Source organism: Staurois parvus, unplaced genomic scaffold, assembly GCF_062004578.1.
Source record: "Staurois parvus isolate SC_StPar_1 unplaced genomic scaffold, SC_StPar_1.0 ptg000097l, whole genome shotgun sequence".
NCBI lineage: Eukaryota > Metazoa > Chordata > Amphibia > Anura > Ranidae > Staurois > Staurois parvus.
Window position 1 is genome coordinate 3,018,140 of NW_028317893.1, and position 144,179 is coordinate 3,162,318.

The following is a 144,179-nucleotide window of genomic DNA, read 5'->3' on the forward strand; positions in this document are numbered from 1 at the left end:
GGAATGAGTAGAAAAGTAGTAAATTATAGTATTATATTTTCTTCTTTGATCTTATTTATTATGCTATATATTTGTGTATTAGCAGGTATACTATGTATACTGATGAATGTGTTTGTCTCCACTGCATTTAAAATGGGCATAATTAAACATTAGAATTTCTAGTGGATAAGCCATTTATGCCAATCTTGGTGGTAGGGGATTTTATTATGGTAATGGATGTACAGCTGGATAAATTCCCACCGGGGAGGAGAGCACAGGACAGAGTAACTACACTATTACATAGGGTGATAATGGAGTCAGGGTTGAGAAATATTTGGCAAGAACGTCATCCAAAGGATCAAATGTTTTCATGCTGTTCAGGCACCTATTTTTCACTCTCCAGGATAGATTTGGCACTGGGGAGTGACAGTATGTTGCTCTTGATAACTGATTTAAGGTATGAGGCTAGAGGTCTATCAGATCATTCTCTGTTGATTTTGACAATAAGGTCAGATCGTTATCAACAACAAAGGGAATGGAAGGTAAACCCCTATTGGTTACAATTAATAACAGCCGAGGAGCATATGAATAAAGCCCTGGGTGATTTTTTAAAAGACAATAGGGCTTCAGCACCCAAAATGTGGTGTGGGATGCACTTAAGGCGTATTGTTAGGGGGCTTATAATTCAACAGATCTCTAAAATTAAAAAAAAAAATACTAGGGATTGGAAACTGAAAGGGGTGGTAGAAGCTGAGAGAATTTATATAGAAGACCCAATTATTGATAATTTGGAGAGATGGAAGGAAATGCAACAGATGGGTAGAAAATAAAAGTTTTTTTATGAAACAAAAATGGTATGAAAGAAGGTGAAAATACAGGGCGCAATAGCAAGGACTCAGGAGGGCATGGTAAATACAGTAACCTCAGTTGAGACGGGGACTGGGAGGGTCACTATGTGCCTGAATGAGATTATAGATATCTTTAAAAATTATCTTTCGGATATATAACTCTAAAATAGGGGAGGGGAACAAGGTTTCCAAAGGTGTCAAAGGGGGATAGAGATATGCTGGATTTGTAAAAATGCAGTTTTAACTTCCGCCAACCATAAAACTCCAGGCCCAGATGGGTTACCAACAGAAAGATATAAACACTATGAGGAAGTTTTACTTCCAGAACTCCTACCGGTGTTAAATGGAATGTTTGAGAGGGGAGTATTGCCAACGTCTGTGACAGAAGCCACAATTATAATGCTACATAAAGAGGGAAAGGATCCCCTACTACCCTCATCGTATAGACCAATATCCTTGTTGTGTGCAGATGTTAAAGCGAAGCTCCACCTAAAAGGGGAAGTTCTGCTTTAAGGACTGCTCCCTTGCTTCCCATTAAGGATTGGGACCTTTTGATGAGCGGGTACCCGAATTTGACAGGTACCCGCTCCCACTTCCGTTCCGAACGCCTAGGTGATCGGAAATGGAAGGTATCCTCCCTCCCTCCCTCCCTCCCTGTAGTCTTTTGGGACACGTGACAGGTCCCAGAAGACTACAGGACCATTCATGAAGTGCAGCGCTACTCGCGCATGCGCAGTGGGTACCCGGCTGTGAAGCACTGAAGATGCCGGTCTCCTAGAATACAGGATGGCCGGTGAAACGGGCTGTGAGGGACACACCACGGGACCGAGGGACAGTTAAGTGGTTGTTTTTTTAAAAGCCAGCAGCTACAGTTTTTGTAGCTGCTGACTTTTATTTTTTGACAGGGTAAGTGGAACTCCACTTCAAGTTGTTGGCAAAAGTGTTAGCCACTAGATTAGGAAAAATAGTACATACATTGGTTAATTTGGATCAGTCTGGTTTATCCCAGGGAGATCCACAGCTTTGACTATTAGGAGAGTATTCTTAAATCTGCAAATTCCAACAGAGGAGGGTTCAAGAGCTATTCTCTCCCTAGATGCTGCCAAAGCATTTGGTGGAGTGGAGTTATCTGTGGCAGGTAATGTCAGTGTTTAAATTTGGTCCGGTGTTCATGAAGTGGGTGTGGTTGTTCTACAATACTGGTGAAAAAAGCAAACAAGGGCGCACTCTCATCGTGCATTACCGTGCATTCTTTGGCATATATATGTTGCATCAGCAGGCTTACATTTCAGCTCTGAAGAAGGGAGTTAGTCTCCCGAAATGCATTAGCATATCCCTATAAGGGTTCAGTATTTCATTGGACTGATATCGTGGACTACCTGCTCTGTTTTAATTCTCTTTTGGTTTGTGAATATATATCTATATGTTTTTTCAATAAATACATGGTGTACCACGGTAATGCACGATGAGATTGCGCCCTCGTTTGCTTTTGTTCACCAGTACCAAGATTTCCTGATCTTTGAAGGGCTGCACCTCATCGTTTGACATTCCGAATTCCCTCTAGTTCCATCAGAGCGGCGAGGGAGGTAAGAGGTTTCTGTATGGGAAAGGTTGAGGAAAAAAATATCGCTATACGCGGATGATATACTTTTGTTCCTGGGGGACACAGGACATTCACTAACTGTAGTAATGGATATTATAAAGTCTTTTGCTTCCATTGGATGCAAGGATAGAGATACTACCCAAGGGTGCTAGGCACCTAGAGGTAGTAGAAAGTTCTAGGTACTTAGTAATAAAAGTAACAGCAAACCCTAAAACATATTTCAAATAACTTAGTGCCCTTGTTAGCAAAATTTAAAGAGAAGTGTACGGCATGGCCCCAACTTCCTCTCTCAATGGTGGGACAATGTGGTTTGATGAAAATGGTATGGCTACCCCTTCTTTTATATATTTTGCATAACTCACCTGTAACTCACCTGTATGGATTACAGGAAAGTGGTTTAGGAAGATAGATACTTTATTTAGGGCATTGTTGTGAAAAGGGGGGCAGGCCAGAATACGTCTGTATTGCAGATCCCTAAAGATAGAGGAGAATTGGTGGTGCCGCATCCATGAAGTTATTTTTTGGCAGCACAATTACAGCACTTGGGAGGCTGTAGACTAGGTGGGGGAAACAGGGATCATAGCACGCATATGCTGTTACTTTGTACACCCCACCTTACTTTAGTGGAGGCATTGGAGGCGGAATCCTTAAAAACAGAAAGACAATCCCCAAAAATGAAACTGGTGCTGAAATTATGGCGAATAATACGAGCGCTATTTGGGTACACGGGGTTCATGGAATACACGCCGATATGGGAAAATAAAAACCTACCGGAGCTTGAAAAACTAGAGAACTTCAAGGATTGGAAACAGAAGGGAATTGTGTATTTAGCAGTTATATACACCTAGGGGAATGAAAATGTTTGTGGAATTGAGAGAGGAATTTGGGCTTTTGAATAAATGTTTCTAACAAATGTCTACAGTTGAGACATGCTTCAACAGCTCAGTTTGAGGTAAAGGAAATAGAGTGGAGTTATGCCCCTCTGTTCGAGTCCTTAAAGCGGAGTTCCACGCACTCTCACAAAAACTGTAGCTGCTGACTTTTAAAAAACAGCCAATAACCTGTCCCACAATCCCGCGGTGCTCCCACCGCAGCTCGTTTCACCGGCCGTCCTGTATTCCAGGCGCCAGCATCTTCAGTGTGGGCACCCGGCTGTGACAGGTTGCGGCTTCACAGGCGGGTGCCCACTGCACATGCGTGAGTAGTGCTGCGCTTCCTGAATGGCCCTGTCATCTTCTGGGACCTGTCACGTGTCCCACAAGGCTAAGGGGAGGGAGGGTAGGAGGACAACTTCTGTTTCTGATCGCCTTCCGATCACAGTGGAAGTGGGAGCGGGTACCTGTCAATTTCAGGTTCCTGCTCCCCCCCGCTCCCCAAAGGTGCCAATCCTTAATGGGAGCTGGAGACCAATCTTTGAAGCGGAACTTCCCCTTTTGGGTGGAACTCCGCTTTAACCACTTACCATCCCGAGAATTTACCCCCCCTTAATGACCGGGCCTCTTTTTGCTATTCGGTGCTGCACTATTTCAACTGATAATTGCACAGTCATGCGATGCTGTACCCAAACGAAATTTACATCCTTTTTTCACACAAATAGAGCTTTCTTTTATTGCTATTTGATTACCTGTGCACTTTTTATTCTTTGTGCTATAAACAAAAAACATTTTGAAGAAAAAGCAATATTTTTTTATTTTTGGCTATAAAAAAATATATAGTAAACTCACAGTTAGTCATAAATTTAGGCCAAAATGTATTCTGCTACATGTTTTTGGTAAAAAAATCCCAATAAGTGTATATTGATTGCTTTGTGTGAAAGTTATAGTATCTACAAACTATGGTTTAGATCAGGGGTGGGCAAACTTTTTGACTTGAGGGCCGCAATGGGTTCATATATTGGACCCGGGGGCCGGACCAAGAGTAGATGAATGATGTGTATGTGTCATCCATAGTAAGTATAGTAATATTCCCCCATAGTAAGCATAGTAATTAATCCCCCATATAGTAATTCATCCCCCATATAGTAATTCATCCCCCATAGTAATTCATCCCCCATATAGTAATTCATCCCCCATAGTAATTCATCCCCCATATAATAATTCATCCCCCATATAGTAATTCATCCCCCATATAGTAATTCATCCCCCCTATAGTAATTCTGTAAGGGACCGCCTGACAGCACCTCTATCAGTCCCCCGGTAGAGCCTCCCCAGCGTGCGGAGTCTAAGCACCGGAGCACTTGTTCACCAGGGCCCCTGATGGTGGGGATGGACTTGGAGTGCTCCGGTACCAGGTCGCAACTACCAGGTATCTCCAACAGGGGTAGAGGAGTCTGACAGGGGCTCCAGGGAGCTAGGAGTCTGATGTAAGGGAGCCTAGTGATCCCTGCGGGGTGGATGGATGGATGAGCTAAATCAGAGTCATGCAGGCCGGGACGATAACTAGAGGATCGGTAAGGTACAAAACGGTAGGCAAAGGATAGTCGGGTCACACGCAGGGTCAATACCAGGAGGTCAGATCTAAACGGGAACATCCGGGAGCAGAGTCAGGCAAGCCAAGGGGTCAGGACGGGAGAAGGCAACAAGGTCAAAACAATCCAGATCAGAAGTACTCACACACAGGTAACAGGATACAAAGACCATTCGGCAACAAGTGTCTGTGCAGGGCTAGCTTAAATAGGCCGCCCTGCACCTGACAGGCGTAGCCTGGGTCCTAGTGCCTGTCTAGTACTGTCCAGACGACAGGTACGCCTGGGTCCTAGTGCCCTGCCACCTATACGTCTCGGCAGACACCTACGCATGTGTAGACCCATGCGTCGCGATGGTTCCTGACAAATTCATTCCCCATATTAATTCATCCCCCATATTAAGTCCCCAAGTCCCCCCTGTGTCAATTCACGTACCTTTGCTCCGCGCGTTCCTCTCGCCGTGTTCCCGCGCCGTTCCGGTGTAGCATGAAAATCTGTCTCCTATGAGGATCTGTCCCCCTCGACGTATCTGCGCATGTGCCAGTTTCAGGCATTAGCAGCCGATCGGCGATCTCCGGCACATGCGCAGATACGTCGAGGGGGACAGATCCTCATAGGAGACAGATTTTCATGCTACACCGGTCTTCAGGGCGGACTGTGAGAGGAGCCTAGCGGGAGCCTAGCTCCGCGGGCTGGATTAAAAGGTCCGCCGGGCCGTAGTTTGCCCATTGCTGGTTTAGATAATGGAATTTACACAGCTTTTACTTTCTGACTGCCCATCATATTTCTTGAGGTGCTAAAATACCAGGATAGTACAAACACCCCCAAATGACCCCTTTTCGGAAAGTAGACACACTTAGCTATCTCCTGAGAGGCATATTGAGTCCATGGAAGATTTATTTTTTCCACAAGTTTTTGGAAAATGCCAAAAGCTTTTTTTTTTTTTACACAATGTTGTCATGTAAATTATATATTTCTCACTCAAGCCATGGGTATATGTGGAATTACACCACAAAATAAATTCTGCTACTTCTATCGAGTATGGGGATACCACATGTTTGAGACTTTGGGAGCCTAGCCACATACAGGAGCCTGAACTCCAATGAAAGCCTGAAGGTGCGTAACGTTCTCATTTCACTTCCTCACTACTTATCACAGTTTCGGAGGCCCTGAAATGCCAGGATAGCACCAACCCCTTCCCCAAATGACCCCTTTTTGGAAATTAGACTCCCCAAATAATTTAAAAATAGGCATATATATATATATATATAGATATATTGTAAATTTATAGTGTTTACGATTGGCAGTATAGATACTGGAATTTTTATATATATATATATATATATATATATATATATATATATATATATATATACATACATACTAATAATGGCGGCAATCAGCAATTTATAGCGGGACTGCGGTGGGGATTCCTACACTGGGGGGAACTGACTTGGTGTTACTGACACAGTGACACCAATACAGTGATCAGTGCTAAAAAAAAGCACTCACTCTGTACAAATGGCACTGGGGAGGAAGTAGTTAACAATGAGGGGCGATCAAAGGGTTATTTGTGTGACGGGAGTGTTTTACTAGGGGGCAGGAGGTGTGTGCTTCACTGTAAGCACACTGCTCGGGATGTTTGTGCTCAGCCATCCCAAGCAGTGTGCCCAAACTGACAGGGAGGAGGGCTGTTAGTAAACAATGCAGCCCTCCTTCCTGACGATGATTGCCGGTAATCACCGGGCACCGGCAGGAATACACCAGCTGGGACCCAGTGATTGACACCTGGGGCTGCGATCAGCAGCACGGATAGGGTGGTCGCGCGCGCCCCCTACCTGGAAATACAGAATCACGTATATACTGTACATGATCCCGTGCACAGGGGCCGCCCTGCATCAGTAATTCTACTGTGGGCGGTCCTAAAGCAGTTAATAAATGCTCCATATACCAGAGTTAATATCAAAGCTGTAAACGAATATACAATTATTGGCCTTGGATAAGGATAAAGAACTACCATGTAGGGTTAAATGGGAAGAAGACATGAGCAAATTAACGGATGAGCATTGGAAGTATGTTTTAAAATCAGTGAAATTAGTATCATTATCCCTCGCACAAAAGTTGACACTGGTTTTCATTATTCATAGAACATACTATACACCAAGGAAATAGTTTTTGTTTGGGAGGCATCCAGATGCATGTTGTCCCAGGTGTGGGGATCAGGTGGGAAATTTTTTCCCTATGATCTGGAGGTGTCCCAAATTATATAGATATTGGGAAAAGGTGATTGAGATAACAGGACGGGTGGTTGATTTAACGTTAGAGATGGAGCCCAAGTTGTGTATATGGGGGAGCATGGGAAACTATGGAATGTCATATTCTTTGCAACTGGCAGTGCAGAGATGTCTATACCTGGCCAGAAAACTGATTGCCCAGAGCTGGATATCCTCAGTGCCCCCTAGCTGTGAAGACTGGTTAAAATTGGTGGATAGAACAATAATTAGGGAAAAATCAATATATGAAAGAAGGGTTGTGTAGGAAAGTATGAAGAGATATGGAGATCATGGGATGTATCCCCTAGTTTGGTGTTAAGCTGTAGAGATAATTAATGAAGAGGTATAATAATGTATGCTGTGCATTGATTTTTTTCTTCCCAGCTAATCCCTTATAGTGCACTCTAACCTAGTGTAGTGTTATCATCATTTATACTGCATTTAACATTTACTAATATTGTTTATTGCTGATTTACTAACTTACCCTTCTAATCCTAGTTTGAGGTATAAAATCTACTTTTTGCCAGTTTAACATAGTTATTTCTCCGTCTAGCAGATTGTGTCATAATCTAAAAACTGCATGCTCATTTATGTTCAATTTGCCATTTATTCTAACCCGTATCAATAGATTAAGAGCATTTACCCCTAAATGGGTGTCTGTCTATTTACAGGTACTAACTCACAGCTAGGTTAAAGGTATTTTACTATTGTGTAATTATCCGTGCTTGCAGTGATTTTCAGTCAACCAGAGGGGCCTAGGTTGTTCTAGGAGTTGAGGCACAGAACAGAGAACCCCAAATTACCAAGCGGCTCCTTTGGGGGTGGTGCTACACTTGTAATCACTGAAACAAATACAAGGCATTCTATGAATGGCAGCAGAGACAAACTAACAACCCTCTGTAGTCAGTTTGCAAAGGGAAAGCTGCTCAGCACAGGACCCAGAAGACTGCAGCTGTCACTGTAGTAGCATCGACTACTACAGTGATTTTCATCTCCCTCAGTGGACACTCTGAGGATTTTCAGGTGAACTGCAGCCTGCAATATCCTCCGCCTATACTTCTCTTCTACACTGCTCAAAATAATTAAAGGAACACTTTTTAATCAGAGTATAGCATCAAGTCAATTAAACTCTTGGGATATTGATCTGGTCAGTAAAGTAGCAGAGCGGTTTGTTAATCAGTTTCAGCTGCTTTGGTGTTAATGAAATTAACAACAGGTGCACTAGATGTGAAAAATTACAGTATCCAACACAGAGTGGTGACTGTGAGGATATATACAAAGCTCCCAAGTACCACGTCCTAATAAAGCTATTGAAATAAACAAACAGGGAGGGAAGGGCATAGAGTGGACTGTATAGACACTGCAACAATGTTCATTAAAATTGTTACTTTATTGAGTATACACAAATATTCAGCAATTAGTAAAAACATCTGCAGAGAGTGTAGTCCCCGAATGGGATGATCCACTCTGTGCAGATACAAATCTCGTAGGTACATAAAGTGTTAATGCATCTCTTAGAATGTAAGCTCCAAGGAGCAGGGCCCTCCTAACCCTCTTGTATTGAACTGTATTGTTGCTGTATTGTCTCCCGTTATATTGTAAAGTGCTGAGCAAATTGTTGGCGCTATAAAAATCCTGTATAATAATAATACAAATAGACTGTATCCCGGTAAAGGTATAAAGAGACATATTCTGATGTCAATGGCTATAGTGACTCAACATGTTTCGTAAAGATATCGCTTCTTCAGGAGCTACTTAATCCACAGGCATCATAGTGGTTGTTGGAGTGGGACCCCAATTGGTCGGACGGACAATCGACAGCCCCTCAAAGGGCTTCCTTCCTACAAATGGAGGTACAATAGTGTCACTGATTCCGGACTGATTGAACCACATAAAGAAGCAGTCAGTCATATAAAATATATTGGGGAAGTGTAGTCATATCACCAATACTGGTCCAGACAGAAAACATGCAACAACCATTGGTAATCAACAATTATAATATGTAAGGAGATCCCTTCCTATCTGCAAGAAAGGTGAGCCGTATAGGGAAAGATTCTTCAGTATGGTGGTACTAAAGTAGTATTGGAGTGATAAAGTAATTGGTCAAGATCCCATCTGTACCGTTGAACAGAGTACACCGACCGGAAATTGGTCCCAAGACCACCAATAACTGAAGCCTACAAGGCCGCTTCGCCCCACCAGGGCTAATGCCAAAAACTGTCCCGCTGTAGAAGAAGCACTCTATGGCCAGCGCTCCCTGTTTGTTTATTTCAGGTGCACCAGATGGCCAACAGTGAAACAACCCCCCAAAACAGGAATGGTTTTACAGGTAGAAGCAACTGACATTTATTCCCTACTCATCTTTTCTGTTTTTCACTAGTTTTGCATTTGACTAGGGTCAGTGTATCTACTGGAAGCATGAGGTAATACGTGAACCCTACAGAGGAAGTCCAACTCCTCCAAGATGACACATCTATACATGCCATTCCCAAAAGGTTTGCTGTGTCTCCCAGCACAGTCTCAGGAGCATGGAGGAGATTCCAAGAGACAAGCAGTTACTCTAGGAGAGCTGGACAGGGCCATGGAAGGTTCATCAGCAGGACTGGTATCTGCTCCTTTGTGCAAGGAGGAACACGATGAGCACTGCCAGAGCCCTACAAAATAACCTCCAGCAGGCCACTGGTGTGAATGTCTCTGACCAATCAGAAGCAGACTTCATGAGAGTGGCCTGAGGGTCTGATGTCCTCTAGTGGACCCTGTGCTCACTGCCTGGCACCATAGAGCTCGATTGGTATTTGCCATTGAGCACCAGATTTGGCAGGTCCGCCACTTGCACCCTGTGTTTTTCACAGATGAGAGCAGGTTCACCCTGCACACATGTGACAGATGTGAACAGGTCTGGAGAAGCCATGGAGAATGTTATGCTGCCTGTAACATCGTTCAGCATGAATGTTTTGGTGTTGGTTCAGTGATGGTCTGGGGAGGCATATTCATGGAGGGACGTGCAAACCTCTACAGGCTAGACAATGGCACCCCGACTGCCATTAGGTATCAGGGTGAAATCCCTGGACCCATTGTCAGACCCTATGCTGGTGCAGTGGGTCCTGGCTTCCTCCTGGTGCACGACAATGCCCGGCCTCATGTGGTGAGAGTATGCAGGTAGTTCCTGGAGGATGAAGGAATTGATACCATTGAATGGCCCCCACGCTCGCCTGACCTAAATCTAATAGACCACCTCTGGGGTATCATGTCTCAGTCCATCAGACACCACCAGGTTGCACCTCAGACTGTCCAGGAGCTCAGTGATGCCCTGGTCCAGATCTGGGAGGAAATACCCCAGGACACCATCCATCGTCTCATTAGGAGCATGCCCCAAAATTGCCAGGCATGCATACAAGCATGTGGGGGCCATACCAACTACTGAGTACCATTCTGAGTTGCTGCAAAGAAATCAGCAAAATGGACTAGCCTGCTGCATCATTTTTTCATTTGATTTTCGGGGTGTCTTTGAATTCAGTCCTCTGTAGGTTGATAATTTTCATTTCCATCAAACGATGGGGCATCCTTACATTCCTAACACATTACCCAGTCCATATCAGTATAGATACCCAGCATGATATTTTTCCCCATTGAGATCTGATGTGTTTTCAAAGTGTTCATTTTTTTAAGCAGTGTATAATTTAACTTCACATATCCATGACAATATTATTATTATTATACAGGATTTATAAAGTACCGGCAGTTTGCTCTGCACTTTACAATGTGAGGGCAAACAGTACAGTTACAATACAGGAAGAATCACTTGGCCCTGCTCCTTAGAGCTTACAATCTAAAAGAGATGACAGAAAAGGGAAACAAAATAAGGAAAAGGTTTCACAGCTTCTACGTGTTCAGACTTTTGAGCTGCCATTACGGTAAATACAGCCCTGACTATAAAAAGATACATGTTAAAAGTAAAGAAGTTATTGCTACAGTTGCCAAAACGCCAGCCACAACATGGCAGTGCTGAGTCCTTTGGCTATCATTACACAAGCCTGAGTCTATCTTATTCCACTCTGATCACTAGAGCACCAATCACAGATGACATGTTGGTCTCCATCACGTGTTCCGCCTAAAGCAGTCCCTCCGCGTCCAATTCACTGTAGTCTAACTCCGGAAAAATGGCCGCCAGCCTAATGTGCCGTCCTGCATGACTGCAGGTGAGAGCCGAGGCGTTTTACCCTGTCAATGTCCTGTAGTGAGTGCTATGAGAGCTGGACAATACGCTGCTTCCTGCCTCGTACTGAGGACAGAAGGAAGAGGAAGAGAGGCTCCTGCTGATAGTACGAGGTGGAGGGGGAGGACACAGGTAAGAGAGGGCTGACTAGGTGCACCCTACAGGGCTCTACCTGTCACCATTATTCCAGGTTAGAAATGGACGTCTCATGGAGGCATGTCTTGTGGGGGCGTCTGTTTGGGGGGGGGGGGGGTTGAGGACAGGCTCATGTCATATACACACACATTGGGAAATTCACTAAAACTGGAGGGTGCACAATCTCTGTTACAGCTCTTCAGAGAAACCAATCAGCTTCCAGGTTTTATTGTCAGCTCTTCATAGAAACCAATCAGCTTCCAGGTTTTATTGTCAAAGCTTAATTGAACAAGCTGCAGGTAGAAGCTGATTGGCTGCACCAGATTTTGCACTCTCCAGTTTTAGTAAGTCAGCCCCCACAGTGTGTACAGAGCTGGCTGTATTCATGTAATACCCAGTCCAGTGTAGGAGCCTGCTGACACTGCTGTGGGGTCAGGGAGAGCCTGGACACAGTAATTCTAGTATGTTACATAGTGTCAGGTTGTATGCATTGTGGGGGGTTTTCCTGTATGTGACCAGTAGTATAACCTGGAAGGAAGGGTCTATATCCCATCACAGCAGAAAAGAGTTCATTCTATAGGGAAGGACTGAATCGTGGATGGAACTGCATTGTGTGTAGTGGCTGCTGTGTTTACCAAACCAATAGGAAAAGGAAGCGGCAGCTGTAGGCTTCATTCACGCAGGTGCTCAGCCCCATGTGGCAGGCTGTTCCATTTGTTTCTTTTCTCCAGCGATGAGCTGCATGCAGGCAACCCCTGGAAAGTGAATGGACACACTCGCCTGCTCAGCTGAGTTTGACAAATACACAGATCTCAAGCATCCAAGTCCTTGCATCCATCCCTGCACTCCGGTCAAATTCCGCTTTGCAGGTGAGTCCATGCAGCTGATGCACTCCCCTTATTTTTTTATTTCAGGTACTTATATAGCGCCATCAATTTTACGCAGCGCTCTACATATATATTGTATATGCAAACCAGTCCCCTAACCCTCAAGGGGTCTAACGTCCCTAATTTACATTCATCGCATACTAGGGCCAATTTAGACAGGATCTAATTAATCTACCTGCATGTCTTTGGAGTGTGGAAAGAAACCGGAGTACCCAGAGGAAACCCATGCAGGCACAGGGAGAACATGCAAACTCCAGGCAGGAGGTGCTGTGGTTGGGATTCGAACCAACGACCCTAGTACTGCCAGGTGGAAGTGCTAACTATTTAGCCACTGTGCTGCCCATTCACTTTCTATGGGCTGCCTGAACATGGCTCAGCAGTGAACCAACGACCCTAAATTGGCCCTGGCCACTGCATGAGCATTTAGATATTTATATAACACCTTCCAAGAGCCAGCCTAGGTCTGAGGGCATGTGAGAGGAGTTGTGAGGCAGGGAGTTATGTTTTCAGGAAGCTATATACAGAACCCTGCCAACCCCTCCCACCAGCCAAGGTCTTTCTGTATTGTATAGAACAGCACCGAGACCCAGTGATGATATCACTGGGTCTAAATAAGGAATGTACTGAAAACTGAAAAAAAAAAAGATTTTATTTAAAATTTAATTTGCATATTAAAGGGAGGAATTGGGGGAAGGCAAAATATAAGCAGATTAATTCCATCTTTAAAGTGTTACTAAACCTACAACAGTAAAAATCAGTCTGTATATGTGGTAAAGCATGCTTATTATATTATGTGGAGCCTAAGGGGTTAATCCTTCACAATGTGTAAAAAGGCTGTTTGATCCTGTCTTCTCTGATCCATCCCTTTTTCTGCTGTCCCTCAATCCATCTGCTATAATACAGAGCAGCAGTGGCAGGTCTGTGCATACTCTGTTTGGTGTATATTTGCTAGAGAGCTTTTTTTGGGGGGAGGGTGCATGCGACCAGCACAGGGCCAATCGGCACTGTCCAGACAGAGGGTCAGGGGTCATACAGCCTCATAGGACAGTCAGACCAGAATGAAAACTCCTCCTGCAAGATTATTCAGTGTTTGGCTGGACTTTGATAGGAGTCACAAAACGTCTGATGAGAAAAGGTATTTAGCAGTTCATATTTATTAAAATAATTGCATTTCCATGTTCTGTGTACTGTGGGAGACCAGATATAGTGAATATATAGGGTCCTGGGCTTAGTAACACTCTAAGCAAAGCTGTTATTTGCACTGAATAGGCAAATCATAGAATCTGATACCGTGGTCAGCTGCTTTTCTGAGGTTATTTGTTGTACTTGTGCATTGAACATGCATGTTGATTTGTCTAGCCCAAGGGTCTGTAAACTTTCTAAACAAAAGGCCAGTTTTCTGTCCTTCCAACTTTTGGGGGGCAGGCTATTGGGAGAAGAAAATGTCCCGATGTCAGTGGGAATAGACAATACCCCATCTTTGGTGTCAGTGGGAGTAATAGCGCCCCATCTTTGGTGTCAGTGGGAGTAATAGCGCCCCATCTTTGGTGTCAGTGGGAGGAATTGTGCCCCAACCTTGGTGTCTTTGGAGGAATTGCGTCCCATCATAGGTGTCATTGGGCCCCATTGTTGTTGTTATTGGGAGGAATTGTGCCCCTTGGTGTCAGTGGGGGGGAAATTATGCTCCATTGTTGGTATCGGTGGATGAAACGGTGCCTCAAGGGCCAGGTAAAGGGCCGCAGTTTGGAGACCACTGGTCTAGCCTAATGTTACACCACGTCTTCTACATTATTTGGCTTTCCAGACTACCATGCTTCTAACTTTTGCAAGGAAAACTGTATAATTGGTGTGTAGATTTCATATATTTTTTTTTTTTTAATTCTGTGTTCAAACTATTGGGGAAGTTTGTTTTGTAAAGAATACCTAGTTGTTACAGCAAACATAACGAACTGTATAAACCAAAATCCCTGTGTTGGTTTAGGCACCGTGAGGTGTCAGAAGATCAGATGAGTCTCCCACTGAAACCTGAACTTAGACATGTCCCTCCCTGCATCCTTAGTTCAGTGCTTGCTTTGTTTATCTCAGTCTCGCTAAGCCTTCTTGCCGAAAAACTGAATCTAAGCCACAATAATCACATTCTTGTAGTTGATTTTTTTTTCATCCCTGCACACCACCCATGATACTATTTCTCCTCACTCCTTGTCTCATGCTGTGAACAGTGCACAAATATTTTGATTATGTACATTATTTTGCAAATATTGTGTTGCACTGCGCCTGTCTATGATACTGTGCAGCATCACACATTTTTATTCATTATTGCTGGTCCTGCCCACAACTGTCATCCACCACACATACAAGGGGGACCATGTAAACAGTGTGTAGCCACCCACAGAGAGGAAAATAAAGCCAGATTTGGGGAAGCAAGGAGAGAACCTGCTATTATAAGGTATAGCACTGATTACAAATATGGTATTGAATTTCAGTTTGTATTTTTCTGTATTGCATTTTTGAACACAAGCAAAATGTGTTTACAAGTGTAGACTGACAGCGTTTAAATGGTTCCCAATACCTGTCTGACTGGTGTGACTGTGATTAATCTTACAAGCACCAGCCCCATCTGTGACAAGGTTGGATAAAGTATCTTGTTACTCATTTAAATTTAAAGGACAAGTGTACTTTTAGGACATGAAATATTTAGGCAAAAAGTATCTTTTAACAAATATAACTATCCCTTTGCCTGCTTTCTTTTAACCTTCACATGTAGAGTTGAACTCTGGGAAAACAAAGTCTTCTTTTGCAGAGGTAAACCAGCACTGCAAGGCTTAGCTTCTCGCTTATCTACCTAGGTGTCTGGATAAAGCTGTTTTACTTACTTGATCTGCCTGTTCCCGCACACTGCTAGATCGTTGCTGGCAGCCTTTTCTCCCCTGCGCTCAGGCAGTCTAAAGTTCTTCTGATGTCATTAAGACCAGTGCAGTGACTGTAGCCCTGCACTGGACATAAGGACCTTGAGGGACAGGGCACTGCCTGAGCATGAGGGAGCACCGCTTTCCAGGAGAGTGGAAGAACGGATAAGTAAAAGTGCTTTTACTGTTCCCTAGACTAATTGAACAGTTAAACCTTGCACTACAAGGGAGGACTTTTAGTTTTCCCAGAATTTAGCTTTAGAGCACAGGGCTTCTGTATTCACATATGTAAAGCTCAAATTCCCTTCCTTTAAATCGGGGTTCCTTAAGTTGTGATTGATTAACCTCCCATTTGAGGGTGTCTCCATGGTGTCGGGGCACACACCGCTTGAAAGAGCCAGCTGTCTGAAGAACCCAATAATATTTTAGCTGTCTGTAAATGTGGAATTCTGACCACCACTGTAGGGGGGGGGGGGGCATTCTTTTCACAGGCCACCAAGGTAAGCAGCTTTTTTTTCCCACTGACCTGCAATAGGTTGGTTTTAGCTTGGGTTTTCTGAGACGTGAATATTATTTCAAGGGTTCCTCTGGTAAAAAAAAAAAAGCTTGAGAAAGGCTGATCTATTTGTCATATAAAGTTCCAGCACCAGTAATGTTTTATTGCCTCTATGCAGGGATGTTGTTAAAGTCATACAGCCTAGCTGAAAAGGATATTTCTGCTAAAAATACACTAAAAATCATTCTCAGAAAACCACAATGCAACTTACAAAATTCCTGCTAAATGTAATGGATAAGTTCACCTTTGGGAACATGTTACATGATCTTCCCCCCACCAGCTGTCACAATTTAAATAGAGCGTGGCCACGCGGGGCTCCGCACACACCCACATCCTTCATTCACAGAGTTCTGTGAATGAATGCCTACAAGTGAGCACTCTCATAATCTATTGAGCTTCCTGGACTGAAGTAACTGTCTGCGTGTATCGGAGGTACTGGTGGACTGAAGTAACTGTCTGCGTGTATCGGAGGTACTGGTGGACTGAAGTAACTGTCTGCGTGTATCGGAGGTACTGGTGGACTGAAGTAACTGTCTGCGTGTATCGGAGGTACTGGTGGACTGAAGTAACTGTCTGCGTGTATCGGAGGTACTGGTGGACTGAAGTAACTGTCTGTGTGTATCGGAGGTACTGGTGGACTGAAGTAACTGTCTGTGTGTATCGGAGGTACTGGTGGACTGAAGTAACTGTCTGCCTGTATCGGAGGTACGGGCGGGCCGAAGTAACTGCCCGTATCGGAGGTACGGGCGGGCCGAAGTAACTGCCCATATCGGAGGTACGGGCGAGCTGAAGTAGCTGTCTGCCCGTATCGGAGGTACGGGCGAGCTGAAGTAGCTGTCTGCCCGTATCGGAGGTACGGGCGAGCTGAAGTAGCTGTCTGCCCGTATCGGAGGTACGGGCGAGCTGAAGTAGCTGTCTGCCCGTATCGGAGGTAAGGGCGAGCTGAAGTAGCTGTCTGCCCGTATCGGAGGTACGGGCGAACTGAAGTAGCTGTCTGCCCGTATCGGAGGTACGGGCGATCTGAAGTAGCTGTCTGCCCGTATCGGAGGTACGGGCGATCTGAAGTAGCTGTCTGCCCGTATCGGAGGTACGGGCGAGCTGAAGTAGCTGTCTGCCCGTATCGGAGGTACGGGCAAACCTGAAGTAACTGTCTGCCCGTGTCGGAGGTACGGGCAAACCTGAAGTAACTGTCTGCCCATATCGGAGTTACGGGCAGACAGCTACACTGACAGTCTGCAGGAGTTTAACATTGCACTCACAATATGCTGATCACGGGTGCAATACTTTCCAGGCTCGTAAGAAAAATAAATAGTAGATGCACATTTTGCAAACAAATTTGCTTTTTTTTTTTCTTAAGTTGAACTTATCCTAAATGATACATTTATTGAGTTATTTATTAGTTCTGTGTAGTATTGAGGTCTTGCGTCTCATTCACATGAGTGCTGTGACCTGTACATTGTGAATCAACATTTTTTACTGTGACTGGAGCAGGGGCGGACTGACACTCATGGGGATCATGGGGCCCCTGTGTCCTCACCCACACTAAAACCACACCCAAAAAAGCCTATGAAAGGTACCAGGGACATCTCATTGGGCCCTCCTACTGACCCTGGACCCTCGGGCAGTGCCCGAGTTCTCAAATAGTCAGTCCGTCCCTGGACTGGAGCTTTGGGCAGGCAGTATAAGTTATGCTATGGGGATTCAGTGGTTTTATGAACACACGGGTCCTAATTTGACAGGTGTGTTGGTGCAGGTCTGATGCACAGAACGCAGTACCTGGAATTCATAAAGGCTGGAGCAGACAAATTTTGAGAGTGGCATGCATGCATTCTAAAAGCGCTGAACAATGAGCCAAATTTATAGCATTTGAATTTGGATCATGCTGCGCCCCTTTTAGAATGCATGAGAAACCCTTTCACACAATCTGTCTGAGCCTGTTTTTCCTCTGTGCACCCAAAGAGAGTTGGTCTTAATTAGCGCCACTTTTGATATTGGCGCATTCAATGCAACACAGTGTAGAAATGGTGCATTCAATGCGACACAATATTAAGTGGCGCAATTTAGAATTACCTGAATTTGGTGCACGAGATGATGTTAGAACCAAAAGTGTCTCAAATGCTTCATAAAGTTGGCACAATACAGTGACGAGGGATTAAGGCCAGAAGTGGTGATCACAGAGAGAGGTAAAGGGGCAATCACAGCAGCCCTTTACCATGTGATCAGCTGTGTCCAAGCAGTGCTCATCACAGTGTAAATAGACTTGCCTGTGACAGCGTGAGGAGAAGAGAGCTGGTAACTGGTGATTCTCATGGGAACAGCTATACTGATAATCAGGGCACTGATCATCAGTGTGGCCCCATAAGTGCCCATCAGCAGCAAAATTACTTATTTGCAAAATTGTATAACAGAAACAAAGAAAAACATTTTTTTTCAAACTTTCTGGTCTTTTTTTGTTTGTTTAGCAAAAAGAAAACCCACTGGTGATTAAATACCACCAAAGGAAAGCTTTATAGTGGATATAAAAAGTGTACACGCCCCTGTTAAAATGTCAGGTTTCTGTGATGTAAAAAAATGAGACAAAGGTAAATAATTTCAGAACTTTTTCCACCTTTAAAGTAACCTATGGACTGTACAAGTAAAAATTAAAAAAACTAAAATATGGTTGCATAAGTGTTCACACCCTTAAATTAATACTTTGTTGAAGCACTTTTTGATAATATTACAGCACTCAGTCTTTTTGGCTATGAGTCTTTCAGCATGGTACATCTTGACTTGGCAATATTTGCCCACTCTTCATTGTAAAAACACTCCAAATCTGTCAGATTGCGAGGAAATCTCCTGTGCACAGCCCTCTTTAGATCACCCCATAGATTTTCCATCGGATTCTGGTCTGGGCTCTGGCTGGGCAATTCCAAAAACTTCAACCACTTCCTGTCCGCCCTATAGCAGGAATACTGCTACAGGGCGGCACAGGTGTGCAAAATCACGTGTATATATACGTGATTTTGAAGTTTTGGGTAGGGGGTGCGCGCCCTACCCGCACAGCCATTCGTTTCCTCGGCTGTCAATTACCAGGTCCTGGCCGGTGATTACTTTCCGGCACTCGATGATCGCCGAGTATTACCGACGGGGGAGAGAACTGTATGTAAACAATACAGTTATCTCCTCTGTCAGCTCTTGCACACTGCTTTGTATGGCTCTGCATAACAGAGTTGAAAGCGCGCGCACACAGCTTACTGTGAAACAGCACACAGTTAACCCTTTGATCGCCCCACATGTTAACACCTTCCTGCCCAGTGCCATTAGTACAGTCAGTGCTTTTTATTAGCACTGATCACTTTATTGGTGTCACTGGGGATGTCAGTGACACCAAGTCAGTTCCCGCCCAGTGTCAGAATGCCTGCTGCAGTCCCACTATAAGTTGCTGATCACCGCCATTACTAGTAAAAAAAAATTCCAGTGTATAATTACCGCCATTTGTAAACGCTATAACTTTCACGTAAACCAGTTAACTTACACGTATTGGGATTTTTTTTTTTAGCAAAGACATGTAGCAGAATACAGTTTGCCCTAAATTTATGATGAAATTTGATTTTTTAAATTTTTTTAATGGACATATTTAATATCAAAAAGTAAAAAATTTGGTGTTTTTTCTCAATTGTTGCATTTTTTGTTTATAGCGCAAAAAATAAAAACCGCACATGCAATTAAATACCATCAAAAGAAAGCTCTATTTGTGGGAAAAAGGACCTAAATTTAATTTGGGTGCAGCGTTGCATGACCGCACATTTGTCAGTTAAAGTAACGCAGCGCCGTAACACAAAAAATAGCCTGGTCAGGAAGGGGGGTAAATCTTCTGGAGGGCAAGTGGTTAATCTTCTGGGGAAGCCATTCCTTTGTTGATTTGGATGTATGTTTTGGGTCATTGTCCTGCTAAAAGATGAAGTTCCTCTTCATGTTCAGCTTTGTAGCAGAAGCCTGAAGGTTTTGTGCCAATATTGACTGGTATTTGGAACTGTTCATAATACCTTGACAAAGGCCCCAGTTCCAGCTGAAGAAAAACAGCCCCAAAGCACGATGCTGCCACCACCATGCTTCACTGTGGGTATGGTGTTCTTTTGGTGATGTGCGGTGCTGTTTTTGCACCAGACATATCTTTAGGCATTATGGCCAAAAAGTTCAACCTTAGTTTCGTCAGACCATAACACATTTTCCCACATGCTTTTGGGATACTTCAGATACGTTTTTGCAAAATGTAGCTGAGCTTGGATGTTTTTCTTCGTAAGAAAAGACTTCCGTCTTGCCACTCTACCCCATAGACCAGACATATGAAGAATACGGGAGATTGTTGCCACATGTACCACACAGCCAGTACTTGCCAGATATTCCTGCAGCTCCTTTAACGTTGCTGTAGGCTTCTTGGCAGCCTCCCAGACCAGTTTTCTTCTCGTCTTTTCATCAGTTTTGGAGGGACGTCCAGTTCTTGGTAATGTCACTGTTGCGCCATATTTTCTCCAGCTGATGACTGTCTTCACTGTGTTCCATGGTATATCTAATGCCTTGGAAATTCTTTTGTACCCTTCTCCTGACTGGTACCTTTTATCAATGAGATCCCTCTTATGCTTTGGAAGCTCTCTGCGGACCATGGCTTTTGCTGTAGGATGTAACTAAGAAAATGTCAGGAAAGACCTACTAGAACAGCTGAACTTTATTTGGGGGTTAATCAGAGGCTCTTTAAATGATGGCAGGTGTGTACTGACTCCTATTTAACATGATTTTGAATGTGATTGCTTAATTCTGAACACAGCTACATCTCCAGTTATAAGAGGGTGTGCACACTTATGTAACCACATTATTTTAGTTTTTTATGTTTACTTCTCCCCCTAAAAGATTTCAGTTTATCAATCGAGTTGTAGTTTATAGGTCACATTAAAGGTGGAAAAAGTTCTGAAATGGTTTCTTTCTCATTATTTGACATCACAGAAACCTGACATTTTAACAGGGGTGTGTAGACTTTTTATATCCACTGTATACAGGTGAAACTCGAAAAATTAGAATATCGTGCAAAAGTTCATTTATTTCAATAATGCAACTGAAAGGTGAAACTAATATATGAGATAGACTCATTACATGCAAAGCAAGATAGTTCAAGCCGTGATTTGTCATAAGTGTGATGATTATGGCTTACAGCTCATGAAAACCCCAAATCCACAATCTCAGATAATTAGAATATTACATGCAATCAATAAAACAAGGATTGTACATAGAACAATATCGGACCTCTGAAAAAGTATAAGCATGCATATGTACTCAGTACTTGGTTTGGGCCCCTTTTGCAGCAATTACTGCCTCAATGCGACGTGGCATGGAAGCTATCAGCCTGTGGCACTGCTGAGGTGTTATGGAAGACCAGGATGCTTCAATAGCAGCCTTCAGCTCTTCTGCATTGTTTGGCCTCATGTCTCTCATCTCTGTCTTGGCAATGCCCCATAGATTCTTTATGGGGTTCAGGTCAGGCAAGTTTCCTGGCCAATCAAGCACAGTAATACCACGGTCATTGAACCAGGTTTTGGTGCTTTTGGCAGTGTGGGCAGGTGCCAAGTCCTGCTGGAAAATGAAGTCAGCATCCCCATAAAGCTCGTCTGCGGAAGGAAGCATGAAGTGCTCCAAAATCTCCTGGTAGATGGCTGTGTTGACCCTGGACTTAATAAAGCACAGTGGACCAACACCAGCAGATGACATGGCTCCCCAAATCAACACAGACTGTGGAAACTTCGCACTGGACTTCAAGCATCTTGCAGTGTGTGCCTCTCCATTCTTCCTCCATACTCTGGGTCCTTGGTTTCCAAATGAGATGCAAAAGTTGCTCTCATCAGAAAAGAGGACTTTGGACCACTGAGCAACAGACCAGGTCTGTGTTTCTTTAGCCCAGGTAAGACGCTTCTGACGTTGTTTGTTGTTCAGGAGCAGCTTGACAAGAGGAATACGACATTTGAAGTCCATGTCCAGGATCCGTCTGTGTGTGGTGGCTCTTGATGCACTGACTCCAGCCTCAGTCCACTCCTTGTGAAAGTCCCCAACACTTTTGAATATCCTTTTCCTGACAATCCTCTCCAGGCTGCGGTCATCCCTGCTGCTTGTGCACGTTTTTCTTCCACACTTTTCCCTGATACAGCACACTGAAACATCCAACTTCTTTTGCAATTACCTTTTGAGGCTTTCCCTCCTAATGGAGGGTGTCAATGATTGATATCTGCACAACTGTCAGGTCAGCAGTCTTTCCCATGATTGTGATTCCTACTGAACCAGACTGAGAGACCATTTAAAGGCTCAGGAACCCTTTGCAGGTGTTATGGCTTAATTAGCTGATTAGAGTGGGACACTTTGAGCCTAGAATATTGCACCTTTTCACAATATTCTAATTTTCTGAGATTGTGGATTTGGGGTTTTCATGAACTGTAAGCCATAATCATCACAATTATGACAAATCACGGCTTGAACTATCTTGCTTTGCATGTAATGAGTCTATCTCATATATTCATTTCACCTTTTAAGTTGCATTACTGAAATAAATGAACTTTTGCACTATATTCTAATTTTTTAAGTTTCATCTGTATGTGTCAAAAAATGCTAAAAAATCTCATGTGTACAGTGTTGCATGACTGTACAATTGTCAATCAAAGTGCGACAGCACTGAAAGCTGCAGAAAAGAGGTGAAAGTGTCCAGTAGTGAAGTAGTTAAACTCAACCAGGTTCTGCCAACATTGTATGTAGAAGAGGTTTGTGTTGTTATGGCCCCAGCAGTTTTTGAATTGTAGGTGGGTCACTAGAGAACATTCATAACTGCAAACCAGACTAACAAGACTAAAAAAAAAAAAAAAAAGTTTGACAGGATCAGAATATTTCCTATTGATTTACAAACTCAAATGATGCAGCAATCAAAATCTTGGCATGGTATGTGTCAAGTTCTTATCTAACCCAAATGTTTTTTTTCTGTAACATAATTGAATTATTTTTGTGTATCTCCCTTTTTTAAAGAGACCCTTAGGACAGACCATTCATTTCTATGACAATCTTTCTATAAGAGTATATGTGCATTAAATGTACTTTAGGCTGGATATTCCTATGTAAAAGACTCCCTTGTAGAGATTGAAAGGTCCCGAGATTTCTTCTGGGTGTCACCATTTTATGTGATGTCAGCAGCCCCAGCAGACTTCAAGTTGTCATTCAAATGACATTTTAGTGTTACTCTGTAGTCCTTCATCAGTAGCTATATGAAAAGGGTGAATGGAGAGGTAGAGGTGCTTGGCCAGCATAGACAGTAATTATACGCTCCCAGAAGAGGAAAGGGTTATGTTGTGCAAGGATGGAGGGACTGTGTGGGGAACTGGATTAAAAGGTCTAATTTCTGAGCTTCAGACAACTTTGCAAATGAATAAAATATGTACCAGTATGTATGGAAATGCTTCAGATAAGCAGTAGTTTCCATTTATATGCATTTTTTTAAAGTTGGTGACAAGGTTTCTTTAAACCATTAAGTGAGCTGGATGTATAGCTAATCATCAGGTCAGAACCATGTTTTCTTTGAAATCTGGTTCACACCAGATGCAGTCCAGTGCTTTTTTTTTTTGCTCTGAATCAAAAATGCATTCACCATGTTTTCCATGTATTCCTAGTTCACACCAGTGCAGTCAGTTCCAGTGCAATAAAAAAGTAGAACATGCTGCATTTTCTTTCTGCACAGAACTGTACTGGAACATAGTAAAACATATCAGAAACGCACCGGGACGGCGTGTGGTATGAAAAATACATCCAGAACGCATACGGAGTGTGGTTTTTGTGGTATGAACTGGTCCTTAACGATTGGAACTTCTGTCAGTTTTCTGTTTGTGAACTGTGTCCCCATTGGAAAGATATTTACTTACTTCCTTTCCTAGATGGCAACAGTTACTTTGTACTTTGCTTCTTCAGCATGTCAGCTGGAATCTGGTATATTTATAAATCAGTCCTGATAAATCCAGATATGTATTTGTAGAAAGAATTACACTTTGAAAGATGGTAATTGTCCTTTTTATATTTTATACCTTTTCACAACTGCCATTCTGCATCTGTAATGTCTTTTTTACATACTGTGTTGTATTTTCTTTGTGTATATTACTTTACTACATGTTAGAACAATAACTGCCCTGACTCTGTCATTATCTGTTATAGCAGCTAAAAAGAAAATATTTGTGGTAAATACATCCACATCTTTTTGGTCAGACTTCAAAGGTGTACTTGGAACTTTAGATAACATCTCAGTAGCTATGCAGCAGCAATTTTATTTTCAAACACAAGACGTTTTTGTATTTGGAGTCTGTTGCCTGTAAAAATTCCTGAATTAACTGCTGCTTTTCAGGAGAAAATACGATGTGCTTCATCATGTTCATTGATTGCATGTATATCAAAGCAGCAATCCTTTAAAACTCGGCTGCTTGGAATTCTACAGCTTGAAATTCGCAGCACCCTACTGTATCAGGACACTATAAACAGGAGAGAACTACTGAAACCTTCCCCTCTCCTGTTCTGTATAACATAGTCAGGTCCATAAATATTGGGACATCGACACAATTCTAACATTTTTGGCTCTCTACACCACCACAATGGATTTGAAATAAAACGAACAAGCTGTGCTTTAACTGCAGACTGCCAGCTTTCATTTGAGGGTATTTACATCCAAATCAGGTGAACGGTGTAGGAATTACAACAGTTTGAATATGTGCCTCCCACTTGGTAAGGGACCAAAAGTAATGGGACAATTGGCTTCCCAGCTGTTCCTTGGCCAGGTGTGTGTTATTCCCTCATTATCCCAATTACAATGAGCAGATAAAAGGTCCAGAGTTCATTTCAAGTGTGCTATTTGCATTTGGAATCTGTTGCTGTCAACTCTCAAGATGAGATCCAAAGAGCTGTCACTATCCGTGAAGCAAGCCATCCAAACAACTGTTTGGAACATTCTTAAAAAGAAGGGACGCCTCGGTGAGCTCAGCAACACCAAAAGACCCGGAAGACCACGGAAAACAACTGTGGTGGATGACCGAAGAATTCTTTCCCTGGTGAAGAAAACACCCTTCACAACAGTTGGCCAGATCAAGAACACTCTCCAGGAGGTAGGTGTATGTGTATCAAAGTCAACAATCAAGAGAAGACTTCACCAGAGTGAATACAGAGGGTTCACCACAAGATGTAAACCATTGGTGAGCCTCAAAAACAGGAAGGCCAGATTAGAGTTTGCCAAATGACATGTAAAAAACCCTTCACAGTTCTGGAACAACATCCTATGGACAGATGAGACCAAGATCAACTTGTACCAGAGTGATGGGAAGAGAAGAGTAAAGAGAAGGAAAGGAACTGCTCATGATCCTAAGCATACCACCTCATCAGTGAAGCATGGTGGTGGTAGTGTCATGGCGTGGGCATGTATGGCTGCCAATGGAACTGGTTCTCTTGTATTTATTGATGATGTGACTGCTGACAAAAGCAGCAGGATGAATTCTGAAGTGTTTCGGGCAATATTATCTGCTCATGTTCAGCCAAATGCTTCAGAACTCATTGGACGCCGCTTCACAGTGCAGATGGACAATGACCCAAAGCATACTGCAAAAGCAACCAAAGAGTTTTTTTAAGGGAAAGAAGTGGAATGTTATGCAATGGCCAAGTCAATCACCTGAATCCGATTGAGCATGCATTTCACTTGCTGAAGACAAAACTGAAGGGAAAATGCCCCAAGAACTAGCAGGAACTGAGGACAGTTGCAGTAGAGGCCTGGCAGAGCATCACCAGGGATGAAACCCAGCATCTGGTGATATCGATGCGTTCCAGACTTCAGGCTGTAATTGACTGCAAAGGATTTGCAACCAAGTATTAAAAAGTGAAAGTTTGATTTATGATTATTATTCTGTCCCATTACTTTTGGTCCCTTAACAAGTGGGAGGCACATATGCAAACTGTTGTAATTCCTACACCGTTCACCTGATTTGGATGTAAATACCCTCAAATTAAAGCTGACAGTCTGCAGTTAGAGCACATTTTGTTCAATTCATTTCAAATCCATTGTGGTGGTGTATAGAGCCAAAAATGTTAGAATTGTGTTGATGTCCCAATATTTATGGACCTGACTGTAGATGTGTGTGGGGTCTTGTAGTCCTCAGAACAATGTAACTGATATGAATGCAGAACAGGGAGCTCACAAGGAGGGGGGATTAAAGTGGCGAAGGCACAAAGCCTGCACTATTCTTCTAAACTGAGAAAACAGATTAGATCCTGAGCCTAATTAAAGCAGAACTTTACCCATAGCAGTTTGATAACAATTAATGCCCTTTAACCTCCCTGGCGGTATGATTATTTCAGATTTTTGGTGCTGAAAGCAGTACCATTTTTTTGCATGGAAATATGTATTTTTTTTATTGTAGGCTGTAATTTTTAGGAAAAACTCACTGAAATCTGTCCAAACAAGAGTCTAGTAAACATCCCGGGTATGATAAAATTTGAAACACAAAATCATAAATTATAATTTAATAAATAATCATAAAAATAATATAAAAATAATAATAAATTTAATTCAATAATATAATCAAACCAAAAACACTGAAATGTGAAATATAGCGCCAAGTTCGCACATTGCTGAGCTCAGTCGCAAAATCGTTTTCAGTTTCTGATGACGAATTTCCCCCACGAATCATTATCACTCAATTCTGTAAGTGGTTCTGATTTACTATCGCTGTTCTCTAGCTGATCTAAACCGCTTTTGACCTAAAGGGACACTTTTTGGACGCCATGGACATTTCTCAGTTTCCAGGCAGAAAGAACAGACAAAATGCAGGCAGGGCTCAGGACAAAGCACTAGGGACAATATGTATGTGAAATAGGTTGAAACAGCAATGTTTTACTGTGTAAAATGAAAAAAAAAAAAAATGACATTTTTTAAAATTTTTAAATTTCCCGCCGCCAGCGGCGGCGGCGCCCGTACGTCCCGACGTCACAGGGACAGGACACAGAAGCCGGATGCTGGCATCGGCCGGGGGAGATGGCCGGGGACGCTGCAGGGGACACATCGTGGGAGCGCAGGGTAAGGTAAGTGAAGAACACATGCCGGAGCAGTGCCGCATGGTATTCCCGAGTGTAGCTCGGGGTTACCGCTTTTGGTACTGAAATGTTACCCCGAGCTACACTCGGGAATACCGCCAAGGAGGTTAAAGCGGAGGTCCACCCAAAATGGGAAGTGCTGTTTTAAAGACTGGTCCCCTGTTCCCCATTAAGGATTGGCACCTTGGGGGAGCGTGTACCTGAAATTGACAGGTACCCGCTCCCACTTCTGCTGCGATCGCCTGGGTGATTGGAAGCGGAAGATGTCTGCAACCCCCCCTAAAGTGCAGCACTACTCACGCATGTGCAGTGGGCACCTGATTGTGAAGCCACAAGCTGTCACAACCGTGTGCCCGCACTGAAAATGTAAAGATGCCGGGAACACAGGGCGGCCAATGAACCAGGCTGCGGGGGGATGACGCGGGATTGAGGGACAGGTAAGTGGCTGTTTTTTAAAAAGTCAGCAGCTACGGTTTTTGTAGGTGCTTACTTTTTATTTTTTTCACAGTGTGACCGGAACTCCGCTTTAACAAAAGAATATCCATTCCACATTATTAATTATGCTACCTAAATTTGTGTTTGCTATAAATTGCCTCCGGAATTACTTCTGTTTCTTCTTGCTTGAGGCTGTCATTTTGTTGAAGCCCAGAGCAGCCATTTCCTTGTTGGAAACTCTCCCCCTCTCCTTGGTCTAAAAAACTATTACTTTCTATAATTAAAATTATTACATTTCCAGCCTTGATTGTATGTCTTGGCTTAGCTAGAAAGGAAGACTGACAGAAGCCTAGTGCTGAAGCTCACAGGATGCCAATGAGGGAAAAAGAGAGAATTCGGGAGATAAGATACGACACTATCCTTGTCCTTTCACATGGTATAGTGGATCCACTTGCTCAGTGGGGCATCTCTCCACTCATCACTGCTGAGCAAGCGAATTACAGGTCTGTGTCCGCTCCACTGCTGCAGAGCAGACACAGAGCTGCTCGCTTTCCTCAATGGGCGGTCGGATGAAAACGGACTGCCTTTTCGTTTCCATCTGATCTGACAGACGAAAAGGGAATTGGATCCCCATCTGTCTCTTGTTGGCGTATCATATTGGATTTTGGCGGGTGTAAACGGACGCGTGTCCGTTTACACATGCCGCTACATAGAGGAAAATGGAAGTTACAATCAAGTCCACTTGAAAAATAGGAAGGTGGACCCAGTTCGAAAGTCCATGTTAAAGGGACATGTCTTTTTTTTCTCCCTGGCAGCAGAGTTTGTCCTGTCACCTCTCTTGCTATTTTTTTCTTGCTCCCTAATCTGTGTTCCCTCTGCACAGATTGTCATTTCTGTTGCTTTCTTCCCCCTTCAGCAGCAGTAAGGCTCCATGAACATTAGCGATATTTTTTTTAAAGCTCCTAGAAGCTGGTAATGTTCTGGCGGGGGTCTGTCCCCCCTGTCAGAACACAATAGCACAGCAGGGGAGATCGCTGTATTAACATTGGATAGTTAGTACAGTGGCTCTTCCTGAGCTGCCAGTTTTTTTGTTTTTTTTTGTTCAGACGGCTTAGTTGAACAAAAAAAAAAACGGGTAGTGTGTACCAGACTTTAGGCAGAAGTCATTTCTGATAAGACATTACTAGGACTAAACTTGAACCAGCAAAGAAAATGTTTTAGTTTTGTAGTCTTTTAATATTGCTTAGCAGCTATGTAGTACAAAGGTCTCCTTGTAAATCCTGAAACGTATGCATGAGCTCAGGCTGTGTGTTGTAAGGCACTGCATTTGTTGTGGGTTTTATAATGTCATGAGGTTAATGGGCTGTGCCCTTATATTCTGAGTACTCTAACTTATTGTAGAAAAGGATATAATGAATTTAGGAAGATCCAATGGGGTCAAAGTCATGCAAGAACGGAACCTAATAGACTTCTGTACTGAACCCCAGCACATTTATAATGAATACTTCTTAGGTGGAGTTCAGGCATTTAGCAGCTTCAAGCCAGTAACTGACCTCTGAGAGAGTATCAATAAATTTCATAATTCCAAGTCTGCTGAGGTAGATCAAACTGCTGTCATCCCTTTGTCTCTCAGATACGTAAAAATCTCATTAAAAAACAGCAGTTTTTCTTTTATGCCTGCAAATCTGCCTGTGGGTAATCTGGGAAAATGGAGGCCATCATGTTGCCTTTTTTCATCTTTTGCTCCTTGTACTTAGTAATGATGGTAACTTTCACTTGTCATATATGTTCCTCTGCGGTACTTAAAGTGGAACTTGCCTATCTATTTACTAATGCTTGCAGCATAAAGATTAAAAATAGTTCATGTTGATTTAGAGAGTGAAGTATATTTACTTGTATTAAACTTAATTTTGTTACATTTCTTCTGTTACTTCCTGGTTTTCATGCCTAGACAAATCATGTCATATATCCCAGGAGTCTTCAGGAGGGAGCTCAGCCTATGCCTGAGCTAAGGGCAGATGGATTCCAGGAAGCAGATGCATGATTTGCATCACCCGACACCTGGGACATGCAGTTCCAGGTGCCGGGCAGGTGTTTTTTCTCCTTGTTTATCCCTACTGCAGGCAAGCAGCAGGCTTCCTTTTTTGTCATTTTTTTTTTACATCAGAAACCTGACATTTTAACAGGTGTATAGACTTTATATCCACTCTAGGTGGCATGCAGGGTCTTTTAGACCCTGGATGTTTCAATATAGAGAATCTCTCTATAATGTTTTTGGAGGATTGTGTAACCATCATGATTTTTTATACATGTGCAGAAAATGCAAAAAGGGCTTTGGCAGCAAAAGGGATAAAGGATACATTCACCTTCAGGAACATGTCTTTAGGGTGAAATATGTACCATTTTCCTGCTCCTGCAGTGGCTCGGCGATCCGCTGCCTCTGTGTGACAGCAGTATGGGTAGAAGTTCCTCATACCAACTGTCACTTTTTTTTAAAAGAGCGTGGCTGTGCAGGGCTCCACCCATATTGCAAAATCATTCATTCACAGAGTTCTGTGAATTAACTGTGAGAACCGTCATCCTTTGCGGATGTCAGCTTGTAGTTCTCAGTGAACTACTATGGCACTGTCGAGTGCTCTGGTAGTTAATTGATTCTTCTTGTCAGTGTGAAACTGCCTGCCTTTACGATGCATATGCAGACAGACTACAGTGACAGTCTGCAGGAGTCCTGCATGGCACAAGTGATCTTCTGAGTGCTGGTGCATTGCTTTACAGGCTCCTAGAAAAAAAAAAAATCCATTTTTTTTTTTTAAAGGTTAACTTATCCTTTAACAGGGAGACACTAGAGGTTGATTTGGCTTTTCAGCATGCACTTGTACTGAGCACCCAAGTGTTGCTGTGTGTGAGGGTAACCTGAGAGAATAACTTTTTTTTTTTTCCCCTCTCTCATTGGGGCCGGCACCTTATTTACTCGCTCAGCAGGTACGCTGAGACTTGAGCGTTTAGAGAGCCTGACACTCCCCTTTCCTGATGAGCACCCAATTGGTGCTCATCACGCTGCAAGGTCGCTCCCCTCCCTGCTAGTCCCTGGGTGCAGAGCTGGAGACAGGCAGGGAGGGGAGGAGGAGATAAACTTTTAATGTTTTTAACATTGTGCTGGTTAAGTCGCCATAAAGCACCTCAGACTTAAATATGGCTTTGGTTAGAATTTTTTCTTTTCATCAGGACAAACATTGTCATGAGGTTCAAGTAGATTAGGACCCTGATTTAGTCCCTTGGACAATAGTTTTCTGAAAAACAAATTCCACACTTCTGAGGAAGTAAATGCTACAGGAATCATCTGCCCTTACTCAAAATGGCCACTGCCAGAAATGCTAGGAGCTATTTTTCAAAGTAATTTCTTATTATTATTACTATTACTTCTTATTAGTATTGGGATTTGTCTTGTTTTCCTTACAGAAAGTGGTGTGTAGTCCACATACAGTGGTGAAGAAACCATTTCAAGCAGTGCTCTGCTATTTGCATCTATCCTTCCATCCTGGTAACAAATGGGGCTTATTCTCATTTAAGAGCCCTAGGAAACAGTCGCTTATATTACAGATGAATGGGCCCCAACCATATGTGCCGGCATAGGAATGTACTGCATTTTATATATGACATTCATTTTTTGTCTCATATAGGCCTAGAGGCATGCCTCTCTTTTTGACGCATACTGTGCTTGCTGCATTGCATACATGTGATATTTTATATCTATAGTATAATTTTTTGATACTCCCTGCTTGGGATATAACCATTTTGGTAGTAGCATATGTCTACATATTTACAACATGTTACATGGTATACCTATGGTATAATTTTTGCATACACCTCCTGTGGGAAGTGTTCACCTATGCGCCAGTGCTACAAAGACTTTAGACTCTAGTAGTCACTGTCTTCGTTGCACATGTATTTAGACCGGTCTTGGTGTCATTTTAAATGGTTTTAGGTCTGTGTGTATTGTCTCATACTGAGGTGATGGTAAACCAGGGCGATTGCCCAAATGTCAAATTTGTATATGTAATAAAGCATAATTTTTGGAAATTTTTCTGAGTATCACATTCTGTTCATAATGTAGCCACTTTCTCTGTGAATTTCTTTTCACAACCCCCCCCTTTTTTTGCATGTCTTTTTTGGCTACTGAATGGAGGCCATCTACTGGGTGATATGGTAATTTATTTTTCAACCTCTAAATAACTATCTTTAACTCAAGTAGATTGGGACCCTGATTTAGTCCCTTGGACAATAGTTTTCTGAAAAACAAATTCCACACTTCTGAGGAAGTAAATGCTACAGGAATCATCTGCCCTTACTCAAAATGGCCACTGCCAGAAATGCTAGGAGCTATTTTTCAAAGTAATTTCTCAGCAAACGAAAGCATGAAGACATGGATGGATGGAGGAGTTTGCTTTGAATATTAAAAAAGAATTAAATAGTATTTTTGGTTTGTGGTGCTTAGATGAGTGGCATTCCACCTTAAGCAGCTCAAGTTTTCTTCATATGCTGTTTACTTATTTCTGCCAACAAGGAATACATTTTCATTTTTTTTAAAAGAACTTTTTATAGGGCTTTGATAAAGTTAAAGGAGATTGTGCTCTCCCTTGTCCAATTGAATTGCATCATTCCTCCAGCCAGAAAGGAATTTGATTTTACAGATAGCATTATTGCATTTTTCTTGTTCAAACTTACACTTGCAAAATAAAAGTTGGTTTGCTAGGGATAACCCATGCGCTTTTCCCAAATGTCTATTTTTTTTTAAATACTTTATCTTTAAGTACATGTTGAAACCTATGTTACATGGACAAGATCTTGTTGAGGTAATTACACTGTGAATAGAGAATACCAAAATGCAAATCCTGGCAGATACAAGACCACGAAAGTCTTTTCAATCCAGTGTAATAGGCAAACAGTCCCTGGAGAATTGTACTTTATTTCCCAATTGTCCAGGGGAATGTACTTTCAAACATAGCTCAGAGCGTACCTGGACTTCATTGAACCCCTACTTGTTTGTTTAAGGTGTTACTAAACCCACAACAGTAAAATCAGTCTGTATATGCAGTAAAGCATGCGTGTTATACTCGCTGTGGATCCTTCGCACTGGGTAAAATGCTGTTTGATCCTGTCTCCTCTGATCCTCCCCTTCCAGTGTCCACACTGACAGTGAGGTTACCATAGTTTACATAGTTTAGACAGGCTTAATAATTAGTCTTCCTGCCATCTCCTGGCACTATCTGTACTACGCCTTATGCTTGAAGCATCTGAAAGAATTTGTTATTGGAAAGATTTGAAATGAAAAAGAAGTTGGTTAAAGGAAAAGAAAAACAACTTTTCTTTCTGGCATTATATACATGAGGCCCAGTGCCTGTGGTGCTGTCTCAGTGTAGATAGCAGAACCTTTCCTGTGTGAATGGTCATATGTGTGGCTTAGTGTAATAGGTTTTGATGCTGGCCTCATTCATACTGGTGCTTGCACCTGTTCTATGTGCAGGAGGTGTTTGTTGCCTGCATCCGCCCCAAGCTGCGTGCAGACAGCCTATGGAAGTTAATGCAGAAGCAGCAGCTGCATGGATACAGCCGCATGTCAAAATGGGATAACCGTGCAGGAGCAAGTGCACGGCCTCAAACACATACACACTAGGGATGCATCGAAATTTCAGCCACCAAAACATACCGGCCGAAAATAGCCCAATCGCCATTTTGCTGATAGGAAAAATTTAGCGGATACAGGTGCCGATACAGGAGTACTGTGTACTGCAGATGTGAGGGGGGTGCGTGGAGAGAGGCAGGAGAGGAGCAGTGTAAACACTGGCTGTCACTGTATGCCAGTGCCAGTTTTTAAATGTAAATAACAGCTTTTTTTTTTCTCCTCCAGCTCACAGAGTGAGCTGTCACTTCCCCCCAGCTAAAAGAAACCGTTTCCTTTTAGTTTATTTCTTGAGATTTCCCAGAGACCGTTTCCTTTAGCTCTGGGTAAGGTGACCGCTAATTCTCTGAGCTATAAAAAGCCAGTAATTACATTTAAAAACCGGCACTGATCAATAGTGACAGCCAGTGAGGGAGCCTCTCTGTATACACTGCTGTATAAAAAAAAAAAAAATTATATATATATATATATATAAAAAAAAAAAAGCCTCCCCACATATGCAGACATTTTGGTTTGGTTTTCGGCCACATGCATTCTGAATTTTCAGTATCGGTTTCGGCACCAGAATTTTCATTTCGGTGCACAGTGTGTAAGTTGATTAGGAAATTCACATTACAGTTGATAGACTTTGCAATTTTCTGCAGATTTTATTAATGTGCAGAAATATTCTAGAGTTTTACCTGTTTCTACTTTAAATCTCTCTTATGTGATCAGGAAATGAACTTTTCATTATCTGCACATTGTTTGTATTCACATTTTCTGTTCATTCTTCTTTAGGTGTATGTGAATTAGCACAAACCGGGAGGTCACATTTAGCTGAATCTCAATGACAGAGCTATTAATGCAAGCCTTTTAATTTATTTTTCAGGGACACTTTGAAATACAAATGCAGTTTTTGAGCACAGACCTTGTCACACAGCCAATATATTGTGACATTTGTACTGAACTAGGTTCAAAATTTTCATGTTTTGTTCAGTTGTTTTTGTAGTACTAAAGTATACAATAGCATGAAAATGTTTAACAGTTATCTATAAACCAGAGGAAGACATATTTTCTACTTTTGCCTTGGCACACACATTCAGTTTTTCTTTCATTCAACCAAGCGGGCTGAACAAAAATCAGATCACTGTATTAACTAAGCAATGTTAGTGCAGCGATCTCTCCCGCTGTGCCTAACCAGTGCTTGCAGCCATTGGCCACAAGTGCTGATCGGATGCTGGTGTTCCAGCAAATCTCTTCAACAAAAGCCGGTCCTTAAACAGGCTTCTGTCAGAAGGACAGCTGTACACATGGTCTGAATATCGGCTGGTTCCTGCTGAACAGACCGACATTCGGACTGTACCCAGCTTTATTCTGTTGGTTAATCACCTGAGATCTCCTGTGTTGTAGTACTGAAAACAAAGGATGAGATTAGGGCAGGTAAACTATGTGCTTAGTTCCTCCAATTCTGAAGGTTTTAGAGCATCATGAAGGTGACTTGTGCATATCTGCTCCATTGGGCCTTGTCATACCAGCTCATTAGAAGATCTGTGTTAGTGCAGTGTGTTCAATTTTAACAAAACACAGGACCCGGTTTAGATGCGTTTACATGTTTGTTTGCTTTTTTTTCCCTCCCTGTAAATATGCGACACGTGTCAGAAAGCCCACTAATTTAAATGCATATTGCAGTTTTAGCACTTACGCAGTGCTTTACCATTGACTGTGTGTTTTTGTTTGTTTATTTTTTTAAATAACTGCACTAAAGGAAGAGCTAGCAGCATTTTCCAAAACACAATACAATACACTAACATGAAGAACGTCATCAAATATAATGCAAACTATTTTCCCTGCAGTTTTGGAGTGATCTGAACAAGCATTTTAGTGTAGTTACATTGCAGTGGTGTGAAGGTGCTCTTAGCAGCCTATCTTTTTGTCTACCAGTTGTGCTCAACCTGTCCCCTGCATCGAAGCAAAAGTAGTTGGTCTTCATGCAATTTTCATCACTACTCTAGATTTCAGGTGGGAAAATGGATCCATGTTGTAATTATATGTGACTATAGAGGAATCATTGTGGTAAAGCTTTTTGCAGATTGATACTCCTTACTCTGAGATCTCCAACCTTTCTCAGCTTGTGATCTGCATTTCCATGTTACGTGTGGTGGTGAGTCATCTTAAACATGACAAATATGTTTTTTCTTTTTAATTGGTAAATTATTTGAAGGCATAATATAAATATGGCACCATTGTTGGCTATAATTAATGTTTTGATCAATGCCTAATGCAGAAATTGTTTAAACAGGTTCTGAAAGCTAATAAAAAAGATTCACATCAGAGGTAACCAAGAGCTGTTTGTAAGTGGCTGTTAGCTGACTGCACAAGTACTCAAAACATAGAAAATCTCTGGTTATTATCTCTAGCACAGTAAACAAAACGAGCCCATTTAGTGGTTTGGGTTATGGAAACTTTTTTTTTTTTTATAAAAGAACAATCCAACAAATAATTTCTGACATGTTTTTGTTTCTTTCTTTCTAGGCGCCATGGACAGGTAACAGAGACCTTCACTCAGTTTCAGCAGTAGGCTGTCATCAGCAAAATGACTGAGTGCTTTCTGCCTCCCACCAGTAGCCCCAGCGAACATCGCAGGGCAGAGCATGGCGGGGGATTGGCTCGTACACCTAGCTCTGAAGAAATTAGCCCTACTAAATTCCCAGGTCTTTATCGCACTGGAGAACCCTCGCCTCCCCATGACAACCTCCATGAGCCTCCTGACATAGTCTCTGATGATGAGAAGGATCATGGCAAGAAGAAAGGAAAGTTTAAAAAGAAGGAGAAAAGAAGTGAGTTCTAATATGTCTCTAGCTTGTCACCATGACCACTGAAGAACACACGAAATTATGGACAGCGTGAAAAAGGGCTATGACCTCTGCCAGGCTTTAAAACCAAATAGTTTACAACTCCTTTACAGATAATGTGCCTGTGCCCTTCCAGCTGAAGGTGCTGGTTCCTCAGGCAGTTTTGTCCTCTGCTCAGTATAAAAACACTGCAGAAAAAAGGGGATGCTGCCCTTCAGAGTAAAAGCTGACATATATATGTATTTATCTTGTAAGAAAGGCAAGGATCCCAGACCTCTGCCCTCCAATGTGTTTCATTCAGTGATAAGCTTAAAGTCATACTAAAAGCTTTTTTTTTTTTTTTATAACAAATACATCATATTTACCTGTTCTATTTAGTGGTTTTACAAAGGACAGCCCCAATCCTCCTCTTCTCAGGTCCCCCAGGCGCTCCTGGCCCCTCCCTCCTGTCGGGTGTCCCCACAGCCTCTGCCCTCCAATGTGTTTCATTCAATGATGAGCTTAAAGTGATGCTAAAAGCTTTTTTTTTTTTTTTTAATAACAAACACATTATAATTACATGTTCTCTGCGGTGGTTTTGCAAAGAGCAGTCTGGATCCTCCACTTCTCTGGTCCCATCAGGTGCTCCTGGCCCCTTCCTTATGTTGGGTGCCCCCACAACAAGCAGATTACTATGGGGGCAGCCTCTGCTCCGTGTATCCATTCATTCACAAAGCCGTAGCTTGGCCCCACCCCTCTCTTCTCACTAGCTGTGATTGACAGCAGCGGGAGCCAATGGCTCCCACTGCTGTCTCAGCCAATGAGAAGAGGGAGTCCCGGAATAGCCGAGACTCCAGTGCACATCACTGGATTGAGAGGGGGCTTAAATAAGTATTAGAGGCACTGGGGGTGCTGCTGCACAGAGAAGGTTTTTTACCTTCATGTAAAGAATGCATGGAGGTAAAAAAACCTTGAGCCTTTAAAACCACTTTAATTGTAGAGTAACTCTTTAACTTCTGTCTGTTTTGGGGACGTTTCCCCTTGATGAAACAGACGTAAGAAAATCTCCTTGACATTTTCCAAAAATAAAAATGCTTTGCTACTCTGCCCAAGCCTAAATAAAGTTGTCTAGAGTTCTAGTTCAGGACACTGATTTCCATTGATCATACTGCAGGTAACAGCATGCTAAAACATAGAATTAGGATCATGTTCCAGTATGATGCAAAGGTTGATGTAGAGATCCACAAAAACATTTAATGGAAATCAAATGAAAGGGTTTATGAAAATGCAATATTTGCTGCCTACATTTTTATTTTGTGGTTCTACAGACTGATGTGTCTGTTTTACCGTCAAGAAGGAGCAAGCAAGGAATTTGGGATTAGCTGTCACAGTGTCTGCTGGAGAGCATTTCCATATGAACTTCTACTTCCGGTCACCTAAGCAGTCGGAGCAGAAGCGGTTACCTGTCAAAATGAGGTACCTTCTCCCCCTCCCCCCCAAAAAGTGCCATTTGGGGAAGGGGAGGAAACCTTAAAGTGGAACTTCCCTTTTTGGGTGAAGCTCTGCTTTAAATGCAAAATAAGGTTTTACTGTAACCACGGTAATTGGCAGATCTTTGTTGACATATATGGGTAGAGTTACTAAAACTGGAGTCCTCAGAATCTGGTGCAGCTGTGCATGGCAGCCAATCAGCTTCTAACCTCAGCTTGTTCAGTTAAGCTTTGGCAATAAAACCTAGAAGCTCTTTGGTTTCTATGAAGAGTTGCACTAGATTTTACTCTCTTCAGTTTAGTAAATAACCCCCACACTGTCATTATAATACATGTGAATTGGCTCACTGCTTTTCCTGATGGGGTTTCTCTTTATAAAACACTGTGACCAATCAGATAATTGTAGAAATAAGACCTTCTCAAATGCAGGGCAGATTCTATTGGCATCAAGAAATATGAGTCTGCAGTGAAGATTGCTAACCTCCTTGCACTGCATTGTACAAAACCGATGTGGAGATTATTTTTTTTTCTCAGCAAATGTGTAGTTACAGTTCTAAGCCTATGAGTATTGGACTATGCTACTTATACCATTCATGTGCACACATTTTATTAAAAAAACAGGTTAACTGTATTTGTTGCAACTGCAAAAATATTTCAGTCTATGAAATATGCATTGCTACTATGCCTGCAGCTCAACACAAATAGAGTAGCAAAGACAAAAATAAATTGGCTGCTGGAGGGAAACCTCATGTAAAGGGATGGGTAGAATGAGGCCGACTTCTCCCAAAATATGTGGCAATGTCTACCCGCACTAAACCATACATCATTTTTGTTCCCATTCTGTCAATGACTCATAAGTATTACAGGTATTTTGGGAAGAACACATGGGTCAAGACCGTTTTCATGTCCCCATTCTTCTATATATTCTTTATTCGTATGGGATTATTGATTCTAACCATGAGCAGTGTTTCTTTTCCTCCTTGTGACATGCTGTATTGAGCTGGAATGTTTCCTATAGTGAACAGGAATTATAGCTGATGCCATAATCAGAGGTGTACATGGGGTGTAGTCTGCTTGAGGCTGCTTGGCCTTATTTTTAATGGCTGATTCATTACTTGGGATGACAGCTTATAATACCCTTTACTTATCACTCACATATTTAAAGGTTTGAGATGACAAGCCTTTTTGTCTTTTTTAGACTTTGCAGTGTAGACTGCATTGTTTTGGTCATTCACTGCTCCCAGGCATTCCCAGTTATTGTTGAGCACTCTCTCTTCTCCCTTGCAGCCACCACTGGCTAACACAGGGGATCATGTGAGCAGGCAGGAGCGGGCTGATAATAGGTAAGTACAGCGGGTAAAATAAGTATTGAACACGTCACCATTTTTCTCTGTAAATATATTTGTAAAGGTGCTATTGACATGAAATTTACACAATGTGTCGGTAACAAGCCCTGCAATTCATACATACAAAGAAACCAAAACAAATCAGTTCATAAATTAAGTTATGTCTAATAAAATAGAATGACACCGGGAAAAAGTATTGAACACACGAACTGAAAATTATTTCATTCTTTGTACAAAATCCTTTGTTGGTAATGACAGCTGCAAGATGCCTCCTGTATGGAGAAACTAGTCGCATGCATTGCTCAGGTGTGATTTTGGCCCATTCTTCCACACAAAGTTTTCAAAACTTGAAGGTTCCGTGGGCTTCTTCTATGAACTCTGATCTTTAGTTCTCTCCGTGGATTTTCTATTGGATTCAAGTCAGGTGATTGGCTGGACCATTCTAGCAGCTTAATTACCTTTCTATGAAACCAATTGAGTTTCCTTGGCTTTGTGTTTGGGATAATTGTCTGGCTGAATTTTCCACCCTCGTTTCATCTTCATCATCCTGGTACATGGCAGGCAGCAGAAGTTTATCAAGAATGTCTTTTTTCCATTTATTCTTCCTTCAATGATATGAAGCTTGCCAGTACCACATGCTGAAAAACAGCCCCACACCATGATGTTCCCATCTCCAAACTTCATTGTTGGTATGGTGTTTTTAGGGTGATATGCAGTGCCATTTGACCTCCAAACAGGAGGTGTATTATGGCATCCTAAGAGTTAAATTTTGGTCTCATCTGACCAGACTATATTTTCCCAGTATTTCACAGATTTGTCTAAATGTTGTGCTGCAAGCTTTAAATGAGCTTCAACATGCTTTTTCTTCAGCAATGGAGTCTTGCAATGGAGTCTTGCATAGTGAGTGTGCATACAGGTCATGGCGTTGGAGTGCATGACTTATTGTTGCAATAACTGTACCTGCTAATTCCAGGTCTTTTTGAAGTTCTCCACAAGGTTCATTGGCTCTTGGACAACTCTTCTGAATCTTTTCATTCCTCTGTCAGAAAACCTGTGTGGAGCACCTGCTCGTGGCTGGTTTATGGTGAAATGATGTGCTTTCCACTTCTGGATTATGGCCCCAACAGTCCTCACTGGAGCATTCAGCAGTTTAGAAATTCTTCTATAACCATTGCCATCAATATGTTTTGCAGCAATAAGGTTGCGAAGGTCATGAGAGCTCTTTGCTTTTACCCACCATGAGATGTTTCTTGTGTGACACCTTGGTAATCAGACATTTTTTTTTTTTTTATAGGCCATCAGTTGGGACTAAACCAGCTGATATTAATTTGCACTGACAAGGTATTGCTTTCTAATTACTGATAGATTTAAGTTGGTGTCTTGGCTTTCCATGCCTTTTTGCACCTCCCTTTGTTCATGTGTTCGATAATTTTTTTTTCCCTGTGTCATTCCATCTTTTTATACATAACTTATATTCTGAACTTATTTGTTCTGGTTTCTTTGTATGGATTGCATGGGTGGTTACTGACATATGGTGAAAATTTCATCTCAATAGCTCCTTTAGAAATATATTTACTGAGAAAAATGTTGACTTGTTGAATATTTTTTTTACCCGAGATAGGTATAGATATATAAGGTGTGTGTTATTTTTTTAAGATGTGTTCGGTGATTACTTGAATGAGAGCTGGTTTGTGTTATTAATAAAGTAGTCACGTAGCTGAATATAAATATGGGCCTCTGCAGACTTAAGGGGATTCCCTAAATGACACCACAGAACATTCACTTGAAGAGTGATTATAAGTCCTGAGAAACTGAATGAAAAGAATATCAACCTCAACATTTTAGTATACTTTAAAAATGTTTTTAATTTTCTTAAATCTTAAAATTTCACTTATAAAAAATTACCCAGTTATCCTGCCATAAAGGGCTTTATTCAGACATTTCATGTTTTTAGGTGACAACTGTGCTCCTGCCTCCTCTTGTGCTCTCCTGGAAGAGATTACTGTCGGCTGTCTAAACACACTTTACACATGCATGGTCTACTGTTGCCACTACTGGAAGGCTGGTCTTGACTAGTGATTGCAGTTCGTGTTGGAGTGCATTTATGTAGTCAGGAAATGGCTAAAAGAGGCCAGAGGAGATTGATTATGATACAGTGTAAGCCAGCTAGGGTTTACATCTACTTTCAAATCTCTTAATGTTTTCCACCAATTAGATTTGCACATTCCAACTGAATATTTAAACCATAAATCCCTAAAGATAATCTCCAGGAAGAGGATTTTATTTTCTAAGCTTAAGAATAAAGACTCTCAATGAGATGTCATGATGTTTTTCCACTTGTATGCCTCTGGAGGTTTGATGCATCCTGGTGTTTTATGTGTTTGGAGCCTCTGTTTAGTCCTAATTGTGAACCTATTATCTATATTCAAAGGTTCTGCTTTTTACTCATTAGATCCCGCCTGTTTGTAACAGCAGGATGGCACCATAATTGTTTTTGAGCCCCAAAGTCAGTGACATAACAATGCAAAAAAAGTCATCATTTTTATCAACCCTTTTAATTGCTAATGTAAAAAGCAAATTTCATTTGAATTCCTCTATGATTAATTGCTCTAATGGATATATAGTGGTTTTGTACATAATTTCATTATTGTGCTAATTTTTTATAAAAGGCTCCCAGTTTACTTTGATGAAAAAAGAACAGTTTACTAAGCTTAGTGACTTTCAGCAGTGATTTTTCTTTTTATTGGAGGGTTTAGTTAGAGGTTTTAATCAGGCAAATTGTGCTTCCATGCAAGCAGTTCTGCTCTGCTGTCCCTAGCTAACCTAAAAGGCTTTGGCAATCCTTTCTCATGTAATGCATCGTGTCTGTGTGCGCACTTAAAAAAAAAATAAAGAATACAATTGATTCCAAACATTAAAGTTTCCTTAGTGTAAGTGTTTGACCTTGTTCAAAATTAAAACCTGTGCTCTATTCCAGCGGAAGGTTATGCTGCCTTCCAGGAGGACAGCTCTGGCGATGAAGCAGAAAGCCCGTCCAAAATGAAGAGATCCAAGGGGATCCATGTATTTAAGAAACCTAGCTTTTCCAAGAAGAAGGAGAAAGACTTTAAAATAAAGGAAAAGCCTAAAGAGGAGAAGCACAAAGAAGACAAGCACAAAGAGAAGAAGTCCAAGGACCTGACCGCTGCCGATGTGGTCAAACAGTGGAAGGAGAAAAAGAAAAAAAAGAAACCCACGACAGAGCCAGAGCTGCCACCTGTAGATGTGCCCAGGCTGAGGCCAGTGTTTGGAATCCCACTGGCTGAAGCTGCAGAAAGGACCATGATGTGTGATGGGATCCGACTACCGGCAGTGTTCCGAGAGTGCATTGATTTCATCGAGCAACATGGCATGAAATGTGAAGGCATCTACAGAGTGTCAGGTATGGTCAGCTAATGACTGTGCTTGTTGGTGACTTTCTAAAGGGTCCATACCACTAGCAGATGTTTTTTAAGATCAAAAGTAGATGTGCTCACTTTAACACAGGATAAACATTGTGTTTTTTCTCTTTCTCTCTTTTTTTTTTTTTTTACGCCATAGCTATGTTAAATTACGGGCTTAACATCTTCTGGATCTTCTAGATGTATACAGCTTTCAACCTAGTGGTATTAGAGCTGACTTTTGTTGTCTATATTTGCTTTAGTTGTCTTGAAATTAGTATTACTTAAAAAGAGAAGTTCGACAATAAAGAAAACAAACATCCATACTCACCTAGGTGGATGCAGCATCGATTCGATTTAATACTGTCTGATACAGAGCTTCTTGTGCTGATGATCTCTGATGTGATGTAAACCTATAAATAAATAAAAAAATGCGCTCTGTCATTCACCACAGCAGGGGAAGGGTTTATCTCCATTTATATCACAAGGCACTAAAGATCAGTCAGTGCTGTCAGACTGTATGATCTTCTGGTGCAATGTGTTTACTAGCAGCCAGTAGATCTTTCAAACAGCCCTGACAGCGCACAGTGTTTTCTGAACTAGTTTCTCAGCCAAACAAGAGAAAACAAATAGCATGGGTCCTCCTATTTAGGACAATAGCAGGTCTGGGGTGGAGTTGCAGCCATCACAAACAGACACAATCGTTTTACTATACTTCTTTTAACTGATTGATGAGTGGGAGGGTCTGCCAGCTATGATCACTTGATCAGTCCCAAAAGTTGTATTATAGAGACTGAAACTGTCCTCTAAAAGTGTATTTAGTGTATCTCTGATGGCTTATTCACATGGGTGCTCAGCCCTGTAGATATTGAAGAGCTGTTTGTTTATATTTATGCTCTTTCACTGAGCTGCATGCAGGCAGCCCATATAAGTGAATAGACACTAATCAGCTTTACAGTCTCACCTGCACAGCATAGGTATGGAGGGACGGGGGCACAGAGCCTGTACATGTGGGTCCACGTATCCATTTTGCATACCTGTCAAATTCTGCTGTACAGGTAAGTCCACACAGCCAATGCGTGTCCATTTACTGCACGCAACTCAGCGCTAGAACTAAAAAAGGTTTCTTCACACTCTGCAGAGCTGAGTGCCCATGTGAACGAGCACTTAAAATAGAACTGTGACCAGGGTATGGACATTTAACTATTTACGTGTTCCTAACAAACCTTAAATAGGCTTTATAATAAGCCTTCACTGGCCTCTCTAGCTGCAAACACAGTGGAGCAGTTCATCCTCACAATTTTCAATATATTCAGTGAAGGAATCTGTCTCCTTTCTTCCTGTTTCCCTGCTCTCTGTTTACATTACAGACTAGAAGGCTGGCAGGCTGCTAGGAGGTGAGAACTAAAAGTGTAACGTTACTCATAACAGCTTGATAAAAAAATGAATGTTCTTTAGCAAGGAATAAACATTATACATTAATAAATATGCATTTAAAATTAGTGTGTGCTGTAAATTGCCTCCAGCATTGCTCCTGTTTCTTCTTGCCAGAGGCTGACTTTTTGCTGGAGACCAGAACTTTCTCTTCTTTGCTGAGAACGCTCCCCTATCCTTAGTCTCAAAAAGTATATGCCACTTTCTGCATGTCTTTTCTCAGCAAAAGGGGGAGGTACAGGAGTTGTGGAGTGCTTGGATTCACAGTGCTGCCAAGGGAGAAAAAATCGGGAAGATAAGATAAGCCACTCTCTATAAGTTTAACTCTTTGCTTTTGCTGGTCTCCCCTGCAGCATAGTTTGTCCTGTCAACTCGCCTACTTTCGTTGTTCTCTCTCTTTAAAGTGGAACTTTAGGCAGAAATTTAAGTCCTGCTAAATCACGTCAGGCTGGCCCCTTTTGCAGGTATAGCTATGTAAAACGTTAACAAATAAGTGTCTATAATGTTTTAAATCCAGTAATACGCTCTCACCCTGCTCTGCACATACTCAATTGCTCTCTATTTTTTTGTTAGTGCCAAAAATGTAGAGGCCGATATATTGACAGCCTAAAGATTGACCGCTGCTCAGGGGCTCTGGGCTTCAGCAAATGGCAGCCTCCGACAAGAAGAAATCGCAACAATGCTGGAGGCAATTTACTGCACACACTAATTTTGGTAGCAGTATTAATGTGGAAAGTGTCTTCCTTGCTAAAGAAATGTATTTATTGTTTATCATGTTATGGGTAAATTTCAGCTTTAATCAGTCCTTCCTTTGAACAGGCGGTCATATTCCTGTGGTTTCTTCCCTCCCTCATGTTGTCAGCATATCGCCCTCTAGTGACTGCCTCACAGTGCAGAGAATAGAAGCAACTGCGGCTGTGCAGAACAGGGTGGAGAGAGAGGGAGAACTACTGGATTTCAAATAGCATAGGTACTTAATTAAAAAGTTTTATATCCTCATACATATAAAAGGTGCCAGCAGGAAGCAATTTGTCAATACTTACGTTTCTGACTAAGGTTCCACCTAAATGATCTAGTGAGGGAAAACAAATGTGACAGTATTTGTTTCGTAGTTTTGAGGATGAATTCATACATACATTTAAATAAAGAGATCATGGAGAACTCGATACATAGGGAAAAGAAGATTTGGGGGATTGTTCAGAAAGCGGGTTTATTTTTAGGAAACATAAGTCACAAAACAATATAACATATCAATGTTGATTGATTATTTGTTTTCAGGAATCAAGTCAAAGGTCGATGAGTTGAAGGCAGCCTATGATCGGGGAGAGTCTCCAAATCTTGAAGACTATGAGCCTTATACCGTTGCCAGCCTACTGAAGCAATACTTGCGGGAGCTACCTGAAAATGTGCTTACCAAAGATCTGATGCCTCGGTTTGAAGACGCTTGTGGCAAAAGCTCTGAAGCTGAAAGGTTGCAGGAGTGTCAGCGCCTTCTAAAGGAGCTGCCAGAATGCAACCTCTACTTGATTTCATGGTTGATTGTTCACATGGACCATGTCATAGAGAAAGAACTTGAAACTAAAATGAATATACAAAATATTTCTATTGTGCTCAGTCCAACAGTTCAGGTACTAAACTATTCGATTTTTCAGTATTTCCACTATAAACTGTGTACTCATTCTGAATGTCAGCAATACTCAGCATGCAGATATTCATTGTTTAACAGGAGACATGTTATCTCAAACAATGGTCCCAAATTAAGGGAATTGGTATTTATGGGCCATATAATGTCACTTGAGGGTCACACTCCAGATCAATTCCAGCAAAGAAACTATATAGCACTTTGGAATGGGAACTTCACCCTTACCTTACAAATTACAATAAATGCACCTTTAGTAATAGCTGTCTATAAGCAGATATTGTTAGATAATTGTAGGCTTTTTATTCTTTGCGTAGTTTTTTTTTCTCCCCATTTTTCTCGCCGTGGCCATTTTTACTAAGGGCAAATGATTCTATTTCCCTTTACTTCCTGGAACTCTAGGTCTACCTCCTGGAACATGTGACAGTGCACATTGTCTGAGATGGAGGTGATGTAACTGAAAGGCCCTGATTATATCACCAGTGCTCTATTAGGAAATGGAACAACAGTCATTGTTACGTTAAAGAAAAAAGTGACTAAAATCCTAAGTCTAACTATTCTTAAAAATGTTCTCTCTGCTTTACTATTCTGCCTACCCTGTATAAAAAAGACGAGTGTATATACCTATTTTTAATCCACTCCGATCTGATCACATGATCTTGCAGCTTTGGTACAACTGCAGCAGCAACTTAGCCCAGGGGAGCCGTTGGCCCAGGGGAGCTGTTGCTGTGAAATTATCTGACTGGACTGGAGAGGATTACAATAGGTAAGTAGGTAAGTATACATCTTTTGTTTTATACAGTTTGGGTTGGTGCTAGGAGGGGTGAAGGAACATTTTTAGGAATAGTTAGACATTTCTTTCACTTTAACTAATGAATGTAAAATTATTTCAAACCAGCATGTAGAGGTGCATGCTGATGTGATTTTTAGTGAAAAGAGGGGAAAGGTCTGCTATAACACTGTAGCAGTGGTCTCCAAACTGTATCCCGGGGGCTGGATGCTGCCCTTTGCCTGCTTTTATTTGGCCCTTGGGGAATTATTCCCCCCACTGTCAGTAACAGTGGTGCATAGTTTCTGCTACTGACACCAACATTGGGGCACTATTCCTCCCAATGACGGGGCACCATTCCTCCTATTGATACCAATGTATGGGCACCATTCCTACCACTGATACCAATGAATGGGCACCATTCCTACCACTGATACCAATGAATGGGCACCATTCCTACCACTGATACCAATGAAGGGGCACCATTCCTCCCACTGATACCAATGAAGGGGCACCATTCCTCCCACTGATACCAATGAAGGGGCACCATTCCTCCCACTGATAACAACAACAGGGCACTATTACTTCCCCCGTTACCAATGATGGAGCATTGTTTACTCCCACTGACTCCAAGATATTTTCTTCTCCCACTGACAGTTTGGCACCCCTAAAGTTTGAAAGACCGTAAACTGACCTATTTATAGAGTTTGGCGACCCCTGCACTATAGTAACAATTGCAACCTTCAACATTTTGTCCCAGAGAAAAGGGAGCTGCAGTATAAGCTGCAGATTTGAAAAGCATCTCAGGCCTCATTCATTTTAAATGATTAAAGCACCAAGGTCTGCAAAGTTTGCCCGAAAAACAGTTTGACATGCAAGTCTTACAAGTTGCTACCGCCACCTCCGTTTCAAGGGGATTGGATTTCTGCTGGAAGGAGAAATTACCTGATGTACCTTTTTGAAAAAACTTTACAGCATCGGTGAAAAAGAGAGAAAATTCTACTTTTCGGGTCCGTTTACACTAGTGCTATATCTGATGTAACTTGTCATAAAGAATTGCAGGTCAATGGAAATCATTGTTTTCAAAAGTGCCCGTGTACATCAATGCAATGGCACAATTTTGGAAAAGGTTTCTGTACTATGTTTCGATTCCAGCATGATTTTGGCCCCATAGAATATGGAAAGCACTTCAAACTAGCATCCAAGTTGTATAATCACACTAAAGAAAACCTGTAATTTGCTCATCCAGGGAAAAGCAACAAGTTTTCTTTATTCTCTCAAACCTTTAGCTCCAGTTTGAGATGTGAAAGCCTAGGTGCAGCAAAAAGCACAAACCGCAAAACACAACTTGCAGCCAGTAGGATGTGTCCCTTGTGCTGATTTCTCTCTGTTAGTAAAAACCTTCTTCAGTGTTAATGCCTGAAAGCAGCTGTCCGGTGCACAGGTTACAGCCAGTTTCTTCAAAACGTTATGTAAAGGTTGTGGATGATTGACTTTGCCAATATCTTAGAAATCTGTTTTGGATAAATATATCCTGTATTATCTCCTATAATTGGTGGTGTAATAACTAATAGGTGAGATTGTCAAGGCAATGCCAAAGCTTATTTTTCTTGTTGTCTTTCAGATCAGTAACCGCGTTCTATATGTATTTTTTACCCACGTTCAAGAACTCTTTGGAGGAATAGTCATTAAGAAAGTAATTAAACCTCTTCGTTGGTCTAATATGGCCACCATGCCTGCGCTGCCTGAAACACAAGATACCATTAAAGAAGAAATCAGACGACAGGTTGTTCTTTATTATTTTTGGTATCATATGTATAGTTGTATTCCACTACTTTTTGCAGTAATTTCCTATAGGCATGGAAAAGCATCTTTTTGTTTAGATGAGCTAAAGAAACAGATGGGCATTGTGTATAGAATATTTTCTGAAGAAAAAAGTTGTTCTACCAAAAAATCATCTCTTTAATTTTTGATCATCCACTGTGAAAATGACATGTGAGATTCTTTCCTGTAGACAACTGTAACTATGCTGAAGACAAAAGTCCAATTTACCTTTAAATAAATCTGTCATAAGAGATGTGCCATTTACCTCTTTTTTGAATACTAGATACTTGGTTGTTGTGCTGCCCCACAAACCTCAGTAATCTGAGTCATTTATCTGTTACTAGTCAGCAGTCCTTGTCTGCAAACTTGTTCTAGGTCATAGACTCAAATTATTGAAGCCAGAGGGTTGTCATGACAGTCAAGTAGTTAGCGTTTTTAAAATGTGATTTCAGCAATGGAAGGCACTGTGTTCTGAATCAAGAGGCAAACGAGGCTGACGAGCACATGTCCTCTGGGTCAATACCTCAATGCAACAAAGGGGGCTTGCGGCAGTGGTCTGGACTGTGGCTGCTGCCAGTGATCTGGGTAGGCAAGCCATTGTTTTTTTCTGCACTATGAGGGTCCATTCACATCTGAGCCTTCTGTGAAAGTGTGTGTTTTCGTGTGTGTAAAACATTCTGCACCCCAAACACGGCAAGCAGATGAGCATTTTTAAAACTTGTAAAGCTTACTGCCCAGAAGAGTACAGGAGCTTCTTTGGCACGGCCAAATGAATGTGCTGTCCTATGCATGTAGCGCACGGAAATGCGTGTTCACAATATGCTATGTATGAACCTAGTGGGACAGTATGAATTTTGCCTTACCAAAAAAATTCACATGGGGCTGGGGTTATTATAATGTCTGCAGGAAAATGTATGTTCCATAGCTTGTTCACACCCTAAAGCATGTAATTTAACGCACATTTTCGTGTGTTGAGATGTGTTGTGTTTGATAGAAAATTCACTAGCATAGTGTCCAGCCAAAAGCCTTTTTTCTAGTTTTGGATACTTTGAAAGGATTAGTACTCCTTTTAGTTTTACCCTCCCCTCATCTCCTGCTGGCAATGGTTTCACCAGACGGGGAGATTTACTAAAACTGGTGCACTCAGAATCTGGTGCGGCTGTGCATGGTAGCCAATCAGCTTCTAACTTAAGCTTGTTCAATTAACCTTTGACAAATACCTGGAAGCTGGTTGGTTTCTGTGCAGAGCTGCAGCAGATTTTGCACCATGCAGTTTTAGAAAATAACCTCCCATGTGTCTGTAATGAGACACAGACCGAGATAAAACTCTAATATGGGTTCCAGATTTCTCCACTACAGAAATACATTTTATTTCTGTCTGTGTTTCTATTGAAGAGTTTGATAAAATGTCATCAGGATAGAAAGAGAAGGGAAATAGTTTTCATGGAGCTACGTATAGGAGTGAAAGCCTGATAGGGGGTTTAACCATTCCTCACTCAAAACTGAAAAAAAAAAATGTTTTGGCTGGATGTACCTCAATGCATGGTGATAAAAAAAACAAAACGGTCCAACACTATTTTTAAAAATGCACTCTGCAGCGCACAAGCATTTCTTGAAGGATAAGTTCACCTTTCAAAAAAAGAAAAATAACTGTGCATCTTTTTTGCAGGTAAAAAAAAATGTGCATTTATAAATTTTTTTTATTCTGCAGCTTGTAAGATATTGCACCCACAATCAGCAGCTTGTGGGTGCAATGCCAGGTTCCTGCAGACACTCAGTGCAGCTGTCTGCCCATACCTTGTAGATTGCCCCATGGGTGAAGTTTAGTATATAGTATGTATTAGTATAGCTTTACACATTGAACACAATAAAATAAATATTTCCCACTAAACATTAAAATTCCTACCCAAGCCCTTGCAGTTTACAACTTTCAATGCTATTTACTCCTCTCCCAGTGTTGTTTCTTTGAACTTTTGGTTATCACAAGAAAGCGTTAACAGTGAACAGTGCAGTCTCTCATCCGCCTGTTAGTTTTGAGAGGGGTGAAAGGAGGAGTAACAGGGGAGTGCCTTGCAATCCCAGGCTTTGGAGCGGTATATTTCTGTTCATGAAAACAGTGTAGGGAGACACAGCTCTAGTCCCTGCAAGCAAGGGTGGCTCCATAGGATGCTGCAAGAGAAAGGAGCCACTCTATAACAAAAAAACCTGGGGGAGCGGCCATTCAAACAGCTTAAACCTGAACATAGGCAAGGTTTAAAAGGTAAAGAAGCTGCATGATCGGTAAGTAATTAAATCAGCTGCTGAAAGTGCTTAAAAAACCCCCCAAAAACTTTAATATTACTTTAACGATCAAGCAGGGTCCCTTTTAATATTCAGCTAACAGCAATGTGGAATAATCATAGCCGTAAAACTAGCTACAATTAATTAAAGGCAAAAATTTTTTTATAGACCTGGAATGATGAGGGGTTAACCCCATGACCCAAGTCTTCCGGCAACTCCCCCTCCTGCTACAATTCTCACCTAGGCAAAAATGACATGTCCTGCTCCTGCAGCCTCCTAGGATATCCTTGTCGCATATCCCAGGAGGCTGCAGGGGACAATCCATAGAGTGGCTAGAGGGCAGAGCTGGATTGCGTCATCAGGAGCCAGGCTGCCCAAACCTGAAAGAGAAAGCTGGCTAAGGAGCCCAAGGTGGAGATGCAGTATATGACACCATAACAATGCAATTGTTGCAAGACTATGCTGGATTTACTGGGCAGGTGTGTATGTTCTTTGAGGAGAACCCAACCAGTAAGGAAGGGATGGGGGAAGAAAAAACAGAGAGGGTAGAAATATTCCATATATTCCAGCTATATTCTGGCTTTATGTATACAGCCAGAATATAGCTGGGTTTTGTAGCTTTTAATATATTTGTAGTGAATATAGCTTCACCACTTAAAGTGGTTAAGTCACTTTTGCATATCGCCTCTATCACCTCTGTTTTAGGAAGATATAAACTACTGTTTGGTCATTTAGAAGAAAAAAAAAATCTAATCCTATATACCTTGTTGCAGAGCGCTGCTGGGTAGGTCATGTGACCTCCCTCCGCTCTCATTCCCCGGTCTAAGGAGAGCAGCGGAAGGGGCTGAGATTCCCCTCTGAAGTCAGTTGGCCTGAAGAGGGAGGTCACATGACCTCACAGCGGCACTGTACAAGAGGATATTTAGCACTATAAGTTGAAAATAAATGACACCTAGTAGTTTATATCTTCCTAAAACAGAGGGGATAGAAGTGATTTATATACAGTACTTTACTGCCACAGCAGAAGTGTGGCAGGAGGGGAGGGGCAGGGAGGAGATCAATTTCACACACAGACTACTGAACTGAAAGGCATGGAGGGAGGGGGAGAGACTGTAAAAACAGCGGGATGATGGAGGCATGTAAACTATGCTATTGATCATACTTTATAGGGACAGGAGGTTTTTTTTTTTTAAGGGTTATAACTGCTTTAACTTTACCATGACTTTAAGTGTAACTGCAGGCAAGCCTTTCAATACAAAGGTGAAGTACTTACTGTATTTTCTGTTTTACCTGCAAAAAAATAAAGCCTGTTCATCTTATTCCATGATTCACACACATCTGTGACTCTGCATAGCTATAGAGGAAACTTATTTTTTTTGGTGTATGTTTGTTTTTTTTTTCCCTGTGTGTTTTGGACTGTATTTTGAAACCATTTTCCTATATTACACAGGAATTTCTGTTGAATTGCCTGCATCGGGATCTTCAGGCTGGTATTAAGGATCTCTCTAAAGAAGAAAGGCTGTGGGAGGTGCAGAGGATCTTGACGGCTCTTAAAAGGAAGTTGCGAGAAGCTAAAAGGCAGGTGTGTGACACTCATAGGCTTAGCCTGTCTGCTTCATTAAGCATCTTAGCAACAGGCATGCCTAATGGTACAGAATGGACAAGGCTCACCCTTGTATGGTTCTTGGCTGAGGCCCAACATCCTGAATTAGTTGGTCATGTGATTTGTTAGACTTCACTTGCCAAGCACAGCTGCACCCATTTCACATGCTCTCCCTTGCCTTTTTTTTTGGCCTTGTGCAGTTGTAAAATGTTGTTAGTGTTGATCTAAACTAGTGTGCAAATGCCAAGGTATTTATTCGTATGAGAATAATAAATGGGATTATTTTCCTTGGCAAGATTGTCTTAATTATGCCACAGTTTATCATGCAAGGCAAGAATATCTGGTTACTGGTACGCTGTGGACAATCTAACGTCTAATAATGTGCATGAGCATTTGATTGTAGTTTTGGAATGAAAAAAGTCATTTTAGACTGTGTGATTTGAGCCAAAGCAATAACCACATTAATTTAACCATGATAAACAATACTACAACAGATAGATTTATATATTAAAAAAGTGTAGCACTTCACTTCTTGATCTGGTGAAATAAAAAAAATGTGAATATATATGCACCAAAAAAGTGATTTGCAGTAAGACCAGGCAGTAAAGTGCTGAGCAAACTGTTGGCGCCATATAAATCCTGTATAATAATAATAAAGTGAATGCACAGGTGCCTTACATGCAGTATTAGAAGTTATGTTTATGTGCATGTTATTTTGAGGTCAGTAAAAAAATGTTTTATATGGAGAGCATTAGATGGTCGTCTTTTGTCTTTTTGAGGAATTGCTGTATGTTGTGAAGACTGCATTATCAAGAAGAGAGATGTCTCCCTAAAAGGAGGATTTTGTGTACCAGCTGGGATTCCATAAGGAGAGTGTGATGGAGGGCCTGGCTATAATAGCTATATGATGGCAAGGGTTTATTGAGATAGAGATATATATATATATATATATATATATATATATATATATATATATATATATATATATATATATATATATATATATATATATATATATATATATATATATATATATATAAAATTTTTTACACACACACCATGTGCACAATCATTAGGCAAGTGAGTATGTTGACCAAATCTTCATTTTTATTCATATTGTCAAACTCCCAAGCTGTATAAATGTGAATGCTTATTACATGTATCATATATTCATATGTTGCATATATCATCTGATATGTAATGAGGGAGGGTATGACTTAAGGAGATCAACACCATACAGTCAGGTCCATAAATATTGGGACATGGACACAATTCTAATATTTTTGGCTCTATACACCACCACAATGGAATTAAAATGAAACGAACACGATGTGCTTTAACTGCAGACTTTCAGCTTTAATTTGAGGGTATTTACATCTAAATCAGGTGAACGGTGTAGGAATTACAACAGTTTGCATATGTGCCTCCCACTTGTTAAGGGACCAAAAGTAATGGGACAATTGGCTTCTCAGCTGTTCCATGGCCAGGTGTGTGTTATTCCCTCATTATCCCAATTACAATGAGCAGATAAAAGGTCCAGAGTTCATTTCAAGTGTGCTATTTGCATTTGGAATCTGTTGCTGTCAACTCTCAAGATGAGATCCAAAGAGCTGTCAATATCAGTGAAGCAAGCCATCATTAGGCTGAAAAAGGAAAACAAACCCATCTGAGAGATGGCAAAAACATTAGGCGTGGCCAAAACAACTGTTTGGAACATCCTTAAAAAGAAGGAACGCACCGGTGAGCTCAGCGACACCAAAAGACCCGGAAGACCACGGAAAACAACTGTGGTGGATGACCGAAGAATTCTTTCCCTGGTGAAGAAAACACCCTTCACAACAGTTGGCCAGATCAAGAACACTCTCCAGGAGGTAGGTGTATGTGTGTCAAAGTCAACAATCAAGAGAAGACTTCACCAGAGTGAATACAGAGGGTTCACCACAAGATGTAAACCATTGGTGAGCCTCAAAAACAGGAAGGCCAGATTAGAGTTTGCCAAACGACATCTAAAAAAGCCTTCACAGTTCTGGAACAACATCCTATGGACAGATGAGACCAAGATCAACTTGTACCAGAGTGATGGAAGAGAAGAGTATGGAGAAGGAAAGGAACTGCTCATGATCCTAAGCATACCACCTCATCAGTGAAGCATGGTGGTGGTAGTGTCATGGCGTGGACATGTATGGCTGCCAATGGAACTGGTTCTCTTGTATTTATTGATGATGTGACTGCTGACAAAAGCAGCCGGATGAATTCTGAAGTGTTTCGGGCAATATTATCTGCTCATATTCAGCCAAATGCTGCAGAACTCATTGGACGCCGCTTCACAGTGCAGATGGACAATGACCCAAAGCATACTGCAAAAGCAATCAAAGAGTTTTCTAAGGGAAAGAAATGGAATGTTATGCAATGGCCAAGTCAATCACCTGACCTGAATCCGATTGAGCATGCATTTCACTTGCTGAAGACAAAACTGAAGGGAAAATGCCCCAAGAACAAGCAGGAACTGAAGACATTTGCAGTAGAGGCCTGGCAGAGCATCACCAGGGATGAAACCCAGCGTCTGGTGATGTCTATGCGTTCCAGACTTCAGGCTGTAATTGACTGCAAAGGATTTGCAACCAAGTATTAAAAAGTGAAAGTTTGATTTATGATTATTATTCTGTCCAATTACTTTTGGTCCCTTAACAAGTGGGAGGCACATATGCAAACTGTTGTAATTCCTACACCGTTCACCTGATTTGGATGTAAATACCCTCAAATTAAAGTTGACAGTCTGCAGTTAAAGCACATCTTGTTCGTTTCATTTCATATCCATTGTGGTGGTGTATAGAGCCAAAAATGTTAGAATTGTGTCGATGTCCCAATATTTATGGACCTGACTGTATATCAAGGTGTGCACAATTATTAGGCAGCTTATTTTCCTTAGGCAAAATGGGCCAAAAAAAGATTTTTCTGACTCTAAAAAGTCAAAAATTGTAAAAAGTCTTTCAGAGGGATGCAGCAGTCTTGAAATTGGAATGTGATCACAGAACCATCAAACATTTTGTTGCAAATAGTCAATAGGGTCACAAAAAAACCTGTTGAGAAAGAAAGATGCAAATTAATTGCCAAAGATTTGAGAAGAATCAAATATGAAGCTACCAGGAACCCATTATCCTCCAGTGCCGTCAATTTCCAGAACTGCAACCTACCTGGAGTGCCCAGAGGTACAAGGTGTTCAATGCACAGAGACATGGAGAAGGTAAAGTAGGCTGAAACCCGACCACCACTGAACAAGACACGTCAAAACTGGGCCAAGAAATATCTGAAAACAGATTTTTCAAAGGTTTTAAGGACTGATGCGATGAGTGACTCTTGACGGGCCGGATGGATGGGCTGGATCAGTAACGTGCACAGAGCTCCACTTCAACTCATGCGCCTGCGAGGTGGAGTAATGGTATCGGCTGGTAAGATGAGCTAGTTTGACCTTTTCAGGACTCAAAATCAACTACCAAACCTACTGCCAGTTTTTAGATGACACTTAAGCAGTGCTACAGGAAAAAGTCTGCATCTTTCAAGAAGTGATATTTATGCTCCATCACACGCATTGAAGTACTCCAGTGCGTACCTAGCCAGTAAAGGCCTTAAAGATTAAAAAATAATGACATGGCCCCCTTCCTCACCTAACCTAAACCCTATTGAGAACTTGTGGGCCCTTCTTAAACAGGAGATTTACACTAAAGGAAAACGGTACACCTCTCTGAACAGTGTTTGGGAGGCTGTGGTTGCTGCTGCACAAAATGTTGGTTGTCAAAAGATCAAGAAATTGACAGACTCCATGAATGGAAGACTTATGACTGATATTGAAGAGAATGGTGGCTGGATTTATTTTTCTTTTTTTTTGAAATGTCAGAATTTTGTAAATTTTGAGTTGTTTTATTATTCTCACTTTAACAGATGAAAATAAATGAGATGGGGAAAACGTTTGTTTTTCATTTAGTTGCATAATAATTCTGCACTCTAACACTTGCCCAATAATTGTACACACATACTGTAGATATTCTCCTAAGAATGCCAAAACCTTACTTTACTTAAATATTCAGGTTTATAAACATTTTGGATTGACCGAGAGTACTGTAGTTGTTCAATAATTAAATGAATCCTCAAAAATACAACTTGCCTAATAATTGTGCACAGAGGGGTATGTATATTTATTTTGGCAGTGCTGTGCCCCTCCAGTGTTAAAGAGTTGTTGACCCAGGATTCTCATCTAGGCAGGTTGAGGGGCTCCAGTGGGCTTTTGTCATGAAGAAGAAACTGGCTTTTCAGTTTCCTCAGTGTTTAGTAAAGTCTATTTTAAGACCTGGAGTCCAGAAATTTCTTGGCTCGTGTTTTTAAGAACAACCGACACACTGATTGTACAGGTGAGGGCTGGGCTTTAACTTGTTGCCGACCGCAGATAGCCGAATGACGGCTGCCCTGCGGCCGGCCAGTTCTGAGTGGACATCATATGACGTCCCCCCAGAACGCGCTCTCCTGCGCGCCCCAGGGGGCGCGCACCCGGAGATCTCTGTGATGGCTGTGTCCTACGGACACAGCTGATCACGTGATGTGGTAAAAGACCAATCACAGCGGCCTTTTACCACCTGATCAGCGGTGTCCAATGACACGCTGATCAGAGGGAAATGCAAGTGCCGGTTCTCGGCTGCACTTTCCTCACGCTGTCAGATCGTGAGGAAAGTACTGCCGAGAACCGGCAGTTGTCAGAGCGGGGATCGGCACCGATCATCAGGGCACTGATGATCAGTGCCCTGATGATCGGTGCCCAGCAGTGACACCCGCAAGTTCCGCCCACCTGTGCCCAGCAGTGCGCCCACTAGCTCCGCCCACCTGTGCCCAGCAGTGCCACCCACCTGTGCCCACCCACCTGTGCCCACCAGTGCCCACCCACCAGTGCCGCCCACCAGTGCAGCCCAGCAGTGCTGCCAGTCAGTGCCCAGCGGTTGTGCCAGTCAGTGCCGCCAGTCAGTGCCCAGCAGTGATGCCAGTCAGTGCCGTCTATCAGTACCCATCATCAGTGTCACCTATCAGTGCCGCCTATCAGTGCTGCATATTAGTGCCGCCTATTCACGACACCTCATTAGTGCTGTCTATCAGTGCCGCCTATCCGTGCCACCTCATTAGTACTGCCTATCAGTGCCCTTTAGTGCTGCCTATCAGTGCCGCCTATCAGTGCCCATCAGTGCTGCCTCATCAACGCACATCAGTGAAGGAGAAAAATTACCTGTTTGAAAAATTTTATAAAAGAAACAAAGAAACTTTTTTTTTTTTTTTTTCAAATTTTTGGCAATTTTTTTATTTATAGCGCAAAAAGTAAAGCACCCAGTGGCAATTAAATACCACCAAAAGAAAGCTCTATTTGTGAGAAAAAAATGATCAAAATTTCATATGGGTACAATGTTGCATGACCGCGCAATTGTCAATCAAAGTGCGGCAGCGCTGAAAGCTGAAAATTGGCCTGGTAAATAAGGGGGTATAAGTGCCTGGTAGTCAAGTGGTTAAGTAGTGACCTGACTGGGGTTGTAGGCTCCGCCCAGGCAGACAGGAGGCCTTTGCTCAGGAGTCAGGACAGCTCCACCTAGGAGAGGCAGGTAGGAGCCAGAGCTGGGGACACGCATGCACGCACACGAAAGTAGGCAGCAACGTAAGGGTACATTACTTTGCTTACAGCAGCCTTCCATCTACAGTACATTGTGGGCGAGTGGGTAAAGTGTGTGTGTTTTTTTGTTTTTTTGTTTTTCACTAATTTTGAAGCGATTTATCTGCTGTAAAAGCTTTTAGTAGAGATTTATTAGTAATTATTTTGGTGCATAAATATTCACATCTTCATTTCATCACTATAAGAAGTGGAACACTATATTTTATTATATAAATTTTCAGGTTTATGTGATATGTTTTTTAATTTTAGCTAGATCTACTAACAGGTGGTGTTTGGTAGCTGCATGGGGAAACGTTTTCTATATTATACTGCAACAGAGAAATTAAGTTCCTGGAATGAATTTAAAGTGTTACTAAACTCCGGACCCAGCATTCACCTTATCTGGTCTTTCACAGTACACAGAACATGAACGTGCAAATATTTTAGTAAATCTAAACTGCTTTTCTCATCTGAGTTAGAGCAGTCTTGTGTCTTCTATCCGTGTCCAGCAGAGCACTGGTTAAAGCTTGTAGGAGGAGTTTTCATTCTGCTCTAGGAAGATGCAGAGCCCCTGACCTCTGTCTGGACAATGCTGATTGGCCCTGTGCTGATCACATGCACCCTCCCAGCAAAAAAAAGCCTCTCTAGCAATACACACCAAACTGAGCATGTGAAGAGTGACTCCACACAATATATCTTATCAGGAGATAAGAGGTGGACACTGAAATAAGGTGAGGATCAGAGAAGTCAGGATCAAACATCTTTTTTACATAATGCAGAGGATTAACCCCTTAAGTTCCACAGTGCATATAACAAGCATGCTTTACTGTATATACAGACTGATTTTGCTGTTGTGGGTTTAGTAACACTTTAACTTAATATTGTGCAAATGTTTAGGTGATTTTTGTCTTCAATGGGAGGCTTCCTTAACTGAATATTATACAGCAAAGCTTTAAAGCTGAATTGCAGGCAATTTATTGCCTATTAAGACTGCTAATGACATCACAGGTTTGCTCAGTCTGTGCAAAGCACTTGGTTGTAGGAGGAACTCTCCCTATGTTTCGTCAACATGGTGTGCATCTCAAAGAGTTTTGCTGTAGCTTGGGCAGAGGTCGTGAGTGGTGCACTTAATATAGGAAGAGGGTTTGACTGGGGGTGTAAAATGGGGGGTTTCAAGCATCTGCATGCAATGATGTAATCATGACATGTCTGCCTTTACAAAACTCTACTTTTGTCAGATACAAGACCAGTCACCTTGAGCAGGTCTAAAGTGCAGTGGTGACCAGTCATTCCTAAAGAAAATGTCTGCGCATAAGCAAGGTGCAATCAATTTTCTGGCAAGATTTCTGAACACTGCTGGCAGTAGTATAATAAAGTGAGAGGCAGACTCAAATAGGACTTCACATGTTCTATGTCATTTGGGGGAAAAAAGTGTAGCCTAGAGTTCAGTTTTAAATTAAAGCACAATTGTGCCCAGGGTAAAGATAATCTCCCTGATCTGGTGCTTGCACATGTTCTTCCTTAGTTTGTCACCAGAAAACCCAGAGGTCTCAAAAATATTGGATGCTCTATTATGCAAATAATGACCAAAAGTGATCATGTTGGGTTCTTGCCCTCTCTATCCTCATCCTGTGATTAGCCTCCATTTGGCTATTAACTGTGACCTCATTAGCCAATTTGAAGTATTAAATTAAGGATCCAAAACTGAAAGGCAAGAGTGCTAACCATGTAACCACCATTTTGATTGATATTTCATTATATTTACCTGTTAAATAAGAGAAAAAAAAATTGTTACTAGGCCGTACCACTTTTTTTTTCTGTTTGATGTAATGGGAGCCATGGATGAGGAAGGGGCAGAAATAAAGCCTAGTTATTTATACCTAATCATCAGTTTTCCAGTTTCATATCCAGTATCTTATCCACTTATTTAGGACTGTGAAACAAAAATTGCGCAAGAAATTGCCAGTCTTTCTAAGGAAGATGTTTCTAAAGAAGAAATGACTGAAAATGAAGAAGAAGTTCTTAATATTCTGCTTGCACAGGTATTTCTATTTACACTGCTGTGTACTGCCTGTAAGGGGCTGTCCTTTAAACTCTCTTAAGATTGCTAAGATTCTTAGTGTGGTTGTTAAACCTCCCTAGTGGTATTCCCGAGTGTAGCTCGGGGTAAAATGTCAGTGCCAAAAGCGGTAACCCCGAGCTACACTTGGGCTTACCATGCGGCGCTGCATAGGGAGTCCCTGCAGCACTTACCTTGTCTTTCGCTCCCGCGATGTGTCCCCTGCAGCGTCCCCGGCCATCTCCTCCGGCCGATGCCGGCATCCGGCTTCTGTGTTCCGGTCCCTGTGACGTCGGGACGTACGGGCGCCGGCGACGGCGGGAAATTTGAAAATTTTAAAAGTCATTTTTTTCAAAACAAATTTTACATAGCAAAACATTGCTGTTTCAACCCATTTCACATACATTTTGTCCCTAGTGCTTTGTCCTGTGCCCTGCCTGCATTTTGTCTGTTCTTTCTGCCTGGAAACTGAGAAAAGTCCATGGCGTCCAAAAAGTGTCCCTTTAGCTCAAAAGCGAGTTTAGATCAGCTAGAGAACAGCGATAGTAAATCAGAACCACTTGCAGAATTGAGTGATAATGATTCGTGGGGAAATTCGTCTTCAGACACGGAAAACGATTTTGCGACTTTGCTCAGCAATGTGCGAACTTGGCGCTATATTTCAAATTTCAGTGTTTTCGGTTTGATTATATTATTGAATTAAATGTATTATTATTATTTTTTAAGATTATTTATTAAATTATAATTTGATTTTGTGTTTCAAATTTTATCATACCCGGGATGTTTAATAGACTCTTGTTTGGACAGATTTCAGTGAGTTATTCCTAAAAATTACAGCCTACAATAAAAAAACTACATATTTCCATGCAAAATAATGGTACCGCTTTCAGCACCAAAAATCTGAAATAATCAGACCGCCAGGGAGGTTAAACAAAATCTACATCAAGTGGAATAAGGAGTTGCCACTATAATCCTCTTTCTGAAAATGCTGATTGCATGGCAGTCATCCCTTATCCTCTGACTCCAGTGCTTTCTGAGTCACTGACTCTGAGCATGCTTGCAGTCATTAGAGTTAAGTCAGAATTTCATATTTGTCTTAATTGTACAGTACAGGGCACAGGCATTGATTCTTAGGCCATGTGTTATATGCCACTACCTGTAGGTGAATGGACAATGGCAAAAGCTTTGCTGGGCCACCCCCATGTACCCATATAACCCTGTCTACTCCACAAGGCTCCATTTTTTGCTAGTGTCCTTAGGTAATGGAACTCATTTCTTGTTGGAGAAAATGCTTTTTATAATTTTTTTCACTAGTTTTCTTTTTGTTCTTTGGCTGATACTTCTATCAAGATCGGACTGCTTATTGGCTTATGGCTCACTTGCAGTTTCCGTATTGGTTACCCTGTCCATACATTGGGAACCATATCTGTACCCTGTGGCATTAGGGGTGGCCTATGACTAAGCAAGTGTTCATGTGAAAGGCATCTACTGCTCCTCTGTTCTTTCTTGGAGCTGTCATGTTCTTATCATATTGCTTGTAAAGGATTCCAATTTCATCAGCCACATTGTTGTTTGTGCGGCCAACCATTCTTTTTTTCCATTAGGGGTGGCCTGTAATGTTTCTTCTGACACTAAAGCCTGTGTTCAATAGGTGTGTGGTGCAACTAGTGAGTTAGCAGCAATATGCTATACTGTTCCAGGTATGTGGTCCGCTCACATGGCACACAGACCCTAAAGACCGCTTAGGGGTATGCCCTCTGTGAAGGGTGAAGCTTGGACCCTAGATGGGACCACCAACCTTGACAACTTTATATGCTAGTTCCTGGCTATACATGTCTTCTTTGCCCTTTACTTGGATCTGTAGTACACTCTACATTGAAAGCACAGGTTGTGCGGTAATCTACAGTTTGAGTGTTTTTTCCTTAGCTTTTATTGTCCTGCCTTATGGACAGGGGGTAACATCATTACACCATCTACTTCTTTAAAATGGGTGTTTTTTTCTTTTACCTCAGTACCAGATGTAATGCTTTATAAAACTAACTGTGCACTTTTGGCTGTCATCTTTCGATGATGACACAACTGATTGTTTCTGGCTCTCAAGTTGCTTATACCTCAGAAATATAGTCACAGGAACTCCATTTGCATCTGGGTGATTTGTGATTCCTTAATACCAGACATGCTGAACCCCCTCAGTCAGCATCTATGCCATGAGTACCCCACAGTGGAAGATCCTCACTTAGCATTGATGGCATACAGGCGCTTGGGAGCAGGAGCACATCAGCTAGCAGGAATTCTTCTGCCAGCCCTTGGAAAAATTCCAAGTTTCTCTCAGGTTTATAGTTGTTACCTTGTTTTGGAACAAAGTCTTAAGCAAACACTACTCTATCCCTCTGATTTTGGCTCCCTCACAGGCATGCAGCATGTGGACTGTATGATGAAAACTGAATGTACTGTGAAAAAAATAAATATTTGATCCCCTGCTGATTTTGAATGTTTGCCCACTCACAAAGAAATGATCAGTCTACAAATCGAATGGTAGGTGTATTGTAACATTGAGTGACAGAATAGCAACACAAAATTCAAAAGAAATGCATGTCTATCAAATTATGCACTGATTTGCATGTTCATGAGGGAAATAAGTATTTGATCCCTTTCACAAAACATGACTTAGTACTTGGTGGCAAATCCCTTGTTGGCAATCACAGAGGTCAGACGTTTCCTGTAGATGGCCACCAGGTTTGCACACATCTCAGGAGGGATTTTGGCCCACTCCTCTTGGCAGATCCTCTCCAAGTCTGTAAGGTTTTTTGGCTGACGGTTGGCAACTCGAACTTTCAGCTCCCTCCACAGATTTTCAATCAGATTAAGGTCTAGAGACTGGCTAGTCCACTCCAGGACCTTAATGTGCTTCTTCTTGAGCCACTCCTTTGTTGCCTTGGCCATGTGTTTTAGGTCAATGTCATGCTGGAACACCCATCCACAACCCATTTTCAATGTCCTTGCTGAGGGAAGAAAGTTCCACCCAAGATTTGATGGTACATTGCCCCGTCCATCGTCCCTTTGATGCGGCGCAGTTGCCTGTCCCCTTAACAGAAAAACACCCCCAAAGCAGAATGTTTCCACCACCATGTTTAACAGTTGGGATGGTGTTCTTGGGGTCATAGGCAGCATTCCTCCTCCTCCAAACACGGCGAGTTGAGTTGATGCCAAAGAGCTCAATTTTGGTCTCATCTGACCACAACACTTTCAACCAGTCGTCCTCTGCATCATTCAGATGTTCAGTGGCAAACTTCAGACAGGCCTGGACATGTGCTTTCCTGAGCAGAGGAACCTTGCGGGCACTGCAGGATTTCAATCCTTGTCGGCATAGTGTGTTACCAATTGTTTTTTTGGTGACTGTGGTCCCAGCTGCCTAGAGATCATTGGCAAGATCCTCACGTGTAGTTCTGGGATGATTCCTCACTGTTCTCATGATCATTGACACTCCACGAGGTGAGATCTTGCATGGTGCACCAGACCTTGGGAGACTGACAGTTGTTTTGTGTTTCTTCCATTTGCGAATGATTGCACCAACTGTTGTCACCTTCTCACCAAGCTGCTTGGTGATAGTTTGGTAGCCCAGTCCAGCTTTGTGTAGGTCTACAATCTTGTGCCTGACATCCTTGGACAGCTCCTTTTGATAACGTGCTCGTCCGCACAAAACGCGTCAGGGTGGAGCCTAGCCGGTGACGTCACGCCGCCCCGCACCCCGTGGAGGCCGGCGGCCATCTTTGTTTCTGGGATACCCTATGTGAGTTGTTTTCACTATGCTCCAATAAATGTTTATGAACCTACTACACTATCAGTGCTTTTTTGGGGTGGGCTGTTTGGTCGAGCCCCCCCCCCCCTTTTTCAAGGTGGATATCTTGTTTGAGTGTCCTGGTCTGAGGAGTCTGGATTAGCTTTATGCCAATTATTGCTGGATGACTGGTGTCCCCCTGCTGGTTAGAGGAAGGAGCATCCCTACCAGAGTGACAGCCTGCTAGATGACCCACATTGCTTCAGCCTTCTAGTACCAGGAGTGGTCTGACAACTGAAATGCGCACATTATGCGCTTTCTGGTGAGTGCATAATATTTACCCACCTTTGAGCACGGAGTCAACAACTTTTGCACCTTTTTACTGGGACAATTGAACCATTATCTGAGGACGTTGTTTTCACTTTAAGCACTTTAGCCACCACTCATCTTACTTGATTTTATTCATATTTTATCAGATTTATGATTCATGAGTCATCTTTTTTTAGCGCTGCATATGTTATTATCCTTGGACAGCTGCTTGATCTTTGCCATGGTGGAGAGTTTGGAATCTGATTGTTTGTTTGCTCCTGTGGACAGGTGTCTTTTTTTTATACTGGTAACAAAATTAGATTAGCAGCACTCCCTTTTAAGAGACTGCTTCTAATATTAGCTTGTTACTGTATGATAGACACCTGGTAGCCAGAAATCCTGCTGAATGATAGGGGATCAAATACTTATTTCCCTCATGAACATGCAAATCAGTGCATAATTTGTTAGACATGCATTTCTTTTAAATTTTTTGTTGCTATTCTGTCTCTCAGTGTTACAATACACCTACCATTCGATTTTTAGACTGATCATTTCTTTGTGAGTGGGCAAACATTCAAAATCAGCAGGGGATGAAATACTTATTTCCTTCACTGTATGATTCACCTTATTGGTGTCAGGACTGTCATCTATGGCTGTCTGACATGTCTTCCCTTGGGAACAAACCCTTCTTCAAGTTCTTCACAGGCATTTTTAGGAAAGCAGGTCAGCAGCCCTCAAATTTTGGCACCTGCAGCATAATTTTTTTTTAACAGACAACTTCTGTACAGCTGCCCTGCTGGGAAATGTCCTCTCGATTACTGTAGTGTGCTTATCAGTGTATTCTGATTGGGGAAGCCTCCCACTGTCCAAATACAATGACACAGTGGGGAGGATTCCTCCATCCACTTTGGATCTGGGAACTGGGTCAGTTTTTTTGTTCAACCCACCGGTTGAACGAAAAAAAGGACTCAATATGGCCAGTTTCAGGTATCTCCAGACCTATTTGTCAATCGTAGATCAATTTTCAGTGAGGATCCTGAATCTTCATGGTTATCTCTGAATTTTTTTAACAGCTAATACCATGCAAGTATAATTTTACTATGTTTGTATGTTGAGATATAATCGAATACCAATGTATTTTGGCCTTCTATATAACTTAAAAAAAAAAAAGCTTTGCCAAGTTATAGTTACCCTCTCCACACTCCAGTGCTTTCCTTGATCCAGCACCAGCAGTCTTTTTCAGTAAGATTGACAGTCCTGTCATTCTTCCCATTTTCTGTGAGCCCAGCCAGTTTTACATATCATGTAGGGGGCTTGTTATCACTTAGGTTGGGCTCACAGTACTGCGGAGCATTACATGAGCATCGCTAAGTCCTGGAAGAATGCCTCTGCCAGAGGAAGGAGAGAAAACTTCTGTAATATCACCAAATCAGCAGGAAAAGGTATGTATAGTGTGTGTGATGTTATTACATAGTCTGGCTGAAAAAAGACAAAAGTTCATTCAGTTGTGTTTTTTTGGGTTTTTTTTTTAATAAAAAGACCCAAAAGGTGGGAGAACTCAGGTGGCAGGCTAGCGTTCCTCTTCTTATTTATAAATTGAGATTAATGAAACCCTTATTTTAGAAGTTTGTATTTTTAATCTGTTAAATTGGCAAACACAATACATGTTACCGAATGATTTTTTGTTTGGTAAAACACATTAAACAAAATAGTTTTCACCTTTTTTATCCTTTTGTTGCATATTAGTGTTGCTGATTCTCACTTTGCAGCCTCTTGTCTACATATGTGCACTCCAGTGATGACTGCCTGAAGGTTTTCAGGGTGGTTTTCCTGATGGTGACAGCAGTGGATCATGTCACATAATGTGTGTTGAATTAATCTGTCAGAGTGACAACACAGGAGCAGAATTGGGAGACAAGGATAGAGTGTTGTCACTCTGAAACAGGAAGCGTCTGCACAAGGACTTTTATGGCAGGATTGGCAGGTATTAATTTAATGCTGCAGATTTTAAAACCTTCAGCATTACAACCTGTAAAGTTTATATGAGATTTTAGTGATTAAGTTTACAAGTATAAAGTTTACATTTTCTTCTGTGTATGTAAACATCTGTGTAATTGGTCCACATGTGAGCACTGTATTTTATAGGTTTACTCCTTAAAGCTAACCTGTGGTTTACAGTAGTAAACTGTCCATGAGATTACACTGTAAACATCTCTAGGCTCTATATTTCTAAAATGTGCCATTGTAGCTTTGTTCTACTATACTTCCCATCCTTCCAGCCTCTATATCGGTCTATGAACCTGCTAATTACACTTAATGGCCTATAGAAAGGGTAAAAGCAATTGTAAGGTGCAGTCCCCAGTGTTTATGCAAGCTCTGGTCCCTTGCTGCATAATATAAAGTCTCCTATTTTGGGATGCTTTGGAAGTAAAGTATCTGTTCATGCAGACACCTGGAGGTGCATGCAGTGTAATAGCATGGACTGATTACTACATCACAAGAGCATATAGGTAAACTTATAAACAGCTGTGATCCTCTTACAATTGTTCTACGTTTTCATTTTGTCTAATAAATGATATAATTGCAGTAGGATTTTGCTCTGCTGGATTGAGAACCCTGTAAAACAGACTGTGTCCTGGCATCATTTTTGTACTGACAAGTTCTTCATCTTATTAGGAAAATGAAATATTAACAGAACAAGAAGAGCTGGTTGCAATGGAGCAGTTCCTGCGACGTCAGATTGCAACAGAGAAGGAAGAAATTGACCGTCTGCGAGCAGAGATTTCTGAAATTCAAAGGTACTTGTGGTTTCCATCATAAGCCAATTTGAAGTATAGAAATATATATCAATCATTGTAAATGTAAAGGGGTATATTCCTACAGCATGTGCAAGTCTTTAGTGTGAAAAGTGGGAAATAATCAGATATGTAATGCAGTTTCATCTCTCTATGACCAGTGTGATATTACTTTTAATATTTGATGTTTCTGTTGATCTGCTATACACCCCGCAGCCGCCAGCAGCATGGTCGGAGTGAGACAGAAGAGTATTCATCTGAGAGTGAGAGTGAAAGTGAGGATGAGGAAGAGCTGCAAATTATTCTGGAAGATCTGCAGAGACAGAATGAAGAGCTGGAGGTGAGCCATTGTATACAGGAAAGAAGGTTATCTGCTGCCACCTACTGAACTCCATCCTTTTTTCTTTAAAAGTGACCCCTATGCTTTTTTTCTGAAGAAGCTTTTATCTAAGCACTGTTCAAATATCAAAATCCAAGGCAACTCGGATCCATACACTCACAATGTTTGTTTAATTTCCTGTGTGTGGTAATTTGTCGTCTTTAGCATACGAAGGTGCATAACTGAGTGAATAAGTCTGAACCAGGGAAAAATAGTTTGCCTGTGGGAACTTATCTGCCCCTATATATTTTGTCAGTCAACACAATGAGGAGATAGGCAGAAACATAGTTTACAAGCCTGTTGGCTATGGGACTTTATGAATGGTTTGATAAGGATGTATGGGTAGGGGGCAAGCTCTCCCATCAAAGGTTACATCAAAATATCTGAGGTAGAACCAATACCAAATACAGGGTTTACAGAAAACAACAAGGTTCTATGAAAACAGCTGTGACATTAGTGAGTCAAACAACCATGATTACATATAGTTGGGGGTATTACTCCTATCCCCAAGCCTAGATAGCAGGGTAGGGAGAGGCCGTAGAAATAAATTGTGGAGGGAGGAAGTCCAGCTGGGTGAGCCCTGCAGCATTAAAACGATCCTCATGTCATCAGTAAAAGAGATCAAAGAAAGTTTTGGACATTGGGGATGAGAGAGGTTGAAGAATTAATGTTCTCTGTTGCAAAGAAGTTATGGTATTGTTCATGTAAATGGCCAGTTAATTCCTCCATTCTCATGATATGGCTCAGATCATCGACCCTCTCCCTGATTTGTGGAATAGTGGCCATTCTCCAGTGTCTAGGGAACAATGCCCTGCCTGCAGAAAGGAGGAATTGTAAGAGGCCTGCCTTTGATACTGCATTGAATCCATGACATATAGAGAGTCGCTTCTAGAGTTTCCGGCCATGTCCAACCTGTGTTTTGGTTTTATAGACCAAAGAGAACCTTCCAGAAAATGTGAAGAATTGTGCCTTTTCCATCTCCAGCAATGGTCAGAGACTGAGGGGAAGATCTTACTTAGTGTGGAGGGGTACCTATACCACCTGGTCAATATTTTGTAGCTTCTTTTTTTAAGTTTGCCTTGCTATGTTTATTTTAAAGGTCAAGAAGAAATATGTCTCCCAGTCTTCATCGGTGATAGTGGCCCAGTTTTTTTTTTCTCCCATTCTTTAGTATAACCAGATAGTGCTTTACAGGATAATGGAGTTATCTAACCCAATATTGTTCTTTATTTCACGTTCAAAAATATGAGGCAAATGTGTGATCTGGCATTTTTTAGATATTTCCTATACTTGTGCCAATATGTGTGATGGTGTTTAGTATCCTGCAATACTGAGTAAAAAAGGAGCAGGGCTTATTTGAAGAGGGTGATTTCATAGGTCAGAAGATTTATTAAATGTTAGCTGACATAAACACTGATCACATAAAGATCCAAAAAAGTGCAACTCTAGTGATAACACACTATGCACTTGTAGTACCACTCCGTGATCTTAATTCCCCTTTGCTTATTAAAAAAATGAAATGATAGTGATAAAACAACCGTGGTCCCTTATATAAAGGGAAATTGTGTATAGTGCCAAATAATTAATTAAATACTATAAAGTGTCTTTCTAAAAAGACAAAATACCCAGAATAAGGATAAATATCAAAAAATCCTCCCAAACAGTCCAATAAACATATATACATGATGTTCCAAAATCAAAACAATCATGCAAGTGATGATGTGAACTGGTGATCTTCACTCAGGTGTCAAATCCTCAAATCAGCAGAAATGCCCGCTCACCTTCAAACCTTGACCCTAGGGGCCAACACGCTTATAGGATCACCTCAGTCGATCCTTAAGAGTAATTTTTCCACCAGGACAGATGTCAGATATACTCAACATATAGGCTCTTACTCGTCTCAGGTTCCTTACAGGCAATAGTACTGCAATACAGCTCTCTCCACCTCCTCCACTCAGGATCATGTAAGTAAGATATAAAAAACATTTCCTCCATAGTGCAATATTGCTTTAATAACTCAATGTAAAAAAACAACCAAATGGCACACTCACATGTATTCCCATAAACAAACGCTTTTTCACCACAGGCTATGGGTGTACTGCATGTGCTGGGTGTACCAATATGGCCTCTTTCCCGGAAGTGCGTCACCGGAAGTTGCTTACCGATGCGTTGCGTCACGTGCCTTGTGACTTCATCAGGGTACCCTGATGAAGTCACGAGGAACGTGACGCAACGGTTCTGTACTCAACTTCCGGTGACGCGGTGAAGCACTTCCGGGCAAGAGGCCATATTGGTACACCCAGCACAAGCAGTATTCCCATAGCCTGTGGTGAAAAAGCGTTTGTTTATGGGAATACATGTGAGTGTGCTATTTGGCTACTGTTTTTTGCATTGAGTTATTAAAACGATATTGCACTATGGAGGAAATTGTTTTTTATATCTTGCTAACATGATCCTGAGTGGAGGAGGGGGAGAGAGCTGTATTGCAGTACTATTGCCTATAAGGAACCTGAGATGAGTAAGAGCCTATACGTTAAGGAGTATATCTGACATCTGTCCCGGTGGAAAAATTACTCTTAACCTTTTGAGGACCGTAAGGTTTTGGAACGCCAAAAGAATCAATTTTTTTGTTTTTAAAGTTCGTACTCTTCAGTTGCTGTAACTAAGCCATTTCATGAAATAATTGGCAAAAAGCTAAATCCATTTGTTTGTTGATAAGAACTAATATTTTGACTCAAACCAAAAAAAAAAAAAAAAAGAGTTTTAAGTTCTTAATCAGATGATACACGCAATTAAAAACATGGGACAAATACGTCCCTTGGTCCTCAAAGGGTTAAGGATCGACTGAGGTGATCCTATAAGCGTGTTGGCCCCTAGGGTGAAGGTTTGAAAGTGAGCGGGCATTTCTGCTGATTTGAGGATTTGACACCTGAGTGAAGATCACCAGTTCACGTCATCACTGGCATGATTGTTTTGATTTTGGAACATCACGTATATATGTTGACCTGTTTGGGAGGATTTTTTGATATTTATGCTTATTCTGGGTATTTTGTCTTTTTAGAGAGACACTTTATAGTATTTAATTAATTATTTGGCACTATACACAATTTCCCTTTTATGTAAGGGACCACGGTTGTTTTATCACTATCATTTAATTTTTTTAATAAGCAAAGGGGAATTAAGATCATGGAGTGGCACTACAAGTGCATAGTGTGTTATCACTAGAGTTGCACTTTTTTGGATCTTTATGTGATCAAGAGCACAGTGTGTTTATTCATCAGTTTGTCACTTATTTACATTATTATAATCATTTTAATAGGACACTGTATAGTATATGATATTTATTTATGTTTAGCGCTTCACTATTTATACATAAAGAGAACGGGGTACTTTTTCATACAAGTACATGGTACAGCAGGCACATATCAGAAATATGGAATGTTGGTTTTACATATTCTTTATGTGTAGAATTTTCGATGTTTTATTTTTACATTGAGTTCCAATCCTAATTTTGTAGGTAAACATTTAGTACACAATTGGAGAACTATGGGTTAGATAAAGAAAGTTTACCAATAGTATTTCTATTTGCCAACTGCCCTTACTGACCTGTACCATTAATGACTGATTCACTCAGTTCTGTGTAAATGCTATGGATCTCTGTAAACAGGCTTTTAACAACACCAATTTGAAGAGAAACCAGAAAGCCTATGAAAACAGCTTAGAGTGCCACCTGCTGGATGGGAAAAAAAAGACTTCATAATTTTAATAAGCAACATTTCTCTGGAAACAAATCAGCTTGTTTTATATTTTTTAGTTGTGTTGACAATACAAAGGAAATAGAACATACAATATGTACAAAACCACGCAGTCTGTTTAACATTCCCTGTACACAAACATCTTGCTTTTGTTACAAATAATACTGAATGCTAATGTCTCTTGTCAGATCAAGAACAACCATTTGAACCAGGCAATTCATGAAGAGAGAGAGGCCATCATTGAGCTGCGAGTTCAGCTTAGGCTGTTACAGATGCAGCGCATGAAGTCCGAACAGCTGCAGGAGGAAGAGGAGCCAGGGAGGACAGGCAGCAGACCCCAGCTGCAGAGGGACACTGCCTCTGAATCAAAACCACCTAAAGACAAGACAAAGGAGCAAGTAAGACCTTCTCCAATTAAAGACTGGAAAGAAACGCTTATCTGAGTGTCAAACTAAAGACGTTACCCATTATTAACACTTTCAGGCAACTGCAGTGCTATGAAAACATGCATCGCTTTATGGAGGAAGAGTTTGCTCGCCTTGTGGGTTCTGGCTTTCCTGGACTCGGGTTACTGACATAGCAGAATAAATACTTATTATTTTGTATAAGAGTAATGGTGGAAAAAAGAGAATGTAATTTTCTAAAAAAAAAAAGAAAAAAAAAACTAAACAAACACAGAAGGACATGTAGTAAGGAAAAGTGGTTATGAATTTTTTTTTCTTTTTTTACAATTTTACTATCCAAATGTAACCAGACACACCAAAATTCTATTATTTATTCATGAGTTTCTTTGCATCAGAGCAGCTTTAAATATGTAGTTTTTTTTCTTAATTAAACCAGGGATGTTGCAGCTGTGAATACAACAGTTTGAGACTACTACAAATAAAACTTTTATTCTATTGCATTTTCATGGCTCTCTAGTCATGCTGATGTGTAGGCAGCATTTTTGTAGGTTCGGTGTGAGTGCATAGTAATGTTAAGGCAACATGTTTAGAACAGATATTTGTTTGAGGTCAAGTACAAGGTCACAGAATGAAGCAAATGAGGGCACAATTTCACTGTGCTTCATTCACTAAGTGTTGTATGTAATCCTGGAAATATTAGTATACTTTTTTTTGATTGGTTGCATACAGACTGAATGGCAAGTATTGTATGTGGACTGCCACAAAAGGACTACTTAATTCAGCTTTAATGGAGAGAACCATGTAGGAAGAATAACGCAAATTTGTTTTATTGAGCTCCAGTAACGTCCATTTATAACGCAAAATCATGCAGCCGGTTTTCTTAGTAGGCATTAATGCTATAGGAGGCTTGCTATAGTGATAGTATTGTTCTGTGAGATTTCCAGATAGATGGTACCCTAGTTTTGGGCACCCAGTGCCTGGAAGTTCATAGCTCTGGGCATTTGGCACCATAAACAAGAATTTGAAAAAAAAAGGGTATCCATCTTAACACCTGACCCTTAGGCTATGCCTCATACACAACTTTCCTTCACTTGTAGTCTAAACCTTAAAGTCTATGTCTTGGTAAAATTTAAAAAAAAGCAGAAAATTACATGATGATCTTGCCAAAAAATCCAGTAAGCTTCTAACTTTCTGTTGATGGACATAACTGAATTTGCTGCTCTGAAATTCCAGGCAGTTATGTGATCCCTGCCTGAGTTCTCCCCTTCTGGACTTGTGAACACCACCGCCTCACCTCAGTACCATAATAGGTAGGTGTTCTATAGTCCAACAGGGGAGAACTCAGACAGGGCTGACAACACTGGTTGGTATTGCAGCTAAACTAGTGTTGTCATTCAACTACAGGATATTATCTGTCTGGTAAATTTCGAGCAGATAATCTATACTTGCAGTTTTTGAAAGAAAAAAATGTGCATTTTGCCCAGACATTTACACTTAAAATTAACACTTCTCTTTAAAACACGTAGAGGTTTATTTACAAAAATTTTTAGCCAAGATTCACACAACTTTACCCCAGGATTCACACGTCCTATTTGAAAATATAAGTTGTGTGAATCAGGTGTACAAGCATTTATAAACAGATCTTTAACCTCAAAAATGAACTTAACTGTAAAATGTAACCTCCCACTTATCACCTATAACTTCACACCTAAGCTTTTACCCTTAACACAAAGTTCATCCATATTTATCTATCTTGTGACCATCCTATGCAGAAAGTTCTGTTTCTGGCCAGAAAGAATCAACGCAGCGATTCAAGCTCCAAAACCAATTCATTGGACAAAATGTTGTCTGTGTTGGAAAGTATCACTGCCCATCATGCCACAGGGTTTCATTTAGATTACAGCAAGCCTGTTCTGAAATTAGATATAGGCAGCCATTGCTGATTTGTTCCTCTGTCAGCTCTAGTTGCCTGACTCTGCTTCGACTTTCTAAATTGCGGATTTGTTCCATAAGCAGAAAACCAAAGGCAGCCAGTGTTTTTAGAGGAAGCCTGCGGTGGCAGCCCCATATTTCTCTCCTAATAGGTTTTCTATCATCTAAAAAGTTAATCCAACGATTATGTATTTCTCATGAATATAATTACACTTTTACATAAATCAACTTCTGATTTCAGTTTTAAGTTGTCAATTACTTATCAGTAAGGGCACTTTCACACTGATCCATAGTAAAAACACACATACATTTTTGTGGCGATTGCGGTGCGTTTTTTTTCATAGGACATGTGACTTAAAAACCACATCAAAAGCGCAACACAGGTGTGCTTTTGATGCATTTTTTGCCACATTTTCCAATGCATTTCAACGGGGTGGTGCATTTTTGGTGGTTTTTTTTTTTAACTGACGAAATATGCACCAAAGTGCTACAAGTAGGATTTTTTACACCTCAACGGACCAGTGTGAAGACATATATAGACATACATAAAGAAGCTTTTTTTTCTTCAGCTTTTCTTGCACTTTTTTTAACGCAAAAGCACTTCAAGAACTCTTCAGTGTGAAAGCAGCCTAAGACACCTAGATTCTCTTCTGTGAACCTTTTCTGCTTAGCAGGCATGTCTCTGTGATCATCTTTTAGTTAGCAGAAAGGAGTGTGACACACACCCCACAGTGTAATTGGCTTCTACCAATAAATCACTGAGTGTCAATAGACATAAGATAGCAGGGTGACCTAACAGGATTGTGAGTCAAACATCTAAGAAAGCTAGTTCCAAACGAGGTTTATTTTGTAAACATGGCGCCAGAAAAATGATTCTGTAGAGCCGGATTTTTCAGCTGTGTTCCATTGGCTGGACGATCTCTTTGTTTCTTTTTTGCCATCTTAGAAAACACGACTGCGGTCAACACTCCTTTTGTTTTTGTAGAAAAATATTTTCAATATTACATGGCAACATTGCATTTTTATTTTGCATACAAATTCTCTTTTTGGGTCTGAACGTTTATTCAACAAATTTTTTTTATACAAAAGGTCTTTGTATGAAAGATCATTTAGGAGTCTGGCAAGCACAGTCTTGTGTCTGTTGATAGCCCAACTTTTACTTTTTTGTGCCTTTTTATGCTTTGATTTCAAATTACTTGGTTGCAGTGGCACCACCTCATACTTTGGTAGACAGCTGTGTTGACTGCGGGTGTTAAGTGTTTTTTTTTTTTTTTTTACACTTCCTGTTATGCTGCCTACATCACTTGCCATAATAGTCTAATATGTGAGCTCAATCACTTGTCTTTGTGTGTAAATATAACTAATTTCTCTACTGTGTATGTAAACAGCCTTTTTAATTCCGCGTAATGTACTGGCATCAAGATACTTGAGATTAAGGCAGCTGATATTTGTCATGGTTTGGGATTACTGTAGGTGATGGTTCCCTCTGTGACACTGCTCACGTTCTACTTAAGTCTGTGAATGGGTCTTCCCTGTTTAAGATGTAATCCAGATATGCTTATTTATCATGCGTTTATGTTTATCAACCATGCAGCCCACCAATGCAAATTTTTTAGGAAATCCGTGCCACCTTGGGACCTGGGAACATACAGAACAGGATCCATTCAAGCAGTAGGAGAGGGATGGACAATGAGTGATAAATGTGCTGATCCAGGTCCATTAATGTTATTTAATCCATAGGCTCAAATAAATGTTCATTTTGTTTTTTATTCATTCCTCCTTTTTTTAGGACATAGATTAGAAACTATCCCGATATCACTGGGCACAATTTGTGCCTGATCTGGCTACTTTTCCTTAATGATTCTTACATGTCTTGTTGCTTGCACCACGTCTGTGAAACTGTATTATATATTCACTGTTCATGGTTTATAGAACTATTCCAGCAATACAAATGTGGGCTGGATAACACATTGCTGGAGCCAATAAAAGCACATTCCAGTCCCATTTTGGATATACAGGGTTGTTTAGTGGGTTGGGTTTATACAATAGTTTTGTGTTCTAGTTCCAGCTGTCTCTACTACTTCAGATTGCACACACTTAAGCTTCATAGTCTGTGATGACCCTCAGATGAACATTGCAAATTAAAGATCAGGCAAAGCTTTAAAAGACATCATTGATCTCTGTGAATATTTGCCAGTTAAGTAAGATTTGCATGTTAAGTAAAGACAGGTTAAAGACATTTGCTCTTTTCAAAAGGATCCTAAAATAAGCTTGTAGCGTACAGTCAGGTCTGTAGCGTGCTGTAATGCATCACTCATATTGTTTCTCAACTTGCCTTGCCTAGCCTTCATGGATAATCCTGTATGGTGAAGCACAAAACATGCTGAGTCTCCGAAAGATGCAAGGGCTCCTTTGTCTCATGCAATGTGCAAGCCTCTACCATACATGCCTAGCAGGTGTATATGGCCATTGATTCAATTTGTCTTCCATATTTCTGGTGTCGTTTAACCTTACTGACCTAGTAAAGTAAATCTGTCTTAAGAGAAACCTGGAGGCGGCCATTCTTAGCCTTTTTTTTTTTTTTAGAGTCGCTGACCCAGATCAGGTATGTAGAAAAGCACTTGGATTTCTGGGTCAGTGATTGAACGGTAATGATAACATTATTATAGTACATATAGTCATCGTTACAGCTAGCAGTTTTTTTTAGAAAGAGGTTCGTAATGAGAGTCTTCACATTTCCCTCATGTCAGGTTAACTCTGGGGCATAACAGGATAATTTTCCAAAAAAAAACTGTGAAAACACCTTTAAAACCTACAAATAAGGGCTTTCAAAGGGGGGGGCTGGTAAACATTCCAGATTCCAGCCCAAAAGAGAAAATTGAGTCAAGTAGCTCAATGTATGTTTGCTTAGAAAAATGGAGTTGGTAGCAGCATATAGGCTTTAATACTGTGATACTGCCCATGTCATAGGCTCTCCAATGATAGGCCCACCCTCTCTCCTCTTGCAGGTGACCTGACCCATGAGCAATCATGGTACACACAATCATTTTTTTGTCGTTGGCTTGTAAAAACTAGTCTGAAGAGCATGCACTTCAACAAGCACCTACAAATCATTTAAAGAGTACCAAGCAGCTTTCTTGATGCCCTCTAAACACCATTCAGCTCTGTTTTGGGAGTGTTGAATACAACGTTTAGTGAGTGTAGCTGTAGCTTTAACAAGCATTCTAGTGAGGGTTTTGGTTGTAGCTTTAACCAGCATTAAACAAGCTTCAACAGATATTTAGAAGCCTTTCCAGGCATTTAACAAGCTATCAGAGAACTCCATTTTCAATAAATGGCTTATGAACACAATGTTCTTCAGACTAATTTTAAAAAAACGAAATAAAAAAATGTCCCTGTGCATAGAAAGACATTTGGCATACTTGATGGCATACAGAAACATTAGGGTGACATACATCTATAATGATATTGCACTCACTTTCTCTCTCTCTCTCTCTCTCTCTCTCTCTCTCTCTCTCTCTCCCAACTTAATAAATGGAGTTTGAAATTTTTATATGAATTATTGATTCAACTTTAAGGCTTTTGTTTTGATGAACCTGTGCAGTTGAATGCAATATAATGGGATTCATGTACAATAACTGTGGTGCAGAAGAGCAAATGTTAATATTAGCCAGATGCCTTGCTTCACTTTAAATAGAAAACATGATTCTCTTTCTGTGCGCCAGGTTTTTTTTCTCTCTCTAAATAAATCTGCACCATTTGGGGCAAAGAGCTGTGAAGTGCTGGCAGTGATCTGCTGGCCCACCTTTGCCTTGTACCATACACTGCTGGTGAATGACTTCTCTTCCAGGTGAAATTCACATTATTCTTACTGAAAGTAACTTTATAACTGGAATGAACAACCCTACAAATTCTAACTCTCCCTTATTCACCTGTACATGCATGTAGACTACCAATTTAGTTTTTGTTGCATTTTCTTTCTTTGTTTGCATTAATGAAGTGTTAATATTTGCCTTTGTCTGTTACAAAAGCATTTTGTATTTACTAATGTCAGCCTTTTTTTAATGCATTAATTATCAAATGATGTCACTTATCAGTGTTTTATTTCTCCCAAAATTATGTAGGTCTCTTAGGTCATAATTCTTATTCAGACACCATGCAATGGAGTAAATAAAGAATCCATTTTAAACCTACATCTTGCCTGTCTTTCTTGCATTAATGTTTTATGCAGCAATCATAGAAAAGCAAAAATTGCAATTTACAGATAAAAACCTTGCATGTTCCATTTTTTTCAATTCAGTATTTTTTGTATAGACGATACAGCAACATCGATTTAATTAAATGAAAGTGCTCCCTGTACTGCTATATGTATCTAGACATTCACCCACGAGGTTACCGAGGAAATTGTTCAACCAGTTGCATTCTCTCCTTAGTTCCTCCCTGTAGCAGTCACAGCAGCCAAGGTTTAATGAACAAACTCTCTGCAGTCCCTGTACTTGGGGGACTGGTGTACCCTGATTTCCATACCTATTTTCTTGCTGCCCTTCTTACACATGCCCACAACTGGTTAATATCTGACAATACCAACTCATCCGTTGTGTTTGAAGCTAGTTATGCAGGTTCCTTTTGAAACACTTAGAAATGTGCTGTACAGGGGGGAAAAGGCCGGGGCCCCATCCCTCACCCTAGCTATGAGAGAAGTCCTTAGGGCCTGGCGGTTGTTCATGCCCCGGTGTTCTTTGACCTCTGTCTTTTGGTCTTCTCATACCCCACTGTGGTATAATGCAAATCTAACTGAATTTCAATCCCTGCCAGAACCCTCTATGTGGACCTTGCAGGGGATTAAATATTTAGATGACATCTGTATTGGAGGCACTCTGTCAACCTTTGATCAGCTGAAATTGTGATATGCCCTCCCCAATTCTCACTTTTTCAGGTTTCTCCATGTTCGCCATGCCTTTGTCTCAATTTGGTACAAATCTTTTACCTGATGAGCCGAAGTCTTTCCTTCGTGACTCCTCTCTTAAAAAGCTGCTCTCTGTGTTATTACCCTCAGTACATGCGGGTTTAGACTTCTGCAAGCAAAAAGGAGGGTGGATGTTTCTGAGCTGGATGGTGAGGATTGGGAGGACATTTGGGACTATCCTCTTTTTCCAGTTAGTGGCAACCACAGATGGACTAATCCAATTTAAAGTATTGCACATAGTTTATATGACCCCATCTAAACTTCGTAGAATAGTTAGACCCGGTAGCAGTACCCTCTGCTCCCTGCTGATGTGGAGACCTTGCTGCTGATTGCATGCATATTTTTTGGCATTGCCCACATACAGTGGGGATCGAAAGTTTGGGCACCCCAGCTAAAAATTTGTATTAATGTGCATAAAGAAGCCAAGGAAAGATGGAAAAATCTCCAAAAGGCATTGAATTACAGATTAGACATTCTTATAATATGTCATCAAAAGTTAGATTTTATTTCCATCATTTACACTTTCAAAATAACAGAAAACAAAAAAATGGTGTCTGCAAAAGTTTGGGCACCCTGCAGAATTTATAGCATGCACTGCCCCCTTTGCAAAGCTGAGACCTGCCAGTGTCATGGATTGTTCTCAATCATCGTCTGGGAAGACCAGGTTATGTCAATCTCAAAGGTTTTAAATGCCCAGACTCATCTGACCTTGCCCCAACAATCAGCACCATGGGTTCTTCTAAGCAGTTGTCTAGAAAACTGAAACTGAAAATAGTTGACGCTCACAAAGCTGGAGAAGGCTATAAGAAGATAGCAAAGCGTTTTTAGATGTCAATATCCTCTGTTCGGAATGTAATTAAGAAATGGCAGTCATCCGGAACAGTGGAAGTTAAAGCAAGATCTGGAAGACCAAGAAAAATATCAGACAGAACAGCTCACAGGATTGTGAGAAAAACAATTCAAAACTACGTTTGACTGCACAATCCCTCCAGAAAGATCTGACAGACACTGGAGTTGTGGTACACTATTCCACTATAAAGAGATACTTGTACAAATATGATCTTTATGGAAGAGTCATCAGAAGAATGACATGGCGAAGTGGAATTCGTTTCGAATATTGGGAAATATTCGATTCGCGCCGAATCCGAAAATTAGCCAACTTCGGATGCACGAATCGAATTTTCCCAAAAATGGCGGCGACATGTGTGGCGACGGAGCGGGGATCTCTGGGAAGGCGCGCAGACAAGGTGCGCTGACCCATAATGCATTCATTCATGACATGTGATCGCATTAGCCAATCAGCAGCCAGCCAGCCAGCACTGTGTAATGGTGGCGCTATAAATTGCGGCCATCTTACAATTCTCCATTAGCCTCCGGTCATTCAAGAGAGACAGACCTGTCTGTATTAGGGACAGAGTTAGGGCCAGAGAGACTTTAGGGACACAGAATCGTTACTCAGGGACACAGAATTGTTACTCAGGGACACAGAATTGTTACTGAGGGATACAGAATTGTTACTGAGGGACAGACACAGAATTGTTACTGAGGGACACAGAATTGTTACTGAGGGACACAGAATTGTTACTGAGGGACACAGAATTGTTACTCAGGGACAGACACAGAATTGTTACTCAGGGACAGACACAGAATTGTTACTCAGGGACAGACACAGAATTGTTACTCAGGGACAGACACAGAATTGTTACTCAGGGACAGACACAGAATTGTTACTCAGGGACAGACACAGAATTGTTACTCAGGGACAGACACAGAATTGTTACTCAGGGACAGACACAGAATTGTTACTCAGGGACAGACACAGAATTGTTACTCAGGGACAGACACAGAATTGTTACTCAGGGACACAGAATTGTTACTCAGGGACACAGAATTGTTACTCAGGGACACAGAATCGTTACTCAGGGACACAGAATCGTTACTCAGGGACAGACACAGAATCGTTACTCAGGGACAGACACAGAATCGTTACTCAGGGACAGACACAGAATCGTTACTCAGGGACAGACACAGAATCGTTACTCAGGGACAGACACAGAATCGTTACTCAGGGACACAGAATCGTTACTCAGGGACACAGAATAGTTGAATTAAAGAGTATGTCAGACAACACGCAGAGGAGTGGCAGAGGAGGCAATGTTTCAGGAGCGAGCAGACGTGACAGCAGAGGAAGGGGTCGAGGCAGCACTAGTCGCAGCCAGAGGCCAGTGCTCCCGGTGTCATCCAGCGGTCGTGTCTCCACCGACAACCCTGCCGTCATCGATTGGTTGGCTCGGTCGTCTTCTTCTTCCCAGGTCACCTCTGACACCTACAGCCAACGGTCGGTGGGTACGTCAGACACAACCGTTAGTTGGCATGGCCCGGGAGCAAGCCCACTGAAATCACGTGTCCTCTACCTGCCCCTGTCCTTTGGTGTTCCCTCACCAAGCGAAGTATCGCATGCTGTGGGCTCAGCCCCACTGTACAGTGAGGAAGAGCTAACAGAAGGCGGTCAGGAACGGGGGGAGACATCCGCCTCTTCAGCAGCCAGGCGAACAAGTACTGGCGAGGAGAGTGGCTCGGTAGCCGGTCTAGAGACAGGTCTGTCTCCTGACCCACACGCAGCCGAGGGGGCTAGTAGTGAGGCGGAGACCCTAATTGATGATGATGAGGCTGATCGCACTTGGCAGCCTCGTCGTCATCTGCCAGGCCCGTAATCTGCCATGGGCCCCCGTACCGACTCCTCATGCTGCTGCCAGGTCCAGAGTGTGTCATGGGTCCCTGTACGGCCTCCCATTGCTGCTGTCTCCATCGCCACACTCTGCCATGTGCCACTTTCAGGTCTCCTCACACTGCTGGTGGGTTCCATTTTGTCATAGGGTGCTGGCAGATTACGGGCCTCCCATTGCTGCTGCCAGGCCCGTAATCTGTCATGGGCCCCTGTACCGCCTCCTCATGCTGCTGCCAGGTCCAGAGTGTGTCATGGGTCCGTGTACGGCCTCCCATTGCTGCTGTCTCCATCGCCACACTCTGCCATGTGCCACTTTCAGGTCTCCTCACACTGCTGGTGGGTTCCATTTTGTCATAGGGTGCTGGCAGATTACGGGCCTCCCATTGCTGCTGCCAGGCCCGTAATCTGCCATGGGCCCCCGTACCGACTCCTCATGCTGCTGCCAGGTCCAGAGTGTGTCATGGGTCCCTGTACGGCCTCCCATTGCTGCTGTCTCCATCGCCACACTCTGCCATGTGCCACTTTCAGGTCTCCTCACACTGCTGGTGGGTTCCATTTTGTCATAGGGTGCTGGCAGATTACGGGCCTCCCATTGCTGCTGCCAGGCCCGTAATCTGCCATGGGCCCCCGTACCGACTCCTCATGCTGCTGCCAGGCCCGTAATCTGTCATGGGCCCCTGTACCGCCTCCTCATGCTGCTGCCAGGTCCAGAGTGTGTCATGGGTCCCTGTACGTCCTCCCATTGCTGCTGTCTCCATCGCCACACTCTGCCATGTGCTACTTTCAGGTCTCCTCACACTGCTGGTGGGTTCCATTTTGTCATAGGGTGCTGTATGGCCTCCCATTGCTGCTGCCTCCACCGCCACACTGTGGCTCCACTCTCTGGTTTTGGCCACGTGACTGCCCAAATGAGCGAAGTGTGCGGTGATTCTAAGATCGACGGCACTCATCTGCATGTCATACTGACTGACAGTATTATTTCTCTTCCCCAGCAGACTCCAAGGGCATTTAAATTAAAGGTACAGTGTTCTGCACTAATATAAAGGCTCTCTGAAGCCTAGAAACAACACCCTTTTTATAAGTTAAATTCGCAGCGAATATATTCGACTCCAATCGAATTTATTCCGCGAATTCGCCGAATCAGCCGAATCGAATTTTTGAATACTTCGCTCATCTCTAGTCCTCACCACAAAAATCATCGTTTGAGCTTTGCAAATGAACATATAGACAAGCCTGATGCATTTTGGAAACAAGTTCTGTGGACCGATGAGGTTAAAACTGAACTTTTTGGCTGGAATGAGCAAAGGTACGTTTGGAGAAGAAGGGCACAGAATTTAATGAAAAGAACCTCTGTCCAACTGTTAAGCATGGGGTTGGAATAAACATGCTTTGGGGTTGTGTTGCAGCCAGTGGCACAGGGAACATCTCACGAGTAGAAGGAAAAATGGATTCAATAAAATTTCAGCAAATTTTGGATGGTAACTTGATGCCATCTGTGAAAAAGCTGAAGATAAAGAGAGGATGGCTTCTACAAATGGATAATGATCCTAAACACACCTCGAAATCCACGGGGGATTACATCAAGAGGCGTAAACTGAAGGTTTTGCCATGGCCTTCACAATCTCCTGACCTCAACATAATTGAAAATCTATGGATAGACCTTAAAAGAGCAGTGCATGACAGACAGCCCAGAAACCTCAAAAAACTGGAAGACTTTTGTAAGGAAGAATGGACAAAGATACCTCAAACAAGAATTGAAAGACTCTTGGCTGGCTACAAAAAGCGATTACAAGCTGTGATACTTGCCAAAGGGGGCAGTACAAGATATTAACTCTACAGGGTGCCCAAACTTTTGCAGACGCCATTTTTTTGTTTTCTGTTATTTTGAAAGTGTAAATGATGGAAATAAAATCTAACTTTTGTTGACATATTATAAGAATGTCTAATCTGTAATTTGATGCCTTTTGGAGATTTTTCCATCTTTCCTTGGCTTCTTTATGCACATTAATACAAATTTTTAGCTGGGGTGCCCCAAACTTTTGATCTCCACTGTATATGCACTTTCTGGGTGGAAGTTCCAGGTTTAATTTATGCCTTAAACACCATTAACATCCCTTGTACAGTGGACGTATGTTTACTGGGTCTTGTTAATGCCTTTGCCAATGCTAGAGTGGTTAGAACATTACTCTCTGTTACTCTTTTATGCCAGGAAGATCATAGGTTTGAAATGGAAGGCTGACCTGCCTCCCTCTTTAAATAGCTGGAAAGAGTTTAACTCCGTTATACCTTTTGTACAAGCAAACATATCTGGCTAGAGGCTGTTGAAGAAAAAAAAATTATAAAATGTGGGATATTTGGCTGGAGTCATCCTCCACGATTGCAGGAGACCCCACATGATTAGAAATATAGTACAGTAACTTAACTGGGGGGGGGGGGAGAAAAAGGGACTACACAAACCACTGCTTTGTTCATGTAGCTACGTGTACTTGTACTTAGGAATGTTTATCATTATTGGATACCCACGGGATACTTTCCCCTATTCCTGGGTTGTGTTTGGTTTAGCAGAATTATCTTAATTCCCATGCCCCCTTTGATACAACTGTACTGATGGTGTCCTGCTTGAGCTGACTCGATCTTGCCTGGTTTTGCCTGCTATTACCATACTAGTAAGAGATATTGAGCAACTGGTTTTTTGCTTGTTCAAGTTTTCTATGTTTTACCTCGAGCCGGGGAATGCCCAGAGGCTCTGTTTTGTAATCCTCTTTTACAATATTAATAAAGAGAAGTTTAAGAAAAAAAAAAAAAGTAGAATATTCAACGTATTTACACCTCCAATTCTAAAAGAGTTGGAATGATGTGTAAAAGCTACATAAAATCAGAATGCAATGATTTCAAATCTTATGAACCCATATTTTATTTACAATGGAAAACATCAAATGTTTAAACTGAGAAAATGTACCATTTTAAGAAAACAAAGTAATTATTAAATTGATGGCAGAAACGCAGTTTATAAAATTTGGGACATGGCAACAAAAAGCTGGCAAAGTACTTGTTACCAACAAGGAAGAGCTAGAGCATTTTGAAACTAATTAGGTTAATTGGCAACAGCACAGTACATGATTGACTCTATAAGATACCATATTTATACCCAGAGTGTCCCAGAAGTAAAGACAGGCAGTAGATCACCAATCTGAAAAGTTGCATCTAAAAATTGTAGAACAATTTCAGAAAAATGTTCAATATAAAATTGCAAAGACTTTACATATGTCATCATCTACAATACATCATATCATCAAAAGCTTCTGGGAATTTGGAGTAAGTGCACAAGGGACAAGGCCAAACATAATATTTGGGTGCCTGTGATCTTTGGGACCTCCGATGGCACTGCATTAAAAAACTGGCATGATTTTGTGCATCACTCATTCCAAAAATTGCTGTCTTTGAACACAGTTCACCGTGCCATCCAAAAAATGCAGGGTAAAGCTCTAATATACAAAGAAGCCAAATTTGATCCAGAAATGCCACCATTTTCTCTGGGCTAAAGCACAATTAAATGGTATGTTGCAAAGTGGAAAATTGTTCTGCAGTCAAATTGAAATGTGACATTCTTTTTGGCAACCATTGGTGTTGTGTCTTCTTGACTAAAGAGGAGTTGGACCTTCTAGCTTGTTTTCACACTTAGTTCCAAAGTCTGCACTCCTGATGGGGATGTTTCAGTGCACATGGAAGCTTGCACATCTGGAAAGGCACAATCAATGCTGAAAGATATATCCAGACGTCTTTTTCAGGGAAGGCCTTGCATATTTCAGGACGCCAATGCGAAACTGCATATTGCATCTATAACAGCATGTCTTCATAGTAGAAGAGTCCAGGGGCTTAACTGGCTTGCCTGCAGTCCAGATCTTTCACCAACTGAAAGTAGACTGCTCAAAAAAAATTAAAGGAACACTTTGAAAACACATCAGATCTCAATGGGGAAAATATCATGCTGGATATCTATACTGATATGGACTGGGTAATGTGTTAGGAACGTAAGAAGAAACTTGTCAACCTACAGAGGACTGAATTCAAAGACACCCCGAAAATCAAAGTGAAAACATGATGCAGGAGGCTAGTCCATTTTTCTGAAATTTCATTGCAGCAACTCAAAATGGTATTCAGTAGTTTGTATGGCCCCCACATGCTTGTATGCATGCCTGACAATGTCAGTGCATGATCCTAATAAGGCGGATGGTGCACTGGAGTATTTCCTTCCAGATCTGGAACAGGGCATCACTGAGCTACTGGACAGTCTGAGGTGCAGCCTGGCGGCGTCTGATGGACCAAAACATGATATCCAAGATCTGCTCTATTGGATTTAAGTCAGGCAAGCATGGGGGCCATTCAGTGGTATCAATTCCTTCATCCTCCAGGAACTGCCTGCATACTCTCGCCATGAGGCCGGCCATTGTCATGCACCAGGAGGACCCTAGGACACACTACACCAGTGTAGGTCTGACAATGGGTCCAAGGATTTCATCCTGATACCTAATGGCAGGGTTCCATTGTCTAGCCTGTAGAGGTCTGTGGGTCCCTCCATGGATATGCCTCCCCAGTCCATCACTGACCCACCACCAAAACGGTCATGTTGAATGATGTTACGCAGCATAACATTCTCCACAGCTTCTCCAGACCCTTCCAGGTCTGTCACATATGCTCAGGGTGAACCTGCTCTCATCTGTGAAAAGCACAGAGCGCCAGTGGCAGACCTGCCAATTCTGGTGTTGAATGGCAAATGCCAATCGAACGCTATGGTGCCGGGCAGTGAGCACAGGGCCCACTAGAGGACACCCTCATGAGGGGTCTGACAGTGCTTATTCTGTTCCTCTTCGCATAATGGAATGAGTACTGGTCCTGCTGTTGGGTTAAGGACCTTCTACGGCCCTGTCTAGCTCTCCTAGAGTAACTAGTTGTCTCCTGAAATCTTCTCTATGCTCTTGAGACTGTGCTGGGAGACAGCAAACCTTCTGGCACTAGCACGTATTGATGTGCCATCCTGGAGGAGTTGGGCTGCCTGTGCAACCTCTGTAGGGTCCAGGTATTGCCTCATGGTACTAGTAGTGACACTGACCCCATCCAAATGCAAAACTAGTGAAAAACAGTCAGAAAAGATGAGTAGGGAAAAAAATATCAGTGGCCTCCACCTGTAAACCATTCCTATTTTGGGGGCTGTCTCATTGTTGCCCATCTAGTGCACCTATTAATTTATTTAACACCAAAGCAGCAGAAATTGATTAACAATCCCCTCTGCTACTTAACTGACCAGATCAATATCCCAGGAGTTTAATTGACTTACTCTGCTCAAAAAACAATGAAAGGAACACTTTTTAATCTGTTGTATTTTTTATTTCAAGATGTGTCAAATACGCTAAGAAGACCCAGGACTATTGAGCAGTTAGAATCCTATATCCGAGAATAAGATGACCATCCATTCCCACAACTGATCACCTCAGTTACCAAATATTTATAGTGTTGTTAAAAGAAGAGGGGATGCTACACCATCCCAACTTTTTTTGAGATGTGTTGCTTTCATCAATTTCAAAAGTACCTTTTTTTTTTTTTTTCTTTTTTTGTAATGGTACATTTTCTCAGTTTGAACATTTGATCTATTTTCTATAAAATAAGGGTTTGTGAGATTTGCAAATCATTGTATTGATTTTAAGCAGATTTTACACATCACGTTTTTTTGGAATTGGGGATGTAGTAAGAAACATGGTGAGTTTTCTGAAGTTGTACTTTTCTGCCACAATTTTTTTTTTGGAAAGTAAATAAAAGCTGATAGTGTATAAAAGTACATAAAACAGGATAGCCTGCTTGCAAAAACCACCTGAGGGACTCTCAGGCTTTCATGTGTTTTGCAGGAGAGGCTTCCATCTAGTCACTCTGCTATAAAGCTCGGATCACTGGAGGACTGCATGGTTGTCCTTCTGGAACTTTGACTAAGCTCCAGAGATTGTGTGTGATAGGACAGAGTGACTATGGAGTTCTTGGTCACCTCTCTAAGGCCCTTCTTCCCCGATTGCTCAATTTGGTTGGGTAACCAGCTCTTGGAAGAGTTGTGGTTGTGCTAAATGTCTTCCATTTGAGAATTATGGAGGCCACTGTACTCTTAGGAACCTTCTGTGCAGCAGACTTTTTGTAGCCTTCCCCAGATCTGTGCCTTGCAATAAGCCTGTCTCTGAGCTATGGAGGCAGTTCCTTTTACCTTATGGTTTTTGCTCTGATACAGTATGCATTTTTAGCTTGGAGGCCTTTCATAGTGGTGTGTACCTTACCAAAACATGTCCAGTCAATTTAATTTACCCCAGGTGGACTCCAATCAAGGTGTAGAAACATCTCAGCAATGGTTGCAAATGGTCTGAATACCTATGCCAATATGACATTTATTTATTTTCTTTTTAATAAATTCACAGACATTTCTAAAATTCTGTTTTCACTTTGACATTATGGTGTACTGGAGTTTAGATTAATGAGAGATCAATTTAAACAACTGCAGTATAAGCTTGCAACATAACAAAATTGAAAAAAGTGAAGGAGGTCTGAATACTTTGATTTATCACATATACAGTGCATTCATAGATACTAGGAGATGCTGTTGCTGAAAAAGACTTGTGTAAATTGTCCTAATATGCAGTTGTGCTGCAATAGCATCTCATTGCTTTCATTATTTCTCCAAAATGAATACCTACTTCTAAATTTATAATACAAGTAAATAACTAATTTGTACACAGGACATTGGCTAAATAGGGTGGTATTTACCCTAATGTGTTTGAGTGCCAAAATGAAGACATTACTGTATGTACTCTGTGCAGTTTGCCGTTTGGGAGTGCATCAGTACAAAAATGTATAGTTTGAACAGCAGTAGCTGGATACAGTAAGTTTAAAGAATTTCTAACTGCATCTATTGAATTGGTTACTTTTTGTAACTTTGGTGGTGTGGCTGTAATGCTATTGGTGATTGCTTACTAGGGATTGGAGTAATTGTGTGTTGTGCATAGAGGTGAGCTATTATCCTAATTGGTGCCTAACTAGTGTGGTATTTAAGAGTAGCACCTCTAGAGTTTGCTGTTTGGGAGTGCATCAGGCCAAGTGTGTATAGTTTGAACAGCAATAGTTAAAAACAAAACAACAGGAGTTCAGAGACATCCAACTATCTTTGGTTAGTGCCGATGTTGAGTGTATTTTTTATTTTTTGGTCTGGTTTATGTCAGTGTAATACTTGCTAGGCATTTGTTTTTTGTTGTACTTTTTGGAAGCTGGGTTGTTGTCCCATGTGTGAGCAGATTTCTAGTCTACATGGTGACATTACTTGTCTGAATTCCTTGGTTTGTGCCATTCAATCTGAGATCAGGAGGCTGTTTAGGCCAATTTGTTCCATTGAGTTTACAAAAAGTCACCTCTTACTCAAAGGTTGCACAGATGGGCAATGTGGTCAACTGTTTGGTCAGGAAAAGTGAGCCATGTGGACAATAAACATGTAGCTTTTGGTTTGAAACTGCATTACCCTTCTAGTGTGTTTTTTTTTTCTTTTCTTTTTAGTTACAAGCAGCTAAGTTTGAATCTGCATCTGCAAATGGAAACCCTTCTCTGCATAGGAAGAACATCCCTTAGTTACTTTAGGCAAATTTTTTTTTTACTGTTGTATCTGATGTTGCAAACCATGTACGTGTTGTGGATAAGGCTCCCAAAAGAAGACGTCTTGTTGGCAATTCAGTTGTAAGAAGTGTTGCTTTAGAAAATCATGTGGATTTGTCAAAGGAAGATGGATGTTTACCTGGTTCTACTGTTAGAGATAAAATGCACATTTCAAATATTGTCAAGAAAACTAGTGAAGAGTGCAATGGTGATCACCTCAGAATGGTGAATATCCTGGCCCAAGTTCTGAAAATTTTTCTTAGTTAGGGTTTACTTTCACATTTTCAGAGGTCTTATCTGTCCATAAGGGATAAGGAAAAATACTTTGTATGGCAGAATTCAATGTATGGTTAAAAGATTGGTGCAAAGCTAAAGGTTTTGGTTATGTTAGTCATGATCCTAGCACATGGTCTGATATTGAGCTGTACAAAAGAGAAGATCTGAATCCCTCACACAAAAGGCACTGACCTTCTTAGTATGAGATTTAGGAGTTTTTTTGGACATCTGTTTAACAATTAAATCTCTGCCCCCAGTTCTCAATTTAAATTGCAGATTAAAACCAATGTGAGGGTTTCTGTTGCTAAGGACTGGGCTGCTTGGATAGTTCAGTTAAAGTTTCTTGTGCTAAAAATAAAGCAGTAGATAGCAGTGTGTCACATTATGTGCACTAATGCTTGTAATTTAGGTAACAAACTGAGCTGACAGCTCTTAGGTCTAGTGAGAACTTGAACCTTGTTTCAATTTACAGAGACTTGGCTCAAGGATTTAAATGACTGTTGTTCCTGTATAGTGTGCACCCTGGTATAGCTATTTCAAAGAGTAGGGAAGAGGGGAGGTGGAGTTACCTTATAGACCAAAAATGACAAGGCTAACATTAATTCAAAAAGCAAGTGAAATGCTTGAAACCCTCTGCATTTACCTTCAAACCAGAGAGTGGTTGTCCCATAGAACTGGGGTAGTATACAGATACCCAGGATAGACTGAAGATTATAACTTGTTGATTGATGAGAACTCAAATGGCAATAAATGGAGAGGTTTTATTTATGGGTAACTTCAGAATGCCGAACATTAACTGGAATTCTCAAACTGCTATTACAACCAGGGGCAGGGAGGTAATGAATGGGGTTTCTCTGAAACAGTTAGTAGACAACACAACCTGAGATGATCATTGAAGGAATTAGCCTTTCAGCATTACCATACCGCCATTTTGTCTCTTGACCTGAGATCTGCCATTTTAAGATAAGAATCCATTTTGAGATTTATGTCAGTACTTAAAGATGAATTTGTGTTTTAAGACTGTTTCTTACTTTCGATAAGAGTCTGAGGTTCCTCTTTTTCTTTCAGATGTAACTTCCTTTTTTCCTCTACCTAGCATAAGACTGAAAGTCTGCGGTGGGCTTTTTTCCTGTTGCAAAAGTATTAATAAACTATAGCCAGCGCTAAAAGGGAAGTTGTCTACTTTCTATATTAATGCTTGACGCATATAATAATAATTAACATAAATGCTAAATGATTGGGCATTACTGACGTATATAATATTCTGATTGGTCAATGCATACCTGTCAATTGATTGGTTCTTATATTTCCATGTATTGTTTTAAGTTTCATATATAAGTTTGAACACGGAAGAATAAATTCAGTTCCTTCTGAGATACCACCTTGTGTCTGTGTGCAATTTCCTGTGTCTCAAAGGGAACTCCGGGCCTGTGGACAGACATTGGTCAGGGCCAGGGGACTGACGGGAGTCGGTAGCTACAGGAAGGAACAAGAGGAGCCAATTCCTTTCAATTGGGGGCTCGTGTCCGGGATGAGATAATCATCCTTTTCGGTAGGTAAGATTTTTTGTCATTCTGTCAATTAGTCTGTCTTGCCGGAAGGGCTCTGATTAAAATCTCATGCCCTTAGGTAGCACTGGGCTTCGCGTCTAAAGACGCTAGTGGCCAGGCGCAAAGTGCTGTGGGAAGCACAAGGTCTTTTGGAAAAGACCAGGAGCAGTTTTGGGAACTGCACAGTCTCTTATGAGAAGGGGCTGAAAAGAGTTTCTCTGAGAAGAAACCAGGAAAAGTCCGGGGCTGATCAATTCTGTCCTGCAACTCTTTGCTTTTCTTCCTATCGGCATAGAAGTATAAGATAATTTGTTTGTGTGACACAAGTGCCCAGTTGGTAAGTGTATGGGCCAGAGGTCACTGAAGGTATTGTCAACTTCCGTTGTAAGACGCACCACCCCTTTAGCTAGGCCTTATTGGCTGATGACCTAGAGAAGGTGATAGCATGGTGACACGGAGTTGGGTGCCTATGTAAATGTCTTGTTCAAATTGTGTTGTAGGCTTATTGTTAGAAAAGTGGGAGTTAGTCAGAGTCAGGATATTATTAGAAGTATTGTATATCCAGGTTATAATCTCCACTTTTGGTCAACCACTAGAGAAAGACCCAATAAATATCTTAAGTCCAGACATTTTTATAAAGTAAATTGTCATTTGGAAGTTGACCCCTGTTTTTTGGGACAGCCTATAGGACAGATTTGTAACACAGACCTTTGTAAGTGTAAAAATGGGAAGTGGTCAAAGTAAGGATAAACTCCCTCCCCCAAATGTTGGTGAGACATGTAAAGATTATGCAGCCCGTATCTGTGGGACAGATTACTATCTAGTTAACCCCTGGGTGGATAAATTAGCAGACTGGAGTGAATTCATGGGAAGTGTTGACCCGTTCCCCCGTGATGGGAGTAATGATATTTTTCATATGGATATGATTAGGGGTCTCTGTCTGGGGGATAAACAGGCTTTCCCATGGTATAAGGGAGATCCTGTGTGGGATCAGAAATACATGACCAAAGGTGGACAAAATTGGTTAGAATTTGCCCCTCTCTGGTTTCATAGACAAACTGGGAAACAAAATAAAGCCAAAGCTAGAAATGTAGATGCCACTAAAATACATGCATTAGAGTCAGAAATAGACAGACCCACACACCCTCTCATGCCATTCCCTCCCCCATATGTCCCACCTGTCCCACAGCCCACAAAACTTTATCCATCTCTTACTGAAGAAGATATTGATTTTTTAGCCGGACATTATGCAGTCCAACACCCCACTGCACCTCCAGCACCACCAGCACCAACACTTCCACAGACCCCTCAAATACCTAGTGCTGTTCACATTTCTACCACACAGCCTAGTACAGTTCAAACTCCCGCGCACTCCCAGGGTGTGGTTCAAAGTCCTACCACACAGGGAGCGACAGGGGGAATAGCTGTTTCTTCAACTACTGAAGCAGATGACTCACTTGTTGATGAATCCGCTAGTTCAGGCTCTCTGCTGTTCAGAGCAGCTAATAGTCTAGGTATAGTGGACATGCTAAGTCCATCACACACACGCCATAATACCCAATATGGTATTGATTCCAATACACAACAGATGCCCTTCATGACAATAGGAGACAATCTATTAAAGAAACCCATTGAGATAGAAGACATAAATAGGATTGTCAAACATTGTCCAAGACCCACTGTTTCTTCAACGGCTACTGTGAGCTATTTGAAGAAAGCATGTAAAGGTAGAAACTACACACAAGAGGATATGCGCCTTATCCTCGATGGAATATTGGGACAAACTTCCTCTTGGAATTGGGGTAATGTTGGGACCATATCCATCCTAGAAGCAGGCAACATTACTGCCACAAATTATAAATTAAACATAGAAGATGGTAGGGACAATATGTGGAGAGAGGTCTCAGAAGAAATGGAACGAGCTTTCCAATCTAGATCCTCCCTCCCTACCGCAGTAGCCTGCAAGCAAAAGTCAGGAGAAACTGTGTTAGATTTTTGGAAAAGGTTTAATGAGACATGGACACAAGAGGCAGGACTGACATTGCAAGACACCATGCATAGTCTACTGATTCAGACTTTCCTGTCCAATCTAAAACCCAGTGTCATGTTAACTGTAAAACAGATGATTTCTGAATGGCCCACTTGTACCAGAGAACAATTTCAATTGAAATTGACTGAGAAAGATGCTGCCGGATGTCTAGAGATACCCAAGGCGGTGGCCACTCATTTTCAGGAAGATCCCTTTCCCCACACAAACCCACCGTACAAGAGAAGGGGGGGTTTCAATAACCGAGGCAGAGGCCGGTCTAGGGGAAGAGGGAGGAATAATAGGGGACGGGACACGGGTTGTTTTAACTGTGGGGCTGAGGATCATTGGAGAAATCAATGTCCATATGAAACTCAGGACCACGTCCAGCATAGCCCCTCCCCAGGCCAACCACAAAGGGACCTCCCACAGCAGAATCTCTTGGCAGACACAATCACAAAATAAATGAAGGTGCCCAGAAGGTGGTATCCCAGCATTCCCGCTTGTCTCTCACTCTTATAAGGAACAACCCCTTGTATCCTTGCATATACAGGGCAAATTAACCCCATTCTTGTTGGACTCAGGCGCGACTCGTTCGAGTCTGAGTGAGGATTATTATAAGGGAGAGGTAATGAATGCTGAACCTTCTATGGGAATAAATGGGATACTGACCAAGACTTATAAAACACCGCCTCTTCCAATTTTTGACCCCATACAGGGAATCACTCTGCTAGATCACTCATTTAGAATAATACCCAATTGTCCAGTTAATTTGTTAGGGAGAGACCTCATGGGAGAGTTGAACATCAACTTGAAATCCACAAGGAGAGGTGGTATAGTGGCTCATTCTGCCAAAATGCCAATCATCCCTGCCATGACAATGATTACTAAAGAAGACCCCTCATTTCCTGCTGGAACAATTAATGACAAAGTTTGGGCAAAAAGTGCCTTGGATGTGGGATTCATTTCCTGCACTCCATATAAGGCCACACTGAAGCCATGGGCTCAACCTGTGTTTCACAAACAATACCCTTTGTCAAAAGAAAAGGAGGAAGGAATAGCGCCCATGGTGGAACACTTTCTCAAGGAAGGAGTCCTTGAAGAGGTGATTTCACCATACAACAGCCCAATAAATCCAGTTAAGAAGCCGGACGGCTCTTACAGATTTGTGCAGGACCTGAGGGCCATTAATGATCTTGTGATTCCCATTGCCCCAATAGTGCCTGATGTACCAACACTCATTTCCTCCATCCCAGCTGATGCTGAGTTTTTCACAGTGATTGATCTGACAAATGCATTTTTTTCAATCCCTGTTGCCAAGGAGACACGCCCAATTTTTGCGTTTCATTACAGGAGAAAGACCCTTACTTGGTTTAAATTACCGCAAGGGTATGTAGATTCGCCTGTGGTCTACTCTGTTGTCCTCCAGGCTACCTTAAAGCCATGGACTCCTTGCCATGGTTCAGTTTTGGTTCAATACGCAGATGATTTGCTTCTCTGTAGTGTTAATCGGGCAGCCAGCCAAGGGGATAGTGTAGATCTCATGAACTGGTTATGTGAATGTGGTCATAAAGTGTCTAAGAAAAAGCTACAATGGTGTCAGAAAACTGTTGAATACCTTGGTTTTGTTCTCACAAAAGGTGAAAGGAAAGTCAGCCACAAAAGAGCTGCGGCTCTTATGGGTCTGCCCCGCCCATTGACCAAGAAAGACATGCTCACCTTTCTTGGTATGATTGGTTACTGCCGCCAATGGATACCTGACTGTTCCTACTATGACAACATTTTGAGACAAGCCACAGGTTCAGAAATGTCAGTTCTTGTGAAATGGTCAGATGATATGTGCAATGCTTTTGTGTATCTGAAAAATGCTATGGTAATAGCCCCCTGGTCTTGGTCTGCCCGCATATAATCAAATGTTTCATCTGTATGCTAGGGAAAATTGTAAAACTATGGCAGGGGTCCTGGCCCAGGAGCATGGAGGAAAACTCCGCCCTGTTGCTTTTTTCTCAAAAATGGTTCCAGTACAGGTCCAAGGCATGCCTGCGTGTCTCAGAGCACTAGCATCAAGCGCTATGGTGGTCCAAATGGCTACGTCACTCACTCTGGGACATGAGACCACCTTACATACCACCCACAATGTGTCTATTCTACTCAAGAATATACATACCCAACACATGTCAGTCCAGAGACTTAGTGGATATGAGGTTATACTGTTGTCAAACCCTAAGTTGAGAATAAAATATACCTCTCCCACTTCAGGTCCAGCTCCAATTTTAAATGCCTTATTAGGCTTAAAGGGAGAGCAGGATGAAGTTGTTCCACAGCATGATTGCCTGGAATTGATTCATCAGGACACCTCCCCAAGACAGGATATGTCTTCTGTGGCTCTTCCAGAGGCACAGAATGTTTTTGTAGATGGCTCTTGCTCGAGACCCACTGACACTGTTTACCATGCAGGATATGCGGTGGTGCAGTTGCCAGATAAAGTACTTGAAGCAAAACCCATCCCATACCAGTCAGCTCAGGCCGCTGAACTGATAGCCCTTACAAGAGCATGTCAGCTTTTTGAGGGTCAGGATGTAAATATTTACACAGATTCCAGATATGCGTTTGGCGTGTGCCACGATTTTGGAATAATTTGGGAAAAGAGAGGATTTATTGCAGCAGATGGAAAATCCATCTCACATTCATCTCTGGTGAAGGCTTTACTCAAAGCCATACAACTGCCAAGATCCCTTGCTATCCTACACTGTAGGGCACACACAAATGAACAAACTGATATTGCAAAGGGAAATGCTTTAGCTGACAAAGTAGCAAAAGAGGCGGCCCTTACCCAGCCTGCCATGATCCAAATGCTAATGCTCACCCCTGAAATGCCACTGTTGGATCAAACATTGCAGGATTTACAGACATATGCTACTTCAGAAGATATTGAGCAGTGGAATGCAGCTGGTGTGACAAAGAGTCCACAAACTGGACTTTGTGTCACAGAGGGGAGACCATGCATTCCAAAGGCCAGTGCACCTCTGTTCATCTCACAGTATCATGGAGTAGGTCACAGGGGATGGCCGGTTACATGTGAACTGCTGGATAATGATTTTTTCATTCCTGGCCTTCCCTCTTTGGTAAAATCATATGTGTCTAGATGCATTACATGCATAAGGAATAACCCAAACAATCCTCACAAGGCAAGACATGAACACCTGACATACCCATCAACACCTTTTACTCACCTACAGGTAGACTTTACACACATGCCAAAGGAAGGAAAAAGACAAGAATATCTTTTGGTAATTGTGGACATGTTTAGCCGCTGGGTAGAAAGCTTTGTAACCACAAAAGAAGATGCCCAAACTGTAGTGAGGATCCTTACACGGGAAATTATTCCCAGGTGGGGATGTCCACTCCAGATTAATTCTGACAACGGTCCAGCATTTGTGGCCAAGGTATGTCAGGATTTGGTGAAAACACTCAAAATTGAGTGGAAGTTTCACATTCCTTACCACCCTCAGAGCTCAGGTATAGTGGAAAGGATGAATAGGACCCTCAAGGATAAAATTAGGAAAGCTACTGGAGGTACCTTTGCAAACTGGAAGAAAGTATTGCCTGCAGTTTTGGCAGAGGTAAGGATGACTCCTTCTAAAAAGACAGGTTACTCCCCCTTTGAGGTTCTAATGGGTAGGCCCTTTCCCACTCCCTGGGCCAGACAGCCACTCATGGTAGAAAGAGGGGATTTGGAATTGATTCAGGAGGAATATGTGAGAAAACTTATTGAAACTTTGGACAAGGTTGAAAGAAATGTTGCTCGCACTTTTCCTCTTTCTTCACAGGAACCAACTCACTCTTTCCAAGTCGGGGACCGTGTGGTGATACAAGCCCTCCATGGGAATCGGAAGCAAGAGTATCCCTTTAGGCCCCCCACTTCTGTGATCGCTGTCACCAGGACCGCTGTCCTGACTGAGGATTCCAAGGCCTGGATCCATGCCAGCCGTGTAAAAAGGGTGAACCAAGCCCCTAAGAAGCAAGACAAAGGCAAAGACACAGATACAGAAGAAGAAAAAGGAAGTGAAGCCGGTGTAAAAGTCTTTGAAGAAGATGACCTTTCTGATGCTCTCACAGAACTCTGGGCAGACATTTTGCTTCCTCATACTAGCAGCCCTGACTGTGTTCCTCCCAGTATGGACAATAACTAACTGTATTTATCACCCAGATGATTATGGAGTGATGAAGAGTATATGTAATACCTCCATCCAAGCTAGTGACCCAGATAATGCAGAACCAGTGCACACACAAAACCATAGTACACAACATTCTAGTGTCAGAAAGAAACGAAGTCTAACCCGCACTAAGAGAAGGATGAGAAGAATGTCCTTTGTACAAGATAAGGGATGGGGGTTACAGGAAACACCAGTCTTGACTACTGAGGATGTAAATCAGACCATAGTGTTTACTCTGACTAAAAACCAGGTGTTTGACCCGACTAAAGTTACTTATGATATTGGACCTTATAATGTGTACATGTGTGGGAGGAATAAGCCCTGTGGTTACTGGGAGAATATATGGTGGACAACAGACCCTCATAAATGGGAGACCCAATCAGCTAGAATTCCCCTAGAGGACATAGGCACCTATCAAAGAATCTCTATAGCAAAAGGCCAAGGGAATATCATTTTCACAATAAGGAACCCACAGGTCAGAGATAGTGGGGAATATAGGTTGGGAATAACTGTGTCAGGAACAGACCCCTGGGCCAACCTCATATTACAGGTAAAACCCTCCCAAAGAGTCCATGTCAATACCATAGACAATTCATTCCCCAAAGTTAGGAATCGACTGGATAATGAGGTGACAGGAGTAGTGATGCAATCAGAAGACAGATTAAGCATTGAAACTGGTTACTCTGACAAAAATGAATGGATTGAATGGGTGAGATGGAAAAGTAAGGGACAGGGAGACTGTGTTTCATGTGCCAATCCCCGCCCCCCTACTTGCCATAGTTCCTTTGTTAGAAGAAGAAACTAATATGTCCTGCCTAATTAGAATGTATAAAGATAACATCACTGAGAAGGAATGTTCTGATTTTGTTAAGAAGTTCCCTGTTACCGGATTACGAAATTTACCTTTGGCCTCTAAACCGGTACCAGGAAATTTTACCTGCTTTGAACATGATGATGCTAAGGGTAAAGATTTAGGTACATTCCCACCTAATTACTGTGTTAAGACCATCCGCACCTCCGCAGAAGGCTACCGGAAGGAATGGTTTCAGGACCACCGGCAGCAACTGTCGGATGTGTGGTGGCTGTGTGGAGATATGAGACTCAGAGCCAGACTCCCCAGCAGATGGAAGGGAAGCTGCGCTCTGACCCATCTTCTCATGCCTTTCTTTATGATCAAAGTAGAAGATGGGATAAGAAGCTTGCCCATCTTGGAAAAATCCAGATCTAGAAGGTATAAAAGAAATGCACCCCGTGGTTCCTTTGATAATAGAGTTTACATAGATGCTATAGGTGTACCAAGAGGAGTCCCTGATGAGTTTAAAGCTCAGGACCAGATTGCTGCAGGGTTTGCCTCTATTGCTATATGGGTACAGCCTAACAAAAATGTGGATTGGATTAATTACATTTATTATAATCAACAAAGGTTTGTTAACTATACTAGAGATGCTCTAAAGGGGGTCTCTGCCCAACTTGATGCAACATCCCTTACTGCTTGGCAAAACCGCATTGCTCTTGATATGTTATTAGCTGAGAAAGGAGGAGTATGTAAAATGTTTGGTTCCTACTGCTGTACTTTTATCCCCAATAACACCGCTCCTGATGGAAGCATTACTAGAGCCCTTCAAGGCCTCCAAATGTTGTCTGAAAAATTGGCTGAAAACTCAGGAGTAGAAAATCCACTAGCTGGTTTTTTTGAAAATTGGTTTGGTAGATGGGGAACTCTGATGAAAACTATGCTGATTTCTATAGTAATGGCTACTGCAGTATTAACTCTGTGTGGTTGCTGTTGTATCCCCTGCATCCGAGGTTTAATGCAGAGACTTATTGACGCCACCATTACTAGAACCATGTGGAATCAGTGTCTTGATAAAGGACCTACTAAGGGCCCCAGGTACCAACCTGTAAAAAAGGTGTAAGGTCACGTGCGTGACCTAAGAGGGGGTTTGAAGGAATTAGCCTTGTGTTTTAAGACTGTTTCTTACTTTCGATAAGAGTCTGAGGTTCCTCTTTTTCTTTCAGATGTAACTTCCTTTTTTCCTCTACCTAGCATAAGACTGAAAGTCTGCGGTGGGCTTTTTTCCTGTTGCAAGAGTATTAATAAACTATAGCCAGCGCTAAAAGGGAAGTTGTCTACTTTCTATATTAATGCTTGACGCATATAATAATAATTAACATAAATGCTAAATGATTGGGCATTACTGACGTATATAATATTCTGATTGGTCAATGCATACCTGTCAATTGATTGGTTCTTATATTTCCATGTATTGTTTTAAGTTTCATATATAAGTTTGAACACGGAAGAATAAATTCAGTTCCTTCTGAGATACCACCTTGTGTCTGTGTGCAATTTCCTGTGTCTCAAAGGGAACTCCGGGCCTGTGGACAGACATTGGTCAGGGCCAGGGGACTGACGGGAGTCGGTAGCTACAGGAAGGAACGAGAGGAGCCAATTCCTTTCAATCATATGCTAGATTTAGTACTGATAAATGGGGATCGATTGATGTTGAGATGAGTTATAATTTGGGTTTTAGTGATCACAAATGGCTTTGGCTTGATATTAAAACAAGAACTGAATAATCATATATAAAAAAGTTTTAGACTTCAGAAAAGGACAAAATTTTGCTGAAATGGGAATTTCTAAAAAAAATGAAATAAAAGGTTGGAGTAAAACAGGAGCAGTAATCAGTGGGCACTGTTAAAGTCGATCATCCTGGAAGCAACTAGATTATATATGTCAGGCAAATTAGTAAGCCAAATGGAAGAAAAAAAATAAAAAAAAACAATAAGCCTCACTAAAGAGGTAAGTAGGATATTAAAAGAGAAAATAAAATCAGCATATTGGAGATTTAAGGAAGCAGGAAGTGTGAAAGAAGTGTATAAAAACAGCCCAAAAAATTAGGCCAAACACAATATCAGTGCTGCCAAAGCAAAAAAGGAGGAAATGGTAAAATCTTTTTAGGTACATCAGCAATGGAAGGAAAAAATACAATGGGATCACTAAATTGAAATTGGGCACAATACTCTTGTTGAGCCAGACCTGGGTGTAGCAAACCATTTAAACACTTCTGTTCAGTCTTTTCAGAAATAAATTGCACTAACAAGTTGGGAGATCACATTGGTTCCAGTAAGGACGGTTCATTTTCAGAAATTCTTGGAGACAGCGGTAACAGAGGAACTGACTAGGTTAAACCTTAATAAAGCAATGGGCCCTGATGGTATTCATACCAGAGTTCTAAGACAAATTCAATGTACAGTTGTTGGACCATTAATGGATCTTTTCAATGAATCTCTGACATCTGTCAGCCAGTCATGGGGAACTTCTCTTAATATTGTACCCATCCACAATTATAGTCCAGTGAGTTTAACATTAACTTGAATCAATCAATGAATTTAAAGCAAAGGGAATCATTGATTACCGGTTGCTTTACCGAAGGCACATCATGTCAGACTAATCTGATTAAAAGTTTTGACTATATCACTAATGTTTCATCACTATCTTGATTGCAGCAAGGCATTTGATAAGAGTTATACATAATCTGAAAAAGTTGTACAAGCTAGGACTTTATCCTTTAGCCAACTGCATAGCCACTGAACCACCCAAGGGTTGATACCAGAGTGTGGTTGTAAATGGGGTTCATTCAAAACAGAGACCAGTCACCAGTGGTGTACCACAAAGCTTTATCTTAGGCCCTGTTCCATTTAATCTATGTGTAAGTGATAACTAAAGGATTGGTGGGTTAAGGTGCGTCTTTTTGAGGATGACACAAAAGGTGTGCAATAAGGTTACGATCCCTGGAGGTGTCTGTAAGATGGAACAGGATTTAACATTGCTGGAAGATTGGCCAAAGCAGTGGAAACTGCAGCAGTTCAATCTGTCTAAAAGTAAAATAATGCATCTAGGAAAAAAGAATCCCTTGAAAGAGTACATTGGGGGTACATTGATGGCCAGCACTTCAGAGAAAAAGATTGGGGAGAACTTAGATGATTGCAAAATGAGCAAACGATGTGGCCAGGCACTGGGAAAAGCAAATAGAATTCTAGGATACTAGACCACTAGAGGGGGTCACCGGCAGGAAAAAGGAGGTCCGGATTCCCCTATATAGACCTTTGGTTAAACCTCATTTATAATATTGTATCCAATTCTGGAGACCTCATAAAAAAGATATTGATAAGATAAAATGAGTCCAGAAACAGGTTACAAAAATGTTGAGATGTCTGAGGGACAAAACATATCAAGAAAGACCTGAGGAAAGTAATATGTAGTCTGGAGGAAAGAAGGGAAAGGGGATACATGACTGAAACCTTTAAATACATCAAGGAGGTGATAAGAGTTTCAGGAGGGCAATATTTTTAATATGAAGTCGAAATCAAGAATATGGTGACATGACCTCAAACTAGCAGAAGGAAAGTTAGGTACTAATCTTAGAAAGTATTTTACCAAAGGGAGTAGTTGATGCTTGGAACAGACTTCCAGCAGAAAACGTGAGTCAGTCAGAAAATGGTTTCAAACATCCTTTGGAAAGACAAAAGATCTATACTATAGAAAAAAGTTAAGAAAAAACAAATAAATTGAAGGACCACTTGGTCTTTTTTGCTACTTTCATTTCTCTAGGTTTCTTTATAGAAATGACTAAACTTTTAGGAGGCTGTGCTGACCTTCCATAATAGCACCGATTGGAATTCCCACCTGCATGGGTTGACCAAAGTAACAATTTATAATATTGAGAGTTGTGCCTGATGCAGTACATGTGATATCTGAACCTGAGGTCTTGCTAGAAAGGTGTACTTCTATTTTATATACTTGTACCTGCTTAAAGTAATACTGAACATAAATTCATGAGGTCAAATGAGATTTCTTGAAACGTATTAATACATTTTATTCAGACAAGCAGATAAACTTGTATTACAACAGAGCTTTAAACAGCATGATTAAAGACTGCAGCACTCCAGGGAATGCAGGCAGATATGTACATTTACATGAAGACCAATAGTGATGCACCTCACAGCTGATCATTTTCAAGTTAAAAAAACAAACTTGACTTGAAGTACATGAACTAATACATTTTCTTTAGGCCATGACCAGCATGAAAACTAATTAGAACAGAGGTACTTAACAGCAATGTTGCCTAAGTACAGCAATATGCTGCATTTAAGGATTAAAATCAGACTTGTAGTGTAGTGTTAGCAGGGGAGCCCTTAAGAAAGAAAAAAAGGAATGTTACCCTTTTTCTCATTTAACACACACCTCCTGAAAGGAAACTATTCATATATGTTAAGAAAATGATGGGGAAATACATTTTTAATAAAAACCCCTTTGCAAATAATACTGGAAATTTCTACAACGGTGAGGAACAGTTGTAATGGACAAAATGCACTGTAGGGCACGGTCCGTGGACACTAAAACAGTGCTACTGCGTAAGACAAGCCACTTTACTTCCCATTCATAATATGGGCTCCAGCATAAGAAAATGTGTTCTGGCACAGCACATGTACAGTTCTTCATATGCCATCACTTTAGTACTTGCTCCTGCAGTGAAAGATATTGGAAGTGAACATCTGGGTTATATCAGGGCAATGTAGGCTACAATCTTCCCCTCTAGTAGATAGAAGTTACTCATCACTGAGTTCACATTTGACATCGCAGGAAGACAGAAGATTTAAGGCTTTGGTGGCAATCCTCTGAGAGTTTGTGGTTCCTCCTCCCTACTAATGTAGAACAGGGAAACATAAGTCAAAGGCCCTGGACAACACTGTCTTGGGTTAGAGTTTTAGGTGGCCTTTCTTAGTAGGTGGAGGATGCGGTGCTCATGGCATCATCAGCGAGTTTGGTGTTAGCAGGGTGTATACTGGCAAAATACTTGACATCATTATCATAATCCATCTGTAAAGCCACAATTGTCTGCTCCACAGCTTCCTGATGTGAATTGGCAGCAGTCAAAAAGTATTCTGGAAAGAAAAACCAATAAATTAAGTAATTAATCTAGCAAAAATATATTTTAATTTTAAGTGTTACTAAACCCACAACAGTAAAATCAGTCTGTATATGCAGTAAAGAATGCTTGTTATACTCACTGTGGAACCTAAGGGGTTAATCCTCTGCATTGTGTAAAAAGGATGTTTGATCCTTTCTTCTCTTATCCTCTCCTCTTCCTACTATCCCCAATCCATCTGCTGATGGAACAGAGTCTTGGTGTGTATTGCTAGATAGTTTTTTTTTTTTTTTTTTTGGAGTGTGCATGTGATCAGCACAGGGCCAATTAGCACTGTCCAGACAGAGGGTTGGATCCTGCAGCCTCATAGGACAATCAGGGGAGAATGAAAACTCCTACAAGCTTTAACCAGTGCTCTGCTAGATACTAATAGAAGTCAGAAGACTGCTATATACTGCTGATGAGAAAAGGTACTTAGCAGTTTATATTTACTAAAATAATTGCATTTCCATGTTCTGTGTACTGTGGGAGACCAGATATAGTGAATGCAGGGTCCTGGGTTTAGTAACACTGTTAAAATAAACTAAAACAAAAACAACATGTGCCACAAGGACTATGTGAAAAATTTGAAAGTGAATGCTGCTGTGCCTTGATAAGAATCAAAAAGATTGATAAAAGTAAAAAAAAAAAAATCAGTGAAACAATAAAACAGAGCAAAACATGAAATGAATCAAAAATAATTATACACAAATTATAATAAACTCTGTGGTTATAAAATGTCCAAAACCACCAAAATGAAAAAAAATATATCAAATTTGTGTCCAAATACAAAAAGTGATGAAACCAAAAACAAAAAGTCCCCTTTAAAAAAAATAGTGCTCCTCCAAAAATTTTTTTCTAGGATAAGTGTAATACAGAGAAAAGACTCCACGGATCCACACCTTCCTGTGAATACTGATGTATTCCACACTCACCAGAGATAAGAATAAATTGCACTTTATGGATACAATATTATCCTCCAATTCCCAGGGAATATTTCCACTGCATAGCCTTCTTCATATACAAGAGCTTCCTTACATCATTATGAGGTGAAATCCCTTTTGAAGTTCGAAGTAAGGAAGCTCTTGTATATGGAGGAGGCTATGGAGAGGAAATTTTGCTCAATTCCACTCCTAGCATTTGCAATATAACATCCTATTATTATGGGACAAGTTGGTTCTCTCTGAACAAAGGGAATCACTTCAAAAAGGAGTAAACTAAAAAGAAATGGTGTAGCGCTACATAAATAAATACAAACTACATATATACCATATAATGGTGAATAAAAGTGAACAAACACACACGAGGTCCTATGATTGGACCAAGACTAGTGACCTATAAACAAGTGAAAAAATATTCAAAAATAGAATTATAAATATTAACCCGATCCCTTTTCTGGGATACAACCACAAATTAGTGACCCGTGATTCCCAATATTGGGACACCGATATAAATAATAAAACGTATATATCGTGAATCCCTATTGAAGGATATGCATACACAGTGTGGTTTTACACTTTTTTGCACAATTACAAATAAAATAATAAAAGTGAAAAATTGCAACAAAGTCTAATATGTGAAAAAAACAATCCAGGTGCTTCACTGCTTCTGGTCATGCAATATACAGTCAGGTCCATAAATATTGGGACACCGACACAATTCAAACATTTTTGGCTCTATACACCACCACAATGGATTTGAAATAAAACAAACAAGGTGTGCTTTAACTGCACAAATTAGTGATCCGTGATTCCCGATATTGAGACACAAATAAAAATAATAAATAACACGTATATATTGTGAATCCCTATTGAGGGATATGCATACACTCTGTTGCAATTTTCACTTTTATTATTTAGTTTGTGCAAAAAAGTGTAAAACCACACTATTACAAAGTCCAGTATGTGAAAAAAAACAATCCAGGTGCTTCACTGCTTCTGGTCATGCAATATATGCAGTGTGGATACACAGCACACCGATAAGTGATCCTGCATTGGCTGCAATGGCCTCTCACCTCCACTTGGCGACCCCAAAGGGCCACAAAGCCTTTTGGATCACCCCTGGATCCTTCCTGTATATGCACTCTTTACTGCCCTGTCTCCTGGGAATTATAACCACACTGATATCTTGCAGCACCACTGGTATTACTTCCTCTGGATAGGTAGGCAGGTAGGCACCCTCACAAACACGAATTACCTCTCATAAGCCCATGGAACAAGAGAAAAGACATTCTCCATAGTGTAAAACCACTTTATTCTATTAGATAGATATGCCAAAATTGCACTCACATATAGTTGGTAACAAACAGGCCTTCACCACATGTATTTGGTGTATTGCATGAAAAGGTGTACCAAGATGGCATTCCACCAGATGTACGTCACCACGTTGTCGACGCGTTGCGTCACACCTACACGTGACTTCCTCAGGACTATGTGATTGGTAGACAGTACTCCATTTTATAGGCTGACGTTCTGCCAATCAGACCGCAGGGTGGGACAACCGCGGCCATACTAGAGTAGTCCAGGACGGTAACTAAGCAACACTACCGTCAGACAAGCCTATTTTCCACGGGCCCCGTATATCAAAGGACAAGACAATACAAGACTTGCATCCGGTGGAACGCCATCTTGGTACACCTTTTCATGCAATACACCCAATACATGTGGTGTAGGCCTGTTTGTTACCAACTAAATGTGAGTGCAATTTTGGCATATCTATCTAATAGAATAAAGCAGTTTTACACTATGGAGAATGTCTTTTCTCTTGTTCCATGGGCTTATGAGAGGTAATTCGTGTTTGTGAGGGTGCCTACCTATCCAGAGGAAGTAATACCAGTGGTGCTGCAAGATAACAGTGTGGTTAAAATTCCCAGGAGACCGGGCAGTAAAGAGTGCACATACAGGAAGGATCCAGGGGTGATCCAAAAGGCTCTGTGGCCCTTTGGGGTCGCCAAGTGGAGGTGAGAGGCCAATGAAGGATCACTTATCGGTGTGGTGTGCATCCACACTGCATACAGTCAGGTCCATAAATATTGGGATATCGACAAAATTCTAACATTTTTGGCTCTATACACCACCACAATGGATTTAAAATGAAACAAACAAGATGTGCTTTAACTGCAGACTGTCAGCTTTAATTTGAGGGTATTTACATCCAAATCAGGTGAACGGTGTAGGAATTACAACAGTTTGCATATGTGCCTCCCACTTGTTAAGGGACCAAAAGTAATGGGACAATTGGCTTCTCAGCTGTTCCATGGCCAGGTGTGTGTTATTCCCTCATCCTAATTACGAGCAGATAAAAGGTCCAGAGTTCATTTCAAGTGTGCTATTTGCATTTGGAATCTGTTGCTGTCAACTCTCAAGATGAGATCCAAAGAGCTGTCACTATCAGTGAAGCAAGCCATCATTAGGCTGAAAAAACTAAACAAACCCATCAGAGAGACAGCAAAAACATTAGGTGTGGCCAAAACAACTGTTTGGAACATTCTTAAAAAGAAGGGACGCACCGGTGAGCTCAGCAACACCAAAAGACCCGGAAGACCACGGAAAACAACTGTGGTGGATGACCGAAGAATTCTTTCCCTGGTGAAGAAAACACCCTTCACAACAGTTGGCCAGATCAAGAACACTCTCCAGGAGGTAGGTGTATGTGTGTCAAAGTCAACAATCAAGAGAAGACTTCACCAGAGTGAATACAGAGGGTTCACCACAAGATATAAACCATTGGTGAGCCTCAAAAACAGGAAGGCCAGATTGGAGTTTGCCAAACGACATCTAAAAAAGCCTTCACAGTTCTGGAACAACATCCTATGGACAGATGAGACCAAGATCAACTTGTACCAGAGTGATGGGAAGAGAGGATTATGGAGAAGGAAAGGAACTGCTCATGATCCTAAGCATACCACCTCATCAGTGAAGCATGGTGGTGGTAGTGTCATGGCGTGGGAATGTTTGGCTGCCAATGGAACTGGTTCTCTTGTATTTATTGATGATGTGACTGCTGACAAAAGCAGCAGGATGAATTCTGAAGCGTTTCGGGCAATATTATCTGCTCATATTCAGCCAAATGCTTCAGAACTCATTGGACGCTTTACAGTGCAGATGGACAATGACCCAAAGCATACTGCAAAAGCAACCAAAGAGTTTTTTAAGGGAAAGAAGTGGAATGTTATGCAATGGCCAAGTCAATCACCTGACCTGAATCCGATTGAGCATGCATTTCACTTGCTGAAGACAAAACTGAAGGGAAAATGCCCCAAGAACAAGCAGGAACTGAAGACGGTTGCAGTAGAGGCCTGGCAGAGCATCACCAGGGATGAAACCCAGCGTCTGGTGATGTCTATGCATTCCAGACTTGAGGCTGTAATTGACTGCAAAGGATTTGCAACCAAGTATTAAAAAGTGAAAGTTTGATTTATGATTATTATTCTGTACCATTACTTTAGGGACCTTAACTAGTGGGAGGCACATATGCAAACTGTTGTAATTCCTACACCGTTCACCTGATTTGGATGTAAATACCCTCAAATTAAAGCTGACAGTCTGCAGTTAAAGCACATCTTGTTTGTTTCATTTTAAATCCATTGTGGTGGTGTATAGAGCCAAAAATGTTAGAATTTTGTCGATATCCCAATATTTATGGACCTGACTGTATGCAGTGTGGATGCACACCACACCGATAAGTGATCCTTCATTGGCCTCTCACCTCCACTTGGCGACCCCAAAGGGCCACAGAGCCTTTTGGATCACCCCTGGATCCTTCCTGTATGTGCACTCTTTACTGCCCGGTCTCCTGGGAATTTTAACCACACTGTTATCTTGCAGCACCACTGGTATTACTTCCTCTGGATAGGTAGGCACCCTCACAAACACGAATTACCTCTCATAAGCCCATGGAACAAGAGAAAAGACATTCTCCATAGTGTAAAACTGCTTTATTCTATTAGATAGATATGCCAAAATTGCACTCACATTTAGTTGGTAACAAACAGGCCTACACCACATGTATTGGGTGTATTGCATGAAAAGGTGTACCAAGATGGCGTTCCACCGGATGCAAGTCTTGTATTGTCTTGTCCTTTGATATACGGGGCCCGTGGAAAATAGGCTTGTCTGACGGTAGTGTTGCTTAGTTACCGTCCTGGACTACTCTAGTATGGCCGCGGTTGTCCCACCCTGCGGTCTGATTGGCAGAACGTCAGCCTATAAAATGGAGTACTGTCTACCAATCACATAGTCCTGAGGAAGTCACGTGTAGGTGTGACGCAACGCGTCGACAACGTGGTGACGTACATCTGGTGGAATGCCATCTTGGTACACCTTTTCATGCAATACACCAAATACATGTGGTGAAGGCCTGTTTGTTACCAACTATATGTGAGTGCAATTTTGGCATATCTATCTAATAGAATAAAGTGGTTTTACACTATGGAGAATGTCTTTTCTCTTGTTCCATGGGCTTATGAGAGGTAATTCGTGTTTGTGAGGGTGCCTACCTGCCTACCTATCCAGAGGAAGTAATACCAGTGGTGCTGCAAGATATCAGTGTGGTTATAATTCCCAGGAGACAGGGCAGTAAAGAGTGCATATACAGGAAGGATCCAGGGGTGATCCAAAAGGCTTTGTGGCCCTTTGGGGTCGCCAAGTGGAGGTGAGAGGCCATTGCAGCCAATGCAGGATCACTTATCGGTGTGCTGTGTATCCACACTGCATATATTGCATGACCAGAAGCAGTGAAGCACCTGGATTGTTTTTTTTCACATACTGGACTTTGTAATAGTGTGGTTTTACACTTTTTTGCACAAACTAAATAATAAAAGTGAAAATTGCAACAGAGTGTATGCATATCCCTCAATAGGGATTCACAATATATACGTGTTATTTATTATTTTTATTTGTGTCTCAATATCGGGAATCACGGATCACTAATTTGTGGTTGTATCCCAGAAAAGGGATCGGGTTTATATTTAGAATTATATTTTTGAATATTTTTCACTTGTTTATAGGTCACTAGTCTTGGTCCAATCATAGGACCTCGTGTGCGTTTATTCACCATTATATGGTATATATGTAGTTTGTCTTTAATTATTTATGTAGCGCTACATCATTTCTTTTTAGTTTATACATTTATTTCATCTATAGGTATGGGATTAGGTGTCAGCTGCTTCATGTGGTATTTTACGTACATATTGAGCGCAGGGGGGATTTCTTACATACTTCAAAAAGGAGACTATTAGTCCCAAGACACACACACAGAAGCGAAGGGTCAGATGGCTTCTAGATTGAAGAACACTCTGGCCTGGGAAGTATCCAAGCACAGCCCAAGATATGCCAAGGGATCCACCTGAACCTCTGCAACATATTTACAGTCATACACATTGTCCTCTATAGCCCTTGTTGACTGTTCCCGCAACAGGAGGTAGTCCAAGTATCCCACAATGGGATGCTAACACTAGAGCCTGCACCTTGGTGAACAAGACAGACCAAATGGAAGGAAAATGAACTGGCAGTGGCATCAAAGTGAGGGGATTGCTGGCAGTACACATGCCCGCTCCATGCCCAAAACGCTGTCCACAGAAGAGGGAACGCGGAGGACAGGCGCCGGCCAACATTGTTTTTTTTTCCTCTGCTACAGCTTGGCGCACCTGCTTAGCTACCAAGGACAGATCTTGGGCCAGCAAGATGTCCGGCATCAACCGCCAGAGATGGCGCGGCCCCTGTGACCTCCCAGCCTCAGGTAGGACAGCCTCTCCCCCACTCAGATGCTCTTGCCAGGACTTGATCTTCTGCCTCCAGCCCATCAGGCTTTCCAGCATTACTGCAGGATGAACCATGCACCAGCCCTGTAAGACCCAGCGAGCCTGCTGTGTGCTTAGAGAGCAGAACCGCACAGACACCCTCTACAGGTTCCATTTGCTCCCCAGCAGAAACGTCGGCCATCCGTTCTCAATCCCAACAGGACAGGACATGGGCACTATAGCTTCTAGGATTTAATCCACTCTTAGACAGGACCTTAATACTGAATACCTTGTCCACAGACAGCGACTCCATTTTGCAGAGACTGCAGGCACTTTAAATCCTTCAGAGGCAACAAATGGCTACCCTAAATCACATCAGTCTGCAACACGATAATTTGCTATCGGTGGAATAACATTATGGGCTTCCGGAGGCTACTGGCCCTGCAGGCCTGAGGAACATTGTAATTGGTATTTTCAATGCTCTTAGGCAAGCCAGCTTCTTCCCCTACAGATTGACAGAGCACATTGAGTCAATGTTGCACTCAACCTAGGTATCATTTCCCTACAGTTCTGCATAAAGTTGATCCATCTGTTCCTGATGCTTAGTGGCGATGTTTGCAAGCACCTGGCATCGTGACCCATATATGTGGTACCTGTCCAAAAATTTTTCTATTCTGGGATAAAATATTACAGTTGTTCGACAAACTGGTTGGAGATAAAATACCAAACAAACCTCAAATTACTGTATTGTCAATGTTGCCAGGCTCCTATAAACATATTAAAAGAAGCTTAGTTAGGTACTTAATCACAGCCACCCATTCTGTGATAGCCAGACATTGGTGACAGGACGAGGCTCCATCGATGGCCAAATGGGCTTGTGAAATGGACAAGATAGATAGACTATGTGGAATGTATGATTGAGTAGGAGGAGTATAAATGTGACTTATACAAGCTTATACAGTTGTGTTCAAAATAATAGCAGTGTGTTGAAAAAAGTGAATAAAGCTCAAAATCCTTCTAATAATGTTTATTTCCATACACACAAATGCATTGGGAACACTACACATTCTATTCCAAATCAAAACATGAAGAAAAATATATCAAATTTGTGTTGTTCCTCTAAATAAATTGAAGAAAAGTGATTAGACTGTTCAAAAAAATAGCAGTGTTTGTATTCTTCTTTACAAACTCAAACATTCACTATATAAACTGAAAAATGTTTGAAGATTTTGCTTTCCTTTGAATCACTTAGTTAATATTTAGTTGTATAAGCACTGTTTCTGAGAACTGCTGTACATCTGTGTTGCATGGAGTCAACCAACTTCTGGCACCTGTGAACAGGTATTCCAGCCCAGGATGATTGGACTACATTCCACAGTTCTTCTCTATTTCTTGGTTTTGCCTTAGAAACTGCATTTTTGATGTCACCCCACAAGTTTTCTATTGGATTAAGATGTGGGGATTGGGCTGGCCACTCCATAACCTCAATCTTGTTGGTCTGGAACCAAGATGTTGCACGTTTACTGATGTGTTTGGGGTCGTTGTCTTGTTGGAACACCCATTTCAAGGGCATTTCCTCTTCAGCATAAGGCAGCATGACCTCTTCAAGTATTCTGATGTATTCAGACTGATCCATGATCCCTGGTATGCGATAAATAGGCCCAACACCATAGTATGAGAAACATCCCCATATCATGATGCTTGCGTAACCATGCTTCACTGTCTTCACAGTGTACTGTGGCTTGAATTCAGTGTTTGGGGGTCGTCTGACAAACTGTCTCCGGCCACTAGACCCAAAAAGAACAATCTTACTTTCATCAGTCCACAAAATGTTGCACCATTTCTCTTTAGGTCGGTCAATGTGCTCTTTGGCAAATTGTAACCTCTTCAGCACGTCTTTTTTTTCAACAGTGGGACTTTGCGGGGGCTTCTTGCAGATAGCTTGGCTTCACATAGGCATCTTCTAATTGTAACAGTACTCACAGGTAACTTTAGACCTTTGATCTTCCTGGAGCTGATTGTTGGCTGAGTCCTTGCCATTTTGGCTATTTTTCTATCCATTCGAATGGTAGTTTTTTGCTTTCTTCCATGTCTTTCAGGTTTTGGTTGCCATTTTAAATCATTTTAGCTGAGCAGCCTATCATTTTCTGCACTTCTTTATATGTTTTCCCCTCTCCAATCAACATTTTAATCAAGGTATGCTGTTCTTCTGAACAATGTCTGGAACGACCCATTTTCCTCAGAATTTCAGAGAGAAATGCACTGTAACCAGCATGTACAACATTTGCTGCCTTCCTTCCTTAAATAAGGGCAATAATTGCCACCTGTTTTTCAAAGAATGAATGACCTCACTAATAGAACTCCACACTGCTATTATTTTGAACATGCCCCTTTCAATTAGTGATTCAATTACACAGAATCAGCAGCATGCATGTCATGACTGTTGGGTCTGTTGGATTTCTATTACTCTACTACACCTGCTAGTAAATTATTTGCCATGTAGAAATATAATTTATACCAAAAACAGTGATTGATCAAGTTAGTGATGTCTGACTGCTATTATTTTGAACACAACTGTATATGGACGTTCTGGTCTCATTTCACATTTTCTTATTTTAACTCCTTTATCTCTACAAAAGTCTGAAGATCCAGTCACTTCCAGGTTCCTTCCATTGTTCCTTTTAATTATCACCCTTCTCCCACCTCACTTTTTGTTTCGCTCTTTTTCTTTCCTTCTGCTATTTTCACTGTATACTTCACGAGACACATTGCTTTACTGCATTGTCCAAATATCGTACCCCCAATTAAACTTGTAGCCACTGGGTTTCCCATCTAGCGCATATCTTTTCTTTTACAACTGTCACTTTAACATAGCCTACTAGCTTTGATTACCTGAAGGTTATACTACTATATTCGATATCTACAGCATGTATTGTTGCCATCGTTTAACACTAATTCTTGTTTTAGATTGTATTTTGATCAAAATCTGGTCTGTACAGGAATGTGCGCAGTGGAGGCGGAAGGAAAGACAAGATCAGGTCCGCTTCTTTCTGAGCAACACTTCTTGCCCCTCCTTGGTGGTTGTTGTATGCTCTAGCTGTGATATTTTCTGACTACCTTTGGGGTCACCCAATCATGGTGCAGAGAGACTAGGCAATTTGGCCAGTTCTACTACAGTGACATTCCAGGATGTTGATTGGCAAATTGTGACATATTCCTTGAACTGAGAGGTCCTCCAGAACACCTACCCTAGCCCAACAGGCTGGCATTCGTTATCAAGACCTTCCAATTCCATTGAAGACAGAAAATTTAATTTTTTTCTTGGATATGTTTTATTGCAAAAAGTCAAAAATAATGTTTTTTTTTTCCAAAATTGTCGGTCTTTTTGTTTATAGTGCAAAAAATAAACGCAGAGGTGATCAAATACCACTGAAAGAAAGCTCTATTTGTGGGGGTAAAAAAAAAAAAAAAGGACACAAATTTCATTTACGTACAGCGTTACATGACCGCGCAATTCTCCGTTAAAGTAACGCAGTGCTTTATCACAAAAAATGGCCTGGTCAGGAAGTGGGGGTAAATCCTCTGGAGGGCAAGTAGTTAACTGATAAAAGTAAACTATTAAACACTACTATTTCTGAAAGCATTCTTAATTTACAGCATTTTCTTCTCAATTGTCTATAGTTTTTGAAGACCGCATAAACGTACAGTACTGTGCAAAAGCTTTAAAGGAAATCCAGTACGCTTTATACATGTTTTAATATTTAAGTATATAAAATGATCTAAAACTCCTGAATAGGGAATTCTTACCTTTTTCTAACAGTGTTTGCTTTAAGGTCTTTGCAAGGAGAACTCTAACATTTGGTACTCTGTCAGAGGCAAGCTGTAGAAGGTGAGGCATTAAATGCATAGCAAATTGTTCCATAGGAAGGCAGTCATCTTCTAAGAGAGCCTAGAAAAAAAACAAAGTATGTTAAAAGTGAAAATTCAGCTTTGGCCACTCTTCCCACCTAGTCAAACACAAAGGACATTATTAAACACTGCAGATTATCACCTACTTCGATTCAGTATATATTATGCATAGGCAATGAAACAGCAGCTGCCAAAATAATTCATACTGAATGGCATTTTTAAGGTCATTTAGTTCTTCATTTATTATTCTGTAAGTGCCCTTTTCATTGTTGCTTGTGTTCCAGTCTAAGCTGGTGCCATGACCGCTGCAGCAGGTTTCCTGTTTGAGGGTGGCTTTTTTTTTCCTCTTGCAGCATCTTCTGAAGCTAACCTTGCAGGAGAGACTAAAGTTGTGTCTCCCTACACTGTGCGAATCAATAGAAATACACAGCCCTGTAGCCTAAGATGGTAAGGCACTGCACTGCTCCTCCCCCTTTAAGCTAACAGACTGGCTGAAGACTGCACTGTCCACTCTTCTTTCCAATGAGGAAGAGAAGTTCAAAGGAAGAAGCACTCAAAGTAGGAGCCAGTGGTACTGAAAGCTGTAAATTGCAAGTGTTGGGGTAAGAATTTTAACAAATACTTTACTGGAGAATGTTTATTATTGTGCTCAATGTGTTGAGCTAAAACACTAAGGGGTTTAATACTACTTTAAATCATTAGGATGAGAAAAACATCCAATTAAAATGGAAAATAAAAACCTAATCTGGGGGCTTATTTGAAGGTAAAAAATAAAATTGCATGATCCAATGCTTTAACAGTAAATGAAATCATTTCCGACGCACAGCAGCACCTCCTTGTCTACCTTACCTTCAGCCAGCATGTCAGCAGAAAAGGCAAAATCGGGCCATTAATAAAGAGAATGGTGTAGCGCTCAGTAACAGATAAATTGCATAGAAAATATACAATAAATAACGGTGACACTATGTGCTCCAAACACAACTCAGGTCACGGCAGACCCAATAAGTGACTACAGTGAACCCAATCCCATGGGGCGATCAAAATAGAGGTCACCCTTTATCCCCACAGTTGGAACTATAGCCCAAAAACACATGGATCCCTGTGGAGGGATAGGTGCTTGACATATGCACCAGGTATAACACAGATGTATAACCAAGTCCAACAATGTAAGTGAATGTGTAGACACAGCTGCAGCGCTCCAATCTTCTATAACATGCATAAACTATCGTGACCCACCAATAGGTGCTCTCCAAAAAATGGCTGCAGTGGCCTCTCACCTCCACCCATCGACCCCTAAGGGCCATATAGCCTTATGGATCTCTCCTTAATCCTTCTAATATGGAACCTCGTGGAGGTCTAGTTTCCTGGCTGTAACAGGTTTTAAGCCAACCCAGTATCTTCACTAGAAACCCCTTCAGGTCAGTAGGTAGATAGGCACAGGGATACTTGAAGAATATTCAATTCAGCAGGCCCATAAAGTGAAAAAGTAAACCTCCATAGTGTATAACTATGATAGGCAGATAGGCATTCAAAGATCTTTGTACAAATGGTAGCCAGAATCAGATGATGCAAATGGAAGAAGTATGATCCAAAGTAAATGGCATGCACAGTTAAGTGACTGAAAAAGAGGCAGCACAAGTGCAACAGCTGCTGCGGAGTTGCAACACACTACTACAAAAATGGTACCAAATTTAACAGTTGGCAGCCTCCTGCTCCATGGCTGCAATACATTATTTAAAGTTTTACAGGCGTCACTCTTCTGCAGCCTCAGCATAGGAGTACCAGCACCCTGGGGGAGATTTTAAGGGTGCAAACCCTACACTTAATGCAACAGATGTCTTCATATTCTGGGCAGGACGTAAGGGATCAGACCCAATCCAGGCTTTGGCCCCCACAGTGGGCATAACCCTGAAATTCTCTTCAGGGGCAGCCCACACGAATGCAATGGCAGAAGCAACATTGCATGCCACCTTGCATCTTCATCCAGGTGAGGTCCAGGTATGTTAACCCAAGGCTTAGGTGAAGAGTCTATCTGAAAGCTGTGAAAGGAGCTGCAGTGGTTATGTTGCAGCCAGGAATCTTGAAAAACAAATTTGTAGCAAAAAAAGAGGTAGACTTCACTCAGTAGTGAGAAAAGGTCCATCACATAAAAAGACACTGGCAAAAATTGAGGCTAACTGGGAGTAAAAGTTATATAGGGGATGCCTGTGCAACTTGTTTTGTAAGTGTCCAATCACCTGAAGACTTATATTACCCCTGGGTGAAAACTAACGATTCTGTGTTCTGTACAGGACAAAATTTTTCAGTTAGATTTTAAAGCTGTTCTCCAGACAGATATATATTCTTGCAGTTCTGTATTCATTAATAACTCATTCAATCTATTGTTTTAATACAACTAGGTTATTCAGTTAGAATTGGCACAAGTTTCTTGTAATCCCCTATACGCTAGCACACTGGGAAGAGTGATCATCAGGACTGGTGTACTGCATGTACATTTACCCACAAGGAAGATATTAACAGATGGAAAGAACAGAGTGAGCAGAGGGATGGATCTCATCAGCCTGCTGATCCTTCAGTATCCAATCAGCAGACTAGGGAAGAAGAGATAAAGCCATTGCTTTCCTTCTACAGTTTATAAGTGACACAATGTAGTATCATCCGCTTGGCTGTTCTACGTGATGGAGCTGCATAACTCTAGGTGCTGGATGGACAGAAATATAAATTATTTGGCCAATATGAAGAGAAGTTTTTTTGCAACTGAAAAATTTTCAAATTAAAAAAGAAAAAACAAGTTTCAGAGTCAGTTTTAGACACCTCAAAAACCAACCTGGCAAATGAACACAAATGTTTGCCTTCCTGACCATTTTGAGCTCTGGCAAAACTGCTCTACAAGTTTATTCATAACATCCAAAGCCAATGCTGGATTAGGGGCCAAAAACAACTTCTTTACCATTTCACTGACCTGCAAAACAAAAACACACAATATTCAACAATTGCCACATCATTAGCAACACTTTCCAACAATCTAATTTGTACAAATAAAGAAAACAAGTAAAACACTTCTTTCAGGAATCTGGCAGGTGGTCTGCCAGAAAAAGTGTGCAACGCATTTCCAAGACCGCTTTATTTATACAGGCAGTGTGGCTAACTAAAACCGGTGCTTTGGTGATGAAGGTCCTGAAATTGAGATTAAGAAAAAAATAAAGCAGAACACAAGCTTTATTTTTTTTTATATAAATACAAATATTCTGAATTGTTAAAATTAGCTTATGCATGCACATTTACAAATCTACATATTTTGTGGCTTTTCCATAAGGTCTGCCAGCTGCTGTACAGGTCCTGGATTTCTTTATGACTGTGCAGGATGGCATATAGATAATGTAAAATGCAACACAGATTGGCAAGTATGCATGCTCGGTTTTGCCTTTGCTATTTCAGAGTATAGGTCTTAAAATATGGGAGTGTGTTTGACCCCTACAGATAGCTCCCAAAGTAGGAAACCCTCAAAATATATTGAAAAAAAAATACAATTATTTTTAAATACACTACTGTGCAAAGGTTTTAGCCAGGTGGGAAGAAATACTATAAAAGTAAGAATGCTTTCAAAAATATATATTTTATTTTTGTCAATTTACAAAATAGAAAAGGGAGCAAATGGAAGAAAAATCTAACTCAAGTCAATGTTTGTGAAAGTGTAAGAATTGATGCTGGTTTGAAGCCAAAGGATAGTTACACCAGAGTCAGGGATTTTGCAGGATTAGAGTCAAGGGTATAATTAACCAATTATACCAAGCAGGTGCTAATGATCATCAATTTCATACGTAGGTTGAAATGCAGTCAAGAACTGAAAGAGAAACGGCTGTGTAGGAGGCTTAAGACTGGGTGAGGAACAGCCAAACTCCACTACTAAAGTGAGGATGTGGAAGACAGATTCATGTTCACAGGACATACACCTTGTCAATTTTGCACGCACGCACGCACACACACTGAAGAAAATAAGTATTTGATCCACTGCTGATTTGAATGTTTGCCCACTCACAAAGAGATGATCAGTCTAAAAATCGAACGGTAGGTGTATTGTAACACAGACAGAACAGCAACAAAAAATTCAAAAGAAATGCATGTCTAACAAATGATGCACTGATTTGCATGTTCATGAGGGAAATAAGTATTTGATCCACTTCACAAAACATGACTTCGTACTTGGTGGCAAATCCTTTGTTGGCAATCACAGAGGTCAGACGTTTCCTGTAGTTGGCCACCAGGTTTGCACACATCTCAGGAGGGATTTTGGCCCATTCCTCTTGGCAGATCCTCTCCAAGTCAGTAAGGTTTGGTGGATGACGTTTGGTAACTGGAACTTTCAGCTCCCTCCACAGATTTTCAATAGGAGTATAGTCTGGAGACTGGCTAGGCCACTCCAGGACCTTAATATGCTTCTTCTTGAGCCACTCCTTTGTTGCCTTGGCCGTGTGTTTTGGGTCATTCTCATGCTGGAACACCCATCCACAACCCATTTTCAATGCCCTGGCTGGGGGAAGAAGGTTCTTACCCAAGATTTGACAGTACATTGCCCCGTCCATTGTCCCTTTGATGAGGAGCAGTTGTCCTATCCCCTTAGCAGAAAAATACCTCAAAAGCACAATGTTTCCACCACCATGTTTGACAGTTGAGATGGTGTTCTTGGGGTCATAGGCAGCATTCCTCCTCCTCCAAACACGGTGAGTTGAGTGGATGCCAAAGGGCTCGATTTTGGTCTAATCTGACAACACTTTCAACCAGTCCTCCTCTGCATCAGATGTTCAATGGCAAACTTCAGATGGGCCTGGACATGTACTTTCTTGAGCAGAGGGACCTTGCGGGCACTGAAGGATTTCAATCCTTGTTGGTGTACTGTGTTACCAATTGTTTTCTTGGTGACTGTGGTCCCAGCTGCCTGGAGATCATTGACAAGATCCTCATGTGTAGGTCTGGGATGATTCCTCACTGTTCTCATGATCATTGACACAACACGAGGTGAGATCTTGCATGGTGCACCAGACTTAGGGAGACTGACAGTTGTTTTATGTTTCTTCCATTTGTGAATGCACCAACTGTTATCACCTTCTCACCAAGCTGCTTGGCGATAGTTTTGCAGCCCAGTCCAGCCTTGCGTAGGTCTACAATCTTGTCCCTGACATTCTTGGACAGCTCTTTGGTCTTTGCCATGGTGGAGAGTTTGGAATCTGATTGTTTGATTGCTCCTGCGGACAGGTGTCTTTTATACAGGTAACAAAATGAGATTAGCAGCACTCCCTTTAAGAGACTGCTTCTAATCTCAGCTTGTTACCTGTATGAAAGACACCTGGTAGCCAGAAATCCTGCTGAATGATAGGGGATCAAATACTTATTTCCCTCATGAACATGCAAATCGGTGCATAATTTGTTAGACATGCATTTCTTTTGAATTTTGTGTTGCTATTCTCTCAATGTTACAATACACCTACCATTCAATTTTTAGATCGATCATTTCTTTGTGAGTGCAAACATTCAAAATCAGCAGGGGATCAAATACTTATTTCCCTCACTATATATATATTTGGTTTTTTTTTGTTTTTTGCAATTGTAAGAGATAGAGATATATATAGATGTATATCTCTATCTATAATCGTTTTGTCCCCCCTCATATATTTGTTTCTCTGTATATTTTTCAGATTTAATTGCCCTGAAGAAGGAAGAGTCTACTCCCGGAAAGCGTTGGCTTGATGTAATTGTCGTTATTCTCAATAAATGCTTCCTAATCTACCATCAAAAGTGCATTCTTTTGGACATCGGGCTCTCCTTTTCTACTATTCCAAGTATACACCTTGGTAAGACTGAGCACAGCAACAAGACACAAAGTAGGTGTACTGCAACTGCATGGTCTTTTCCAGAGAAGCAGACTGGGGTTTCAAGATGTGATGGTTTGAGCTCTTTTGAAGAAGCACAAAGCACAGGCAACGCTGAGGACCTGTGATTGGGCAAATCAAACAATGCAGCAGATGAAAGAAACATTATGCTTACTTCCCTTTGACATCGTACTTACATAGTTAGTCTGAATGACAAAGACAAAAGTCCATCCAGTTCAACCATGAAAAAAAAAAAAAAAAGTTCTAATCCTATACCCACAGTTGATACAGAGGAAGGAAAAAAAAAGCCCCAGCAAAGCCTGATCCAATTTGCTCCTGCAGGGGAAAAAAATTCTTCCTGATCCCCCAGGAAGATGCCCAGCAGTGCCATCAGCACAGAAATGGCGAAAACCAGTGGGACCCAGGTACACCCATCTACTGTCCAGAGATGTCTGGCCAGTAGTGGTCTTCGTGGAAGTATTGGAGCCAAAGTTTATACCTCCGTTGTGGAAACAAGGCTAAGCAATTCAGTTATGCACAAAAACATAGGAACAGGAGTGCAGAAAAATGGCAGCAGATGCTCTGGACTGAAGACAAAAAAACAAATATGAATCCTCAATGCTGAGAAATACAGGCAGATACTTATCCATCATGCCATACCATCAGGGAGGTGTGCAACTGGGTCAGAGTTTATTCTGCAGCAGGACAATGACCCCAAACATACAACCAATGTCATTAAGAACTATCTTCAGCGTAAAGAAGAGAGTCCTGGAAGTGATGGTTTGGCCCCCACAAAGCCCTGATCTCAACATCGGGTCTGTCTAGGATTACACAAAGAGAAAGAAGGATTTAAGGCAGCCTACATCCACAGAAGATCTGTGTTTAGTTTTCCAGAATGTTTGGAATAACCTACCTGCAGAGTTCCTTGAAAAACTGCAAGTGTAGGTAGAAGAAATGTGGTTTTGAAGGAAAAGGGTGGTCACACCAAGCAATGATTTAGATTTCTCTTCTGTTCATTTACTTTCCATTTTGATAATTGATAAAAAAAATAAAACGGTTAACATTTCTATTTCTGAAAGCATTCTTAAATTTACAGCAAATTTTCACGCCTGCCTAAAACGTTTTATACACAGTGGGTAAAATAAGTATTGAGCATGTCACCTTTTTTCTCAGTAAATAGATTTCTAAAGGTGCGATTGACATGAAATTTTCACCATATGTTGGTAACAACCCATGCAATCCATACATACAAAGAAACCAAAACAAATAAGTTCAAAAATTAAGTTATGTGTAATAAAATAGAATGACACAGGTAAAAAGTATTGAACACGAAAAAAGGGAGGTGCAAAATGGCATGGAAAGCCAAGACACCAGCTGAAATCTATTAGTAATTAGAAAGCAATCCTGCACCTTGTCAGTGCAAATTAATATCAGCTGGTTCAGTTTCAACTGATGGCCTATAAAAAGGTGTCAGTGTCACATAAGAAACATCTCATGATGGGTAAAAGCAAAGAGCTCTCTCAAGACCATTGCTACACATACTGATGGCATTAGATACAGAAGGATTTCTAAACTTCATAATGTTCCAATGAAGACTGTTGGGACCATAACCCGAAAGTGACACAGAACATAATTTCACCATTAACTGCCCATGGCCAGGTGCTCCTTGCAAGATATCTGACAGAGGAGTGAAAAGAATTATTATTGCTGAAGAAAAAGCATGTTGAAGCTCATTTAGAGTTTCCTGCACAACATTTAGATAAGGGAGAATATAGTCTGATCAGATGAGACCAAAACTGAATTCTCTGGATGCCATAATACACATGTATGGAGGCCAGATGACACTGCACATCAACTCAACAACACCATACCAACAGTGAAGTTTGGAGGTGGGAACATCATGGTGTGGGTATGTTTTTCAGCATATGGTACTGGAAAACATCTAGTCATTGAAGGAAGGATAAATGGTAAAATGTACCAAGACATTCTTGATAAAAATCTTCTGCCATCTACCAGAATGATGAAGATGAAACGAGGGTGACCATTTCAGCAAGACAGTGCTCCCAAACACAAAGCCAAGGAAACTCTCAATTGGTCTCAAAGAAAGAAAATAAAGCTGCTAGAATGGCCCGGTTAATCACCTGACTTGAATCCAATAGAAAATCAGAAGTGATAGAAGAGGCCCATGGAACCATCAAGATTTGAAGACTGTTTCTGTGGAAGAATGGGCCAATATCACACTTAAGCAATGACTAGTTTCTCCATACAGGAGACGGCTTGAAGCGGTCGTTATCAAAGGATTTTGTAGGAAGTATTAAATAAATTTCAGTTAGCATGTTCAATACTTTTTCCCTGTGTCATTCTATTTTATTACACAAAACTTAATTTCTAAACTTTTTTGTTTTGGTTTCTTTGTATGTATGGATTGCATGGGTTGTTACCGACACGTAGTGACAATTTCATGTAAATAGCACCTTTAGAAATATATTTACTGAGAAAAATGGTGATGTGTTCAATACTTAATTTTACCTGCCGTATAATATATATTATATACACACATATACATACTGAAAAATTATAATACCCTGAAATGTAATGCTTTCTTCCTCAGCATTCTCTAAACTATGACCCTTTAGGTGTTTAGGAACTGCAAGTTTCATGAGGCCTTGCAAGACTCTTACAGCAACAGGCAAGACTCCCAGAGGCAGCAGAACTATGGGACTTGTAGTACTTCAACAGCTGGAGGGCCATAGTTTGGAGACCCCTGCTCTATGCAATTCTGTGATCCTCAATTATGCCCAACTTTATTGCTTGGGCAAAGAAATGTAGATGAACTTACCAGTTTATATGAGATCCAGCGTACTGAAGATACTTTGTCCCCACAGAGGTTCAAAGCAATTGGCAGCAAGTAGTCATAAATATCCCTGGCACTATAAAGTTCAAGTAGAAGAATCAACTGCCTAAAGAACAGAAACAAATATGTCAAGTCAATAAAATAAAAAGTGAGTTGCAAATGGAGTTAGAGATAGATATTTATACTATTTAGTAATAGAAGTGGAACATAGAAATAAAACATTTGAGGATTTTGCGTAACGTTTTGACCTTTCTATAAAATACTTCTCCACACTTCTTGTCCCAGTGACAGTGCTTATGGGGACTGCAGTGGGAAAAAAAACTCTCTCCTAACAGTTACAAAGACTGACAAAAGAGGAATTTTGATTTATCAGTATTTTTCTACTACAGGAAACAGGCACAGTATACATATACCACGGGTTATAGGAATATACCTTCAGGTGATTGGACAATGGCAAAGCTTTCGAGGACATGCCCCTTGGGAACCTTCTCTTATAGCTCTACCTGACTGTGCGTCCTCCTTTTTGTAGCAAGCAATGCAGAGTAAACCAAGGAATGAAAGAGAGGGTGGTCGATGTTCTGTACTGTACTCAAAAATATAAAATTTACAAGCAAGTCAAAATTTCTCTTCACTTAATCTTACAGTACAGGACACAGGCGAAATATTCATACACCATAGGACGTCCCCAAGCAATGAATGGGAAGGGTAGGCAACAATGAGGCTAGCATAACGGTGTCAAATGGCCCAAACAACAAGGGTCAGAAGACCCATCTTCAGAGTGCTGCTGCGAGAACCATGCGGTCAAAAGCTGCAACCGCAGAAGACTGGACATCCACTTGGGTAAATCTTTGAAAAAGTATGAACAAAATACCGGGTTGTGGCATTACACAACAAGGCTACAGAGCTCTTGCAGTTAGACACTTTATCCATCGTAAAATGGTGGAATTCAAAGCAGGGTGTTCCTTGCAAGGTCCATAGGACAAGACAAAGATGGAATCTGTCCCTCTGATTTTAGCAGTAGCTTTGAAGTATACTCTAATGGCTCGGACTACATCCAGGCAATGTAGAGAGATTTCCTTTGTATGCTTAGGAGCATAAGGATGGTAGGCCAATGTCAGCATTCCGCCCACCACTGCTGCTATAATCCTTAAGGGCGCGCACAAAATTTGAGGCGCAGCCGGTCTTGTCCCTTTCGTAACATCGCTGCATCCCCCCCCCCCCCCTTCACACTGTCCTACCTTATTCACACAAGAGGGGGAAGCACAGCAGGTCTGGACATAGAGCGGAACTTTTCAGGAAGCGAGTGATTGGTTGCTACACAGTGGGGTGGTCCAAACAGTAATTTACCCGCCTTTAACATGAAAAGTCCCGCCCTATGTCCAGACCTGCTGTGCTTCCCATCTTATGGGAGTAAGGTAGGACAGTGTGGGGGGGGAGTGCTGCGATGCTATGAAAGGCACAGGAATCTATAATATGCAGGTCAGTGATTGGGTGGTCTGTGATGAAAGGGGGGGGGATCTGTGCTGTGAAGGATCTGAGTCAAAGCACCAACATGACGCTCGGACCTCCGCTGGAAGAAAATTTTACTGACCATACCCCTGTGAATTTTAATTCAGTACCCCTGCTCTAGGAGAATATCTCTGATAGTTTCAAATGTGGTTTCTGCTGGGCAGAGAAAACAAGTTAAGATCTCAAGGAAGCACAGGGTACTGCAAGTGGAGCTTAATACGAGCTACACTTTGAAGAAAGCTCTCTATAAGGGAGAGTGAAACCAGATGCCTTTTATAAAGAATGAATAAGGCCGAGACCTGGCCCTTAAGAGTGCTTTAAGCAAGTTCTTGGTCAACACTGTAGCCAGAATGCAAGGCACAGGGTATTCTCTGGGACTGAAGTGCCTATGTTCATACCAGGCAAAAAAAAAAAAAAAGAAAAAAAGAAAAGAAGGATTACTAGATATGACAATAGATCTTAGATTTTCCTGCTTTTAGAAATTGTGAGCATGTTCTTACAAGAACGTAGTAGGGATCAAGTTGAGTTTAATGCTTTTGTCCTATGAATTTTGGACTATATTTTGAACAACAAATTATTTCCCTTGACGGTTCCCATTTCCTCCAGGTGCAAGGTGTGGCTATGGGGACGTATTGTGCCCCCCCTTATGCCTACATTCTATCATGGCACAGGTACATTGATGACATTCTCATACTCTGGGATCGTACTAGGAAACTTCTCGATGCCTTTCTTATACATTTGCGTACTAATGACTTTAATTTGTCATTTGCGATGACGTGATTATAAACGAATCTCCTTTTTGGATGTGGAAATTTTCATTAAAGAGGACCATACACTTAGGTCCACTCTATCTCAAAACCACAGCTGGCAATACGATACTTAGAGCTAACAGTGGTCATCCACACAGTCTGATTAGGTCTATACCATATAGTCAATACTTATGCCTTAAACATAATTGTTCTAATCAGGAAGACTATAAAACGGGAAGCTGATGCTCTTAGATTGAGACTTTTAGCTTGTGGATATTCTAATAAAATGTTTGGAAAAGCCTATTCTTGGGCAAATGAACATTTACGTACAGATCTTGTTTTTCAGGTACCGAACAGCAATACAAAAAGGGACCACTACTGCAACAAGATTAGTTATGAGATATAACAAAACAACAAATACGTCACATTGTTAGCAAATATTGGAATTTGTTACAGGCGGATCCCAATGTAGCTACTTTTGTGAAGACGCAACCTTAGAAATAGATCCATTAAAGATGAACTGGTACAGAGCCACTTTATGAGACCGGGTAAATCAGATCTATGTCATCACAAAAGTACCTTTGTATGTGGCAACTGTGCATATTGCCAGTTCATCGACCAAGGTTGTGGCACACATGATGACATCCATAGGGCACGACATTATATCTACTGCCAAATGGCAGGGGTGGTATATATGAGGATGTGTGAATGAGGAAGTTTCTACATAGGCAAAACCAAACGTCGATTCTGGAAAAGGATCTATGACCATATCTCCACTATTCAGTCAGGAGATATTTCTTCCCCTATAGGGAGACACGGTACTTGGTATCATGCTAAAAATGCACAATGTGTTAATTTTTTTGCCAGGGAAAGAGTCCATTTGGATCCGAAAGGCGGTGACTGGGACCGCCGTATTCTTCAAAAAGAAGCACAATGGATAGACAACCTGGCGGCTATACAGCCCTCCCTGATGCACTCTAGACTTTTTGGGATATATTCTACCTTTACTACTACTTTGCCATTACTCTATTGTTGCTTTGTGTGTCTTGAATAAGTCGTTGGCCTATAATAGGGTCCTGTTTGACCATATTTTACAGTTGATGTTCCCCCCAGTGGATTCATTGTCGATTGGTCGCTATTTGTCTTATATCTTGGGCTTCTTTAAGATGGCAACGACGGTTTACATCATGTAGCGTGACGCAATGAGGTCAGACATCATCACTATGCATCACTAACGTCATCACACATGCGCATTACAGCCCCAATGCCGCCATTTCGGCACCAATTGACTGCAATTTAAAGCCTGGCAGGCTTAATTCAATTCGGGACAGCACAGGACGAATAGGGGTAAGGCTCATCTCTCCACCTTCTTTTTTGATGGGAAACAATTCTAGCCTTTTATGGTACCCAGTTTTTGGAACAATTGGCCAATGTACTAACAATACTGTGGTATGTATTTGGATGGACTCTGGGCTTATATATTTATAGATACTTTAGTACTATTTTGCCTGCTTATTGAAGGTGAATCTGATATGGGGATTTAATCAATACTTATTGTTTGCAATAAATCTCCCCCCGTTTGAAGGGTTTGGATTTATGACCAATATGGGGAGTAGGGGTGTAGTTAGGATTCCTTGGGGGGGGGGGGGGTGTTCACTTTTGAATAATGTACAGTGGGGATCGAAAGTTTGGGCACCCCAGCTAAAAATTTGTATTAATGTGCATAAAGAAGCCAAGGAAAGATGGAAAAATCTCCAAAAGGCATCAAATTACAGATTAGACATTCTTATAATATGTCAACAAAAGTTAGATTTTATTTCCATCATTTACACTTTCAAAATAACAGAAAACAAAAAAAAGGCGTCTGCAAAAGTTTGGGCACCCTGCAGAATTTATAGCATGCACTGCCCCCTTTGCCAAGCTGAGACCTGCCAGTGTCATGGATTGTTCTCAATCATCGTCTGGGAAGATGTCATTCTCAAAGGTTTTAAATGCCCAGACTCATCTGACCTTGCCCCAACAATCAGCATCATGGGTTCTTCTAAGCAGTTGTCTAGAAAACTGAAAATAGTTGACGCTCACAAAGCTGGAGAAGGCTATAAGAAGATAGCAAAGCGTTTTCAGATGTCAATATCCTCTGGAATGTAATTAAGAAATTGCAGTCATCAAGAACAGTGGAAGTTAAAGAAAGATCTGGAAGACCAAGAAAAATATCAGACAGAACAGCTCGCAGGATTGTGAGAAAAACAATTCAAAACCCACGTTTGACTGCACGATCCCTCCAGAAAGATCTGGCAGACACTGGAGTTGTGGTACACTAATCCACTATAAAGAGATACTTGTACAAATATGGTCTTCATGGAAGAGTCATCAGAAGAAAACCTCTTCTACGTCCTCACCACAAAAATCATCGTTTGAACTTTGCAAATGAACATATAGACAAGCCTGATGCATTTTGGAAACAAGTTCTGTGGACCGATGAGGTTAAAATTGAACTTTTTGGCTGTAATGAGCAAAGGTACGTTTGGAGAAGAAGGGCACAGAATTTAATGAAAAGAACCTCTGTCGAACTGTTAAGCATGGGGTTGGATCAATCATGCTTTGGGGTTGTGTTGCAGCCAGTGGCACAGGGAACATCTCACAAGTAGAAGGAAAAATGGATTCAATAAAATTTCAGCAAATTGTGGATGGTAACTTGATGCCACCTGTGAAAAAGCTGAAGTTAAAGAGAGGATGGCTTCTACAAATGGATAATGATCCTAAACACACCTTGATATCCACGGGGGATTACATCAAGAGGCGTAAACTGAAGGTTTAGCCATGGCCTTCACAATCTCCTGACCTCAACATAATTGAAAATCTATAGATAGACCGTAAAAGAGCAGTGCGTGACAGACAGCCCAGAAATCTCAAAGAACTGGAAGACTTTTGTAAGGAAGAATGGGCAAAGATACCTCAAACAAGAATTGAAAGACTCTTGGCTGGCTACAAAAAGCGTTTACAAGCTGTGATACTTGCCAAAGGGGGCAGTACAAGATATTAACTCTGCAGGGTGCCCAAACTTTTGCAGACGCCTTTTTTTTGTTTTCTGTTATTTTGAAAGTGTAAATGATGGAAATAAAATCTAACTTTTGTTGACATATTATAAGAATGTCTAATCTGTAATTTGATGCCTTTTGGAGATTTTTCCATCTTTCCTTGGCTTCTTTATGCACATTAATACAAATGTTTAGCTGGGGTGCCCAAACTTTCGATCCCCACTGTATATTGTAATTCCCCAGAATGCTAGAATGACAGTTTTGCTGTATACAAGTGGATTTAGATTGTCTCCTGACCGATGATTATTCCTCATTAGCTGCTGGAGGCCCCCCTTTTTTCCATCCAGACACGACTGACATGTCCTATATTCTTTGAATGGGCCATCTGAGAGTGTACTGGTATCGTCAACTGGTGATTGCTGTCAAGCCTTTTATCTTTTGTTGTTTGTTGAATTCTTTGTACGGTTATATACTGATTTTATGTTTTTGGTCCTATTTTTGCTTTATTGTAGCAATTTGTATTTTGTTTTCCCTGCAGAAGCGGGCATTGTCCCGTGAAACGCGTTGGAGATATCAACAAAGTGCTTATTCGTGGTTCCTTTCTGGGTGTTGCAATATCAATTCTCACTATGATTCTAAGCTGTAGCCATGCACCATTATGTATATTACTACTTATGATGTGACACCATTCATCTAGGTGTCATCAATCAATCACAGTTTAGCCTTTGTGCTCTGAGGTTGTAGCTGCTGGTTATATGTAGCTGATGCTGTAACACTCTTTTGTGTCTAGGACATCAATAGCAATTAACTGTGGCTAGTTTCAATTTTATGGTTCTCCATGTATATGTTTGATGGTCATATTCCACCTGTTGGTGGTTTTTTAACCTAATAAAAGTTGTTAAATTTTATCAACTGTCTTCACATATTTTCGTATAATCAATGTTGATTTATATGGTTTGGTACCTTAAAAACCCTATTAGTTTTTCTTGGTTAGGGTCTTATCGAATACAATTTTCATTAGTATATGGAGAGCTATTTTGTCTCCATCTCCCAACTCCCTATACCTTTATTGCTTTTAGCAAAATAGTAGTCACCCAGACCCAGAAACCCCTCTATCCTGGGCAGCAGATATGCTGTTAAAGACGGAGACTGAGAAGCAGGGAGGAATGGAGGGCCTTTAGGTAGCAGATCTGGCCTGTTGGGAAGAGACCACAGGTTGTCTTCTAGAAGTCTGAATATACGTCTGTGTACCAGGTTTACATGGTCCAGTCTGGTGCAATCGTAATCACCGTTTTCCTATCTCGCTCCATTTTCCTGAGCAGCTGAGGAAATATTTGCACTGGAGGGACGGTGTAAACTAAAAGGCAAATTTGTCTTTATTAATTTACGTAAGTTTAACAAACAGGACATAGGAAGTATAAAAAAAACGAGTACAAGTACATAAACAAATGAAAAACATCAGAGAGGCGGTTATGATCCAAGTGGGCAAATGAAGATAGATATAAACATTAAGAGGAAGGATCAATAACCCATATTACGCAGGTAAAACATAAGATTGTCAAGGGGGTATCCCCCAGCATGATATATAGAGGAAGGTGTACATTAGCCTGAACTAAGATCAGGGTAATCGCAAGGCATCTGAGGCTAGATCTAGATGATCCCTGGTTCTGGTTCATAGGTAGTTTTTTTTATTCTGGAGGCTAGGATGTCTACAACAGATTTTCTGGATGAAAAGCCCAATCCCCATGAGACAGGTAATGGTGGCTGAGGTCATCCACTTCCTAGCTGTTCACTGCTGGAATCTGGACTGCAGAGATTACTGGACATCAAGTTTCTGTCCATGAGAATATCTGGTTTGCTTCCTTCTTGGCAGCCAGATTCCTGGTGCCCCCTTGATGTAGGTATTGACTGCACCTTGATTAGGTGTCTATTCAGAAGTGTGGTTCACTGTTGCATGGTCAACCATACTACTCTGAACTCCAAGATGTTATTGAAGAGCTTGGTTTACCTCAGAGACAATGTTCCTTAGGTTGGGGAGGAGTATTCCATTCCCTAACAGTCTAAGACTCTTGTGTTTGTTGTGATAATTTTTCAGGAAACAGGAAGGAAGGACTTCCACATTTTAAGGATGGGCTGGGATGGTGATCCACCAAGATAAGAAATTCCTTGCTTGGCTGAACAGGAGCATAGGTAAATCGAGAGAACGAGCCTGGCTTTTCCAGGTTAACAAAATGTTTAGTTGGAGAGTTCTTAAATGGAATTGGGTGAATGATACTGCCTTGAAGAAGAATCCCATTGTGGGAAGTCTACTGGATCTCAATTCTCAAGCATGGGCTATTAGAGAAAGAATTTTCTTTTCTAAGAGAAAGACTTTTGTTTGGGATGTGTCCAGAATCAGACCCAAGTATTCCAGGCTAACGGGAGAGGCTGGAGAGCAAATTTGCTGAAATTCATCAACCAGCCAAAGGCCTGGAACATCTGAATTTTCCTGTTGACATTTTCTGATAGCTGGCAGCGAGAGGAGTCCTTCAGAAGAAGGTCGTCTAGGTAGCCTGCAACTTGGATGCCCTGAGGCAAGCAGAGGTGCAAAAATCTGCAGAAAACACTGATGAGGTGGAAAGTCCAGCATAGGGTGAATACCCCCATTGGGGTTTGGTACCATAAACAGGTTTGAGTAGAATCCTTTGAACGTGTCTTGTGGCAATATTAGCATAACGACTGCCTTGAACAAGAGATGGATGGTTTAGGGCATTCTGCAAACCTAATTAGTTTTTTTTTGGGGGGGGGGGGGGGGGGGGAGCAGTTTTTGGCTCATTTGATAGAAGGGGTGATGGTCTGGGTTAAAACCTTTGCATTATGTCCCCACTATTCTCAAGTATCTGGAAAGTTTACAGTATATGATGCAATATATATATTAAAAAAAAAAGTTCTTCCCAGTTTCTTACGACTTTCCAGCAAAGTAGCTCCAAGATATAGCTCCATGCTATCACACTGGTTATATATATATATAACAAAATCCAGGAGAGCTGAACTATTAAAGCAATAGTCATATTAACAATTCAGATCTAGTTAAAATACATACTCTGCTAGCTCTGCTCTGAATCGCCAGTTGCGGCAATTATCCGTAACCAAGAACTCTTGCAGCTGATAAAGGTATTCCCTTCTTTTGTCAGGTTGGAGAAGCTAAGACGAAAAGGCAATATGTAAGCAGGCTAACAAAAAGCTTAAAACACATTTACCTATATTCATTCTTAAAAAAGAAACACCTATGTAAAATAAAGATACTACAGCAACTGAAATAGCTTAGGTTCCCTTTTGCAACTGGCATATGTAAACATTTTAAATGGAATCCTACCTAAAAGTACTACAAATGGTGGGGGTCTCATGTCTATAACTTTAGGTCTAGAAAACGCAAACCTGGAAATAAAAGCAATTTATAATAGTCCATGGATGCCCTCCCAAACCTAGACAACTACGCATAGGCGTCTTTTTGCTACAGCTCGGTATTAAAATGGTTTCACACCTTGCCTACCCCTCCTCATGCCTATGCTGCATACCGTTTGTAAAAGAAATCAGCGTAAATACCTTTTTTAATCACTCCATATTCACTGCAGTTAATGCCCGCTCCAACCCTCAGAGAGACCCCAAGGGTTATTCATTTCAAATCTCAAACCATGCAATCCCTCTGTTTCCCAGTCCAAAAAGCATTCACATCAACATGCATATATAATAAAAATCCATAGTATAAAGCATAGGTTACACTTAAACTATACAACACCTCAATATCCCTGCAACTAGCGCTGATTGCAGGGATACTGAGTGATATAATCTGCACAGGATGAGGTATATTATTAGCAGCTATTAGCTACTAAGGCAGCACAGTGTTAAGGCATTTCCTTTTGACCTTTTTTAATGAACTTCAGAGCAGTCATATAATCAAGAAACTGCGGCTTCCCTGTGTTAACGAGCACTCGACAATGGCGCTGAATTCACAGAGTCATGATGTCACCTGGCGGCTTTCATTGTTCCCCCATTCCCATTGTTGCCGCTCACTTCCATCCAGTGCATTAGCCCCTCACTGGCACAGGGAAGCTGCAGCTTCACAAAGTATTCACAAGTGGTATGCAGCATGAGTATGAGGAGGTAGGAAGCAACATTTTTTTTAGGCAAACTTATCAGCCTTCTACATTAAAAACAAGAAATGTCTCTAATAAACCCATAGCAATAGAATAGGCCCGTATACATACTTTCAAAAAGTCATACAAGTGCTTTAGGACACCTATCCTGACTTCATCAAGATCTTTTAGAAATCCATTGAAGATTGGCAACAAGTCGGCAGCTGTGAGTGAATCGCCAAGTATCAACGCCAGTTCATGAATTGAAAATGCCAATGTTCTTCGCACTTTCCACTGACAACAAAAACAAAAGAATGTAAAAGACTTTAGTACAGAACACAGAATCTTCTCCAGGTTGTAAACATAATTTTAGAGAGGAGCCAACTAACAGATCTGTGTGCACAATCTTCACAAGCTAGAACACGAGTTTGAAAAAAAAACCCAAAAAGGTATTTTTTTTTACCTGCATGTCTGCAGCTAGTGTCTCATAGGTGTCCCTGAGACAGTGCCAGTTCTGTCTGCCCAATGTGAGCGCCACCCCTGGAATGCTATAGGCGCAATGTTTGGCAATCTCTGTGTCAACAGTCTGAGCGCGGGATGGGTCAGTCATGGATAAATACTGATCCAATAAGGCCTGAGGTACAACATCCTGGAAACAAATGCAAGGCTCAGTCTTGTTACAGTCTTAGTGCTGCTGGTATGGAGTAGTCTAAAAATAAGAAAATACCTGAACTTTGGATTTTTTTTCCTCTTCGGGGCTATAACTGCTACTACTGCTTAAGTCAGAATCACTGTGTATATAGCGCAGGGTTGACTGCATGCACTGAAAAAAAATAAGGACAAATTACTTTTAATCTTAATTTTTTTTTTATGCACATATATGGGGTCTCCTGTGCTAAAAGCAATAAATAATTCACACTGTGATGCACATACAATTTAGAAGCTACAGTTCAGTATACAGTCAGGTCCATAAATATTGGGACATCGACACAATTCTAACAGTTTTGGCTCTATACACCACCACAATGGATTTGAAATGAAACGAACAAGATGTGCTTTAACTGCAGACTGTCAGCTTTAATTTGAGGGTATTTACATCCAAATCAGGTGAACGGTGTAGGAATTACAACAGTTTGCATATGTGCCTCCCACTTGTTAAGGGACCAAAAGTAATGGGACAGAATAATAATCATAAATCAATTTTTAATACTTGGTTGCAAATCCTTTGCAATTACAGCCTGAAGTCTGGAACGCATAGACATCACCAGACGCTGGGTTTCATCCCTGGTGATGCTCTGCCAGGCCTCTACTGCAACTGTCCTCAGTTCCTGCTTGTTCTTGGGGCATTTTTCCTTCAGTTTTGTCTTCAGCAAGTGAAATGCATGCTCAATCGGATTCAGGTGATTGACTTGGCCATTGCATAACATTCCACTTCTTTCCCTTAAAAAAACTCTTTGGTTGCTTTTGCAGTATGCTTTGGGTCATTGTCCATCTGCACTGTGAAGCGGCGTCCAATGAGTTCTGAAGCATTTGGCTGAATATGAGCAGATAATATTGCCTGAAACACTTCAGAATTCATCCTGCTGCTTTTGTCAGCAGTCACATCATCAATAAATACAAGAGAACCAGTTCCATTGGCAGCCATACATGCCCACGCCATGACACTACCACCACCATGCTTCACTGATGAGGTGGTATGCTTAGGATCATGAGCAGTTCCTTTCCTTCTCCATACTCTTCTCTTCCCATCACTCTGGTACAAGTTGATCTTGGTCTCATCTGTCCATAGGATGTTGTTCCAGAACTGTGAAGGCTTTTTTAGATGTCGTTTGGCAAACTCTAATCTGGCCTTCATGTTTTTGAGGCTCACCAATGGTTTACATCTTGTGGTGAACCCTCTGTATTCACTCTGGTGAAGTCTTCTGTTGATTGTTGACTTTGACACAAATACACCTACCTCCTGGAGAGTGTTCTTGATCTGGCCAACTGTTGTGAAGGGTGTTTTCTTCACCAGGGAAAAAATTCTTTGGTCATCCACCACAGTTGTTTTCCGTGGTCATCCGGGTCTTTTGGTGTTGCTGAGCTCACCGGTGCGTTCCTTCTTTTTAAGAATGTTCAAAACAGTTGTTTTGGCCACGCCTAATGTTTTTGCCATCTCTCTGATGGGTTTGTTTTGTTTTTTCAGCCTAATGATGGCTTGCTTCACTGATGCTGTCAACTCTCAAGATGAGATCCAAAGAGCTGTCACTAACAGATTCCAAATGAAAATAGCACACTTGAAATGAACTCTGGACCTTTTCTCTGCTCATTGTAATTGGGATAATAGGGAATAACACACACCTGGCCATGGAACAGCTGAGAAGCCAATTGTCCCATTACTTTTGGTCCCTTAACAAGTGGGAGGCACATATGCAAACTGTTGTAATTCCTACACCGTTCACCTGATTTGGATGTAAATACCTTCAAATTAAAGCTGACAGTCTGCAGTTACAGCACATCTTGTGCGTTTAATTTCAAATCCATTGTGGTGGTGTATAGAGCCAAAACTGTTAGAATTGTGTCGATGTCCTAATATTTATGGACCTGACTGTATGTCTGCTTTATAACAAGGCTGTAAACGTCATCTAGATTTCTCCTCTGTCCTGCCCCTTTCAGCTTTCATATGCTTTTGCACTGGTATAAACTAGGGCGGTCTGCAAGAAAATGCAGCCCAAATAGAAAGCACACTCCTCATACTTTAACATTTACATAAGCCCTTGCTGAGAGCCAAACCACTGCTTGGGAGGACTCTTGGGAGAAGAAACAAGGCTGGGTACTGATGTTTACAAGATAGATAATACAGCACCCTGACAGACCCTAAAAGCAGCAATCTTACTACACACTAAAGAAGAGCACACAAAACCACTGATGACTTCAGGGGAGGAACACAGAGCTCTATTGCATTGCCTAAAGTGGTCATTGGAACACTACACAAGCAAAGGAAAGGAGAGCATATTAATGACCTCTTCTGACCTGCTATTCTTCATTGTCCATTCAGCAAATGTGTATTTGTGCAAAGGAGATTATGTGACTGGGGAGAAATGCTATGCTTTAATTTTCCATAAAAAATAAAGACTGGCATATAAATGTATGTTTGATTCTACTGATTGTTTTGAAAAGAAACCTGTATTACAAAAAAAAAAATATATATATATTACAGAGGATACCCTTCTTTGGAATTAACTTGGGGTCCCTCTAAACAGTCTACGCATCTAGGATCTAGCTCCCCTGCACTGATCTCCACTAGACTGATGTATCATGTTCCGAGTTTTGTATTGTCTTATGCAGCTTACCCCCCAAACCCAACAGGGTAGCATGTCCACACTCTCCGACCCTCATTTCCTCTGCAGTTTCTTACAGCCCTCTCAAACATTACATATATTGAACATTATGTGCAGCCCTTTGGTGATCTCAGGGCCCAGGGGATGCATTTGAGGCCCACTTTGGCTCATAAGTTGACAAACACTGCTCTAGACCAAGGTTTCCCATCTGCAGTGCTCATGGTCTACAAAACAGGTTTTGTATTTCTTCCACAGACCCATAGGGGGATACTTTCTGAGTTGTTCAATAAAAACATGATAAAGAAAAGAGCCAAATATAAAACTGCATGCTCACAGAATCCCTGCCATACCAAATTCTGACTGGTTGCTATTGATTACTTAAAGCTGAATTCCAGGAATTTAGCTACTTTGTAAAACCTGCAGGTATACCATGAGTTAAAGGATAAGTTCACCTTTGGAACAGGTTACACGTTCCACCCATTTTTAGGGTGGAACATGCAACATGTTCCCATAGCCTCAGTCAGATTTGAAAAAAGCGTGGCCATGTGGGGCTCTGCCCACACAGCCTCGTCACTCATACAGAGTTTTGTGGAGTTGTGGAGCGCCATAATAGTTCATTGAAGCTTCCTATCAGAACATCTGCTTGACCATACATCCAGTACGGCAAGCAGATATTCTGACAGGTTTTCAGGAGATCTGCATTTCATCAGCGATCTACTATTCGCTGGTGCAATGCTTTACAGGCTCCTTTGGACAAAAATAATAAAAGCACATTTTTTTACCTGGAAAAAAATGTGCATTTATTATTTTTGTCCAAAAAATGAACTTATCCTTTAAGACTAAATGAGGTGTCTGCTGCCTCTAACGTTCACATCTGACATGTTTATTGTGCGCCAAGAAGATAATTTCTGGAGCTCCAATGCTGCTCACTGTAGGTCTCCGTTCCTTCCTGAACAAAGTCGCTGCAACTATTATTCTTGCCCCTGCCCCTCTTTCTGCCCATTCACAGAAGCCTTTGTATTATGTGAATTCATGAAATACAAAGGCTTCTGTAAATGGACAGCAGAGGGAAGGGGAGGGGTGTACATAGTTCTCTGTGTGCTTCTCTCCTCTCTCACAGCTGCGAGTGTATTATGCATCCTCCAAGAGTGCAATAAACCTGTCACATATAAGTAATAGAGATAAGTCCCGAAGGGACATGCACCTAATTCGACCTAACTCACAGTGTGCCTAAACTTTTCGAAACGTTAGTGAATTCCTGAAATTAAGCTTTACGTTTTTGCTTTGCTACCTGTGTTTTTAGAATAAAGTAAGAGATCTATGCATTATTAGAGGTTTATCAGGGGACCAGATACTGATTGCTCTAAATACAGGCAGCCTTGCCCGTTGATGCACTTTTGCACTTGGTGCAAATAATAGTGCAGTTTTATTACTAGGAAAATAATGGATACAGGCATGTTCAAGTACATTCCATCTGTTTTTTGCAGTTTTTTCAGCAATGACTAAATTCTTTATTATTCATTGGGCTGAAAGCTATAGTTGCACCACCAAATTCTCAATTGTGGCTTCTTTTTGAATCTTTATCATGCAAAAATAAAAACAGATTTTGCGAAGCTACAGTGCTACCTCCACAGAATCACTAATTAAAGGAATGGAGTCCTCGTGGGAGATCTTGCAGTTTTTCCTCCCGGTCTCAATCAGATCATTACGACAGATGGCCTCCCGATTCAAGTGTGAGGATTTTGTATCTTCCTGAGTTTCTAGGCTTGATGCTTTAAGTGCAGCAGTAAGAACATCAACTTGTGCTAGAACAAGATACAACCATCAGTATCAGATCAACGAAGTCAAGTGTATTTATCAAAGTGTATGCAGAGATAAAGTTGTCTTTTTATTTTAAACAGTCCCTGAGCTGCTGGAGAGATTTTCTTTATTGCTCGAACTTAAAAAGGTACAAACAGGAAATGATAGACCTTCATAGAAGGACAATTCCCATCTTATATAATAGTCACTAGAACATTTATTTCAATTGGAAGGTTAACTATCACCTCTGGCCCTGATGACAATACTAGAATTTTGGGAAACAACTGGCATGCCTATGTCATCCTGTCTTTTGCGGTGAATGGAAGCATGTGTCCTCTGGTTACTTCTGTGGACACTTATACTGGACTTACTGGCTCCTAAATTCTGTCAATCTGTCCATGTCTGCATGAAGACATTAGATGCACTTTAGCAATGACCTTCACAACTGATACTGTATGTGTCATCCCAGTAGATTATGCATTATAATAGTAAAGTAAGCTAAATGGAACTCTGCCTGGAGAATAGGAACAGACATGGTAGACAGAAAGAAAACAAAAATGGCAAGACACTATTTGATCTATTTAAAAAAACAAACAAACTGATTTTTGTTCCTACCTGTAAAATCAGTTTCTTGGAGTTCATCACAGGTCACAGAGCAGGCTTAATAAACATGACTACCTGGGATGTCCCAAAGCACTGCTCACAAGGGGAGGGGGAGACAGCCACTATTGCCAGGCCCAAAGCAACACAACGGCCCTCAAGACACCGCGTCAAACAGCAACAGCAGTTACATCCCAGCCATGTTTATTAAGTCTGCTGAGAGTCCTGTGATATACGAAAAAGAAAGGGAAATGCTCAGTAAATTGTGTTTGATCCATAGCAGAAATACAGCCCATTTCCGTTACACAGTTGGTTTAAGTATAATTCCACATTTATTTCAACACTACTTCTATGATGTAGAATACCTAAACAAAGTGGTAAAACCTACAACTAACATTTATAATGACTGAAAACATTTACAGAACCAACTGGCTTGTGTTGGTGTGTATGAATACTAAAATCACTGTCTATTCTGATGAGATATACCCATTACTGTGCTTTAACAGGACACGTACAATTAACTTCCTGCCTTCAAAACAATTCTCATATGGCCTAAACCACCTTCAGGGGCTGTCCTGTGGACTTTTATCTTCTGAGTTGTATATTTTTCTCAAATATGATATATATGGAGGGAAAACAAATCTTGCCTGAAATAATCCTGAACACATTTTATACCCAGTAAACACTTTCATAGGTTGGCCAAGTCCTAGCCACTAAACCCCGTAGAAAAAAGCCAAAGCATGAACACAAAGCTTAACTCTTGTCAAAATTCCAATATGGATTTTTTTTAATAGCTAACCGAAGTTCAGATTTAAAGGGAACATATCAGATAGAAGTGGTGGAAGTTTCTGTACTTTTATTCTGACAGGTTACCTTTTATTCTGACAGGCAATAAAAACGTGACACGGGTAATAATCATTGCCTAGTTTACCAAAAAAATGTTTTGGCTATATACACACACTGGCTACATTTGGCTATACATGCATACATACAGTGAAAAAAAAAAACTAATTACAGGTATGGTGTTCGTATGTGTTTCATCCAGGTATTCTACTCCCATGATCCAAAATTATACTGCAGTTACGCAACACAGCTAGGTCACCTCCCTGCATCAGACTCTGCTCTTTCTCCGTCAGCTTCTTTCTTGTAAACACACCTGCATGCAGCAAAATGGACTGGCCCCTAGCGCTAGTCTTTGCTCTCCCAGTCAAAGATTTTACTGCACAGAAGAAACTAGCTTCTCTACATTCTAGTTACCTTTTACATCTGGATCATCTATATGAGGCTCCAAGTTTTCAATCATCTCTTCAAGCTCTTTTCTAGTAGCCATGGCTATGTTAGGAGATACAGGGGATGAAACCTGTTGAACAACTGGCCTTTCAGGACTACTCGTTTCTATTTCTGTCTGACATAACTCCAGATCAATATCAATCTCTGGGATGGGAGTCCTCCAATAATGAAAGGAATTGAACAGCTCTTGCTCAGTAGCAGTGCCCTCCTTACAGTCTACTTCCAGGTCCTTGGATACCTCCATGTCAGGAGAACTCCGCCCAAGGTTGACCAAGTCATCCGAAGTCTCCAAAGTGCAATGTGAAATAAAATGACTAGAGTAATTGTTGTCCATAAACCGTTCATCTGCTGTATCATCCACATTTGTGTCTAACTTCACAGTAAAAGAAACAATGCTGCACTCCACTGACGACTCTTCTGCGAGAGCATCTGTTTCATCTTTTTCCACATTATCCGTCTTTTCTGGCAAGGGTTCAGCTGATGAGCTACTAAAAGAAAAAATGATTCCATTATTAAATAATTGGTACAATGGAGAATTTGGAAATTCACAATCATCTGCTGCAAATGCCTAGAACATCAAACTAGCACTGAAACAGGCAAACAGACAATACAATAGGATTAAAGCTTTATGCCAAGCAAACGGCTAAACACAAAGAAGAAATAGCAAGAGCTGTTTTAACAGCCAAAGGATTTGTATTTCTATTCCTTCACTTCTAAAATTTATACAGCGCTGCCACACAGCACAAGCCTGTCTTGCAGACATTTTTTTTCTGCTGGAGTAAGGCAACAATGACAGGACTTGTCCCCTCCACCCAAAGCCTGTGGCTGGTCAGAAAAAAAAGATAAGCAGCAGACTGTCAAACTGCTCCCCCCTCCAATCAGCATCTTCCTAGCAAACAAGCACTGCAGCACAACTGGTTGGCTCATTGTGCTGCTTCCACTTCCTGTTTAGGCACTCAAGGGATTCACAGATCTTCTGGTGGGCATATAGAGTGGCTCCAGCTGCTCCTCCTTCCTCTCCTCTCTGTGATGTCAGGAGAGTCTGTCCGCTGTATACACACCCACCAGCAGGTCTGTAAATCACTCGGGAATCAATAGCGATCACATGACCTGCTAGTGGGAGTGTATAGAGCGGGCAGACACGCCTCACATGTCTGGGAGGTAGCTTCCCAAAAACGGGAGAGGAACAGTGGCTGTAGGGGAAAGCCAATGTCAGTCAAGGCTGGAGGAAGGCGTGGTTTATGCTGACTCCAGAAGATATAGGCACATTGTGTGATTACACAGTGTGCCTGTATCTAAGTGCGGGATCACGGAGGACGTAAAAACTGACCACGGTAGCATGGATCGGTCGTGATCCTGACGAAGTCACGTGCTTGAGTGACGCAACGCGTAGATACACCAGTGGGAGGAGCTTTTGACGATCGACGGCCTGACGTCATATCCGGCGTGGGCGCCATCTTGGTGCTCCGTTTTCCGAATACAGTACACCCTTGGAGTGGTGTAAAGGCTTGCTTGTCTGAAGATCTGTGTAAGTAGGTTTTTAGTTTTTTTAAAAATAAATAAAAGGTTTTACACTATATGAGTCTCTCTTGCCTCACTGGTGACCGTATTGGAGAGCCATTACCGGAGAGACACCACGGATACCATCTATTGCTGAGGCTTACCATCTATTGCTGAGGCTAACCAGGAGGAGTGAGTTACACCATTACTGCCAGAGGGATCCACCTGTTATCTGGAGGAATATTTAATTTACTACCCAAGGCTCTTTGGTCCCTGGGGGCCTGAGCAGGAAGGTGAGGGGGCACCCCAGCCTTAGAGGATTGGCACATTGAAGCTCACACCTGCATGAAGTCTGTGTGATACACTAAGGACACTATTCACCATTGTTTGTCACTTCAATGCATGATATTCTCATAGTCGTCCACCTCACCCCACACTGATGTCAGTTATATGTGTTTAATTCTTATTGTACCGCTTGTTTGTTACTATAGCGCCGTATTAATTGGTTTATATATTTTAGCATGGGTCGGTAGCCATGTTTAGCGTGGTCAGTTTACTGTCAGGAGGAGGGGCACAGGCAGGATCAACCAGGTAATATAGATGGACAGTAGGCACTAAGACAATAGTAATATGAAAACTCAAGTACAAAAACATTAAAGATAAAGTCTTTGTAAACCTTGAAAAAAAAATAAAAAACTCTTGCACTGTAAGTCCAGACACCTCAACGCTGAAAGAGTCCACAAGAGAATGGGAGGCCATGGCAGAGGGGCACATGCCCTGAAGAGGAGGAAAGGGTAATCTGCTTGACGGGTAAGGAGAGCAAAAGTCCACTGGAAGGGGACCCTTTTATTGAGGGCCTAGACCAAAACCTCTCATCCATCAATGAACCAAAATAACTAGCAGTAGTAATTTCCGAGAAAGACCTACAGGATAAGGTCCAGCAGAAAGATGGATTGCAAATGCTCAGGAAGCGAGGGTCTGAGTGTTCCGCAATTGGGATGCAAGGAGAAGACACTAGGGTGGACACAAAGTCCACTGCTAAGGGTACTACTACCCTTCCAGATGCAGGGTAGTAGTACACACTGAATCAATCAGGTTTGAGACAACCCATTAGAAATCTGAGCCACCAGCAGGTAGTACAACATCAGCCTCTATATTAGACTCTGAAATAGAGATAGTGACTAGGCCCCTCTGGTTCAGCTTGATTTTGAGGCTCAGGATGCTCAGGGGCCAAGCCTGCTGGGGACTGGGCTGGGGCATGCTTAGAACCTGTGGGTATCACATAGGGCAGAGGTACTATCCTCTGTGTCTCAGCAAAGACGTTGCGTTCCCACAGTCATAATGCAACAAGGTTCAAAGTGAGGCAAGACCTCAATACTCACAAACCTGGGTAGCAGGTGTTGACTGTTTTAGGCCACCGAAGGTGATCAAGTCACTGTAGGTGGGCATTGGAAACCAACTGCAGAAAAACACGGTTTTTCAGAAGCAGGATGCCACTTCCTCCAGACTGAATGGCAGGGAAAGATTATTAAGCACACAGAGCACTGCAATGAATAATGTCAGCACTCAATCCTTCAGCCTTAATCTTTAAAGCCATAAGCCAATGGTGGTGCCCAAGTTGTACAGCAGTGAGGTAGCTTGCATTGCTATCACCCAGCCAGCCTTATTTAATAAATGAAGCTTTCGAAATATAGGAAAAAACCTGGGGCCGTGCCACGACTCTCGGAATGCGCTATACGGTTAACACGTTACATTCTGGTCAGGAACGCTCTATAACGCACAGCCTAGGGCCTTAATGTCACATTCCAGGCTTGTCTAACCCATTCAGTCCATCTTTAGGGCCATGAAGGGTAAGACAAATACAGGGTAATTCACAATTAACTTTGTATTGCAATGAGCATTGACAGTATGTTACTGCGGAGGAGAATTACTAAAGATGGAGCACTCAAAATCTTGTTCAGCTGTGCATGATAACCAATCAGCTTCCAACTTCAGCTTGTTCAATTAAGCTGCGACAATAAAACCTGGAAGCTGACTTGTTTCTATGCAGAGCTGCACCAGATTTTACACCATGCAGTTTTAGCAAATAAACCCTTATATGTTGTTCCAACTTGTTTTATAACTAGGACCATGACACGTATGATCATGCAAACAAGCCTGTATATAAATATACACACACTATATATTTTAACCACTTGCTCTCCAGAAGATTTACCCTCCTTCCTAGCCATTTTCTGAGAGAAGGTGCTGCATTACTTTAACTGGCAATTGCGCAGTCACGCAGTGCTTTACATAAAATAAATTTATGTCCTTTCAGTCCCACAAATAGACCTTTCTTTTGAAGGTATTTGATCACCTCTGAAGTTTTTAGTTTCTAAACAAAAAAAGACCAGCAATTTGAAAATTAATAAAATAAATTAAAAAAAAAAAAAAAAAAAAAAATATATATATATATATATATATATATATATATATATATATATATATATATATATATATCTATCTATCTATCTATCTATCTATCTATCTATCTATCTATCTATCGATCGATCTATCTATATATATATATATATATATATATATATATCTCTCTATCTCAGGTTCCCGCCCAACCTATAGCCAGATGGTGGCCTGCAAAACCCCTCGTCCCTCCGGGTGGACGCCGTATGGCGTCCTTTCAGGCATGCGCAGTTTGCATGCCCACAGAGCCGCGATCTGTCACCAGCCATGTATCTCGGACACGGCCGATGACAGATGACAGATTCTTTTTAAGAATGTTCCAAACAGTTGTTTTGGCCACGCCTAATGTTTTTGCTATCTCTCTGATGGGTTTGTTTTGTTTTTTCAGCCTAATGATGGCTTGCTTCACTGATAGTGACAGCTCTTTGGATCTCATCTTGAGAGTTGACAGCAACAGATTCCAAATGCAAATAGCACACTTGAACTCTGGACCTTTTCTCTGCTCATTGTAATTGGGATAATGAGGGAAAAACACACACCTGGCCATGGAACAGCTGAGAAGCCAATTGTCCCATTACTTTTGGTCCCTTAACAAGTGGGAGGCACATATGCAAACTGTTGTAATTCCTACACCGTTCACCTGATTTGGATGTAAATACCTTCAAATTAAAGATGACAGTCTGCAGTTAAAGCACATCTTGTTCGTTTCATTTCAAATCCATTGTGGTGGTGTATAGAGCCAAAAATGTTAGAATTGTGTCGATGTCCCAATATTTATGGACCTGAATGTGTGTGTGTGTGTATATATATATATATATATATATATATATATATACACACATACATACATACACACACACATACACACACACACACACAAACATATATAGTTAGTAATTGCGGCAATCAACGACTTATAGCAGGACTGTGATATTGCAGCGGACATTTTTACACTAACTGACTTTGTGGGAACCAGTGACACGACTACAGTGATTGGGTGCTAAAAATATGCACTGATCATTGTACTAATGACACAGGTTAGGAAGGAGTTAACATCTAGGGCAATCAAAGGGTTAAATGTGTGCCTAGCTATGTGCTTGGTGTACACGAGGTGGCGTTGTTACTACAGGAACTACAGGATCCTGTTCCCACCTTTGCAGAGAGACACAATTCACCACCTGTCAGAACTAAGCTCTGCCTTGTTTACATAGGCAGAACTCTGTTCTTTCTCCTGCCTGATGATCAGCGGGGGACTCGCAGATCGGCTTCTGCAGTGAGAGCGTTCCCAGCAGAAGTAAGCCACTGGTGGCGCATGTGTGCCCCCTATGGTGGACGTGCAAAGTCACGTATATATACACGTGATTTTGCACAGGAGGGTCACCCTGTAGCAGTAAAAGTGCTATAGGGTGTTCCTCAAGTGGGTAATACATTGAAAAAGAAAAAGGATTCTAACAAAGCAAATCTATCTGAAATGAGAGGGAAAAAAAAAATAACACCAAACAGTTTACTTCAAGTGGTATTAGTTGCTTGTCCTTCTACTAGGCACTCGATTAGGATTTAGGACAGCTACTATAGAGTACTAATAAAACATTACATAATAAGCTATAGTTTTAAAAGACTGATATGAATGTACAATATATGTATGTAAAGTGATGCATAAATTGACGGCACTATACAAGTTCCTGTAATAAAGTGACACCTAAAACTTGTCACAAAGTGAAATCCAGAGGAAACTGGGAGTGTAGTTTTTTTTGTTTTAAATCTCCATCCTCACAGTTTACATGAACATTTTCAGGTCAAGGTTTAATTCAAAGCACATGGCAATAAAAGATGGATGATTCACATACCTCTCACTAACTTCATTTTGTTTTACATCCTTGCTGTTTTTACATTCTTCTTCCTTGAAATACTGACCAGAGCTAGATGGGTTTGCAAAAGTTGATATAAAAGGCCCAAGGGATTGAAAGGCAGCTTGGCGTACCTAAGAAACAAGTCATAATCACCATCAACATTTTTAGGACTTTCCAGGGGCAGCAAAAAGCCAATGGTACCAATGCTATGAGCCCAATTCACAAAGCTTTACACAAGGAGGAGGAACTGTATTTTTAGTGATGGGATTGTAAATTTTGTAAAAATAATTGTCACTTTTCTGAAAAAAAGATTCCTTATCTTGTTTTTTCAGCCTTGTGAATCAAGTAATGCAATGCAT

General features: G+C 41.3%; 2 protein-coding genes across 7 annotated transcripts in view; one reads left to right on the plus strand and one right to left on the minus strand.

Moving 5' to 3' along the window:
• The first annotated feature begins 11,380 nt into the window (after positions 1-11,380).
• Positions 11,381-77,004, plus strand: RALBP1 (ralA binding protein 1). The gene is made up of 10 exons (XM_089671002.1): positions 11,381-11,515; positions 35,618-35,922; positions 41,730-42,173; positions 44,884-45,233; positions 47,638-47,799; positions 51,568-51,699; positions 59,332-59,442; positions 66,223-66,344; positions 66,558-66,681; positions 70,664-77,004. Exons 2-10 carry the CDS (start codon positions 35,679-35,681, stop codon positions 70,916-70,918), a joined length of 1,944 nt encoding a protein of 647 aa, XP_089527128.1. The 5' UTR covers positions 11,381-11,515; positions 35,618-35,678; the 3' UTR covers positions 70,919-77,004.
• A 24,099-nt stretch (positions 77,005-101,103) lies between these two features.
• The window catches only part of PPP4R1 (protein phosphatase 4 regulatory subunit 1), a 102,368-nt gene continuing 59,292 nt past the window's right edge, over positions 101,104-144,179 (minus strand). For 4 of the 6 annotated variants that reach the window (XM_089671003.1, XM_089671005.1, XM_089671007.1 and 1 more), the window contains exons 10-20: positions 143,818-143,951; positions 137,978-138,498; positions 135,947-136,125; positions 131,728-131,823; positions 131,464-131,649; positions 131,133-131,294; positions 129,968-130,068; positions 121,575-121,695; positions 115,696-115,830; positions 112,767-112,908; positions 101,104-102,197 (exon numbers count right to left, since the gene is read on the minus strand). In XM_089671003.1, the coding sequence (XP_089527129.1) occupies positions 102,034-102,197; positions 112,767-112,908; positions 115,696-115,830; positions 121,575-121,695; positions 129,968-130,068; positions 131,133-131,294; positions 131,464-131,649; positions 131,728-131,823; positions 135,947-136,125; positions 137,978-138,498; positions 143,818-143,951 (1,941 nt within the window). In that variant the 3' untranslated portion in view covers positions 101,104-102,033. The remainder of the gene's footprint in view (positions 102,198-112,766; positions 112,909-115,695; positions 115,831-121,574; positions 121,696-129,967; positions 130,069-131,132; positions 131,295-131,463; positions 131,650-131,727; positions 131,824-135,946; positions 136,126-137,977; positions 138,499-143,817; positions 143,952-144,179) is intronic. The other 2 variants (XM_089671004.1, XM_089671008.1) reach the window with 2 other exon arrangements.

Coding starts and splice junctions, on each gene's coding strand:
- RALBP1 (XM_089671002.1), top strand. CDS start 35,679: ATGACTGAGTGCTTTCTGCCTCCCACCAGTAGCCCCAGCGAACATCGC. Junction 35,923..41,729: donor TAAAAAGAAGGAGAAAAGAA/GTGAGTTCTAAT, acceptor GCTCTATTCCAG/CGGAAGGTTATGCTGCCTTC. Junction 66,682..70,663: donor GACAGAATGAAGAGCTGGAG/GTGAGCCATTGT, acceptor GTCTCTTGTCAG/ATCAAGAACAACCATTTGAA.